At 41.5% G+C, this 117,688-nt stretch overlaps 3 protein-coding genes, 2 long non-coding RNA genes and 1 pseudogene across 6 annotated transcripts; 4 read left to right on the top strand and 2 right to left on the bottom strand.

Moving 5' to 3' along the window:
• Positions 1 to 14,695: 14,695 nt before the first annotated feature.
• LOC131422520 (integrator complex subunit 2-like) lies at positions 14,696 to 29,115 on the top strand. The gene is made up of 3 exons (XM_058569823.1): positions 14,696 to 14,921; positions 24,494 to 24,619; positions 28,493 to 29,115. The coding sequence occupies exons 1-3, from the start codon at positions 14,830 to 14,832 to the stop codon at positions 28,689 to 28,691; spliced, it is 417 nt and encodes a 138-aa protein (XP_058425806.1). The 5' UTR covers positions 14,696 to 14,829; the 3' UTR covers positions 28,692 to 29,115.
• Positions 29,116 to 35,844: 6,729 nt separating this feature from the next.
• On the top strand, positions 35,845 to 44,378 carry LOC131422519 (uncharacterized). 2 transcript variants are annotated; one of them, XR_009224098.1, is made up of 5 exons: positions 35,846 to 36,240; positions 37,953 to 38,072; positions 39,561 to 39,675; positions 40,421 to 40,589; positions 44,148 to 44,378. It is a non-coding gene; the product is annotated as an uncharacterized LOC131422519 (long non-coding RNA). The 2 variants fall into 2 exon arrangements; XR_009224097.1 differs by lacking the exon at positions 44,148 to 44,378 and having other exon boundaries at positions 35,845 to 36,240.
• An 8,303-nt stretch (positions 44,379 to 52,681) lies between these two features.
• On the top strand, positions 52,682 to 54,347 carry LOC131422517 (thyroid receptor-interacting protein 11-like). The gene has a single exon (XM_058569822.1). The coding sequence runs from the start codon at positions 53,101 to 53,103 to the stop codon at positions 54,007 to 54,009; it is 909 nt and encodes a 302-aa protein (XP_058425805.1). The 5' UTR covers positions 52,682 to 53,100; the 3' UTR covers positions 54,010 to 54,347.
• An 18-nt stretch (positions 54,348 to 54,365) lies between these two features.
• LOC131422516 (thyroid receptor-interacting protein 11-like) lies at positions 54,366 to 57,103 on the top strand (annotated as a pseudogene).
• Positions 57,104 to 68,763: 11,660 nt separating this feature from the next.
• LOC131422518 (uncharacterized) lies at positions 68,764 to 77,134 on the bottom strand. The gene is made up of 4 exons (XR_009224096.1): positions 77,039 to 77,134; positions 70,845 to 70,977; positions 69,138 to 69,247; positions 68,764 to 68,887 (listed from the first exon to the last, which is right to left on the bottom strand). It is a non-coding gene; the product is annotated as an uncharacterized LOC131422518 (long non-coding RNA).
• Positions 77,135 to 82,711: 5,577 nt separating this feature from the next.
• On the bottom strand, positions 82,712 to 91,725 carry LOC131422004 (rho GTPase-activating protein 44-like). The gene is made up of 4 exons (XM_058568865.1): positions 91,619 to 91,725; positions 86,317 to 86,356; positions 82,952 to 83,054; positions 82,712 to 82,869 (listed from the first exon to the last, which is right to left on the bottom strand). The coding sequence occupies exons 1-4, from the start codon at positions 91,723 to 91,725 to the stop codon at positions 82,712 to 82,714; spliced, it is 408 nt and encodes a 135-aa protein (XP_058424848.1).
• Between the last annotated feature and the right edge of the window lie 25,963 nt (positions 91,726 to 117,688).

Below are 117,688 nucleotides of genomic sequence, written 5' to 3'. Positions count from 1 at the left end.
TGCTCCTACATTGGGTGCATAGATATTTACAAGTGTTATATCCTCTTGTTGGATTGTTCCCTTGATCATCATGTAGTGGAGGAGCACTTTCTTTCACAAGCATGCAGGCCTGCTCTGTGCTCACAGGCAGTTCGCCTGGGCTGCTGCACTTGGTGGGGGCACTCATGTGGTGGTTGAGCCACGCCACTCAGTATGGAGTGTTCCCATAGGCCGGGCTGCAAGTCCAAAAGCGAAAGCGCTTGCATGCAGGCCTGCCTGCTGCCCTGCCTCCTCTTACAGTTGCGCCTCGGCTTCTGCTGAAGACCCATGACCTAGATCACTGCCCCTGGGGAGGTGGTGGGGATCCGCTCACCTCCTTCCACTGCTTCCCAGGGATCCAGTACCCCCACCTTCAGATGTATGGCTGCGTGGATCTCTCAGATGTCCTATTGTGCTTTGTAGGGGATCCTCTGTTGGTTAATGAATGTCCATTTGGCTGTAACTTATAGGGGAGAGACTAAGGGAACAGCTCACTCCACCATGATGCTGCCGTCACCCACATTGTTGTCTTATATTAAGAAATTGCCACAGCCATGCCAGCCTTCAGCAACCAACGCTCTGATCAGTCAGCAGCCATCAACATTGGGGGCAATACCCTCCACCAGCAAAAAGATTATGACTCGCTGAAGGCTCAGATGATGGTTAGCATTTTTTGCAATAAAGTATTTTTTAATTAAGGTATATACATGGGTTTTTTTTAGACACGTGCTATTGTAGACTCTAGTGTAAACATAACTTCTATATGCACTGGGAAACCAAAAAATTAGGGTGACTTTATTGTGATGTTCACTTTATTGTGGTAGTGTGGAACTGAACGTGCAATATCTCTGAGGTATGCGTATATATTGTTTTGTTTTTTTAAATATTAAACCATTTTGATTATTCAAAATAATTACCTTTACTAATGTACATATGAGCATTCTGCATAGTTGTAATCAATTTGTCTCTAAAATATCATTTTATATTCCATTTTCCTCTTTAATCTTATTTCATACAGACAGTGTTATATCTATCAAGATGGACCACAGAGCTGTGGTTTCAAATAGGTTTTTAGTATTGAATTTTTTTTTTATTTTTACCTTTTGACCTCCTTCACCCGTTTCTCTCACTTCCCACTCCTACCTCTGGCAACCACCAATCTGTTCTCTGTATCTGTGTGCTTTTTTTTTTTTTTTTTTTAAGATTCCACATATAAAAGAGATCATACAGTATTTGTCTTTCTCTGGTTTACGTATTTCACTTAGCATGATGTCTTTGAGGTCCATCCATGTTGTCGCAAATGGCAAGATTTCACTCTTTTTTATTGCTGACTAACATTCCATTGCATATATATATGCAATATATATAGATACATATACCACATTTCCTTTATCTGTTCTACCATTGATGGACACTTAGGTTGTTTCCATATCTTGGCTATTGTAAATAATGCTGGAGTGGACATGGGGATGCATATATCTTTTCAATTTAGTGTTTTCATTTTCTTTGGATAAATACCCACAAGTGCAATTGCAGCATCATCTGGTACTTCTATTTTAAGTTTTTGAGGAAACAGTGTACTGTTTTCCATAGTGTCTGTACCAATTTACGTTCCCACCAACAGTGCACAAGGGTTCCTTTTCTCCACATCTTTGCCAATACTTACATTTCTTGTCTTTTTGATAATAGCCATTCTAAAAGGTGTGAGATGATAGCTCACTGTGGTTTTGATTTGCATTTCCCTGATGATGTTGAGCATCTTTTCATGTACCTGTTGGCCATCTGTATATCTTCTTTGGAAAAATGTCTATTCACGTCTTCTGTTTATTTTGTAATCAGATTATTTGTTTTTTTGCTATTGAGTAGTGTGAGTTCTTTATATATTTTGGATATTAGCCCTTTACCAGATATAAGTTTTGCAGATATTTTTTCCCATTCAGTAGGATGCCTTTTCATTTTGTTGATGGTTTCCTCTGCTGTGCAGAAGCTTTTTAGTTTGATGTAGTCCCACTTGTTGATTTTTGTTTTTGTTGCTTTTGCTTTTGGTGTCACATTCAAAAAATCATTCCCAAGACCTATGTCAAGGAGCTTACTGCCTCTGTTTTCTTCTTGGCTTGTAGATTGCTTTGGGTAGAATGGACATTTTAACAATATTGATTCTTCCAATCCATGAGTGTGGAATATTTTTCTTTCTTTTTATTTGTGTTTTCTTCAGTTTCTTTCATTAATGTCTTGTAGTTTTCAATATACAGGTCTTTCACCTCCTTGGTTAAATTTATTCCTAGGTGTTTTATTCTTTTTGATGCAGTTGTTAATGGGATTGTTTTCTTAATTTCTCATTCTGATAGTTTGTTATTAGTGTATAGAAATGCAAAAGATTTTTATGTATTGATTTTTTTATCCTACTTTACTGAATTCGTTTATTAGTTCTAACAGTTTTTTGAGAGAGTCTTATAGTGTTTTCTATGTACAATATCATGTCATCTGCAAAGAGTGACAGTTTTACTTCTTCCTTTCCAATTTGAATGCCTTTTATTTCTTTTTCTTGCTTAATTGCTCTGGCTAGGACTACTTCCCTCAGTAGTAAGTGTTGGACCCGGGATTTTTTTTGTTGTTGTTAAGTTTTTTTTTTTTTATTCTGAAATTTTTGTTGTACATTATTGTTTGTCAGTCACCATATAAGTGTATCCTTCCACCCCTTGTGCCCACCCTCCACCCCCCTAGCCTCTGGTAACCACCAAATAGTTCTATCTGTCCGTGTGTTGGTTTATCTTCCACATATGAGTGAAATCATGCACTGTTTGTCTTTCTCTTTCTGGCTTATTTCACTTAACATAATACCCTCCAGGTCCATCCATGTTGTTGCAAATGGGAGGATTTTGTCTTTTTTTATGGCTGAGTAGTATTCCATGGTATATATATACCACATCTTCTTTATCCAATTATCAGTTGCGGGACACTTGGGTTGCTTCCATGTCTTGGCTATAGTGAATAATGTGATGAATATAGGGGTGCATAAGCCTCTTTGGATTGTTGATTTCAAGTTCGTTGGGTAGATACTCAGTAGTGGGATAGCTAGATCATAAGGTATTTCTATTTTTAATTTTTTGAGGAATCTCCATACTGTTTTCCATAGAGGCTGCACCAGTTTGCATTCCCACCAGCAGTGGATTAGGGTTCTCATTTCTCCACAGCCTCTCCAGCATTTGTTGTTTTTTGTCTTGGTGATTATAGCCATTCTAACGGGTGTAAGATGATACCTTAGTGTGGTTTTGATTTGCGTTTCCCTGATGATTAGTGATGTTGAGCATCTTTTCATGTGCCTATTGGCCATCTGTATATCTTCTTTGAAGAAGTGTCTGTTCAGTTCCTCTGCCCATTTTTTGATTGGGTTGTTTGTTTTTTTGTTATTCAGATGTGTGAGTTCTTTATATATTATGGAGATTAATCCCTTGTCGGATATATGGTTTGCAAATATTTTTTCCCAGCTGGTGGGTTCCCTATTCATTTTGATCCTGGTTTCATTTGCCTTGTAGAAGCTCTTTAATATGATGAAGTCCCACTTGTTTATTTTTTCTTTTGTTTCCCTTGTCCAAGTAGACATGGAATTCAAAAAGATCCCTTTGTGGCTGATGACGAGTAGTGTACTACCTATATTTTCCTCCAGGAGTTTATAGTTTCAGGTCTCACCTTCAGGTCTTTGATCCATTTTGAGTTAGTTTTTATGTATGGTGAAAGGAGATGGTCTACTTTCATTCTTTTGCAAGTTGATTTTGTACCCTGCCACTTGGCTGTAGTTGTTGATTATTTCTAATAGTTTTCCAATGGATTCTTTAGGGTTTTCTATATATAAGATCATGTCATCTGCAAACAGCGAGAGTTTCACTTCTTCGTTGCCTATTTGGATTCCTTTTATTCCTTTTTCTTGCCTAATTGCTCTGGCCAGAACCTCCAGTACTGTGTTGAATAGGAGTGGTGAGAGTGGGTACCCTTGTCTTGTTCCTGTTTTCAGAGGGATGGCTTTCAGTTTTTCCCCATTGAGTATGATGTTGGCTGTGGGTTTGTCATATATGGCCTTTATTATGTTAAGGTACTTTTCTTCTATACCCATTTTGTTGCGAGTTTTTATCATAAATGGATGTTGGATCTTGTCAAAAGCCTTCTCTGCCTCTATTGAGATGATCATATGGTTTTTATTCCTCATTTTGTTAATGTGGTGTATCACATTGATTGATTTGTGGATGTTGAACCATCCCTGTGTCCCTGGTCTAAATCTCGCTTGATCATGGTGTATGATCTTTTTAATGTATTACTGTATTCGGTTTGCCAATATTGTGTTGAGGATTTTTGCATCTATGTTCATCAGGGATATTGGTCTGTAGTTTTCCTTCTTAGTATTGTCTTTGCCTGGCTTTGGTATTACGGTGATGTTGGCCTCGTAGAATGTGTTGGGAAGTGTTCCATCTTCCTCTATTTTTTGGAATAGTTTGAGAAGAATAGGTATTAAGTCTTCTTTGAATGTTTGGTAAAATTCTCCAGGGAAGCCATCTGGTCCTAGACTTTTATTTTTTGGGAGAGTTTTGATTACTGTTTCAATCTCTTTACTTGTGATTGGTCTATCCAGGTTCTCTATTTCTTCTTGATTCAGTTTTGGGAGGTTGTATGAGTCTAAGAATTTATGCATTTCTTCTAGATTGTCCAATTTGTTGGCATATAGTTTTTCATAGTATTCTCTTATAATCTTTTGTATTTCTGTGGTATCTGTTGTAATTTCTCCTTTTCCATTTCTAATTTTATTTATTTGAGCCTTCTCTTTGTTTTTCTTGGTGAGTCTGGCTAAGGGTTTGTCAATTTTGTTTATCTTCTCCAAGAACCAGCTCTTTGTTTCATTGATCCTTTCTACTTTTTTTTTTTATTTCAATTTCATTCATTTCTGCTCTGATTTTTATTATTTCCCTCCTTCTGCTAACTTTAGGCTTTGTTTGTTCTTCTTTTTCTTATTCTGTTAGGTGTAGTTTGAGGTTGCTTATTTGGGGTTTTTCTTGTTTATTAAAGTGGGCTTGTATTGCTATGAGTTTCCCTCTCAGGACTGCTTTTGCTGCATCCCATATGAATTGGTACGGTGTATTTTCATTTTCATTTGTCTCCAGATATGATTTGATTTCTCCTTTAATTTCATCAAAGATCCATGGGTTGTTTAGTAGCATGTTGTTGAGTCTCCACAGCTTTGTCACTTTCTCGATTTTTTCCTTGTAGTTGATTTCTAGCTTCATGGTGTTATGGTCAGAAAAGATGTTTGTTCAGCCTTCTTAAATTTATATAAGCATGCGTTGTTTCCCAACATATGGTCTATTCTTGAAAATGTTCCATGCACGCTTGAGAAGAATGTGTCATCTGCTGTGTTTGGATGGAGTGCTCTATATATATCTATTAAGTCCATCTCATCAAGTTTTTCATTTAAGTCCATTATTTCCTTATTGATTTTCTGTCTGGATGATCTATGGGGTGTTAAGATCCCCTACTATTATTGTGGTGTTGTTAATGTCTGTTTTTAGGTTTGTTAATAGTTGCTTTATGTACCTTGGTGCTCCTGTATTGGGTGCATATATATTTAACAGTGATATGTCTTCTTGGTGGAGTGTCCCTTTTATCATTATATATTGCCTCTCTTTGTCTCTTATTATCTGTTTTATCTTGAAGTCAACTTTGTCTGATATAAGTATGGCAACACCTGCTTTCTTTTGTTTGTCATTATCTTGGAGTATTGTCTTCCATCTTTTCACTCTGACCCTGTGTTTGTCTTTAGAGCTGAGATGTGTTTCCTGGAGGCAGCATATTGTTGGGCCTTGTTTTTTAACCCATCCCACCACTCTGTGTCTTTTGATTGGAGAGTTCAGTCCATTTACAGTTAGGGTAATTATTGATATATGGGGGCTTGTTGTTGTTATTTTATCGCTCTTTTTCCAGTTCTTTTGCATTTCTTTTGTTTCTCGTCCCATGTATTTCGGACTACCAATTCCATTTGGTAGTTGTGCATGGAGGTTCTCTTAGTTTTCTCTTTCTTTATAGTGTGTGATTCTGTTCTGATTATTTGGTTAGTGGTTACCATGAGGTTTGTATAAAAAATCTCGTGGATGTGATAGTTCATTTTTTGATGGCTCTTATTCCCTTAGACTAAGTTGATTCAATCCCTTTCCTCTTCCCGTTCTAAGTTATTGTCACATCTTATTCCTTCTTGTGTTGTGAGTTTGTGTTTAACATGATGAGGTTATATTTATACTTGGTGCTTACCTTCCCTTGATCTTTGGTTTTATAATTGAGTGTTTGCTAATCTATTTTGATAGAGGACTGCAATTTTTCTGGTTTTGTTGACCTATTTTCTTCCTTGTTCCAAACTTTGAATCCCCTTTCTCTTTTTTTTTCTCAGGGATGAGGGCCTTCTTAAGCACTTCTTGTGGTGGTGGTTTTGTGGCAATGAACTCCCTTAGCTTTTGTTTATCTGGGATAGTTATTATTTCTCCAACATAACTGAAGGATATTTTTGCTGGATAGAGTATTCTGAGCTGAAAGTTTTTGTCCTTCAGAATATTGAATATATCATTCCACTCTCTCCTAGCCTGTAAAGTTTCTGTCGAGAAATCAGTTGAGAGCCTGATAGGAAATCGCTTGTATGTTATTTATGTTTTTTGTCTAGCTGCCCTGAATATTTTTTCTTTGTCATTGATTTTTGCCAGCTTTACTACTATATGTCTTGGAGAGGGTCTTTTCGTGTTGATATATTTAGGAGATCTATTAATTTCATTCACTGGTATTTCTACCTCCTTCCCCAGGTTTGGGAAGTTCTCGGCCATTATTTCTTTGAACAAGTTCTCTGTTCCTTTTTCCCTCTCTTCTTCCTCTGAAATACCTATAATCCTTATGTTGGATTTCCTAACTGAGTTGGATATTTCTTGGAGAGTTTCTTCATTTCTTTTTAGTCTTAGTTCTCTTTCCTCCTCCATCTGGAGCATTTCTCAATATTGCTAATACTTTTCTCCATATTGTCAGTTCTGATGCTTAAGGCTTCCAGATTTGTCTTTATCTCCTCCTGTTTTTCATCTCTAATATTTCTGATTTTTTTTATAGTTTCAATCTCTTTTGTGAAGAAACTCCTGATTTCATTGAATTATCTGTCTGTGTTTTCTTGTATTTCATTAAGCTTTTTTATGATGGCTATTTTGAATTCTCTGTCATTAAGGTTATACATTTCTGTGCTTTCTGGATTGACTTCTGGGTGCTTGTCATTTTCCTTTTGGTCTGGAGATTTAATATATTTTGCATAGTGCCTGTCAGTGTTGGCTTGCTTTTCCTCATAGTGAAAATATATGGTTGTAGTTTCCTCTTGCTGCCATTGGGTGGGGGTCAAGGGCTGTGTATTCTGGCCCGCCTCAATCCCTGGGCACTCTCGTTGGCCCCTGGCTGATCTGAGGCCTGGCTGAGTGGAGGCCCCTGGGGGGGAAGCGTGGGAACAGCTGGAGCTGGAGTGTGGGAACAGCTGGGACTGGAGTGCAGCTAGGCCAAAGCAGCTGGGGCTCAGTGCGGGTGGGTTGGAGCAGCTGCAGCTGAAGTGCCGCTGGGCTGAAAAAACAGGAGCTGGAGTGCCGCTGGGCCAAAGAAGCTGGAACTGGAGTGCGCTGGGCCGACGAAGGAGGAGCTGGAGTGCTGCTGGGCCAAAGAAGCTGGGGCTGAGCGCTACTGGGCTGAAGAAGCTAGAACTGGAGTGTGGTGGGCCGAAGTTGCTGGTGCTAAGTCAGCTGGAGCCTGAGCACAGGCCAAGCGGAAGCAGCTGGAGCCAGGGGGACGGGGGCCATCAAGCCGAAGGAGCTGGGGCTGTGGCTTGGTGGGGCCTGAGCTGCCGCTGCCTCTGGTGCAGGGGCGCAGGCTCGCCCCACTGCTGGTCAGGCCCGGGCACCTGGGGGCCGCTGCCTGTGGGGGTGGGGCATGGTCACGCTGCCCCTGCTGGTGGGGCCCGGGCACCTGGGGGCTGCTGCCTCTGGGGACGGGGCTGAGCTGAATCACCGCTGTGTTGAAGTGCTGGTTGGGCGGGCCGGGTGGGGGAGGGGTGCTTACTTCCGCCTCCCTCATCTCAGAGGTTTCTCACCTCACTGTTGCTCTCTGCTCTCCTGAGGGGCTAGCTTGTTGAAACTACCCTGCAACAGTTCTGCTCCCTCCTTAAGGGGATCACCATGGGCTGTGAGGGGTCTTAGAGAGTGCTGGTTTTCACGCAGCGAGACACCCCTCCCCCTCGTCTGAGAGCCTTGTGGTCTGATTCTCTGGGTCGCAGTCCTTGGGGAAGGAAGGGAGCTCCTCTTACCTCCTTCCACTTACTCTGGGGATTCCAGCACCTCTGTCCTCTGGTGTACGGCTGCCTGGGTGCCTCAGACGTCTTCTGTGCTGTGTGAATAGCTTCTGTTGGAATATGAATGTCCTTTTTGTTGTGTTTTAGAGGGGGAGAGTTCAATGGGGGAAGCTCACTCTGCCATGAAGCTAACATCACTCTGAACCAGGATTTTGATTGTCTCTGAAACCTATATTTTAACTGCTGTCTGAAACACATTCTTAATTCATAAAAGATTGGTGTGGAAAACTAGGATGCTAATTTATTAATTTACAAGGGGGATTATATCTAATCAAGTGTTATATGGTCTGTATAGGTAATGATTCTCACCCTTTATTCTAACACTTGTACTTATATACTTCTTGTTTTCAATCAAAAAATAATTTGTTGAGCTTTACACTTTGTTGTTTATATTTGAAAAAGAATAAGTATATTGGATATGATTTTTTTAAACTATGAACACCCTAGTTTAGATTGTCATATAGTCCTGTGGTATACAAGCAAAGTACCTTGGAATGAGTTGAGGATGTCAGGCATATAGAGTATGGTGGAGATGAGACAGAGAAAAATAGCATTGATTGGCAAGGACCTTTATTCTGTGGCATCTAGGAATCCACTGAAGGTTTTTGAGCATGGAGCCAGAGACACATGATCTCTCCAAATCCATATTTAAATAAGAGGACTATGACAGCAGTGTGAAGGATGATTTAAAGAGAAGAGAAATTAGAGTCAGGGAAATTGGGCCATAATAGGTATTTAAACAAACGATGAGTAGGCACTGAATTAGGACAGCAGAAAAAGAACAGAAATTAAGATGGAGTTCTAAAAAAAAATGGACTTGTTAGCTAGCTGAAGGTAGAAGTTGTGAGAGAAGGAAGTCCAATTCATATTGCCCAACTTCCTCAAAAAGAGTCAGTCACCACCATAATATATGATAAGTTAAAATAAGGCTGTTAGAATCATGAAGCTTTAAGCCCATGTGGTCATGACTGCATTTGGTCTTCCTAATTAGATTTGGAAGAGTCTTCACTTACTTATCAGGTGGTTTTGTTTTTTTGTTTTTTGTTCTGGTGTAGGGCACTTCTGCAGATGGCCTTTCTCACTCATGATTTTTCTCCCAACTAGTTTCAATTTTGGGGCATTTTCCAGATCTTGCCCTTAGGTGTGTTCTTGCTCATCCTGTGTATCCACTATTTTGGTAATGATTCTTGATCTTTTATGACCTATATTCACAGATTGAGTGAAGTAAAAGTAACATTGTTTTTGTTCCCACTTGGGTTGAAGGTTAAGATTTCTGCTGTTTCTGACACTTTATCTTATACTTTTCATCTTTGACTGATAGCTGCCATGCAAAGAAGGCCCAAATCATATTCATCTTCTTTAACAGATCAGATTCCTATCAAATTGCTTATTCGACAGGCTCAAGGGCTGCAGAAGGAGTTGGGAGGTATTTATTTGCTTTTTACTGTTAACGTTTATTGCTAAAATGTACTTTACTGTTTATAATGTTATAAAGTGTAATAGGTGCTCAATGTTAAAAATTCAAACAATTGAAGAATGAGATTCCTCTTTACCTCCTTCACTGTCTTACTCCCTGCAAACCAACTCTTCCCCCAAAACCCCTAGCTGTTTTATTTTGTTGTATAATTTCAGACAATTTTTTCCACAGGTTGAACCATATGAAATTGCGGGTATTTAACTATTTTGACCTACAAAAAATGCAATTTCATATGTGTAGGGCCTGGGGCTTGCTTGCTCAGCAAGAGCCCACAAGCCCATTGCAACTGTATGTCCTCCTGTCTCCCTTCTGGGCAGGACGCCCAGCTGCGGGGATTTGTAACGATCCAGGGCCTGGCCAGCCCGGATCCTACCTTATCTCACTTAAAGAATATCATGCCTTAAAGGGACACAGAGCCCCTCTCCCCATGAGCTATGGTTCCTGGGAACGCTGGTCGTACCCGGGACAGCCCCTCTTGGCAAGCATATAGCCTTTGTGTCCTCTGCATATATAAACAACCCCCTCCCCGCCTGCAGTTGCAGGTGCACACTGCTGTCCAGGCGGCCACCACTGGACCTCCCTGTAAGTAACTCCCAATAAACCTATATGTCTCGTTTGCCGTCTCTGGGTCTTTTCTTTGGTCTTTCCACAACCTGTCCCATACTACTCACCCAACTGGGCATGCAGCCAGCCAATATGGTTGAAACTAATAGATACAAGAGTAAAAAAATTCTTTCTTTAAATTGTAAATGGTATTATACCTTCTCTCTTCAAGATTTGCTTTTTTTCTCTTGGAGTCTTGGAAATCTTTTCATGTCAGTACATGTGGATATACCTTATTGTTTTTAATTGTGCTATAATATTCCATAGCATGGAATTATTATAATATTTTTAGTGTAAAACTTATAGAAATATAGTAATATTTTTTGAAGTTCGATTTTTTTTTTTTTTATAATGTTTTCTCTTGTTTTTAATAATGTTTGAGTGTGGATTTGTTTGTTTCCTTGAAGTTGGAATTTTTTTCTTCCTTTCTTATGGTTGTTTTCAAGGAGGAACATGAGCCTTTTTTGGTTTTCTTTAGCCAGATGTCTTCATTTATTTACTTATATCTTTGCATAATCTATTTCCAAAGAAATTATGTTATATTTGGCAGCATTTCGGAACTGTTTTATTGAAGAGATTATGAAATGTAGATTAATTTGCACTATTGTAAGCAGTCATTTTTTTGACTGTTTTGGGATAGTCTTAACTATACATATACCTGTGCATTTAGATTTTTAAACTTTAAAATTATGCCACTTTTGATTGTTACAGTGTCTTTTCAAAGAGAAACATTAATTTTAAGCAGTTTTTATGAGAAGGGAAGCAGATACTATCCCTACTGGGACTAAGCAGTGGTATGATTTGATCTAAGTTGCATGATAAGGGGATGATTGGATCTAAAGTACTTTTATTACTACTACTCTTATAACTCTGATGATGATAATAATAGTATAGTAACAACAGTATTATTTATTTGCCAAGCACTTAGCATAGTGGTATTTCATATATCTAAACAGGCATTTTTACAGTATCTTCATTTATTTTCTCATTATTGATATTGCACAATAATAGTCATGAATGGTCAAACTATGCTATAAGCAAAAGGTTAGAAACAAGACTTTGATTTAGAAAAAGCAAGATTTCCCTTTCCTTTGGAGCTTCCTTAACCCTTCTCCAAGGAAGACAAATGCACCCTCTTGTGGGTATCATCAGTACTGCTTTGGTTGGCTGACATACTTAGCTGTGTGACTTTGGGACATTAATGTCTTTCAGCCTGTTTCCTTACAGTAGAATGGAGACAATATTGTTCACCTTGTAGGAATGTTTGAGTGAAATGAGAAAATTTACATAAAGTGCCTGAAAACTTTTAGGCACTGAAAGTGAGCAACTTTAATTTTACCCATCTGTAGCAATGATTCTCAACTGGGTCGGAGGAGAGAACATGTTCTCCTATAGAAGCCTATCAGAATTTCTGAGTGAGGCCTTTTTCAAACCATATATGATCTCCCCCAAATGGACATCCTTTTCTCCTCTTTTTCTTTCCTTCCCCCCTCAACTCTTGAACTACTGCTATGTCAAACAACTTTTCCTAATGGAATACTTTTATGTTGGGATAGGGTGGAAGAAAGCTTGAGAACTTTGATGAAAGTAGTAGTTTCCAACTTCCTGTGTATCAGATCATGTGCAGATTTTTATTTAAGCAGATTCTCTGGCTGAACTACTAAACAGAAGTTCTCAAACTGTAGTATGCATGCACAAGAAGTACAAATTCCTTTGGATTGCTGAAAATGAAAGGGAGAAGGGAGGGGGAGAGAAGAGAGAGATGCTTTTTGTGTTTAAGAATGAAGAATCCAGTTGACTTCTTGTAAATTTTTAAGGGTTGCATTCTGCTTTGCTACATCTCCTTGCAACTAACTACCCACATTTAGCATTGTGGATGATTGCATCTGTGAAGAAGAAATCACAGGGACTGATGCCCCGTTAAGGTGAATGCTCCTGACTAATAATGCCAAAAGCCACTCTCCCAAACAACTCCAAGAAGGTTTAGTAGATTGATACTCCCTTTTCTCCTTTAGTAGTACAAAGAGATGTTAGCCTCATGGAAATCTTAAAATCATGCAGAATTTCCCTGGGGATATAATAATGTTTTGGTGAATATATTTTAAGTAATTCTCTTTGAGTTTAAATAAAGAGTTTTAACCATTTCTTTCTGATATGCTTGTATCTGTTTCCTCATAGGTCCTGTGTTATATCACTAAACAGGTTGTGTGGTTTTAGGAAGGTTCTAAAACCACGGAAAGAAGTCAGAAATAGTGGTCAGAAATAAGTGCCATGTAATAGAGCAGTGTACTTCTGGTTAATGGATAGTGTTCTGGATCACCACTGTCAAACCAAAGTATGATGCAAGCCACACATATAATTTTAAACTTTCTATAGCCACATTAAAAAAGTAAAAAGAAATAGGCAAAATTAATTTTAGTAATTATTTTATTTAACCCAATATATCTAATATATTATTTCATCATGTAATCAACATAAAAACTACTAATGAGATATTTTACTGTTTTTCCATACTAAGTTTTGCAATCTGGTGTGTTATGAGAGGTTCGGGGATTTGATCAGAGACGTAAAAGAAACTTTCCACTCCAAACAAATGGAATGAAGGTATATTTTATTATATAGAGGATAGTAAAGGCAATAGTCCGCAAACAGATCCGAATAGGTCAAATAATAAGAGGGAAAAAACACCAGCTCGACTGGAAAGGGAAAACATCCACATCGGCTGAGATAGCAGCAGATCCGAATAGGTCATATAATAAGAGGGAAAAACATCAGATCGATCGGAAAGGGAAACACCAGATCGACTGAAGGGAAATGACGCAAATCAACCGGAAAGAGAAACACCAGGTTGACTGAAAAGAGAACACATCAGATCAATTACTTCACAATAAATCAATTACTCACAACATCCACGCCCCACTGCCGGGAGAGTCCTGTCAATCGACACGGCTGGGCAAGGATCACACGGCCTGGGGAAGGCGTCCCTTCCACAGGTGGAACTCTCACCGGGTCTCAGTCTCCAGCAGTTTATATAAGCAGTTACAGAGTTTACAGAGCAAGCATTTTGTGTTCCCATGCACAAATGGTTATCAGTGGCATACGTGCACTGAGGCCCCTGGCTATTGTCCCAGCCCAGTAGTTGTGTACGTGCATTGTTTACCCTGCTTATCGTCCCAGCCCGGCACAGATGGCCAGTCTGTCCCAGGCTGCGGCGCCCGAAGGGCCTTGAAATTTTTACACATTGCAACTATCTCCATGGGAGAAGGGCCAGTTCCCACCACGCAGAAAGCAGCTTTTATATTTCTTTTTGTGCTGGTGGCTGTAGGTCAATGGAGCGGCCAAACATGGCTGTACTCATGTCAAGACATGTGTGTATTTTATACTTACTGCACATCTCATTTTGGACCAGCTACATTTCAAGTGCTCAATAGCCAGATGTGGTTAGTGATTATTCTATTGAAGAGCACAGTCCTAGGTGTTTTTTAATAACAGCAACCTGCTGGGTGCTTATAACCTATAAAGGGGGCCACCTGGAGGAAGGTATCAAGAAATTTGAATCTTTCAAATGAATGTTACTACCAAAAGCAATATTTGGCTATATTTTCATGTTTCAATCAATTTTTTAAATCAGCCTGAATCACCAAGGAAATGACATTTGTCTTTAGGTCACTAATGTGATTTTTAAAATGAGATATTTTTTGTTCTTTATGAAATAACTACACCTACATGAATTTTTCTTAAGGTCCTCATTTATTTATTTTTTGTGTGTGAGGAAGATCAGCCCTGAGCTAACATCCGTGCCAATCCTCCTCTTTTTTGCTGAGGAAGACCGGCTCTGAGCTAACATCTATTGCCAATCCTCCTCCTTTTTTTTCCCCCAAAGCCCCAGTAGATAGTTGTATGTCATAGTTGCACATCCTTCTAGTTGCTGTATGTGGGACGCGGCCTCAGCATGGCTGGAGAAGCGGTGTGTCGGTGCACGCTCGGGATCTGAACCCAGGCCGCCAGTAGCGGAGCGTGCGCACTTAACCGCTAAGCCACAGGGCCAGCCCAATGGTCCTTATTTTAAACATAGTCAAAACTATTTCTAGGATTGAAAGTTTTACTTTTAAAGCAACATCGTTTTCTTGATTTGTTTGCCCTATAGTCTGATAAAGCAATGTTACCTCCTATTTGGTAAATTGTATAGAATTTAGATTATGACTGCTAGGTTTTCCTTTTAGCATTTTCAGCTGTCCCCCAGTAAGACACATACAAGTGATGCAGATTCTAGAACACCTGACTCTACTCTGCCAGTGAACTTATACCATATGCAGCAGTATTAACATCCAATATGAACCAGCTATTGAATTCAGGGGTTCCGTGGATAATTCTTCAAACGGTCAATAAACTATGGATGGTTCTTAATACTGTGATGCCTAGAAGGTGATTTCAGTGTATTGTTACATGTAATAGATAAGTGTATAGCAGTGATTATCTACAATAATCTAAACTTAATTGTTGGGTATTTAACAATATAAATCCTTTCTGAAGACTGCTAATTAAAGAGTTGTTATAACTGTAAGGAAAAAAATAAACTTTATCTTAAGAAACAGAAACCTTAAAGTATTTCCAACTTGAGAAAGTTCTTTAAAAGGGAGTTCTCCTGTATAGGCATTTGTCATTTGTGGCTCATTGTAATTTAGATCACTATTGTGTCTTGCATCATTGCAGTGGATCCAAATTTTGCTGCACATTAAAATCACCTGGAGAGCTTTCAAAACTCGTCCCCAGTCATAACCCGTGCCAGTTAAATCAGAATGTCTGTGGGTGGGAGTCAGGCATTAGTACTTTTCTAAAGATTCTCCAGTTGATTCCAGTATGCAGCAAAGTATAGAGAACACTGGATTAATTATTTTATCTTTAGTCAAATTGGTCTCTGCTGGTCCATATATTGCATCAAAAACACCTGGTCAGCTCTGAAAAACAGAATACTGGGCTGGACTTACCTGAAATTTTGATTCAGTAGGTCTGGGAATTTCTATACTTTTTAAATTTAATTTTTTACTTATATCAAATTAATAAACGCACATAACTTAAGAAGTTAAATAGTATATAAGGTCTGCCCACACCTTCACATTTTAGACTCTTGCTCCCCAGAGACAACTATTTTCAGCTCTTTCTTTTATTCTGGCATTTGTATCCTCCCATATATCTTAGTAATATGTTTATAATTACTATGATTTTCTGACTTTCCAATTTAGAAATTATCTTTTGACTTCCTACTATACAAGATGAAGATTTAGCATTCGTTCTTGCTTCCTCCCCTATGAGTCCGTCTTCCCCCAACATACATACTTTCCCTTGCTCCATTTCTCCCAACACAGTTATATCAAAATTTTTGGTTAAAACAATATTCAGCATGCATATTATGATGACTACATAAGTGTTATTTATAGTTGACCTATGCGATATCCTTTGATTACAATTTCTTTCTTATATAACTGCCCTCCATATCCCACACACAAACCCTGAGTTAATACTTGCCTCTTTTCCATTTGCTCAGGGTTTTTTGGGTTTCTTTTTTTTTTTGTATCAATAACTAATTCATCTGCAAACTCCATATTGAGGCGAAATTTACTTTACAGTTAGTTATAACACATCAAGTAAGGTATCAGTAACATTTTTTTCTTGGAAATATTCCTTTCAGAGCCTTCCATCCTCATGTTTCAATCTGGGACATGCACGGTAGCCATCCTGGAATTGCTTTTGTCTCTCTTCTTTGTTGGATTCCATGTTTTTCTCTTTCTTGGTTTAGTTCCTCATTTTAGTGAGTGGAACTCATACTCAAGTTGCTTCCTGAGAAGGGCTGTTTGGGAAACCTACTTTTTTTTTGAGACTTGCATGCATGAAAAGGTTTTTATTCTTCCCTTCATATGTGATTGATATTTAGCCTAGGTGTAGAATTCCAGCTCATTTTTCCTTTCAGAAATTTGAAGGCTTCCTTCTACTGAATGAATCAGACCTTCCCGTATTGCTATTGAATAATCTGATGTTATACCAATTCCCAATCCTTTGTAGGTGACCATTGTTTTTTCTCTCTTAAAGGTTTTAGTTTTTTTTCTATCACTGTTTTCTGGAATTTCATTGTGATGTATTTGGGTGTGGCTCTTTTTTTATTCATAGTGTTGGGCACTTGGTTGGGTTTTTTTTTAGTCTGGGTACTAATGCCTTCATTTCTATGACATTTTCTTGTATATATTTTTTCCTTCAATAATATCTTTCCCTCTATTTTCTCAAATTTTTTGTGATTTGGATTTTAAACCTCTTGGACTTATTCTCTGATTTTCTCCTCTATTTTTTTTTTTTTTTTTTTTTTTTTTTTGTGAGGAGATCAGCCCTGAGCTAACATCCGCCAATCCTCCTCTTTTTTTGCTGAGGAAGACGGCCCTGGGCTAACATCGGTGCCCATCTTCCTCCACTTTATATGGGACGCCGCCACAGCATGGCTTATCAAGCAGTACTTCGGTGCGCGCCCGGGATCCGAACCAGCGAACCCCGGGCCGCCGCAGCGGAGCGCGCGCACTTAACCGCTTGCGCCACCGGGCCGGCCCCTCTCCTCTATTTTTTAATTTACCTTTTGAATATACTCTCTGGATATTTCCTCAATGTTATCTTTTTATTTTTCCTTTGAATTTAGAAAAAATTCTGTTTTATTCTTAATTTCTAAGAGCTCTTTCTTATCTGAATATTTTTTTTTTTTTTGATTTTTATTGATATTTTAATGGTTTCTAACATTGTGAAATTTTGGGTTGTACATTTTTGTTTGTCCATCACCCCATATATGACTCCTTTCACCCCTTGTGCCCACCCCCCACCCCCACTTCCCGGGTAACCACAGTCCAGTTTTCTCTGTCCATGTGTTGGTTTATATTCCACATATGAGTGAGATCATACAGTGTTTGTCTTTCTCTTTCTGGCTTATTTCACTTAACATAATACGCTCCAGGCCCATCCATGTTGTTGCAAATGGGACGATTTTGTCTTTTTTTATGGCTGAGTAGTATTCCATTGTATATATATACCACATTTTCTTAATCCAATCGTCAGTCGAGGGACACTTAGGTTGCTTCCACTTCTTGGCTATGGTGAATAATGCTGCAATGAACATAGGGGTGCATAAGCCTCTTTGGATTATTGATTTCAGGTGCGTTGGATAGATTCCCAGTAGTGGGATGGCTGGATCATAGGGCATCTCTATTTTTAATTCTTTGAGGAATCTCCATACCGTTTTCCATAGAGGCTGCACCAATTTGCATTCCCACCAGCTGTGTATGAGGGTTCCTGTTTATCCACATCCTCTCCAACATTTGTTGTTTTTTGTCTTGGTGATTATAGCCATTCTAACGGGCGTGAGGTGGTATCTTAGTGTTGTTTTGATTTGCATTTCCCTGATGATTAGTGATGTTGAGCATCTTTTCATGTGCCTATTGGCCATCTGTATATCTTCCTTGGAGAAGTGTCTGTTCATTTCCTCTGCCCATTTTTTGATCGGGTTGTTTGTTTTTTTGTTGTTCAATTGTGTGAGTTCTTTATATATTATGGAGATCAACCCCTTGTCAGATGTATGTTTTGCAAATATTCTCTCCCAGCTGGTTGGTTGTTTGTTCATCTTGATTCTGATTTCATTTGTCTTATAAAAGCTCTTTAGTCTGATAAAGTCCCACTTGTTTATTTTTTCTTTAGTTTCCCTAGTCTGGGTAGGCATGTCATCCGAAAAGATTCCTTTAAACCCAATGTCAAATAGTGTGTTGCCTATATTTTCTTCTATGAGTTTTATAGTTTCAGGTCTCACCTTCAGGTCTTTGATCCATTTTGAGTTAATTTTTGTGAATGGCGATAGCACATGGTCCACTTTCATTCTTTTGCATGTGGATGTCCAGTTTTCCCAACACCATTTATTGAAGAGACTTTCCTTTCTCCATTGCATGTCCTTAGCACCTTTGTCGAAAATTAGCTGTCCGTATATGTGTGGTTTTATTTCTGGGCTTTCAATTCTGTTCCATTGATCTGTGTGTCTGTTTTTGTACCAGTACCATGCTGTTTTGATTACTATTGCTTTGTAGTATGTTTTGAAGTCAGGAATTGTGATGCCTCCTGCTTTGTTCTTTTTCTTTAGGATTTCTTTAGCTATTCGGGGTCTTTTGTTGCCCCATATAAATTTTAGTATTCTTTTTTCTATTTCTGTGAAGAATGTCATTGGGATTCTGATTGGGATTGCATTGAATCTGTAGATTGCTTTAGGTAATATAGACATTTTAACTATGTTTATTCTTCCAATCCACGTGCATGGGATATCTTTCCATTTCTTTATGTCATCGTAGATTTCCCTCAATAATGTCTTGTTGTTCTCATTGTATAGGTCCTTCACCTCCTTGGTAAGATTTATTCCTAGGTATTTTATTCTTTTTGATGCAATTGTAAATGGTATTATCTTTTTGAGCTCTCTTTCTGTTAGTTCATTATTAGCATATAGAAATGCAACTGATTTTTGTAGATTGATTTTGTACCCTGCAACTTTGCTGTAGTTGTTGATTGTTTCTAACAGTTTTCCAACAGATTCTTTAGGGTTTTCTATATATACAATCATGTCATCTGCAAATAGTGAGAGTTTCACTTCTTCGTTACCTATTTGGATTCCTTTTATTCCTTTTTCTTGCCTAATTGCTCTGGCCAAAACCTCCAGTACTATGTTGAACAGGAGTGGTGAGAGTGGGCAGCCCTGCCTCGTTCCTGTTCTCAGAGGAATGGCTTTCAGTCTTTCCCCGTTGAGTATGATGTTAGCTGTGGGTTTGTCATATATGGCCTTTATTATGTTGAGGTACTTTCCTTCTATTCCCATTTTATTGAGAGTTTTGATCATAAATGGATGTTGTATCTTGTCAAATGCCTTCTCTGCGTCTATTGAGATGATCATGTGGTTTTTATTCTTTGTTTTGTTGATGTGATGTATCACGTTGATTGATTTGCGGATGTTGAACCATCCCTGCGTCTCTGGTATAAATCCCACTTGATCATGGTGTATGATCTTTGTAATATATTGTTGTATTCGGTTTGCCAATATTTTGTTGAGGATTTTTGCATCAATGTTCATCAGCGATATTGGCCTGTAATTTTCTTTCTTTGTATTGTCTTTGTCTGGTTTCGGTATCAGGGTGATGTTGGCCTCATAGAATGATTCAGGAAGTGTTCCATCTTCCTCTATTTTTTGGAATAGTTTGAGGAGGATGGGTATTAAATCTTCTTTGAATGTTTGGTAAAATTCACTGGAGAAGCCATCTGGTCCTGGACTTTTATTTTTTGGGAGGTTTTTGATTACTATTTCAATCTCTTTACTTGTGATTGGTCTATTCAGATTCTCCATTTCTTCTTGGTTCAATTTTGGGAGGTTGTATAAGTCTAAGAATTTATCCATTTCTTCTAGATTGTCCAATTTGTTGGCATATAATTTCTCATAGTATTCTCTTATAATCCTCTGTATTTCCATGGTATCCATTGTAATTTCTCCTCTTTCATTTCTAATTTTATTTACTTGAGCCTTTTCTCTTTTTTTCTTAGTTAGCCTGGCTAAGGGTTTGTCTATTTTGTTTATCTTCTCGAAGAACCAACTCTTTGTTTCATTAATCCTTTCTACTGTTTTTTTGGTCTCAATATCATTTATTTCTGCTCTGATTTTTATTATTTCTCTCCTTCTGCTGGCTTTGGGCTTTGTTTGTTCTTCTTTTTCTAGTTCTGTTAGGTGTAATTTAAGGTTGCCTATTAGGGCTTTTTCTTGTTTGTTAAGGTGGGCTTGTATCGCTATGAGTTTCCCTCTCAGGACCGCTTTTGCTGCGTCCCATATGGTTTGATATGGCATGTTATCATTTTCGTTTGTTTCCAGATAGTTTTTGATTTCTCCTTTAATTTCATCAATGATCCATTGGTTGTTCAGTAGCATGTTGTTTAATCTCCACATTTTTGTCACTTTCCCAGTTTTTTTTTCCTGGTTCATTTCCAGTTTCATAGCCTTATGGTCTGAAAAGATGCTTGTTATGATTTCAATCTTCTTAAATTTATTGAGGCTTGCTTTGTTTCCCAACATATGGTCTATCCTAGAGAATGTTCCATGCGCGCTTGAGAAGAATGTGTAGTCAGCTGTTTTTGGGTGGAGTGCTCTGTATATGTCTACTAGGTCCATCTCGTCCAGTTTTTCATTTAAGTCTAATATTTCTTTATTAACTTTTTGTCTGGATGATCTATCCATTGCTGTAAGTGGGGTGTTAAGATCCTCTACTATTATTGTGTTGTTGTTGATTTCTCCTTTTAGGTTTGTTAATAGTTGCTTTATGTACATTGGTGCTCCTATGTTGGGTGCATATATATTTATAAGTGATATGTCTTCTTGATGGAGTGTCCCTTTTATCATTATATATTTCCCTTCTTTGTCTTTCTTAACCTGTTTTATCTTGAAGTCTACTTTGTCTGATATGAGTATGGCAACACCTGCTTTCTTTTGTTTGCCATTAGCTTGGAGTATTGTCTTCCATCCTTTCACTCTGAGCCTGTGCTTGTCTTTAGTGCTAAGATGTGTTTCCTGAAGGCAGCATATTGTTGGGTCTTGCTTTTTAATCCATCCTGCCACTCTGTATCTTTTGATTGGAGAGTTCAATCCATTTACATTTAGGGTAATTATTGAAATATGAGGGTTGAATGTTGCTGTTTTGTCACTTATTTTCTGGTTCTTTTGCATTTCCTTTGTTTCTTGTCCCATTTGTTTTGGACTGCCAATTCAGTTTGGTTGTTCTGTCTTATGATTCTTCTAGTTTTCTCTTTGTTTATCATATGTGGTTTTAATTTGATTATTTGTTTAGTGGTTACCTTGAGGTTTGGGCGAAAAATCTTCTGTATGAGATAGTCCGTTATCTGATAGCCTCCTATTTCCTTATACTAAGTCAATTCAGTCACTTTCCTCTTCCCCTTCTAAGTTGCTCTTGTTATACCTTATTCTATCTTGTGTTGTGGCTGTGTGTTTACAGTGATGAGGTTAAATTTATTTTTGGTGAATTTCTTCCTTTGATCTTTGAGTTTAGTATTTAAGTGGTTGCTAACCTATTCCGGTAAAGATCTACTATTTCTCTGATTTTGTCTACCTACTTTTCTCCTTACTCCAAGCTTTGTGTTCCCTTTCTCTTCTTGTTTTCAGGCCTGAGGGCCTTCTTGAGTATTTCTTGTAGTGGCGGTCTCGTGGCCATGAACTCCCTTAGCTTTTGTTTATCTGGGAGAGTTACTATTTCTCCATCATATTTGAAGGATATTTTTGCTGGATAGAGTATTCTTGGCTGAAAGTTTTTGTCTTTTAGTATTTTGAATATATCATTCCAGTCTCTTCTAGCCTGAAAAGTTTCTGTTGAGAAATCCGCTGAGAGCCTGATGGGAGTTCCTTTGTACGTTATTTTTTGTTTTTGTCTAGCTGCCCTTAATATTGTTTCTTTGTCGTTGACCCTGGCTAGCCTTACCACTAGGTGTCGTGGTGAAGGCCTTTGTCTGTTAATATATATAGGAGTCCTGTTGGCTTCGCTTACTGGTATTTCCTGCTCCTTCCCCAGATTTGGGAAATTTTCAGCTATTATTTCCTTGAATAAGCTCTCTGTTCCTCTTTCCCTCTCCTCTCCCTCAGGAATACCTATAACTCTTATGTTACATTTTCTAATAGAGTCCGATATTTCTCGGAGTCTTTCTTCATTTCTTTTTAGTCTTAGTTCTCTCTCTTCTTCCATCTGGAGTATATCTGTATTCCTATCCTCTAAAGTACTAATTCTTTCCTCCATATTGTCAGCTCTGTTCTTTAAAGATTCCAGATTCTCCTTTATCTCCTCCATTGTGTTCTTCATCTCCATCAGCCCTGATAGGTTTTTCTTTATGATTTCAATCTCTTTTGTGAAGAAACTCCTAATCTCATTGAATTGTTTGTCTGTGTTGTCTCGTATTTCGTTGAGTGTTTTTATGATAGCTATTTTGAAATCTCTGTCATTTAGTTTATGGATTTCTGTGTCTTCGGGGTTGATTTCTGGGTGCTTGTCATTTTGTTTCTGGTCTGGTGATTTCATATATTTTTGCATTGTGGTTCCTGTGTTGGTTTTGATTTTCCTCATCCTGGAAGTCTCTGGTTGCAATTTCCACCTGCCGCCACTGTGTGGTGGTAAAGGGCTGTATAGTCTAAGCCCCCTGCACTCTGCCCCAGTTTTTCTGCTGCGATCCGCAGTTTTGTTTTGTTTTGTTTTGTTTCTTTTCCCCTCTGCGATCCACGGGTCCAGTCCAGTTTATTCAGGTCTGCCTCGGATCGCTAGATCTGGTCGAGCTGCAGACTCCGGGTTGCGGGGAGGGGGGAGCTCTCTCTTTTGCCCTCTGGGTCCCTGACGTGGGAGGCTTCTCGTTTGCCCCTCTTTATCCGCTCTCTGGGTTGCTCAGATGTTGATGGTAGCCCTGTGGCTCCTCTGAGCCCTCTGTGCGGGAGTTTCCCACTGGCTGAGAGAGCCCGAAGAGCTACAGTTTCCCGCCGAGGGCCGCCCCTCCCCCCTCTCTGGGAGCCGCGCGGACTGGATCGCTGATCTGATGGGGAGGGAGCGGAGTTCTCCTTACCTCTCCCCACTTCCTCCGGGGGCCCAGCACGTTTCGCTCTCAGATGTGCGGCAGTGTGGATCCCTCCGCTCCAGCTTTTGGCTGTCTGGGATTCCGTTGTTGGTCTGTGGCTGTTACTTTTGTTGTATTTTGTGGGGGAAGAATTCACGGGAAAGCTCACTCCGCCATGATGCTGACGTCACTCCCTCTATCTGAATATTTTTAAATGCCTTCTGTTCTTGTTTCATATATGAAATATTTTGTCCTTTAAGGATATTAATTATAGGTTTTTAAAAAAATTTTCTTCTCATCTCTACATTCTCTGTTTCTTTAGAGTTCCTTTTTTTCTGCTTGTATATGTTAATCTTTTTCAAAGTAGAAGTCTTCTTTATGTGTTTAATGATTTTTGGCTGTCCACTCATATTTAAGAGTGGGCAAGCTCTGTGTGTGAGGTAGGGCTGATGGACTCGACTCCTGGACTTCACTGTTAAGAAATCATGGGCCGGCCCAGTGGCTTAGCGGTTAAGTGCATGCTCCCCGCTACTGGCGGCCCGGGTTTGGATCACGGGCGTGCACCACTTGTCTGGCCATGCTGAGGCTGCATCCCACATACAGCAACTAGAAGGATGTGCAACTATGACATACAACTATCTACTGGGGCTTTGAGGGAAAAAAAAAAAGAGGAGGAGGATTGGCAATAGATGTTAGCTCAGAGGCAGTCTTTCTCAGCAAAAAGAGGAGGATTAGCATGAATGTTAGCTCAGGGCTGATCTTCCTCAAAAAAAAAACAAAAAACAAATCAAGTACTTTCCATATTGGCATACCCCTCAGTAATTCTGATGTGCAGTCAGGTTAGTAACCACGTACAGTCTATTGATGTCTAATCTCTAAGTGGCATCTCACATTGAGATTTCATGATGATAAATACAGAACAGTGACTTAATTTATGGGGCCAGATATAGTTTTAAAGTGCTTTGGTAAGTATTATTTCATTTACAGGTATTATATTCCTATTTTACAGATGAGGAAACAGTTCAGAGAGGCTCAGTGACTTACAAAGGCTCATATAGCAAGTATGGTATAACTGAGTTGAAGTTTTTATTTTATATGCCATGATTATTCCATTACAACTGTGAAGATTTTTGAAACTACTTTGTGTTTACTGTTTTATCTTCATTTGTTTTAGAGACATAATAATAGGTTAGGTTTCTATAGGTTTTAATTTTTCCAAGTTCATTCACACCTGTTTTCTAACTTTTTCCAGAATATATCTTTCTAAGGTAGAAAGGACTGGATGGTTACAGGTTTCAATTATAATATAGCTGTTTTTGTTTTCGAACATGTGATTATTTTCTCATCAGGCTGTGGGTAATGACAGTTAATGCACTTCAACCTTCAATAAAGTTTGTACGACAACAAAAGTATACTCAGAATGACCTGATGATAGATGCTCTTATTGTTCTAAGATGTGATCAGAGGGTACACAGGTATGTGACATTTGAGTTTCATTTTTATTATAGAGTTACACTTTGGAGAGTCAAAAGAAATTGAAAAAATTCAGTTTAAACTTCTATCTTAGTGTTCTTGCAGATAACTGGCAGTATGACCTGTGAGGTTTTCTGTCTTTTTGGCTTTTTTTAGTTGTCTATATTCATGAACTATATATTCAGTTTAATATTTAATATGTGATTAATAAAACCTAGCTGTAAAGAAATGTCATTCTTAGTTTTGGCAACTCTCAGTAATGCCTGTTCTTTCTTTCAGAGTTAAGACCAGTAAAGAATAATACTATTTCTGCTAGCATTGTTGAAAAGGCTTCATTATGAGCCATTACATGCATTAAAACTGTGATCTTTTTGGCATCCTCAATTGTGATGTTAGCTTCGTTGATTAGACATTTGTCTGTAATTCCTTGCCACTTGCTGAACTTAATCAATTGCTTTTAAGTGGCTTTACCTCCAAAGGCAGGATTAATTAATTCACACCATTAATATTTGAATTTCTAGTTGCTATGCTAAGTAATATCAAAGATATGTCAGTTGAGGGGCTTGCCTATAAAGTGATTATTACCTGCATGGGTAAATAAGACAAATACATGAGAAGTTAAATAATATGGTCATATGTAGATGAATGGTATAATGAATGAATGCTGTTAAAAGTTCAGGAAACATGTGGAGGGGGTGAGACCTGAGTAGTATTTTAAAGGATAGAAATAGGCTTTCGATGAACAGATACTATAATGATGGGAGTTAGGGGTCAAGGAAGATATTGTGGGAAAAAGAACAGTGTGAGCAAAAATGTAGAAGCAGGAATGAAAAAGGTTTGGATCAGAGGGGTAAATTTTTGAGAAGGACACACTTTAGAATTGAAATGTTAGGTTGGGGTCAAACTATGGAGGGCCTTGAATGTTAGGCTAAAGAGGTCATTTAGGTGGTAACTTAAGAAGAGAAGCTTTGCATTAAATGGTTTAGAGGGGAAAGAAACTGGAGTAAAGGAGACTAATTAGGATATACTCTATGAATATACTCATCTGTCCTCAACCCTGGGGATGACAAGTCTTGAAGTGACAAAATGTGCAAAATCAGCCAGATATGGTGTGGCGAGATCAAGGTCTCATAGAAAACAGGAGTTAGAAGAATATACAATATAAATGACATTATCTAATAAAAGGAAAACAACAGTAAATAACACTTCTAGAAAAGAGCCACTTTTAAAACAATTTATCAGTGTTAAAAGTCTACTTAAGAAGGTAACCTTTCAGGCCGGCCCCGTGGCTTAGCGGTTAAGTGCACGCCCTCCGCTACTGGCGGCCCGGGGTTCGGATCCTAGGCATGCACTGACGCACTGCTTCTCCCGCCATGCTGAGGCCGTGTCCCGCATACAGCAACTAGAAGGATGTGCAACTATGACATATAACTATCTACTGGGGCTTTGGGGAAAAAAAAGGAGGAGGATTGGCAATAGATGTTAGCTCAGAGCCAGTCTTCCTCAGGAAAAAGAGGAGGATTAGCATGGATGTTAGGGCTGATCTTCCTCACCAAAAAAAAAAAAAAAGAAGGTAACCTTTCACCTGAATCGTCTCTGCTAGTTCAGGAAGTGGTTACATTATGTTATCATAACGTATGTAATGTTTTTGTAGCCTGGATTTTTTACTTAACAACTTGTGAACCTTTTCTCATGTTAATAGATATTCTTGTATTAATTGGCTACATAGTATTCCACTCTACATGTGCTGTGCTTAACTCAATCCCCTATTGTTGGATATTTTGTTTATTTCTATTTTTTGTTATTATCAATAGTGCTGTGGTGACTATTCTATGTACTGGGTATTTCCTTAGAACAGATTCTTAAAAATGAAATTATTAGGGCAAAAGTAACATGCTCATTTTCAAGACTTTTGATTCATGTTTTCATTCTGCCATCCAGAAAGACTGAACCAGTTTACATTCCCATAGCAGTGTTTGATATTGTACACTTTCCTACACTATTTTATGTAATACTTTACAGTTTGATAGGTGAAAAATGGATTCCCATTTTAATTTATATTTTAGTTAGATTGAATATTTTAATATACTTATTTGCTATTGGTATTTCTTCTTTATATTTTAGCCTAGTTTCCGGAATGCTTACCTTTTTTGATTTAAAGAGCTCTTTATCTATAAAGGATATCAGCTCTTTGTAGATATAGTGTGTTTTTCCTTTATTATTCTATTGTTTTGACTTTTGATTTTGTTCATTTTTTTAAATTTAATTTTTTTACTACATGATCATTCATATGGTTTTTAAAAATATCCAACAATGTAAAAACATATACACATATAAAAAGATATGTTTAGGATTTGCTTTGAACTAACCCAGTGGTGGTGGTGGGAAAATGGAGGGGATATAGATGAAATAAGACTGGCCATGTGTAGATAACTGTTGAAGCTGGGTGATGAGTTCTTGGAGGTTCATTATAATATTCCCTCTTTTATGATATATGAAAGTTTTCATAATATACATTAATAAGTGAAAAAACAAGAATAACAACAAGAAAAAGGTGTACAGTGAAAAGTCCTGTTCTCTCTCATATCTACCGTGCTGCCATTGCTAAAGCAAAATTCCTCTTTGGCCTCTCTTGACCAATCCCAGTTCCATCTCCAGAGGAAACTTTGTTGTCATAATGGTGTGTATGTAGCTTTACTTTCTACGTATTTACAGATTTGTAAATAGAAATATTTACCTTTGTGTTTAAGGTGGATTTAGAAAACATAAGTAGTATATTGTAGGCAGTCTTTTGTTCTTTTTTTAAAACTTACTGTTCTCAACATGTTTTCCATATTACTACGCATAGTTCTACCTCATGTGTTTTAACTGCTGCATAGTATTGCGTATGTAGGCCTATCCTCCAGAGACTCTGATTCAGAATGTCTGGAGTGGAGCTTGGGATTTTTTTTTAAAATAAGTACTCCAGGTGATTCTTGTCTTCAAATGTGGGAAACATTGCCATATTTAACCATTGACAGTTTTTTCATTATAAATACATACATGTTTATTATAGAAAATTTGGACATTCAGAAAAACCATTGACAGACTGATGGACATTTAAGCCGTTTCCTATGTTTTAGTTATAAACAAAGCTATACTGCCTTTTTATGCACACATGCTAGTTCTCTCTGTGATAGACTCAGAAGTGGCATTGTCAGGTTTTTCTAAGGGCTTGGCTGTTAAAATTTTAGTGGTTACTAATTTATCTTTTTGTTTCCTTTTTTTACATTTAATTTTTATATCTATTCTTATCTCATTGAAATTTAATCTATAAATTTCATAGTCTTTGAGGAATGAATAACTGTACTCATTTGATAGATGAGGAAACTGAGGCTTAGTAAATAATTTACCCAGTCAAGTGGATGAAGCACTCTTGGAATACAGAGTTGTCTTGCTGTCTTGCTCCCAAGAAGAAACAGGAGTAGAAAGAATAAATACTCTGTTTTAGTCTCCTTCATCTCATCAATAATAGAATATTTCTCTTTGAGGACAGCTGCTTTGCAGGCTCATATCTAAAGAGATTTACTGATAGTGCCATGTTTTGCAAAAAAGAATATCTTTTCTTTAGGGTATACATTATATTCGATTTTAGCTAACCAGATGAAATAGATAATACTATTTATATAATCTTGAAATATAGAGAATAAGATATATATTAATAACTTTTGAGAATGAATATTTCAGTGGGAAAAGTGTTACTTTACTACTCTTTTCAGGTGGTTCAGGTATTGTTCAGATTTTTCTAATTATTTAAACTTAATGATCATGTTCTGGCTAATTTATAAATTTATATTCTTTATCATGTGTTTTTCTTTTCTTCTTTCTGTGTTTAGATGCCCCCCACTGATGGATATTACTCTATACATGCTGAATGGATATATTCTTGCATCCAAAGTCTACCTTAGTGCCCATCTGAAGGACACAGCAGAGCAAGATAGGCCTTCCCAGAATAATACAGTAGGTTTAGTTGGACAAACTGATGGCCCAGAAGTTACCAGAGAAGAATTGAAAAATGCATTACTGGCTGCTTAGGTAATAAAGTAAAATTTAGTCAAAAAGGGCAAAGGTTTCCCTGTTAATATCATCAGTTAAATAGATGGCATCGGGCCGGCCCCGTGGCTTAGCAGTTAAGTGCACGCGCTCCGCTACTGGCGGCCCGGGTTCGGATCCCGGGCGCGCACCCACGCACCGCTTCTCCGGCCATGCTGGGGCCGCGTCCCACATACAGCAACTAGAAGGATGTGCAGCTATGACATACAACTATCCACTGGGGCTTTGGGGGAAAAATAAATAAGTAAAATTATATAAAAAAAAAATAGATGGCATATTATGCCCTCTATGTACAATGGTGACATATTGTGCATTCCTTTTATTACAGAATGTATTATAATGGTGTTGCCTTTGTTTCTGAGTATCAGATGTACTATATTACTAAAATCAAGAACAATCTTCATGATATTAATTTAATAGCTATTTAAATAAGATGTACATTTTAACAAAATATAAGGCTCTTGTTTCTTAAAATCAGATGGTGGAAAAAAATCAAATGGAGACAGAACAAGAAGTATATATATAATAAAATGTCAGGCAGTGATAAGTACTATGACAATAGAAAAGTTTTATAACAATGTAGAATTTTATTGAAGACTTAAGTAGTCATTTTTGAATAATGCAGGAGATGAGAGATTAAATGTTAAGCAATTTGAAGTCTTCAAAGTAGAAATGTTTTCTTGGTTTGAAATATATTTTCTGAAATCTGTCCATTGGCAATAAGGGAAAGTAGAGTAGTAATACAGGTCCACAATTCCTTATCTGTAATATGTACAGAAATCCAAAAAGCTATGAAGACTGAAGCATTTTTTTATAATTCACTTGGCAGAAAAACCTGACCTGATGTGACCTCATTTGTGACAAAACTTGACCTGAATTGATGTGAAGCTATTTATGGCCTTGATCCCACTTAATGTGAATATTGCTATGTTTTCCTGCCGAAATATTAATACATTTGATTATAACATGCTACCCTAGTCTCTGCTGAAGGTATTATATAACATTACAGTAAAAAAATTTCTGAGTTCTAAAATAAATGTGGCCCTCAGAGTTTCAGATAAGGGAATGAGGATTGTAATAGCTATCATTTATATAATGTTTACTATATGCTGGGCACTATTCTAATTTCTTTATGTATATTAACTCATTTAATCTTTACAACCAACCTATGAAGTATGGAGTATTATCATCTCCATTTTTATAGATCAGGAAAATGAGACCCAGAGAGGTTAAGTGACTTGCTCAAGGGTACACATTTAGTAAGGGGCAGAGGTAGGATTCAAGCTTGGGCAGTCTGGCTCCAGAGTCTACAGACAAAAACAAAACAGTAATAACCCAAAACCCAAAACCCCTCAACCCAAGAATGATGATTATAAAGTAAAGCTAACCTTACTTTATAAATGATTATAATGTAAGGCTAACCTTACTTTATAATCAAGTTCTTAAACAGATGAAGTAATTGTTTTCTTCTGTCCCAGGCAGTGGCTTTCAGAGATGCATGTCATATATTCATTTTTTTTTTTACTCCTTCCTGCTAGATGAGAGTGGTTATAGCTCTCCTTATATGTAGGAGCATCACATAGATCACCCCCCAGGAAACTACTGTCCTATGAAATGACACTCAAGCTTGTAGACTCAGCAACAATGAGTTGTACAGGTGGAGTAGATTGTAAGGCAGAATCTTTCCTTGCAAAACCAGGCCTTAAAGAGCCCATCTTCAAATTAAAAGGGAAAAGGGCTTTAGGAAGTGACTTTTAGGCACTGATTATTAACCACCATCTTCAGAGGAATTACTTAGTTGGTAGCCAGGTAAGAAAAAGAGGGAAATACAGGATAAGATCCTAGGAGAAGTAGGAATTTAAAGGTAAGGAAAGGAGATTCTGGTAGAAGTCATTTTTTGCCTGGGGGCTGTTTTGAATGTCACTGAATCAGAATACGCTTCTAGTAGATGTTCTTAAACTGGAGTCCATGGATCTGCCTTAGAGGTATGTGATCACCCTGAAATTATCCAAATATTTATTTACATGTTAATTTTTATAGAGAGAGGGTGTATAGTCAGATTCTTAAAAGGGTTCATGACCTTAAAAAAGGTGAGAACCACTGCTCTAGATTGCTCCCTTTTGCTCTTAGAAGTACCTCTTTGCTTTTTTTTTTTAAAGAAAGTTATTTTTATCACTTCTGTATATCTGAAAACAAAATCAGATTTGGTTTTCAAACAAACTTTTCAGAAACTTCTTAAATTCACTGTGTTTTATTTGCTTGTAGGATAGTGTGGCTGTCTAGATTATCTTGGAGATTTGCTTTCCTACTGAAGAGGAGAAAGCAAAGGGTGTCAATCCAGACAGCTTGCTAAGGAATGTTCAAAGTGTTATTACTACCAGTGCTCAAATAAGGGAATGTAAGAAGGAGAAGACAATTTGCTCTGTAATGTTTGAGAAGTTCAGTGCCTTATCTGTTGTCTGTTGCACCAAATGTACATGGCTGATCCCAGCATTGCTAAGCTTGTTCACTTGCAGGTCTGTTTTCAAAGAATAATGCTTTATCGTCCAACTTTATTTTTTAGGGGGGCTTTGAATACTAAATTAATAGGGATCATTTAGAAACTAGAGATCACATAAATGATCATGGTCCTTTGCCATATGGAGAAAAATCCAGATTTTTTAGATTTCATTTCACCTAATAAAGTGTTCAGATAATTTATCTCTATTCTAGTGCATCAGAAAGGTGAAATGCCAGGATACATGTAGGACACTGTAGCCTGCTGAGCAACTTTTACATTAAGGAAGTGAAACTTTCCGTTATATTTCTATCTTTATTTGACTTAAAGTTATTTTATTTCTAACTTTTTCTCCCTTTCTTGTTGAGATAGGGTTTTATACATGTGAACTCTTGTCTCTGATGGTTGCAGGTATTCCATCTGTGCACATCTGTCTGGATTTCATACCTGAGCTTATTGCACAGCCAGAACTTGAAAAACAGGTACTGAGCATTTTGGAGCTTTAGGAAAATTTTGATCTCCCTCCTGTCTTGCTAGTAATATGAAACATTTTATAATTTTTAATACTTAAAGATATTCGAGTTCCAGAAAAATATAATCATGTATAAATAAGAGATATATTGTTTCCTTACATTCTAAAACATACCCTATTTTTTTTTTTTTTTTTTTTGCTGAGGAAGATTAGCCCTGAGCTAACATCTGTGCATAAGAATTTATATTTTGTATGATGGGTCACTACTAGACTGTGAGCTCCCTAAAGGCAGGGCTGGCTGTTCCTACAAAACTTAGTATCCTCAGCACAGAGTATGGTGCTTAGTATATTGTATATGTTGAATTTATATCTGCAAAGTAAAAAATTCTGTTTCATTTCTTTCCAACACTTTTAACACAGGCTAACTGATACGCTTTTATCATGCCAGCTCTGCCAAGTTTCATCTCTTTTTGTCGAGCATTTCCTCCACTGTATGAGGATATTATGTCTTTGCTGATCCAAATAGGGCAAGTCTGTGCCTCTGATGTTGCCACTCAGACAAGAGACATTGATACAGTTATTACCCATAAATAGTACCTTATTTTCAAGAGTTGTTTTAATATGTCAAACAAAAAGGCCAAAATCTTTTCCAGATTTCTTTGCTTAATTAATTTGTTTTGCCTTATATTTTCAGGCCTTCAGCAAATAAAGGCGAAACCAAGTGGATGGTCTGGAATCTGTAAGATCCATCTTATAAAGACAGATCCAGGGACACCGGAGCATGGATCCTGCTGTACAGCTCTGTCATTGTATTGAAAGCACAATAATTGAAATAATAAACATGAGTGTTAGTGGAAATTAAAAAAAAACTTAAAAAAAAAAAATGAAGCTGTTTGCTGCATATACACAACACGAATCTGCATCTTTTAACTTGAAACTGAATGGGAACAGTACCGTCTTGGAATCACTAAAACAATTCAATTCGACATGAATACAATTTAGAACTCTCTTGAGAATTATGCTTGCTTGTATTTGATTGGCAGTTCTTTGGATCTGTTTTGCTAGTATGTTTATATTGTAGTAGCCGAGCTTTTTTTTCTTATTGGGAGCACATTTAAGAAACTCATTACTGGAAAGTGAATTTGGTCTTATATTTAGCTTTGAAGTGAAGAAAAACTGCCATGCCTTTGATTTAATTTCTTATGAAAATAAGTGCATGGGAGGGGCCAGCCCCGTGGCTTAGCAGTTAAGTGCGCGAGCTCTGCTACTGGGGGCTGGGGTTCAGATCCCGGGCGCGCACTGACGCACTGCTTGTCCCGCCATGCTGAGGCGGCATCCCACATACAGCAACTAGAAGGATGTGCAACTATGACATACAACTATTTACTGGGGCTTTGGGGAGAAAAAGGGACAAAAAAAAGGAGGAGGATTGGTAATAGATGTTAGCTCAGAGCCGGTCTTCCTCAGCAAAAAGAGGAGCATTGGCATGGATGTTAGCTCAGGGCTGATCTTCCTCACAAAAAAAAAAAAAAAACAAAACTAGGCAAATAAGTGCATGGGTAGCCCTAATGTTTATTTTAACTGTCAGCTAGTGACAGTTACGACAAGGATGCAATGATGAGAGGGAGAAAAAGGGAAGGGAGAATTCAGGAAAAATTAGGAGTTTAAATACCCAGCTAGAAACCTCTTAAATTTGCAATGCAAGTAAAAGTAATGCAAGATGGAATTCCAGTTCTCAAGAAACAGTATTGAGAAGGCTTTAAAAAAGGCAAATACCTTTTTGTAAATGATTTCCATGGAATTACAGATGAGGATTTTAAGATTTTACATATTTGCTTCAGTTTTTACTAATATATGAAGCCATATGTTTAAAGAGATATTTGAATAATTTGGAATTTTAAGATATTGGTTTAAAAGTGTTTACAGAAACATCTTTTTGCAGAGGAGAACTTGAAAGTTCTAAAACTCTCATTTAGTTTTTTTAAAATTTACTTTTATAATGCTTTACTAACTTATCTAATAGTCAGAGAGGGGAAATACATTGGTATCTAATTAAAGTTTAGAGCAATAAAACCCACTGGATTAAAGAGCTCTTGTTTTGTCATTAGAATTGTGATTCACATCATTATTTTAGAATATCTCTGAGTAAGAAAATATGTAGTATTTGGACATCAGGAAAAATTAAAAAGCAGGAAATACCACGTTGCTGAAGGATTTTGCACTCCTCTCTTAGTCACTTCCATTGATGAGGTAGTTGCATTCATGTAACCCATAATCCTCACTTTTTTTTCTTAATTAGGTATCCACTGTAGAAAGTACTTCTTGGCTTTCTGAGATGTACCCGAATGACACACTCCCCGCACCCCCAACTTGAAACAGACCTCTTCACTTGTAAAAGAAATTAGGCAGGCTAATAAGAAAATGTGGTTTTTATGAAAAGAAATTTTAACTTCAGACTTTTCACTAGCAAATAGTCACATCTCATTTTCCTCCTTTGTAAAACGGGATTACTACTGGCCCTACCTCTTAAGGTATTGTATAAGAACTAATTTGTAGCTGTTTCTCCACAGTACCAGGTGATAGAATATTAACTTTTATCAGATGCTTAATGTTCAATTAAGTAATTTTGATGTGAAAAATAAAAGCATATGCTTAAAAAATACTGTAAAAGTTTTCATATTTTTAAACAAGGCAGTTTTGTAGTCTTTTAAGATTAAATACAGCTGCTCCTGTTTTGTTTTAAACTGAGGCTTTGGAATATTTTGTGTGAGTAGGAAACCTCTAGGAGTTCAGAAAAGGTTGAAATATGTTTTCTAACTAAATGCAGTGCACATTCCTGGATCAGTTTTCAAAGACTGGTCAAAACCTGCTGTGTTAAAATAACAACATACACTGTTTTTCATCAGATTTGTTGATGATGTAAATAAAATGTGTAAATATATTAGTAAATGTTAATTTATGTATTTTAAGTTAACGTTGTAAAATATGTCATAATGTGATTTTTTTATTCAAGTGAAAACGTGTGCAGCTATTTTGAATAGTGGTTTATAAACATTCATATTTTTTATCAAATGAACTTGCAGTTTTTGTGTTTTATTTCAGTACTGTTAACGTGAAAGGGACAGTTCAAGGGACTGGAATCCAGGACTCTGGCTCCAGAGCCTACGTGTATCCATTTCTGTTACGCCACACACGTCAAATGGCCATACAAGTCTAGAGTCGGTTGAGAGCCTTAGGAATTTAGGGGAGGAAAATCGTAGTAGTTACACTGAAGCAGTTACTTAAACGATTTGACATTTAAAAAACTTGTAAAAGCAGAATAACAATTTGAAGATATTTTTAAGGATTCATTTTTATAAGTTATCCTTCATTCTACTGTTTTAACAGTAAATTACATTTTTTATACTTTCCCTCCATCTTTGCTTATGCATACATATTTTCACATAATGGAATTCATAATACCCGGTTTAGAGTCGTCTTTTTTTCATTTAACTTTATGTGGGTTTTTTTTTTTTGCAAGTTGTTTAGTTTTTATAATTATTTTATTGGCTTCATAATGATTGAATTGATATAACCATATAGGTTGCTATTACCAGACTGCGGAGTTTATGATTTTTTTCAGTATTACAATAGGCACTTATCAATTGAGGTATTTTTACTTTTTCTATCTTTTAGATTACTTTTTTATCCTAAAAAAGCCTGAGATAACTATATTAATAAGGTAGAATTTATTTTTATGACTGTACATTTTGCAATTTGGGAAGATGCAGTAAAACTGAAAGTGAGGCCAACAAATCCACTCTCCTCCCGCTGCTCCCCCTGCAGCAAACCTCTCCCCAAACTGGTTGCTCAGACGTGAGAAACTGTCTCAGGTTTTGCTTTTTTGAGACACTAGTATATGAGCCAAGCTTAGGCTATTCAAAATTTTTTTAAAATCACAATTTGACGAGATCATGATCAACTACCTACCTTTGAGGAAACTGAAGTGTACTTGGCAAAGAAGAATAACCTGGTTTTAGGAGGGACAGAAGGCGGATGAGCCTTAACGGAGGTAGAAGTGACCGGGGCGGGAGCGCTCGAGAGCGTTTCTCTGCTTGAACTCGGTATCCGGGGAGCCTCGAACATCCTGAAATACTGTGGCCAGTCGTCAACCAGCCTTCTCGCCTAGTTGGGCCCAGTGGTCTGGCAATTCCCGCCTCCGTGTTTGCGACACCCTGGCCGCTGTAAAGTTCGGAGATTTGAATTGAGCGGCACTGACGGATGCTCAGAGAAGAACCTGGCAAACCTTAAAAGCGTTTCCTCTCCGTTGGTCTACAAACCTGAAGAATGAGACTTCGAGTTTCCAAGGAAACGGATGCACGGGTTAAACTACCGGTTTCAAAAAGTCAAACGGAGAAGACTCTTTTCCTTTAAATTCTGCGGTTTACTCCAGTCGTTCACTCCTCAGGCGTTCGCCTTCCGGAGCCGCCAAGTACCTCGGGTCTCCTTGCTGTGGAGGCTTCCATCGCGTCTCGCTGCCTGACCTCGCGCTGGGATTGGTTGCTTGGTTTCTGCTCTGGCGGGTGATTGGCTGCTGGGAGTGGAGGCGCGGGAGGCGAGAATTGGGGCGCGAGAGCGCTGTTGAGGGGACTGAAGAGAGCGGCCGAGAGAACGGGGAGAGCGGCGGAGTCGGCGCTCAGGCCCGGGAGTGGGAGCCCGGTGATGAAGAGAGAGGTTTGGGGCCTCGCCTCTCTGCCAGGCTGCGCTGTGTTTGCTCGCAGATACCGGTTTCCTTTTCTCCCGGGACTCGGAGCCCAGGCAGCGCTGCCTGGGTTTTCCTCAGAACAGGCCAGCCTGTCTCTCGTGGGACGGCGCGCAGCCTGCCCGAAGGGAGCCTTCTGCTCTCGCCCGGCCGCCGTGCGGGCCGTCGGGGTGACCGCGTCCCCGGGCCTCGGGGGTCTGAGCACGCGGAGGGCGGAGGGAGCCTGTCCCGACCCCCGGGGAGCAGGGCCCGGGCCCCCTCGGCCCCGCGCTGACTCGTGGCGGCGGGGGCGACGGCGGGAGGCGGATCGGGATTTCGTCTTTTATCCCCTGGTGGTGGCGGTGGCGGGGAGAAGCCGCCTCATTCTGAGACGCTGGTTGCGGCGACTGCGGGCGGGATGGATTTCTAGGCTGTATCTGAGGAACTAGCCGGCGTTGCGTTATTGGCTGGGATGAAGGGGTTAGAGTCCACCAAATCTCTTCTCAAGAGTTTCACAGATAGAATCACAGAATATTAGAACTGGGAAATACCTTAGAATAGTGCTTCTTAGCTTCTTTTGGAACACATAAGCTAGGGGTAAGGGTATAATTGGCTTCATAATCTACTGAATTGCTATTTTAACCGTTCCTCCATCCCCAGGTTGAATTTGCCTTTTTTTCCACTATTGCAAGTAATTCTTCAGTTGGTAACAGTGTATATCATTCTCGCCTCTATGTTCAGTTATTTTATTAGGATATAGTTCTGGGAATGAGAAATCCATGGACTTTCTCTTCAGAGAAACACAGTCATGTACCAAGACTTCTGCACGCGATAGCAAGAGATCACAGTCTCTGACTTCCCTCTCTGGATCCTAGAGTAAGCATAGGTGGTTTAGAAGAGGTGGGGATTAAAGTAGATCACCTCCTCTGTGTCAAATACTGGAGTTTAGGCACGTTCTATCCATTACCTCACTTAATTCTTAACTCAATGCCTGGCTAATTTTGGTCAAAAATCTGTCAGGTAGATAATATTATCTCCATTGCACAGATGAAGAAACAGACTGAGGTTCAGTGATTCACACAGTGGGACTCACACTTAGGCTTGCTTTACTCCAAAGCCCATCTTCTTTTCATTATACCCTTCTGACCTTTAAATCAGAATTATCAAGCACCTACTGTGTGCCAAGGCATTTTCTCCCTTACAACAGTTTTTAAATTAGGGATTATTACAGATAAGGATCTTAGTCTAGAGAAGTGAAGTGACATGATCAAGGGAACATATCTGAGTTGTTGTCAGAACCTGATCTAGCACCTGTACTTCTAACTCCTGATCCACAGCTTTGGCAGAGTAGGGCTACAAATCCAGATTTGTCAGATTCCGTGACATGTTCTCAACCACTGTGATGGTTAAGACTAGGAAATTCTTTTCTTTCCATTTGTTTTGTTTATACATTTATTAATTCCAATTTTTATTTCTAGACTTCTGTCCTAGTGTTGGATATCTGGTTTTCTTTGAATGGCGTTGTTTCAATATTGATTTTCATTTCTGCTGCAGTTAGGAATCTAAGTAAACAAGAAAGCATGATGTCTTCAGTGGTCTGAATATGCAATTGGTGGGGTGAAGATTAACTTTACTTGTAAAGCTTATCCATCACAGCTTGCTATGATGAATTCTGTAAGTATTTTTCAGCAGTTAAGTCTTTATGAAGATACAGATGCTTATAATTCATAACATACACTGAATCTGTGACTACATTGATTTTCTCAGATAGTAAATGGATTGAAAATGTTTGCTGGGTTCATTGAAGAACATCTAACCATTGGAAAAATAATGCTAATCACTACTAAACTGTATATGATTAGGAGGCAAAGGAGACTATTCTGAAAAGTATTCTTAGCTCATTTGGGACTTCTATTTACTTACGGAATTACTGCTTTCTACAAAGTATTTACTGTCTTTTACGCAGAGTACTATATTTCTCACCATATTTTTTTGCTATATTTCAATCATATAGAAAATTAATATACAAACGAGTAAACCAACTTTCCAGCTTTGTTAAATCTTAATATTTTGTCATATTTACTTTATACCTTGTCTACAAGTAACAAGATTACTAGCATCCTGGATTTATTCTTTTTCTTTCCTAGCCATGTTTTTATACTTTGACTGCATATGTATATATCCATAAACAATATAGAGTACTACTTTACATGTTTTTAAACTTTGCACAATGATATGATACTATACCTATTTTTCTTCAGCACTTGATTTTTTTTGCTTATTATTTTTAAGATGTAGCCCTATTGATTGCTAACCCATTTTAATTTCTGTATAGTATTCCACTGTATGAATATACCAGAATTTTTTTTATCTATTTTCCTTTTGACAGACATTTAGGTTGTTTACATTCTTTTGCAATAAACAATAAACAATGCTGCTATGAGCTTTCTTATGCATGTTTCCTTGTGTTCGTGTGGGAAAGGTTTTGGATATGCACATAGGACTGGATTTGCTGGTATTGGGTATCTTCAACTTTACTAGAAATTGTTAATTTCTGTACAAAGTGGTTGTAGCAATTTACACTCCCCTAGCAGTATCCCCCATTGTTTTGTTTTGTTTTGTTTTTGTGAGGAAGATCAGCCCTGAGCTAACATCTGCCAGTCCTCTTCTTTTTGCTGAGGAAGACTGGCCCTGGGCTAACATCTGTGCCCATCTTCCTCCACTTTATATGGGACGTCGCCACAGCATGGCTTGACAAGCGATGTGTCGGTCCGCGCCCGGGATCTGAACCGGCGAACCCCAGGTCGCAGCGGAGCACCCGCACTTAACCGCTTGCACCACTGGGCCGCCCCCGCCCCCCCCATTAAGTTTTCATCAAAGATATTGGTGTATTCTAGTTTTACAGAAATGATGGTACTTGCATCATTAAGGCACAAATTGCTTTTTTCATTTCTTTTGTGCTTATATACTTTTAAGTCCAACATAATTTTAGGGAGAGGTGTAAAGGAATAAGCTCTAGATTTAAGTGAATACTAGTTCTGCCTTCTGCTATTGCTATGTTCCCTGAAGTACAACCTTACTTGTTGTATTTGTACCTCTATTGGAGAGAAACCCTAATGAAGTAAATTGTTCATTGATTTTTTTTTATTGTTTTTGTGTCAGTAGATTGTCAGAGGATTAAATAGTAAGCAACATTGTTTGTTGAAGAGCCCTACAGGAAGTGGGAAAAGCTTAGACTTGCTTTGTTCTGCTTTAGCATGGCAACAATCTCTTCATGGTAAGTAGTTGGTTGATATATTCAGGTTGCTTATTGAGACCTGAAAAAAATATAATAAAGTACTTTTTATCCAGAATAATTCATTTAAAGAAATAGCAGTAATTAAGAATATACTTTAGGGGTGGCCAGCCCCATGGCCTAGTGGTTAAGTTCGGCACACTCCACTTCAGCGGCCCAGGTTTGGTTCCTGGGCATGGACCTATGCCACTTGTCAGTGGCCATGCTGTGGTGGCAGCCCACACACAAAATAGAGGAAGATTGGCTCAGATGTTAGCTCAGGGCAAATCTTCCTCAAGCAAAAAGAGGAAGATTGGCAACAGATGTTAGCTCAGAGTGAATCTTCCTCAGCAAAAAACAAAAAAAAGAATATAATTTAGGTCTTTGTTTTAATCCTCCTTGCTTGATATTTTAATAAATCTCAATATAAATGAATACCCGAGTGGTTGTACCTTTATTACATTATTAATCTTTGACTATTACATTTTTGTAAATTATGTAAATTGATAACTTCTCTATAAATGTTTCTGACATAAGTGTTTCTCTTCTGTCCTAATTTGATGCTGCAGATAGGGTGACCAACTTGTCCAGATTTGCTAGATACTTTCCTGGTTTTAGCACTGAATCTTACATTTTGGGAAACCTCCCAATCCTGGGCAAATTGAGGTGGTTGCTCACCCTAGCTGCAGAGGAAGATTAATGGTTTTTTAGTTAGAAATACTATAAATAGAGGTTCTTTCATTTTTAGGGAAGCCAGTGGATGAAAGATTCAGTAAAAAACCTAAAGTACCATTGTTATGTTGTTGTACAGCTGTTCAAAGAATTTTACAAACAATGACATGAGCCAAGGAACTTCACATTATTTCAACAGTCCAAGTACACCACCTTCTGAAATGTCACTTCATCAACTTGTCAAGGTAGTTTATATTTTTGCCTGGGTCTGTTGGTATCTGTAATAGGAGCCTTCATTACTGTTGTTATGAGACCTAATTTGATACATTTGATTAGCATAATTGATTATGTACCTCTACTTAATTTCTCTGGAATTATTTTTAGATAACACAAGAGTGGTCAGAAATCCTTGGACTGTTTTATTCTTGGCTTGACTTTTAATTTATTTGGACATTTTCCTAGCTTAAATCATTTTTTGAAGCACACAAGGCAAAATAAATAATATTCAGAAATTGATGTTACTTGTAGGCAGTATTGTTAATTATATGTTAGAATTTTATAAAACATATTGATTTGTATTGTAAGACAAAATCTAATTAGCCTCATTCATTCTTCATAAGTTTCCATGAACTTCTGAAGCCAGTATCCTACCTGAGGGTAAGGTATGTTTTAAATATGATCCTTAAATAGTTCTAACTAGATTTATTTAAGAGAAATATATTAAGAATAACATAAGATTATTAATTTTTAAAAAACATTTCTTTGGCTTTGACTATATGGAAAGGATTGATCGTTATCTGCCTAAGCCAGAAACCTGGGAGACATCCTGTACACGTTGCCCTACCTTATTTCTCCGTGCAAGTCTCTATCTCCATTGATAGCTCCCCGATCCAAACTACCGTCTCTTGTTTAGAGCACGCAATAACTTCTTTTCCTGCTTTCACTCGTGCCATTCCTTAACTAATCACTAGCAGGGAGAAAAGAGGTTGCCATGATTGACTTAAGTCTAAACAGTATCTACTTCCTAAAATCACGAATGGAGTCATCTTCCTCTAAAGCACATGACTATGTGTGGAGGAGGGTAGCTGCTGGAACTAAAGTGTGATTCTGTTAGGAATGAGGAAGAAGAGATGGAATAGATACTAGAGAGGTGACCAGTAGTGTTGTCTACACTGTTTTGACCCTTAGCCCTTTTGACTTTCTTTCCACTCCTTCAAAGGGTCATGCTTTCTTCTTTTTATTTTATTTTATTTTTTTATTGTGGTAACATTGGTTTATAACATTGTATAAATTTCAGGTGTACATCATTATACTTCTATTTCTGTATAGATTACATCATGTTCACCACCCAAATACTAATTACAGTCCATCACCACACACATATGCCAAATCATCCCTTTCGCCCTCCTCCCTCCCCCCTTCCCCTCTGGTAACCACCAATCCAATCTCTGTCTCTATGTGTTTGTTTGTTGTTGTTATTATCTACTACTAAATGAGGGAAATCATACGGTATTTGACCTTCTCCCTCTGACTTATTTCACTTTGCATAATACCCTCAGTGTCTATCCATGTTGTCACAAATGGCTGGATTTCATCGTTTCTTATGGATGAGTAGTATTCCATTGTGTATATATACCACAGCTTCTTTATCCATTCGTCCCTTGATGGGCACTTAGGTTGCTTCTAAGTCTTGGCTATTGTGAATAACGCTGCAATGAACACAGGGGTGCATGTGTCTTTACGCATTGGTGTTTTCAAGTTCTTTGGATAAATACCCAGCAGTGGAATAGCTGGATCATATGGTAGTCCTATCCTTGATTTTTTGAGGAATCTCCATACTGTTTTCCATAGTGGCTGCACCAGTTTGCACTCCCACCAGCAGTGTATGAGAGTTCCCTTCTCTCCACATCCTCTCCAACACATGTTGTTTCCTGGAAGGACAGTTATTTTGATTCATAAATTAACAGTTTAGTTTTCTTATCCCTACAAAGATATAAATGTTAGTCTTCATACATTTAAAAATGCAATTGTATTATTTTTTGAAAAACTTTCCTCCATAAGTTAAATGATAGATTAGTTTAATGATTTCTGTTTTCCTCTAAATTTGACATTAAACTTTTTAGGTTTTTCTTTAAAATTTTCTTAGTTTTTATTAAAATAATTTCGTTTCCAACCTGTGGATTGGATAATTGTCTTTTTACTTTCCTATCATCTCCAGTCTCCTCACTGTCTCTTAAAGTCAGAAAATGGTATCAATACTTCCTCTCTTATATGAATTACCTTTCAGCGTCCACTGCCTGTTCCCTTTCCTTACATTTTAGATTCATCTTTTTATACTAATAATTCATATGTCAAAGATCTAGTGAGGCATCATTCTCCATGTGGTCAAAATATAGTTAATAAAAACATTGTTGGGGCCAGCCTGGTGGCATAGTGGTTAAGTTCGCATGCTCCACTTCGGTGGCCCGGGGTTCGCCGGTTCGGATCCTGGGCGCAGACCTACACACCGCTCATCAAGCCATGCTGAGCTGGCATCCCACGTAGAAGAACAAGAAGGACATACATCTAGGATATACAGCTATGTGCTGGGGCTTTGGTGAAAAAAAAAGAAAAAAAGAGGAAGATTGGCAACAGATGTTAGCTCAGGGCCAATCTTCATCAAAAAAAGAAAAAAGAAAAACATTGTTTTTTAGAATAGAATGTTACCATCCTGATATTACTTCGTTCCTCTATTCATAATCATTTTCTTTAAAATTTATTTATATTCTCTTCATTCTTGTAAATCCTCACAATGGGTGAGGTATTCTCACAGATACATTCTTATGCTTATACTTGCTTTTTACTTGTTCAAAATAAATGCTAACATTGTCTATATACTTTATAAAAGTAATTGTATTCTTTGATTTAGTGTAGTAGTAGCATTTATTATTTTAATTCATTACGTTTGCCTAGTGTGTAGAAGAGATGTGGGTCCAGCAGAGTGCGCTGTGACCTTCAGATAAAGTGTTGATGTTGGGCAAAACCTTGGGCTGTTTTTCTCCTTTTTCTTACACCCTTGCCATTTCTTTTCTGTCTCTGTCTCTATCTCTTTTTCTCTCTCCCTCTCTCCCCCTCCTTCTTTTCCTCTCTTCGATATTTAAATATTCTCTAGGATCTCAGGAGAAAATGACCAGTTTTCTCTGAAAAGTATTTTATAAGTCATTTTCTCATAGTTTTAATTTACTTTTATTTTACGTAGTTGCTTATATAGTAGTATGATGCTTACTATGTGCCAGAAACTGTTCTAAGCACTCCAGAAATATTAATTCTCCTGGTAAATACAGGTTCATGGGAGTTAATGCTTATTGCAAGTTCTTTTAACTTTTCTGTGGATTTGACAATTTTCAAAATAAAACAAATTTAACTCAATTCTTATAATAATCCTACGAGGAAGTTATTAATATTTTCCCTAGTGACAGATGAGGAAATTGAGGCACAGAGAATTTAAGTAGCTTGTTCATGTCACAAAGCTAATGAGTAGAGGCTGGTTTAAAACCCAGGCAGTCTGGCTCCAGAATTGATCCTCTCAGTCACCTCACTATTCTGCCTCTGAATAAACTCTTCCAGATGACCTTTGGATGAAAGACAGTTCATTTTTAAACTATTACAGGTCATATTCTATGCTACCATATAGATAACTCATTCAAGATTAGTTCCTCTTTTAGTCTTTCTCTCAGCACTCTGTTCTTTTCTTTAAAATGCTCACCAAAGTTTAATTATATATTTATTTGTAGGTTTAACTGTTTTATTTGCCTCCTTGCCAGGCCACCCATAAGGACAAGTGTGATGGATGTCTCTCCTGTTTACTTTTTTATAACAAGCATCTGGCACAGGACCTGCACCTAGTAGGTACTCATATATTTGTTGCATAAATTAATGAAAAAATGGCCAAAGTTAAGGAAGTGGATGATTTACCACTATTTCTTATGGCTTACAACTTTTACTCAGATCCATATACTTAAGGAAGTGTGTCAATGCTGTTAAATATAGGAGATTTAAAGCAGATTTTAAAATGTTTTTTCTTTTTTATTCTGCTGTACATTTTTGTTGTAGTTTTTTATGTACTAGCACACAAAAATAAAAGATCAAACAGTGATTTCAGGGACTGAGAGGTAAATTAGTGCTTAATATAAACAAAAGATTAAACACAACTTGATTTCTGTAGCTACTCTAGGAACAAGTTGTTAAATAATATTACCAACAAGTTGAAATATAATTTATTCAAGGCAGCAAAATATTTGAAACCTATTGTATGCCAGACGCTTAAAAACAATAACCTATATTTCTTAAAGAATTAATAATAATGATATGATAATAGCTTTTTGCAATAATACTTGTGCCAGGCAATTTATATGTACTCTCATTTAATCCTTATATCAGCACTATGAAGAAAAAAATATTGAACTTACATAGTTGAATACATAAAGAAAGCAAACGTTCTTATTAAGTTACAAAAGTAAGGTTAATAATCAGTGGAAACTGACTCAGTCTTGCTGCCTTGAGCCTGATATTTTGTTTACCCCAAGTGGGCCCTTGGCTACTGGTATAGCATCTAAAGGCAGTCCTTTATGTCAGGACTCTTAAAGTTGCAAGTGACAGGGGGCTGGCCCGGTGGTGCAAGCAGTTAAGCGTGTGCACTCCGCTGCAGCGGCCCGGGGTTCGCCAGTTCGGATCCTGGGCACGCACCGATGCGCTGCTTGGCAAGCCATGCTGTGGCAGCGTTCCACGTAAGTGGAGGAAGATGGGCATGGATGTTAGCCCAGGGCCAGTCTTCCTCACCAAAAAAAAAAAAGAGGATTGGCAGATGTTAGCACAGGGCTGATCTCCTCACAAAAAGGTTGCAAGTGACAGAAAACTAAATACAAACTGGCTTAAGATAAAAAGAGAATTTGACATATGCCACTTAAAAGCCCAAAGATATACTGCGATATTGCCTCATCAAGAGTCTAAAATTGTGTCATTAGAACTCGATTTCATATTCTTTCCAATTGCTGACTTCCACTCTATTGGCTTCATTTCAAGTTCTACCACCTGGTGGCGTGGTGGAGGCCAGCATTTCTGAAGCCAGCTCCTCTTAGGCTCAAGTGCAGCAGAAAGGAGGGCAAGTTCTCTTCCAGCAGCAGCAGCAAAAGTCCTGCTGACTCACATGGGCTCTGAATGGGTCACATGCCCGTTCCTGAACCACTGTCACCAGGAGAATACAGAGTTCCCATTGGCCAGGCCAGGCCACGTGTCTTTCCCAGAATCCAAGGGTAGAGAGTTAACTCCATTCAAATCATAGAGACCAAGAATCAGCAAAAGGGTAGTTCTGCACTGGAACTCAGGAAACTGTTACTAAAAGAAGGAGAAATTAGTAAATAGCCTAAAAATAATAATAACAGCAGATGTCTCCTATATAAACTGTGACATGGTTGAGGTTCTCTTATTTGTATTTTACAGTAGTCCACCTTTATCTGCGATTTCACTTTCCATGATTTCAGTTATCTGCAGTCAACTGTGGTCTGAAAATATTAAATGGAAAATTGCAGAAATAAACAATTCCTAAGTTTTAAATCGTGCACCATTCTGAGTAGTGTGATGAATTCTCACACCATCCCACTCTATCCCGCCCAGGACGTAAATCATCCCTTTGTCCAGTGGATCCATGCTGTATATGCTACCTGCCTGTTAGTCACTTAGTAGCCATCCTGGTTATCAGATCCACTGGGTGATATCACAGTGCTTGTGTTCAAGTAACCCTTATTTTACTTAATAATGGCCCCAAAGTGCAAGAGTAGTGATGCTGGCAATTCGGATATGCCAAAGAGAAGCCGTAAAGTGCTTCCTTTAAGTGAAAAGGTGAAAGTTCTCGACTTAATAAGAAAAAATCATGTGCTGAGGTTGCTAAGATCTACAGTAAGAACGAATCTTCTATCCTTGAAATTATGAAGAAGGAAAAAGAAATTTGTGCTAGTTTTGCTGTTGCACCTCAGCAAGAAGTATGTATGTACAGAAAAAACATAGTAAAAATAAGTTTTGGTACTATCCACGGTTTCAGGCATCCACTGGGGGTCTTGGAACACATCCCTGGTGGATAAGAGGGGACTACTGTATATCCCTGAACCCCTCCCCACTGTCCTGGGGCTCTGATAACTCTTGCCTGCCTGCTTATGCTAGGACGTACCTAGGATGTGCCTGCCCTTGGCCTCCTCTGACTGGATGGAATGCTTCTTTATCCATAAACATCCTCTTAAATGAGACCCAACTCCATATCTGTAGGAATAGCCTAGAGAACTTAGGTGTCATGAATATTAATTATTCTCTACATCAGCGTTCTTTCTTTGAGGAAATACGTATCCAGCATATTCTATGTGCAGGAACTGAGCAGATAGTGGAGAACAAGGCAGAAAAGAGGAATTAATTCAAATGTTACTTAGAAACTATGGTTTGTATTGATGTGCATCACCCTTGGTGGCAGCCTTACTGACCCCCAAGAATATCCCTATTCCTGGCTTATTGCCCTGTCTCCATTGGCCCACCATAAAAGTTCTAGGATCGTCATTCCTGAGTCCACATGGGTGTGAATCATCTCACACCACTGGTGAAAGTGTCTGGCACACCTACTGGTACCGTAAACTAATTTCCCTCTTGGGTCTCAATCTCTCCTTCTCACAGACATTATACTCCAAACCAAAGACAAGAAAATAGCATGTTGGCTGAAATTGAATAAAAGTCAGTCCATCAGCCCTGTGGTTTCAGAGTGGGCAGCCTTCCTCCTCTAGACGTTTACAAGGCTCCCGTAGTGACCAAAGGATTGTATGCAAGGAGAAACATTGACAGAATGTGAGCCCAGCCTTCCAGGAGCCTGCCATCTAGTCAGGAAGAAAGGCTCGTCCACAAATGGCTGCCCAACAAGGACTCATGTAATAAAAGCCGTGTACTGGCATGGACGGGGAGTTATAGAATCGGAAGCATTTTCTGGGTGGTGTGGGAGGGTCAGGATTGGAGAGGTAGAGCGTTGCTTTTGGTAAGAAGGCCCTGTGAGCTTGAGCTTGCAGAATGGCTGTAGAGCTTTATAATTTATCCTAAAAGCCTCACTCCTTGCTAGTTCTCTATAAATTCTGAGCTTCAGCCCCAAAATATTGACAGCCTAGGGACACTGAAGACACTAAACATTTTCATGCCAGTATCAGTTATCTGTGGCTGTATAACAAATTACCCCAATACTCGGTGGCTTACACAACACATCTTGATTTTCTCACAGTGTCTGTGGGTCAGGAGTTCAGAGCAGCTTAGTTGAGAAGTTCTGATTCAGGGTCTCTCACAAGGACACAGTTAAGACATCAGCTAAGGTCTCTGAAGCCTTGATGGGGACTGGAGAATCTGCTTTGAAGGTATTTTTAACATATACCATAACACATAATTGTTATTAAAAAGTCCACCTACAAACCTTTATCTTACTTACAGCTATTTCATTTACTTGTTCCCAATAATTATGTTTACATTACCTACAAAAACTTCATGAGACATTAGACAAAGTCAGCCATCAATTTTTTTGCTGACAAATTTTCTAACAGATAATATGAATTTGTTTGACTTTTAATAAACCTAGGTAGAACAAAAGTTTTATATTTAATGCTGCTAACTCTAAGGACATGTCTATTTTAATTAACCCAACAAACTTAAACAAGCTATCTACCAAAGATTATCTTATATCATGGTAAGTTGACAAACATTTGGGCTAGTTTCTATTATATTTAGAAATAATTTATATAAGTGCTTAAGTTAATTAAATCTCTTAAGAAATTAATTTTGAAAATACCATTTAAGAAATACCATATATAAAAACATACATACATAGATATATAGAGACAGACACAAACACAGATCTTATAGCTTTTATTTTAAAATTTCAGCCATGAATCATGTACAACGTAAAACTCACTAGTTTATAAATAATTGTGTCTCTAGCAAATGGAACAAGTTAAGGTTACCTGCTTAAAAGCTTTTTTTTTGTAATATTTGTAGAGAAGACTTTTAAGATTTATATTTACCCTAGACAAGCAATGCTAAGGAATTAGATCTTGGGCAAGAGAGCCTCTCTAGCAACTTCTAATTTAAAATGGAACATTTTTTCCTATTTTTTTTCTTTAACCTCAGGCTTTACCCATTGAGCTAGCTGGGCTTAGTTTTAGGCAATGGGGGGCTATCTCCTAGGGTGTTCACATTCCAAGGACATGGTAGAATTTACAACTTCAAAGGACAGAGAAAAGAATGCAAGTTTTTTTCCTAGGAGTTTCAGGGTAATTGCTATTTAAATTTTCCTTCAGTCTTCGGAATTGGAGATGGTCTAAAAGAGTTCCTGGAGAGGTTACAAGCCTTTTGAGATAAATAGGGGAGGTTTGGGGATTGGTGAAAGGGAGTGAGTGGAATCTGAACTGCATTTCCAGTTTTGAAAAGATTTGTCAGATAAGGACAGTTGCTCTCCATTCCTCAGAAATTGGATTGTAACTTAAATGACATCATAGATTGATCTACCCATCCAATTACATTATCCTCAATTTCATTCTTTCCCTCTGGGTAGATAGTTTTCTTTTAGCTTAGGGGAGAAAGCCTAAAAAAATTCCTATCAGTCTCTGAATATAGACTTCCAATTTAGCCAAATTTCTGATTATAAAGTTATCAAATCCTTTCAAATATCAGGTTTCATTCAGGACAAACAGTAAATATTTCTGGCAGTATTAAACAACCCAATTAATTCTAATTTTAATTTCTTTCCCCTATGCTGTTTAAGGGAATAACGTAGCAGTTTTTCAAAAAACTCTGAGTCACATCATTCTGGGAGAAGCCTGTCAGGGGGCCTCCTTCGAGAGTAGATATGAGAGTGTCTGTAAGGCCACTAACTGGGCAGACTTTTGTTTACAGTTGTGTAGTCTTCTCTTTTAGGTACCTCTCATATCTTTAATGTTTCAGTAGTTTTTTGCAAGGAAACTTTCAATGAAGCTATTGTAGAATTTTCGAAGCCTTTGCTCTTAACTGCGTGCACCTTTTAAATGATCTTATCTAATTATAATGTTCCTTCTACTGCCAACTGTAATTTTAAATCATCCTTAGTAATTTGGTCCACTGAGATGAAAATTACAAGAGACGGGACCATAGGTCTTGAACAGAAAACCAGCTGGAGATCCCGAGGGAGGAACTTCTCAGGAAACTTTAGAGAATAAAAGTCCCATGTTAAAGAAAAGGGCACAGACAAAACAGTGACAATAGGGAAACCCATCAGTTATATCAGAGTTCTCACCAATCAGGGAAAAAGAAGCCCGCCAAGGGAAGTCCCTCCTGTGGCAATGACCGTGAGCCGAAAAAGCCACCCCAACACTGAGACAGTTGTCTCACGGGCATTCACCCCAATCCTCCAAAAAGGACGTTCTACTCGACCAAATGGATAGAGGTCAGAACCTGAGAGGACTCACAGTCAGAGGAGTCAGCGATCCCTGGAAACAGTGAGCACAAGGGGCTCATGTAGGGACCCTACCCAGTTCCAGAGGTTGCCGGTCCATGAAGGTGAGATTGCTTCAGGTCTTGCGTCTCACACATGTATGTTAACCTAAAAATAAAGAGCCAAAATTAGAGGCAGAGAGGCATTTATTTTGGGATTAAAGAATTACAGTTTGGGGGTACACAGATTCGGGTAGCAACCCAATAGTGTCCCACTAGGGAGTAAGAAACCAGGGCTTTTAAAGGCAAAAGAGGGAAGTTTGCATTACAAAGAATGTTAATTGGAGATGATGACAGCTACACTTGGCTGAACATAATTGATTGCTAAGGCTAGCTACAGAGGCAAAAAGTCCATCACTGTGACAAGTTGCAGGTTTCTTGCAGGATTCTCAGAATATTCTGTCTTGACTCAGTTCAAAAGTTCATATTCTGCCTAATGAGGATGTGCATAAGACCCATTTCCTTAATGGCTTTCGGTTCCGTTTTAAAGCCCTTAGACATAAGTGACCTGTTTTGTTTCACATTTCACAATGGCAATGTTCAATGTCTTCACTAGGGTCATGGCTACCCACAGGTATAAATATTTGTCAAAACACCCCGATCTGTACTTTTTTTTTTTTTTTTTTGTGAGGAGATCAGCCCTGAGCTAACATCGGCCAATCTTCCTCTTTTTTTTTTTTTTTTTTTTCCCCCGCTGAGGAAGACGGCCCTGGGCTAACATCGGTGCCCATCTTCCTCCATTTTTATATGGGACGCCGCCACAGCATGGCTCACCAAGCAGTGCGTCGGTGTGCGCCCGGGATCCGAACCAGCGAACCCCGGGCCGCTGCAGCGGAGCGCGCGCACTTAACCGCTTGCGCCACCGGGCCGGCCCCCCGATCTGTACTTTTAATGGATGTGCGTCACTATACGTTTTACCTCAACTTTTCTTTTTTTTCCTGAGGAAGATTCACCCTGAGCTAACATCTGTGCTAATCCTCCTCTATTTTGTATGTGGGTTGCTGCCACAGCGTGGCTGCTGAGCAGTGGTGTAGGTGCACGCCTGGGAACCGAACCCAGGCCTCTGAAGCAGAGTGCGCTGAACTTAACCACTAGGCCATGGGGCTGGCCCCCTACCTCAACTTTAAAAAAAAAATTGCAGCATGAAAATTACAAGCTATAGGATAATATGGACTGTGTGATACCACTAAGTAAAAGGCAATGTGTATTTTCTGTTAATACCGGCACTCACATGCACACAAATAGAAGTATTTTGGAGATAGCCACCTTCAAGTTGGCTGTCATGGGAGCCAAGAATGAAGTGGGAGGAGTGGCACCTGGCACTGGGGAAGTCACTGAAGCAGAAGGAGAAGGGACCGAATCCCCGTGGTGGGAAGTAGTCAGGATGAGCAGAGGCCTTTTCAGGGATGGGTCACTGGAGACGGGCTGTTAGTAAGGTCTCAGGCTAGGCCTGAGACAGCCTCAGGCTGGGCAGCCCATGGCTGTTGGAGGGTCCTGCTCCAAGCTGGGATTGCCTGGGAACACCTCATTGTTCTTTTGAGTCTTAGCCTCATGCAGGCACCAGCACGGTGACACTTGGTGGGACTGTCTGACTGCTCTTTTCATGGAGCGGACCCAGACATGGTTAGTTCCATGATCCGCAGCAATGTTCTCCCGGTTTGGTGGCCTAGGCTCTGGCTTAGGCCATTCCCTGCGGCAAGTGGGCGGCAGTGTGGCTTCCCTCACTGGACACATCTCTAACTTCACCAAAGATGTGCTGAGGAAGGGAAGGGAGAAGGCGGAAGAGTCACCGGACTCTGGGAGGATGGAGATGGAGGACATTCAGGCAATTGTACCATCAAAAGAGAGACTGAGGGGCTGGCCCCGTGGCTTAGCGGTTAAGTGTGTGTGCTCCGCTGCTGGTGGCCCGGGTTCGGATCCCGGGCGTGCACCGGGCGTGCACCGACGCACTGCTTCTCCTGCCATGCTGAGGCCACGTCCCACGTACAGCAACTAGAAGGATGTGCAGCTATGACATACAACTATCTTCTGGGGCTTTGGGGGGAAAAAAAATAAATAAAATCTTAAAAAAAAAAAAAAAAAAAAGACTGAGAACCCAAGCTTTGAGAAAAGCTGAAATTTTACAGCAGACCGTGGAGGAAAAAGACACAAGGCTTGCCCCCGTGAGAGAAGAAAACAGTCATCTGATAGAAGCCCTGGAACAACTGAGAGAACAGACTGGAACTGCACCTGTGGTTGACCCTAAAACCCTGGACAGGGTGACACGACTAGAACCTGAGGTCTCTCAACTGATGGTGATAAAAGGTCATCTGGAGGAGGAAGTAAAACTTCATCAGAAGATAAGTGAAGAGCAAAACCAGAGGAAGACACAGCTCCTTCGAACTTTACAAGAGCAGAAAGGGGAAATGGATGAACTTAGATACCAGCGTGAGCAAATGCATATGAAACACACTCAGCTCTTTTCAGCCAAAGATGAGGAAATTAAGAATTTGCAAAACATAATAGAACAAATCAAAACCCAGTTGCCTGAAATAAACCAGAACATTCAAACAGAACATTCTGAGATTTTTTAAGTAACAAAAATTCAGGGTCTTATATAGAAAATGGAAGTGAAAGGAATGATTGACCTAAAGCTGAAACTGAAAGATTAGGAAAAGGAAGAAAAGAACAGGAATGGGAGGTGAAACTTCTACCTGAAAAGACTGTCCCTTTGACGGAGCAGATTGACCAGCCATACAAAGATGAGATTGGTGAACTAACTCGGAATATCCAGCAAAAAGATTTGGAGATACAGAGTATTCATGCTAGAATAGCTTCAGCCCCCTATATCCAGGATGTTGGCGACCTTCAGCCACAATTGCGAGCCTATGCTTTGGAAAGGGAACAAGTATTTTCAGTGAGAAGGTGAGGGAAAACAGCAACCTATAAAGAGAGTATCACAAAATGATGGACATACTGGTTGCCAAAGCAGCAGACCTCGTGAAGCTGCAAGATGAAAATAAAAAAACCGTCCATGAGCTTTGAAAGTAGTGGTTAGGATATGTTGAAAGAAACGATTCAGAACTTATCATACATCATTGAGCAAAAGACATTGAAATCGAGGCAGTACGTCAGAAACGTCAGACTTTATGGACAATCTTGCAGACATCTGGCACTGGCGGTGAGGTTGGAGGTGTTACTGTGAATCAGTTGGAGGAGCTTCTGCAGGAACGTGACACATTACAGCAGCAGGTCTCCCTAATGAAGGACTGGACACAGCAGGTGATGACCGCGGTGCGCAACATGCAGCGAGAGTCAGCCCAGCGCCAGAAAGAACTTCCACAGCTTCAGGCTCGGGTCTTGATGGACGGTGATAGTAAGTCTAAACCACAGATGACCTCTACTGATCTGATCCGAAATTATATAGGGAATGAAATCCAAGTCACACATTTGGAGAAGAAATTAGCACGAATGCAGCTCAGCCTAGAGCAGCTGTGCAATGCTAAGGACATTCTTTTGGGTCCGCTTGACATTATTTCACCACAGCCTCCCACCACATCATCGCTTACTTCAGAGTCAGCCAACTCTCTGAAGGCTACTAGATCTGATGCAGTGAGTGAGTCTTCTAAAGCGCTCCCAGAAGAGATAGAAGAGTTAAGGAAATCCACGGAGGAAAAAGAGGCAACCATTGAAGCCTCCAGGAGGAGAATCAGAGACTGTGATGTGATTGTTGCCACCTCTGAACTAGAAAGAAAACAATATGAACAAACAGATTCCCAAATTCAGCAGCTAAAGGAGAAACAAGATGTTTTACGAAGCTTACTTCAGGAAAAAGAGCTCTTAATTGACACAACAAGTGATGAATTAATTTCTTTAAGTAAAAATTTCACTACTGAAGTGAATGAAAATGAACTTTTGAGGCAGGCAGTAAGAAACCTGAAGGAGAGAATATTATATTTTGAAGTGGATACGTATAAAGTAAAACAGGAAAATGAAATAATACTAGAATTGTCCCAGGAAAAGGAAACAGAAAATCAAGCATTACAAGAGACAAATATGCGGCTTTCTATGACGCTGAGAGAGAAAGAATTTGAATCCATTACAATGAAGAAGGCTCTTGTTTTTGACAACTACGGAAAGACAAAAAACATGGCCAGATGGGGAAATTAAATCAGCTTTTAAATGCAGTAACATCAATGTCCTAGTGGTATAGTGGTTCAGGTTTGGAGCTCTCACTGCCTTAGCCCAGATTCATTTCCCAGTCAGAGAACCACACCACTCATCTGTTGGTTGTCATTCTGTGGGTGCTGCATGTTGTTGTGATGCTGAAAGCTATGCCACTGATATTTCAAATACCAGCCAGGGCACCCATGGTGGAGAGATTTCAGATGAGCCCCAGACTAAGACAGACTAGGAAGAAGAACCTGGCCACCCACTTCTGAAATTGGCCATGAAAACCCTATGAATAGCAGCAAAGCATTGTCTGATATAATGCTGGAAAATGAGAGGATGGTGCAAAAAAAAAAAACCAAACAGGTTCCACTCTGCCTCTGTTATGTTACACAGAGACACTAGGAGTCAGAATGCACTCAACAGCACTAACAATAAATATCAATGCAGGAAAAGACAGTTCTGTTTCAACAGTAGAAGAGATGAAGTCATGTTGGCACTGAAACAGAAACAAATGAAAAACCATGCCCTATAAAATGACATTCACCATTTATGTAATAAAAAATTACGCTTAAACCAGGAGCTGGAAAGATTGAGTAACCACAGTTTAGAATCAGATGATTCTCATATCCTCGAAGCTTTGGCTACAGAAGATGGAGAGTCCAACTAGGAAACTGAGAGTCACAACACTAGAGGAAAAGCTACTTTTATCTTCCCAGGCAATGCAAAAGGCAAGCCATCATTGCAGGAATAACTGAACTTTGTCACCAAGCAGAAAGATGAAACTGCATTACAGCTTTCTGTCTCTCAGGAACAAGAAAAGCAGTATGCTCGAGCACTAGCCAACCTGAAGATGGCACTAGCTGAATGGATGGAAAAGGCAGACGATCTAGAAGGAAAACTGATGTCATTGCAGGGACGACTGGAGAAAGCAAATGCCGTCTTGGATCTGAAGGAGGAACAAATTGGAGAATTTAAAAAACAAAATGAGGTCCAACAGGAAACGCTGGATGATGTACAAAAGAAATGGATGAATTTAGTAAGTAACATGGAAGGAAAAGTAGACAAAATCCTAGTGAGAAAGCTCTTCCTAGACTATTTTCAAACACCAAAACGTGAACGTCAGGAAGTGTTACGATTAATGGGAAGCACTCTGGGTATGGAAAGGGAAGAAATGGAGCAGTTGTTCTATGAAGAGCAAGGCAGCGTTACCAGATGGATGACTGGGTGGCTTGGATCAACAAGTGTCCCCAGCACACATCTGAGACCAAATCAGCAATCTATGCTTAATAGTTCTTTTCAGAACCTTTTGTGCAATTTCTAGAAACAGTCTCATTTAGCTTCTCTACACAAAAGCTCTCTGTTCATGGTATGAAGCCTCTAGATACACCAAGAAGGAAAAACCTAGCTCAAAATGTACCACCAAGTCTCATCCACACCCAGAAAATCAGATGTGAATGCCTGCTCCACAGCTGTGTCTCTTATTGACCCACCCGGCCCTGGGACTGGGGGGTCTGGGCATCTTCTTTTAAACGCTGTTACTGATGTTGTGCCCACATGTACACCTTTGCTCCTGTCACCTGCCAAGAGTGCTGAAGGTGCCCTGAAAGACCTTTCAAAGTGATAGAGGGTCCCCTAGCTGGAGATAAGACAGCGCTTTAGAGAGACCAGGTCACTTTGTGTGTGACCTTATCACAAAGTGGCCTTCTGGGAAAAGTCAAAGATTTGTTTACAGTTTTAAGTTTAATAAAAATGTTCTTCATACCTTAAAATAAAGTGTCTCTTAAGGACTGCAGTATTCACCAAATTTAAACCAGAGGTTACTTCTTGGGAGAGTTGGCCTTGGTGGGACTGGAGGCTGTGGTGAAAGGACACTTCCAATATTTTTGTAACACTCACTTTTTACAAGGAGCAGGGATTTATTTAAGTATACCTTGGGTAATTAGAAAATTAACTTCTGTTAATGCTCAAAAATTATAAAATACACGAGTGCACACTCCTTGTATAAGAAAAACGGTGAACAGCACAAAAGTACAAGATGCATAAAATTTTGAAAATTCAAGTTTACCTTTCTGGGCTCACTCCCACTCCTCTTTTCATTGCCTGGGAAACCACTCTATTAGGAAGCTGAATTCTCTCAGGTCTTTTAGTAATATATGTATAGTGGACTTTTCATCCATCACCATATAATTGACCCCCTTTATCCTTTTCACCCTCCCTCCGACCCCCTTATCCTCTGGGAACCACCAATCTTTTGTCTGCTTCTACAAGTCTGTTTTTGTTTTGTGTTCTTTGCTCATTTGTTTTGTTTTTTATATTTCACATATGAGTGAAATTGTACAGTATTTGTCTTTCTCCATCTGACTTAATTCACTTAGAAAAATACACTCAAAGTCCATCCATGTTGTCACAAAGGGCAAGATTTTATCTTTTTTATGGCTGAGTAGTATTCCGTTGTATATATATCACATCTACTTTATCCATTCATCCGTTGAACGGCATGTAGGTTGTTTTCCATATCTTGCATATTGTAAATAATGCTGCAGTGAACATGGGAGTGCATATATCTTTTCAAGTTAGTGTTCTCATATTCTTCAAATAATACCCAGAAGTGGAATAGCTGCATCATATGGTAGTTCTAGTCTTAATTTTTTGAGGAATCTCTGTACTGTTTTCTGTAATAGGTGCACCAGTTTAATTAGCACAAACACTGTATGAGGGTTCCCTTTTCTCCACATCCTCTCCAACACTTATTATTTCTTGTCTTTTTGAAAATAGCCATTCTAATGGGCATGAGGTGATATCTTGTGCTTTTGATTTGCATTTCCCTGATGACTAGCAATGTTGAACATCTTTTCATGTGCCTGTTGGTCATCTGTATGTCTTCCCTGGAAAACTTTCTATTCAGATGGTCTGCCCATTTTTTAATCAAGTTTTGTGTTTTTTTGCTGCTGAGTTGTAAGAGTTCTTCATATATTTTGGATACTAACCCTTTATCAGATATATGATTTGCAAATATCTTCTCCCATTTGATAGGTTGTAGGTAGTACATACAGATGTCGAATTATAATGTTGTACACTTGAAACCTATAGAATGATACAAACCAATGTTATCTCAAAAACAATAAATGAAAAGTAATATATATATATATATATATATTTGTATATATGGCTAATTGCTCCATTGTACCCTGGAAACTATTCAGACTTCTTCAAAGACCTCATTCCATTAAATTTCCATCTGCTTTACCTTCAGCCTGTCTCTTTCCCTAAGCAGAGGAGCTTGCTCAAGTCTCTCCCCGCATCTAACCCTCTCCTTTCTGCTCTTCAAACTACCACCTTATCTCTCTACCTTTCATGGCTAAGCTTCTGCAAGAATCTTTCACTCCTTGTCACCATCTCATCTCACAGACTCCTTCATGAAAGCTCTACAAATTCTTGTCTCAGTAATGTCCCAGGAATTTTTGGATGCACGCTTTTTATTCCTTTATTTACCTAAACTCTCTGTGGTGTCTGATGAACACTACCCACATCTTCAGTCTTTAAACATGCTCTCTGTCCTCTTTCTTGTTGGGTTGTCACTCTCCCCTTCCTAACAGCAGACACTTCTTTCTCAGTTTCCTCTGTGGCTGCTTCTTCTGACCCTTCTTAAAGGGTTATGTTTTCTAAGGCATTGTCTTCAGGGAACAGGATCTTCTCACTCTCCCTGTGGTCTCAGGGAAGCTCATTCACTCCCATGATTGGGCTCTCACCTGGACACCAATGACTTCTGAATGCCTGTGTCTAACCTCACCCTTCTCCTGACTCCATACTGGTTTATCTCACTGGTGGACACCTCCATCAGGATGTCCATAGGCTTCTCAAAATCAACACGTCCAAAAGGGAACCCGGTATCTTCCAATACAACTTTCCTCCTCCTCCTATGTTCCTTTTATCACCTCATAAAACCTCTGTCCATCATATCACCCAAGAAAGAGGCCTCAGAGCCATGGCTGATCTCTCTGTCTCACCCACTTCATATCCAATCAACTACCAAATAGAGCTTAATTCCTTCACTTCTTTTCTGTTCCCACTTCTCTGGCCCATCCCTTCCTGTCTTCTGCATGGACTAGCACAGTAGACTCCTTACTGATCTTTCTGGTTCCTCTTGTGTCCTCCCTTGAATCCGTCCTCCACACTGCTGGGAGGGGGAACTAAGATGAAAATCTGATGTTACTTCTCTGTTTTAAATTATTTCAGGGTTCCCCGTTGCCTGGAGTCCAAACTTTAGCAGAATAGCCAAGGCCTTGCCTCTGCAGCCTTACTTCCTGCTCGTCATCCACATAAAGGCCACCCTCCAGCCACATGTGACTTTTTTAGAAATCAAAACAGATGATTCAAGCCCACGAGCCTAATCATAGCAGGGTAATTCCTTCAAGAAAGTGCACACCAGAAGTGTTTAATTTGCCTCCTCTTGACCCAGAAGGTGAGGGAGGGATTTCCACCCACCCTAAGGTGATGGGAATGGCTGAAGACTAAATAGATGAGCTCAACAGCAATTTATTCATCAGATAAACTCCCAGCCCAGGACACCACACACCATGTGGAGCCACATGGAGGTGCTCTTAGGAAGAGAGTAAAGATGCAGGGCTGTAGGGGGCAGACTTTGTAGTAACAAGAAGGTGGACAGGACCCCTGGTTCCCACAGGAGGGTATGATTGAATTGTTTTAATAATTTCACAGGTGGGTGAGAAAGTAGAGCTCGCTACTGGGGAGCAACTGTGCCTGGTCCCTGTGATAAACGGGGTTCTTTGGTGAGGGGACCTTAACTGTGGGAGCAGAGAGGGAGGGAAACTTGCAGTTAGGCCATTGGAGGCCCTCCTATTTTACCAGAAGTCAAGGCCACACTTAATACTGAATCTTCATTTCAGGTCTAATACCACAATTGGCTCTTTGATGCCCTGACACCAATTTACACCTTGGTGATGTCTGAGACTTAGGGAGGATGAGAAGTGCTTCCCTAGGAAGCAAAGTTGGCACTTGACCAGGAGGGAGAGGTGGTCATCGACAACCTCACCTATATGAACTCTCATTGAGGTTCACTCAGTTGATCTCAAGGGAATCTCCAGGTAGCCAAATGATCTGGGGAAGGGGTGGCATCCTCTAGCACCATGGCATCTGACAATGGACTGATGACAGGGGAGGCCACCCCCACCTGTTGGTGGGATGTGCTACAGGGCCCAGGTTTGGCTCTATCCTGTAGCAAGGAGGCCCTGGTAACCTTCTTGAACTTGTGGGGTGCTGCTTCCATGACCCAAAGAATAGTGGGCAGTTGGGTATGGAGGCTCAGGGTCTGGAAGAGACTCTTTTTCCAGAAGAGCCCAGTGTATCACCAGCAACTGCTGCTCTAATGGTGTATAATACAGGGCCAAGGAGGGCAGTTACTTGCATCAAAAGCCCATGGACAACGTATGCACATCATGTGTGGTCCAGAGACTCCAGGAAGCATGAGAGGAGGTTGCTAAAGCCTCTTCACTGAAGGAGTCTCTGAGTGCTCTAACGGGAGTGTCTGTTGATTTTACTGTGGACGGATTCTAGAGCCGTTTGTTGGAGGAGGCCCCCACTGAAGGTGGGCTAATTTATAAGTAACAGCATAAATGGGCTTAGGTAAAATTTGTAGACAAGGACTATGTTGCCATCAGAACCAAAAAAGGACCAAAGGATGTTGAGTTGTATGTCCTTAACAAGTGTGTCAAACAAATGTCCTCAAAGGAGGATGTCATAAAAGTCATGTCATACCTCTACTCCTGGGGAAAGGTGGATGCAGTGAAGTTCCTGTCTGCAGAGATTATGTGTGAGAGCAGAACGGCTTAAGTACCTGAGGGTAACAAGGTAAAAATGTGTCCCCTCACAGGTGAAGGCAAACTGTGGCTGAGAGGATGTTGAAACAGGCCCTGAACAGAACATATTAGCCAAATCTATAACAGCAAAATATTCAGCCATGTTTAAATGTAGTGAGATCTCAGGCGTTTTAAAGGTACCCGGGATTTGTTTCCATCAGGTACAGTCAGACAAGAAGATCCAGAAATAACTGTCATGAAGGAGAAGTTTTCTATCCTCACAGATCCCAAGCAGCAGGAGGCAGGGCACACCGTGGAGGGCCACACAGGGCAGCACCAGGGTTGGTCAGGAGGCAGAAGGAACGAGGGGAAAATATGGGCAAGAACCTTTCTTGTGTATTCCATGGGAAGGAAGGAGTGAGGCAGGTGAGCAGGTGTAGGATTGGCTGGTTTGAATCATTTCAGTGGGCTCGGGGCACAGTGGTGTCCCTGGTTGTCTGATCCCTGTCCCTGGAGTGATGAGGGCAGGGGAAGAGTGGCCCAGAGTGGGAGAGCCTGATAGAGGAGAGGTTTGGGGTGTGGCCTCTGGATTGGTTGGTTTATGCATGAAAGGTGCTCACAGAGGAATCGTTTAGTGTCTCTAGTGGCAGTCCCTTCAAGGTCAGCAAGGCGTCAGATGTCAAAGCATTAAATGCAGAAATTAGAAAACGTGGTTATTACGATAGGTATAACCGTAATTTGAGCCCTGGTATGAAGTCCATGAAGGTTTGCCAACTGGTGCATTTTAGCAGATGTTAAAGTTAGCTCAGAATCTATGTTGTGGAGGCACAAAGGCCAGTCAGCTCCCTTTATCTTTTGCCATATAATTTTTTTTAGTAAATTTTAGATTTCCAGTTGGGTCAAATTGTGAACTTTTTTTCAATTAATTATTTTGTTTGATTGTTTCCTCTCTATGTATTCAGGTTTCTTTCTTTCATTCATCTCTTTTTTTGTTTGTCACTGGATATACTTTGGACTCTGGGAGTGTCTTTCTATCCTGCTCATACTTATGAGCTTTTTTCTCCAGAGAGTCTCAGGTCAGTATCATCCGAGTTAGGGCCTCTCTCATGGCAATGGTTGTATGGCTTAAGGACCCCAGGGGCTTCTTAGTTGAAGAGAATTCTGGAGAGACTGTCAGAGAATGAAATGTAGAAGGTCTGAGGTGAGTGGAAGGTCCTGAGGGGTTTTAAGTGAGGGAACTGACATGATCTGGTTGTAGAAAAATCCCCAGCAGCCGTGTGAGAGATGGAGTAGTGACAAAGGGAAGGTCTGTGCTCTTTTCCTTCCCCACTGTGCCGCAGCCCTTGCTCAGGTCTCCTCGCTCACCTGGTCTGTTGCACCACGTTCTTGTTGTACCTGCTTCTAGTCTAGCTCCCTCCCCCTTCCCAATGTTTATGCTGTGGCCAGGGTGATCCTGGGGAATCACAAATCTCATCTTATCACTTTGTCACTTAAAACCTTTTGATGCCCCATCAGCCACAAGGTAAAAACCTTCACAATGCTGGATGACACATCGCAACTTTCATGATCTGATCATGCCACCTGGATAGCCTACTGCCAACTGGAAAGCTCCATTTGGATGTCTCAGAATGATCTCAAATGTATTATTTCCAAAACTGTGCTCCAGATCATCTTCACATTTTCTCCTCCTTGCCACCCTACCCCCCAACCCACTAATGGTGCCATTTTTCATTCAGATCCCAAGTACAAAAGGAAGGAGTCAGCTTGGAACTGCCCTTTCACTTGCCCCCTGATGCAATCACCCACCTAGACCTGCTGATGTTATCTGCTCAGTATTTCTGGAATCTGCCTCCTTTTCTCCACCTCTGCTTCTGCCATCTCAGTCCAATCTAAGGTCATGTGTGGTCTGAGCTATGGCACTGGTCTGCTAACTGAGCACACCTACTCACCCTTCCCTCCCCCAAATCCATATCTCACACTGAAGCCAGAGGCAGATTTGATTCTGTCACTCTCTCATTTAATGGCTTCTTGTGGCTGTTGGAAAAAGACCAAAGTTCCTTACGAAGTCACCACAGACCTGCGTGCTGTGTCCTATTTCTCCAGCCTCACTTCACACCACTCCTCCCTTACCTACAGGATCCCTTCTGTTCTTCAAATGTGCCCTGTGCTTGACTTCCTTGGGGCCTTTCAGCCTGCTGTTCCCTCTGCTCTATTCAGTTTCTGGACACACTGTTCTAGTGTGGAGACAAAATTGAACAAAACAGACAAAACTGGAGCTCTTATGGGGCATTTGTTCCAGGAGGGAAACAGCCAGGCAGCCAATCAGCCAAATATCTGGCATGTCAGGTGGAGGCAGATGCAGGAGGAGTGTTGGAAGGAGTTGTCATTGGAGATGGGATGGCCAGGGAAGGGCCCACTGAGAAAGTCAATGCTGGGGAAAGACTTGTGAGGGGCGGGGGAGTGAGCCCTGTGGACACCTGGGGAAACAGTGTCTGGGCAGAGAGAACAGAGAGCAGAAAGGCCCTGAGGCAGGAGCTGGCCTCCCCTGTTCCAGGAGCCACAAGGCCAGAGTGAGTGAGGCAGAAGAGTAGCAGATGGAATCTGGGAGGCCGTGGGGACAGATGCTGCAGGCTCTTGTAAGGCCCTAACTTCTCTGAGATGGGAGCCATTGGAGGATTCTGAACTGAGGAATGAGGTGACGTGACGGGGGTTTTCACAGGATCACTTCAGCTTCTCTGTGGAGAACAGAGTGTAGGGGGCAAGGATGGAAGAGGGAGATCAGTTAGGGGTACTGGAATATCCAAAGTCAGAGATGCTCATGCCTGAGATCATGATGGCAGCGGTGCAAGCTGAGAGTCCATCAGATTCTGGGTCCATTGTGAAGACAGAATGAGCTGATGGAATGTGCCGACAGACTGGATGTGGGGGAGACTGAGGAATAAATGATGACTGCAAGATTTTTGGCTTCTCTCTGATCAGAGCAGATGGCTTATTTCTGATCTCAGCCCATTTGACGGGAATGGGTGACAGTGTCTGAATATGGAGGAAGGGGATAGGAGGGGAGGGGAGATTTGTTCCTCTCCCTTTGAGTTGAGGAACTGGACACCTCTGAGAGGAAGCGAGTCAGAACCTGAGGGACGAGTTAACAAGGAGGCCGGGTGGCCAATCAGAGCGAAGCCTCTAGGACGTTTTAAACAAGGCTGCCCCACTTAAAACCAACTCTTCCTAGACAGACTGCAGCTGGGGATGGAGGGGAAGGCACAAAGAACAGGGACACAGGCTGTGGGTCAGACAGGTCTGGGTCTGCATTCCAGCTCTCCCAGTCACTTGCTACTGTGTTGGCCCTGGTCCTTCTCAAGCCTCAGTCTCCTCATCTGTAAAATGAGGATGACTACCACACGTGCCTTTTATGTCATTAACTATGGGTTACAGGACGTGATGGGTCTAAGGATTAGTACAGGACTTAGCACACAGTAAATGCTCAGAAAATATTAACTATTATGATGAAAAATGTCAATGTTATATTATTGCACAGCTGAGTTTCCATGCAGCTTAACAGGCACATAGCCACTGGCCAGTATGACACTTGTCCCCAGTTACAGGGCTTTCTTTAATAGAAAACAGGTTTGTGATCAGCCGATCCATTAAAGTCAGTAATGTACCATAAAAATCCATAATAATGTGTATATATATGAAGACATACAATGTACCACTATTTCTCTTCATCTATATAAATCATACAAATTTAAGCCAATGCATAAGTGGTGACCTTCCTACACTAATAATTATAATACTCAATGTTTTTATCCTAAACTTAAGAACTGGGGCACATATTATTTAACAAATATGCTATTTTAATGTTATTTTATCATCCCTGAGAGTTAAATGGTTTCCAAATGGGACACAGTATTACATCATTTCCTTTAACTTTTTTTTTTTTTTTTGGTGAGGAAGATTGGCCCTGAGCTAAGATCTGTGCCAATCTTCCTCTATTTTTTGTATGTGGGATACCGCCACAGCATGGCTTGCCAAGCGGTGTGTAGGTCCACACCCAGGATCTGAGCCTGTGAGCCCCGGGTCCCAAAGCGGAGCATAGGAACTTAACCACTATGCCACCAGGCCAGCCCCCCCTTTAACTTTTAAAACTGTGTTCTTTAAACTTACCTTGCAACTTGTGTCCATTCTTGTTACAGAAGAAGAGTCATCAAAGGTTCAGGCAGTTCCCGTAAGTAGGACTTTAAAGCACCTGAAATTATTAACACTCTCTTTGAGTCTGAAAAGGGGTGAGGCTGGGAATCTCAGGACATATTATTTTGCAAAGGGAAATGATCTCAATTACAGTCTTCCAAGATACACAGAACAAATCATGACTTGGTGGGAGAGGTTAGAGAATGAAACGCTCATAAAACAATTTCCATCCCTTGCATAACATATTGAGAGATCAATAGAAAATAAAATGAGCTTTAAAGCCATCTTCTTCATAGACATAATTTCTCTGGCAAAAATAGATTTTGGGGGTGAAAGAAGGCAAGAAAATACAAGCATGTCTCCAGATATTTGGATTATATGCTACCTTCACCTTTACTTAATCATCAGGAAAACAAACAAACCGGAATAGAAAAGATATGTGAGTGTCTATGTGTATATATATACACACATCTATGTATAGACAGACACACACACAAATTTTCTCATTTTTATTTATCACATAAACCTATAAAAAGACTATTTCCATTAAACCAAAAACTAAAATTGGATTTTGAACTGATGATCTGTCTCAGCTAGGACTTGCCCACCACCTGAGGACGACGCCTTGGAGCTCACCTGCTCCAGCGTGGGGGTCTGAAGAGAACTCATCAGGGTGAGAAGTACAACAGTCTCAAGCAGCTTTCAGTTTCTTTAAAATGAAGAATAATAATATAAGGAGAAATCTCAGTCGATGATCCTAAGACTCATCAAAGATCTGTTTCTTTTCCACCTCAAATAACATTTGGAATAAACATCTATCTTCATAGGTACATGCACAAGAATGAGATCACTTAACCATCTATTCTGGAATTTAATTTATGAGATAAAAAGTTGTATTTCTTCCAAATTACAAACCAATTGTCCTAGCAACATTTACAAAATAATCCTTCCCTTCCCTATTAAAATACAGTGACTCCTTTACTATATATTCAATCTTGAAATATAATAGCATTTGTTCTAGAAAATCTGATCTGTTTTTGTGCCTACTGTGCATTATTTTAATTGCTGTAAATTTATGATATGTTTTGCTATTGTTTTCTGTCCTTTTTTCACCTATTGTTTATTTTAAATAAGCTTTGACATTTTTGTTAAGTTTCAACAAATATCCTCCTTGAATTTTTAAAATAATGTTTTATTCTGATTATCAAGTAATGTAGAGTTTTGGAAAATAAGGAAGAAGAAAATAAAAACCACCTTTAATATCATTCAGAGTATTCTGATAGAAATTATGTGAAACATTAAATAATTTGCAACATTTGACCTTTCAGCCATCATTTGCAAAAACCAAAAGATTGATTTAAGTGCATACTTATTAGGAAATCCTCATACCTTGCACTGTTCTACTTTATTCCCAGCTTCATCCATCTCTTCCTTTAGGGTATCTATTTTTGATGGACCCCCTGAGAGTTGGTTCCTGAAGATTTGTGAGCCTGGTTCCATGTGCAAAACAGGGGGGTAGCCAGTATCTGAGAACTAGCTGCACAGACTCAACCTTGTGGAGTCAAGGACCTAATGGAGACAGACTCTCCCCAAAACTGAGTCTACCTGGGATAGGTATCAGTCCCTAGTATGCCAGCTTCTCTGGAGTTTATCCTCTAAGAATGGAAACAGGCAAAAAGAGACACTAGCTTCCCACATGACAGGACTCTCGTAGTGCTGGGAGTAGCTGTCTGCTCCGAGCAGAATCTCCTACATCTTGTCTCACACAAGCCCCACTGCTGGAAACCAATCTGTGAAACCGCTCTCCTGTGGTGTCCAATCATGGAATCCTTGCCATGAAAACCCCCTTGTTGTCCTGCTTTGATCTGGAATGTTCCCTGAGCCACTGGGAGTCAGTTCCTGCTCTTGAGGATCCCTTATGACTCTTCCTGCTACCATCCTGACTGTGATTACTTTCAGCAGGTAAAAGCCAGAAGTTCAGTCTTGTAGCTAGCAATCAATAGCTTTTGAAAGCACTGTAAGAATTCAAAACATTTGTAAGAATATTCTAAAGACAATATCTGAATCATAGCAAATTTGAAACATAACTTGAAATATTTACATTCCCTTTATAGTAAGTCAGAAGGACCCACTCCCAAAAAAGAAAAGAATTATACTATATCAATGATAGGGGGATGTGGGGGAGGTAACAATCTAAAACAATTTCTATTTGGTTTTCAAGTGTATTTTGACCTTCATTTGAATACAGATATGCCTGCTATTGTGGAAAGTTCTAACACTGGAAGTATGGATATTATATAAACGCTGCATGAAAACCCACATTAGCAACTTATCTAGCTTCCCAGGTGCTGCACTGCCCCCAGAACCCCATGCTGTGTCTCTCTCACATTCCTGATGTGACGCACTCCTCCACAGCAAGGTCAGCAAGCTGCCGAAGCAACACTGGCGATGCTATGCAGTGAACAAAGAAAGCATGGACTTCAGAGTCTGACATGCTCACGTTTGAAGCTCAGTGCTACCTTCACTAGCTGTGTGACCTTGGGCAGTGACTTAACCTCTGCGCCTCAGATGCCTCATCTGTAAAACTAAGATAAGAAACACCATTTGCCTTGTAGAACCGTCATAATGAGCCAAGGAGAGAAAAATATTTATGTATGCATGTGTGTGCATATAATAACTGGCACTTAATTTTAGCTTTCATCATTTTCCTCTGGGTAAAAGCCATAGGAATAAGCAAAAGTAAAGAAGAAATAGGGGCCCGCCCTGTGGCCTGGTGGTTAAGTTTGGCACACTCAGCTTCAGTGGCCTGGGTTCAGTTCCCAGACGCTGACCGACACCACTCATCGGTGGCCCTGCTGTGGTGGCAACCCACATACAAAATAGAGGAAGACCGGCACAGATGTTAGCTCAGGGTGAATCTTCCTCATCAAAAAAAGAAACTAAAAAAAAAAGTAAAGAAGAAATATTCGACTGTTTCAGTTTTTCCAATACTTAACTTTGATTAGTTAAGTGATCAAGACCATGAGTGCAGGATCAAGAATCAGTGTTGAAATCTCCTATGGGATACATGTATTACAGATGTAAAATTCCTGGCAGATAAGCATCTGTAATACTGCTCAACCAACTGCAGTGAGGGAGCATTCATGGCGGTCTTTAATTAACCATTAGAACCTTCTTCCTGAGCTTCAGCAAAACTCTACTCAAGGTGGCCTCCACTCCCTGGTCTTGGCCCACAGGATTCTAATCTCACGTGTACACAAGACAAGGAGATGGTGGACTTTGCAGTCAGCATCCCAGCTCTGCCATTTATTATCTCTAAGGCACGAAGCAAGTCATAGAGACACTATGTGCAGGTTCCTCCCTTATCTGTAAATCAAGCCTCCTCTCAAAAGTAGGGATGTTACATAACCTGCTAACCTGTCCCCTCTCCAGCTCTCATTGAGGGGCCTCTGCGTTTAGCATCCAGCATAGAGTCTGACGCACAGGAAGCACCCAATGCCCATTTGCATGAATGAGCACATTTATAAGGATTGGTGGGAGAATCAAATGAGCTGACATCTCATGTACGCAGCTCTGTACCTGGCATGTGGCAACTGTCCAGTAGGTAGTGGCAATTATCATTTTCCACACGTTAATTCCTGGATGTTCCTTTTATCACCTCAATATTTCTTAAATCAGGACATGTCTTCATAATTGATCTATACATTTAATAGAGTAGTGTTTATTTTTTCCCGAAGAAAGCAGATATTATATGAGAGGTGCATCTGATACTCAACCGCATCTTAGAAACAAGGAAATGGAATATTGTTACAGATTTTCTAAATCTGCGATAAAAGCATCTGATACATAGAAACTCAGAAAATGATAGCTGTCTCTCCATATATTTGCCAAAGAGATATAATCCTATCTACTTCACAGGACTGCAGCAAAGCCACCTGTTTTTGTAAGTTAGTTTTATTGGAACACAGCCATGCTCATTCATTTACGTTTGGTCCAGGGCTCTTTTTATGCTACAACAGCAGAATTGAGTAAATGCAACAGGGACCATCTGGGTTGCAAAGCTGAAAATATATACTCTTTTGCCCTTTACAGAAAAAGTTTGTCAACCTCTGGAATAAAGTGTGAGAAAGGACCAGGCCAATGGTGGCTGCCTCCCTATTCCCAACTCGCATAGGCCCAAGGAGAAAGCCACACAAGTCACAGATACAAACGCCCTCAAGGACAGAGCTGAGGCTGGGGCCCGGCCACGAGGCACTACAGACTGGTATTCTCACATCAACCCACAAGGCAGCCGCCCTCTGGGATGGTGACTTGGTTTTACTTAGTTCCTCCCTTCGGAGCACAGCATTTTTTGATTGTGAAAGGTGATCATAACCTCATGGGGTTTTGACACGGTGGGACCCTCAGGAGCTGCAGAGATCACAGATCTATTTACTCCTGCACTCCACTATGCCAACAACAACACACTCAGAACTGTCTGCCACCATCTTCTCTCCCGTTAAGACACATACTTAGGTTTTCTTTTCATTTGTGTGTGTGTGTATATATCTTTTCACTGTTGGTGCACTAAAAACAGGATGTTCTAAGGTCATACCCCCGCCACACTTGGGAGAATGAGGCCTAAAAGCAGGTGTGGCAGGCTGTGACTAGGTCTGTGGGTCAAGTGTGTGAATCTGTGATGACTTCCATTAGTCCACTCAGTGGTCTTTCTCTCATCCACGCTGGGGATGGGGATGGTTGCTAGGGATGTGACATTATAGTGCATTACTGGTCATTTTTACAGCTTTACCTTACCTAACTCTGACCGAATCCCAGTCTAACACCTATTTAGCGAGCTGTCTCCTCTGTTTTTGGATGTTGGGAATCTCCACCTACAAAGAACATATCACATACCGAATGGGACGAGCTTTGGGGTTTTTAGCTTAACATTTAAAAGTGCAATACTTATTTACAATTTATTTTCTCTTAGGAAAAGGATTTTGTACCTCCTACTTATGCTCCTTATTTCCAAAATGAAGCGTATGTCACAGCCACTGATTACTGTTAAAATTTTAGACACAAGTGAACCACCCAGCCCACATCAGTCTCGGCTTTTCTACACCGCACAGTGAAAGCACCCACCTGCTATGCCATACGGAGGGTCCACAAGCTCTTTCTCAATGAAGACTTCATGCTGAGAGAGTTCTAGAGCCAGCTGATTCTCAGCATCTCCACACATCTCCAGCATCTTCCTTTAAACACAAGAAGCCCCAACAACAAGCATGTGTTCATTAAGTCAGGCTCCTGATTACCATGTTGCCCCCCTTCTGCTCTCTCTACGATGGGAACACATCAGGGCGCTACACAACAGAGCCTTAAAAATGTCATGAGTTTAGGGCGTCACCTGAAACCTGAGTCCACAGATTCGAGCAATAAAATGAAAACAATGGTCTCAGGTATACCTCTGTGTGTGTGTGTGTGTGCGCGCGCGCGCGCGCGCGGGCATGTAGCCCTCAAGGATTAGGCTCTCACACAGGTGAAACCCAAGTGTTCTCAAAAGCACCCTGAGAATCTTTACAATCATATGTAAAGTCCATCACGTATTGTTTCATGTCTGCTAGTGGGTCCAGCCAGGCAGTGTTTCCTCCCGAGTTAACGCAAATGCTGCTTTCCTGCTGGGCAGAGGAGACGGTGGGCTAACATTTATGGGCCGTGTTACATGGAACTCGTGTTTCCATTTGATTTTCTGTGAGCATGGAGTTGATTTCACACAAAGGACACCTGCAAAGGATGCAGTTGTTCTGTCTTTGTCCCTCCCTCTGTCCTTTCCTTCTTGCCCCTCCCCCTCTAGCTCTCTATGGGATTCTTCAGAAGTCAGAAATGTGTGTGGCGCTGGCAGGAGGTAGCAGTGGAGCTGTAGTTAAGACGTGATCTCTGGTGCCCAGCTGCCTGAGCGTGAACACAGGCTTTGCTATTTACAGCTGTGTGGTCTTCGGCCATTTACTACCCTCTGTGATTGTCAACGTCCTCATCTGTAAATGGGGTGTTAGTATCACACCTCCCAGGTTGTTCTGAGGATGAATAAGTACGTGGAAAGCACGTAGAACAGTGCAGGCACAAAGGAGCACTCTCCAGCAAGTGTGTTGATGATGACGGCAATGGTGTGAGGAAGTATAGAGACGGAAACACATCCAGATTGCAGGAACAGGGATGCCAGCATGCAGGCACGTGTCACCCTCCTCTCAGGGCCAGTGCCCCCAAGTCCAGGAGCACAGACAGGACAGAGGAAGGGGGGAGAGTGGGAGGAAAGCATTATCCTTCAAAGAACGAAGGGAGAACCGTAGGACAGCATGGCAGATGCCAGGAAATGGCCTAAAAAGTCCAAAGACCATGCCCCGCTGGGAAGCAGGGCCCACGTTACCACAGGGGAGAGCAGACAGGATTAAAGGACACTGGCCTCCCTCTATCAATTGCTTTTGTTAGCAGCCGCTTGTATCATCCATCCTTGCACCTCCTAAAAGGAAGATTCTCCAGCATCCCAGTGGCCTAGATCCCACTTCCTCCACGGAGCCTGAGCCGTTCTCCTGGCAGATGAGCCAGTGCCATCATGCTCATGGTCCTCTGGTCACACATGGGCCATGGACACCACCCAGCCATCCACTTCCACTGACCCACAGGGTGCCTGCCTCTCTTTGTGAAAGCAGCCAACTCTTACCCCAAGAGAGAGTCTTCTGGCTGAGTCGATGCTTCTTGCATGTTCTCAGCGAAAGCTGTCAGAGGGAGTTTTTTCTGGAAGACGGAAAACAATGTTTTTTTTTTTTATGATTATGGACACCCATTCTCAATTACCTGCTTCAGATCATCATTCATTGATTTCTCCTCCAGGCAAACTGCACCGGTAAGAGAAAGCCTGTCTGGGGTCAGGTGCTGGTCTCAAAGGTATGAGTTGTGGGACTTCACTTCTGCGTCAGTTTCCTCAGGCCTGGAATACAGGGACGATAACGGTGCATGTCTCCTAGGGTTGTCTGTTGCCTAATGGAGATACTCAAAGTCAAGTACCAAGCATGTGGTAAGTACTCAGTAAATGTTAGCTGCTATTATTGTTGTTGTTGTTGCTGTAACTCTTATTATTAATTAATGAAGTGCATACTCTGTCCCAGGCACTGGGGACATAAGACACAGACACTGCTCTATGATTATCATGACAAATAAAATGCACTAAGGTGCTCAATTTCAAAAACTTTTGCTAGACTACTCATTCTTAAACTGGTTCTTAATTTGGCTATAATTATATAGATTTATCTGTAGTTAAATATATGAAAATATGTAGCTCAATAGCAAAAACAGTGTTTTTATGGTTTTTAAGCACAAAACCACTATTTTCCCATTCTGATTTGTTTTTCAGCTGAAAATGACCATAAACAACATATGAGTAACATTCTGATTGTGCAGTCAAGGAACCTGAAGCCTGGCCAGGGACCCCCTGAGGGGCAACAGAGCCAGACTCAATGCTAGCAGCCCGAGCCCCAGGTCAGTGTCTTTTCACCACTGGCTGGTGGCTTATCTCCAAATCTGGGTAGAAGAAGCCTGGAAAGTAACAAGTGCTGGTTACAATCCCATCATCTGCTAACAAACAACGCTTTCAAAGCTGCAGCATTGAAATTACCCAGGTAATTTTGTCTTCCCAGGAGAAAGGGCACTCATGTCACAGACATCTATAGGGTGCCTCTTGCTGCAGCCTTGTTGTGCCTTGACCTTGGACATGTCACCTGCCTTTCCTGCCTCCAAAGGGCTCCATCTGATGCACTTACACACGTGTTTGCTTGTATTGTATAGACTATCTCTGGAAGGCTATCACGGAACTGCTAACACTGGTGGTTCTGGAGAGGGGAACGGGGAGCCCGGGGACAGGGCTGGGAGAGACCTCACTTTATGTTCTTGGCATATTCTGGATTTTGACCATGGAAATGTGTAGCCTATTCAAAATAGTACATTGAAATTTAAAAATAAATAACAACAAATATACTTATCCATCTCTTCTCCCCCCAAGTTATTCTAGACTAGGAAGATCTGAAAAAATGCGCTTTGACCGTTATAGAGGAGAATTCACACATTTAGTTATGCTGCCTTTCTCAGGGAATTTACATCTAGGATAAATGCAATAATCAAGAGAAATACACTTTATGCAACCCTGGAGCTCTGTAAGTCTATGGGAAAAAAATCATCAAGAGAGAAGTCTATTTTGACAAGTGTCACTCAGCTCCCAGCTGTAAATAGCCTGTGGCCTCCATGCCCTGACCTCGAAGCCACAACAATCCTGTTTTCTGATGTACGTACTAAGGACATTCCACTTATTTAACACGTGAGCTCATTACTGAAGATGCTGTCTACCAACATCAAACTCCGCCATGGGGAGGGCTGAGTGCTTCCTAGGCATGAACAGCTTTTTAATCACCTGGGATTCATTTAAAAAGCTCTAAAGTCATTATTTATAAAATGTATGCCAACTGCACAAAAAGAAGTCATTCCAGATCTAATATGACCCACAACATGAGCTCTGTCCTGTCAATGGCTTGGGCTGAGAAGACCATCCCTTCTGTCTCTCTTCCCTCTAATTCTTCCCTCTTCACATGCATGGGAGCCTCTCATGGGGCCTTTGGGAGGCTCCGCCTGTGTTTCTGGAGCCCTCTAGACTACTATGATTTTCTCCATATTATATGACCTCTTATGGTCAGCTATCTTTTATAATTTCCATGGTAACTCCTCTTCCCAAGTGCAGAGTGTAGACATCCTCAGAACCCCAATTTTGGCACTTTTTTTCAAGGTTGGAATAGGAAGGCTAAGGCATTAGGTTTTAGAAATGAGAGCCAGGCACCCTTACCTGGAATATGCCCATCACCTGCCACTCATTTCCGTCCTTCATAGCTGGGCCACCATCTCCTCCAGGAAGCCTTATCTGACTACCTCTCTCCTCCTTTGGTGCCCATTTGGTCCTCCCATAATACCTTCTGCATATTTTGTTTAGCATGTTGTTTTATAATTATCCATTTGTGTGTATCTCCCCCACCAGGCTGTGAGCACATTTAACGTGGAAATTACATCATATTCAGTTTATATCTCCAACACTTGCACACAGTAGGTGGTTGATAAAAATTAGTTTAATGTGTTTGTAATCAATATATGTGACATCTGGGCTTGGCTCAAAGCAATCGAAAGGAACAGCAAGACATAACTGTGTGAAGGACAATGGCATATAGCATGAATGGGAAGAAGCAGGAGACAGTGAGACTGATAAGAGAAAATGCCGTCAGATTATGAAGGGCTTAAATTATGCTACAGAACTTGGACTTTAACCCAGGCAATGGGAACCAGTCAGTGTCCCTCCACAGAAGCACCACTGGTATTATGGGACACTTCCTTGTGTGGAACTATTCATCCCGGCACTGCAGAAATTGATAGCATCTGGGTCCTCACCCTCCAAATGCCAGTAGTGTTCCCCAGTCCCTATAGCAACCAAAAATGTCTCTAAACATTTCCAAATATCCCCAGGTGTGTCATTCTGGTCCCTGTGGAGAACCACTAAGCTAAGATGTATTTTAGGCAGGAGAATAACAGGATCAATATTTCAGGAAGCCAACTCTGGTGATCAGGCTGGAGACAGGCTGGGAAAGAATGAAATTAGAGGCAGGAAATATAGCTCAGGAGGTGACTGCAACAGTTCAGGTGAGAAGTAATTAGGTCTTGTATTAAGACAAAGGTGGTAGAGATGGAAGGAAGTGAGGAATTCAAAAAACATTCACAGAGAGAACCACAGGACTTGCTAATCAAGCAGCTATAGGAGGATAAGGATAAAATAAAAGGAAATGTAAGACAAGCCCCCACTCTAGCTTACACAATAGGGAGGGTGGAATTCAAAAGTCAACACAGAAGGAAGAATGGTTGTGCATTGTAAAATAGACATCTAAGGGAGGAAGTTCTTTGCTTGGTTTAAAATGACTTAGAAGTCTCTGGCATAAACACATCAGTCAGAAGGCATGAAAATAGAGAAGGAGGCCCAAGGAATGTGACTGTGAGAATAAGGAGGAGGAGGACAGAACCTCAGGAAACAACATGAAAAGAGTAGGCAGAGCAGAAGCCATGGCAAGAGAATGAGAAAGAGCAGCAGGGGCAGAACCAGTGGCTTGTGTCAGTTCTGATGGACAGGACCTACAGCAAGCATTCCTGGAATCGTTGCTGTATGCAAACTTCCACTCCTTTTATATACGCAACTGCAGAAAACTAAGTATTGTGCAAGAGAGGAATAACCCTTTTGACACAATATCCCTAATTGTCTGTAGGAAATATAAAAGAAAGGTGACAGACATCATCTGCATACCAGTTCTTAGTTTTGAAACATCTGGTGACCAAAAAAAAAAAAAAAAACAATATAGCAAATTGTAACTTGCCTTTTTGCCACTGAAACTACCGGCTTAATTCTATAGGGCTTCTAAAGCATATGAGCATATGCTCATAAGCAAGAGACTTGCAAAACCAAGGACAAAACTGCCTAATGAATGAAAGCTCTGTACTTTATTGGTGGTACGTGGGAACCTGGATGCTCAGCAAAAATGTATCCTGGAGTAGACATTTGATTGTTCTCCTGGAGTCCATTCTTCTTCCTCTCTGTAACAGTGTCCTGATTTCTCTTAGGAATCTACCCTGTTCTTGATGAAGCCTGTGAGGTGAAGGTAGGTCCACAGCCCACGCTTTAGAGGTGAGCCATGATTAGCTTAAACCAACCACCACATCCTATCTTCTCACCCAACATTAAACATGGTAACTAGGGTGGAATGGGAATGTTCTGGAATGGGGAATGTGACTCAATACAGATCAATGCAATAGAAAGAGATTTCTACCTGCCAAGGGCTTGCAAAACAAAGTTTTCTCACTCCATTAAGAAAAGTACTGGAAGACTAAACAACCATTGGGTCAACAAAGAAATCAAAGAGGAAGTCAGAAAATACCTTGAGACAAATGAAAATGGAAACACAACAGCCCCAAATGTATGAGACGTAGCAAAAGCAGTTCTACAAGGGAAGTTTATAGTGATACAGGCCTATCTCAAGAAAAAAGAAAAATCTCAAATAAACAATCTAATTTACAACTAAAGGAACTAGAAAAAGAAGAATGAACACAACCCAAACTTAATAGAAGAAAGGAAATAATACAGATCAGAGCAGAAATTAATGAAATAGAGGCTAAAAAATAATAGAAAAGATTAATGAAACTAAGATATGGTTCTTTGAGAAGATAAACTAAATTGATAAACCATTAGCCAGACACTCAAAAAAAAAAAAAAAAAAAAAGAGGGAAGCCTCAAATAAATAAAATCAGAAATGAAAGAGGAGAAGTTACAACAGACACCACAGAAATAGAAAGGATCAGAAGAGATTATTACAATTATACAACAACTTATTGGACAACTAGAAGAAATGGATAAATTCCTAGGAACATACAATCCTCTAAGACTGACTCAGAGAGAAAAAGAAAATCTGACCAGACTGATTACTGGCAACAAAATTGAATCAGTAATCAAAAAACACCCAAGAAAAAAAAGTCCGGGACCAGATGGCTTCACAGGTGAATTCTACGGAACATTTAAAGAAGAGTTAAAACCTATCCTTCTTGGCACTACATAATGATAAAGGGAACAATCCAATAATAGGATATAACATGTGTAAATATCTATGCACCCAACATAGGAGCACCTAAATATATAAAGCAATTATTAACAGACATAAAAGGAAAAATAGACAGTAACACAATAATAGGAGGGTACTTTAACACTCCACTTACACCAATGGATAGATCATCCAAACAGAAGATCAATCAGCAAATATTGGCTTTAAATGACACATTAGACCAGATGGACTTATTAGGTATATACAGAGGATTCCATCCAAAAACTGCAGAATACACATTCTTTTCTAATGCTCACAGAACATTCTCCACGGTAGATCACATATTAGGCCATAAAACAAGTCTCAATAAATTTAAGAAGACTGAAATCATACCAAGCATCTTTTCTGACCACAATAGTATGAAACTAGAAATCAACTAAGGAAGAAAATCAAAAAAGCCACAAATATGTGGAGATTAAACAAAATGCTACTGAACAACTATTGGGTCAATGAAGAAATCAAAGGAGAAATCAAAAAATATCTGGAGACAAAAGAAAATGAAAATATGACATGCCAAAATTAATGGGATACAGCAAAAGTGGTTCTAAGAGGAAAGTTAATAGCAATACAGGCCTATCTCAACAAATAAGAAAACTCTCAAACAATATAAAAGTGAATCTATAGGAACTGGAAAAAGAAGAACAAACAAAACCCAACATCAGTAGAAGCAAGAAAATAATAAAAATCAGAGCAGAGATAAATGAAATAGAGACTAAAAAAACCCAAAAAATAGAGAAAAATCAATGAAACAAAGAGCTGGTTCTTTGAAAAGATAAACAAAATTGACAAACCTTTAGCTAGACTTACCAAGAAAAAAAGAGAGAAGGTTCAAATAAAATCAGAAATGAAATAGGAGAAATTATAATGGACACCTCAGAAATACAAAAGACTATAAGAGAATACTACAAAAAGATATATGCCAACAAATTGGATAATCTAGAAGAAATGGATAAATTCTTAGAATCATACAACCTTCCAAAATTGAATCAAGAAGAAATAGAGAATTGGAATAGACCAATCACCAGTAGGGGGATCAAAACAGTAATCAAAAACCTCCCAAAAAATAAAAATCCAGGACCAGACAGCTTCCCTGGGGAATTCTACCAAACATTCAAAGAAGACTTAATATCTATCTTTCTCAAACTCTTCCAAAACTTGAAGAGAAGGGGAAGCTTCCTAACTCATTCTACAAAGCCAACATTACCCTGATACCAAAACCAGACAAGGACAACACAAAAAAAAGAAAATTACAGGCCAATATCACTGATGAACATTGATGCAAAAATCCTCAACAAAATACTAGCAAATCGAATACAACAATACCTTAAAAAGATCATACACCACGATCAAGTGGGATTTATTCCAGGGATCCTGGGATGGTTCAACATCTGCAAATCAATCAACATGATACACCACATTAACAAAATGAAGAATAAAAATCACGTGATCATCTCAATAGATGCAGAGAAAGCATTTGACAAGATACAGACATCTGTTTATGATAAAAACTCTGAGTAGAATGGATATAGAAGGAAAGTACCTCAGCATACTAAAGGCTATATATGACAAACTCACAGCTAATATCATCCTCAATGGAGAAAACCTGAAAGCTATCCCCCTAAGAACAGGAACCAGACAAGGATGCCCACTTGCATCACTCTTATTTAACATAGTATTGGAAGTCCTAGCCAGAGCAATCAGAAAAGAAAAAGAAATAAAAGGGATACAAATTGGAAAGAAAGAAGTGAAACTGTCAGAATTTGCAGATGACATGATTGTATATATAGAAAACCCCAAAAAATCCACCAAAAAACTCTTAGAAATAATAAATGAATACAGTAAAGTTGCAGGATACAAAATCAACATACAAAAGTCAGTTGCATTTCTATACACTAACAACGAAGTAGTAGAAAGAGAAATTAAGAATACAATCCTAGAGTCTGGCCTGGTGGTGTAGTGGTTAAGTTCGTGCACTCCACTTCAGTGGCCCAGGGTTCGCTGGTTCGGATCCTGGGTGCAGACCTACGCACCACTCATCAAGCCATGCTGAGGCGGCATCCCACGTAGAGCAACTAGAAGGATGTACAACTATGACATACAACTATCCACTGGGGCTTTGGGGAGAAAAAAGGAGAAAAGGTAGAATGTTGACAACAGATGTTACCTAAGGGCCAATCTTTCTCCAAAAAAAAAAAAAAAAAAAAGAATACAATCCCATTTTCAATTGCAACAAAAAGAATAAAATACCTAGGAATAAATATCCAAAGAGGTGAAAGACCTGTACACTGAAAACTATAAAACATTGTTGAAAGAAACTGAAGAAGACACAAAGAAATGAAAAGATAGTCCATGCTCTTGGATTGGAAGAATTAACATAGTTAAAATGTCTATACTTCCTAAAGCAATCTGCAGATTCAATGCAATCCCTATCAAAGTTCCAACAACATTTTTCACAGAAATAGACTAAAGAATCTGAAAATTTATACAGAGCAACAAAACACCCCAAATAGCCAAAGGAATCCTGAGAAAAAAGAACAAAGCTGGAGGCATCACAATCCCTGACTTCAAAATATACTACAAAGCTATAGTAATCAAAACAGCATGATACTGGTACAAAAACAGACACACAGATCAATGGAACAGAATTGAGATCCAAGAAATAAACCCACACATCTACGAACAGCTAATTTTCAACAAAGGGAGCCAAGAACATATAATGGAGAAAGGAAAGTCTCTTCAATAAATGGTGTTGGGGAAACTGGACAGCCACATGCAAAAGAATGAAAGTAGACCATTATCTTTCAGCATACACAAAAATTAACTCAAAATGGATTAAAGACTTGAATGTAAGACCTGAAACCGTAAAACTTCTAGAAGAAAACATAGGCAGAATGCTCTTCAACATCAGTCTTAAGCAGTATGTTTTCAAGTACCATGTTTGACAAGACAAGGGAAACAATAGAGAAAATAAACAAATAGGACTACATCAAACTAAAAAGCTTCTGCACAGCAAAGGAAACCATCAAAAAAACAAAAAGACAACCTAACAATTGGGAGAAGATATTTGCAAACCATACATCTGATGAGGGGTTAATCTCCAAAATATATAAAGAACTCATGCATCTCAACAACAAAAAAACTAACAACCCAATTAAAAAATGGACAAAAGACCTGAATAGACATTTCTCCAAAGAAGATATACAGATGGCCAACAGGCACATGAAAAGATATTCAACATCAACTATCAGGGAAATGCAAATCAAAACTACAATGAGATATCACCTCACGCCCATCAGGCTGGCTATAATTAACAAGACAGGAAACAACATGTGTTGGAGAGGATGTGGAGAGAAGGGAACTCTCATACAGTGCTCGTGGGAGTGCAAACTGGTGCAGCCAGTATGGAAAATAGTATGGAGATTCCTCAAAAAATTACGAATAGAACTAGCATACGATCCAGCTATTCCACTCCTGGGTATTTATCCAAAGAACATGAAAATATGAATGGGTAAAGATGCACACACCCCTTTGCAGCATTGCAGCATTACTTACAATAGCCAAGTCTTGGAAGCAACCTAAGTGCCCATCAAGGGATGAATGGATAAAGAAGATGTGGTGTATATACACAATGGAATACTATTCAGCCATAAAACAAGATGAAATCTTGCCATTTCCGACAACACGGATGGACCTTGAGGGTATTATGCTAAGTGAAATAAGGCAGAGTGCCGTACAATCTCAATCACATATAGAAGATAAAAACAACAAACACATAAAGACAGAGATTGGTGGTTACCAAAGGAGAAGGGGGGAGGGAGGAGGGCAAAAGGGGTGATTTGGCACATGTAAAGGGGGTTGGATGGTAATTAGTCTTTGGGTGGTGAACATGATGTAATCTACACAAAAATCGAAATATAATGATGTACACCTGAAATATATATAATGTTACAAACTAATATTACTTCAATAATAAAAAAAAAAAGACCTATCCTGCTCAAACTATTCCAAAAAATTGAAGAGGAAGGATTGCTCCCAAACTCATTCTACAAGGCCAGCATTACCCTGATACCAAAACCAGACTAAGATATCACAAAAAAGAAAATTATAGGCCAATATCCGTGATGAACATAGATGCAAAAATCCTCAACAAAATATTAGCAAACCAAATTCAATCATACTTCAAAAGGATCATACATCATGCTCAAGTGGGATTAATTCCAGGGATGCAAGGATGGCTCAATATCCACAAATTAATCAATGTGATATGCCACATTAACAAAACAAAAGATAAAAATCATGATCATATGAACAGACGTAGAAAAAGTATCTGACCAAATTCAACATCTATTTATGATAAAAATCCTCAACAAAGTGGGTATAGAGGGAACATACCACAACATATAAAGGCCATATATGATAAACCCACAGGTAACATCATACTCAATGGTCAAAAGCTGAAAGCTTTTCCTCTAAGATCATGAACAAGACAAGAATGCCCACTCTGGCCACTCTTATTCAACACAGGGTTGGAAGTCCTAGCTACAGATATCAGACAAGAAAAAGAAATAAAAGGCATCCAAATTGGAAAGGAAGTAATAAAACTGCCATTATTTGCACATGATGTAATATCGTACATAGAAAACTCTAAAGACTCCACCAAAACACTATTACAACTAATAAATGAATTCAGTAAAGTTGCAGGATACAAATTAAATATACAGAAATCAGCTGTATTTCTATACACTAACAACGAACTATGAGAAAGAGAAATTAAGAAATAATCCAATTTACAATTATATTTAAAAAATAAAATACCTAGGAATAAATTTAACCAAGAAGGTGAAAGACCTGTACACTGAAAAGTATAAGACATTGATGAAAGAAATTGAAAATAATACAAATAAATGGAAAGATACTGTGCCATCGATTGGAAGAACTAATATTGTTAAAATGTCCATACTACCCAAAGCAATCTAAAGAGTCAATGTAATCCCTATTAAAATACCAATGGCATTCTTCACAGAACTAGGAGAAATAATCCTAAAATTTGTACGGAACCACAAAAGACCACGAGGAGATGAAGCAATCTGGAGAAAGAACAAAGCTGGAGGTATCACATTCCCTGATTTAAAACTATACTACAAAGCCATTGTAACCAAAACAGTATGGTACTGGCACACAAAAAAAGATACATACATCAACTGAACAGAATAGAGAACCTAGAAATAAACCCATGCCTGTATCGTCAGTTAACATATGACAAAGGAGGCAAGAATATACAGTGGGGAAAAGACAGTCTCTTCAATGAACAGTGTTGGGAAAACTGGACCACTTTCTTATACTATATACCAAAATAAACTCAAAATGGATTGAAGATTTAAATGTAAGACCTGAAACCATGAAACTCCTAGAAGAAAACATATAGAGTAAACTCTTTTGACATCAGTCTTAGCGATATTTTTTGGATATGTCTCCTCAGGCAAGGGTAACAAATGAGACTGTCAAACTAAAAATTAGCTTTTGCACAGTGAAGGAAACCATCAGGAAAATGAAAAGGGAACCTGCAGAATTGAAGAATATATTTGCAAATGATATATCTGATAAGGGGGTTAATATCTAAAATATATAAAGAACTCATAGAACTTAATATCAAAAACAACAATCCGATTAAAACATGGACAGAGGACCTGAATGACATTTTTTCCAAAGAAGATATACAGATGGCCAACAGGTACATGAAAAGATGCTCAAAATCACTAATCATTAGGGAAATGCAAATCAAAACCACAATGAGATATCAACTTACATCTGTCAGAATAACTATTTTCAAAAAGACAAGACATAGCAAGTGTTTGTGAGGATATGGAGAAAAGGGAACCCTTGTATACCATTGGTGGGAATGTAAATTGCTGCAACTTATATGGAAAATAGTATGGAGGTTTCTCAAAAAATTAAAAATAGAACTACAATATGATCCGCAATACCACTTCCAGGTATTAATCCAAAGAAAATGAAAACACTAATTTGAAAAGATATATGCAGCCCTGTGTTCTTTGCAGCACTATTTACAATAGCCAAGATATGGAAGCAACCTAGGTGTCCTTCAGTAGATGAATGGATAAAGATATGATATATATATTTATTTTTTTTAATTAAATACAATTTTTTTAATTCTGGTAACATTGGCTTATAACATTGTGATATATATTTAAAATGGAATATTACTCAGCCATAAAAAAGAAGGAAATCCTGCCATTTTTGATAACATGGATGGATCTAGAGGGTATTAGGGTAAGTGAAATAAGCCAGACAGAGAAAGAATACTGTACAATTTCACTTACTTCACGTAGACTCTAAAATAACAAAACAAAACAGAAACAGACTCATAGACACAGAGAGCAAATTGGTGGTTGCCAGAGCAAAAGGGATGGGGGTTTGGGCAAAATAGGTGGAGGGGATTAAGAGGTACAAACTTCCAGTCATATAACAAATAAGTCACGGGGATGTAATGTACAGCATAGGGAACATAGTCAACAATATGGTAATAACTTTGTGTGATGACAGATGGTCACTAGTCTTAGGGTGATTGCTTTGTAACATAAATAAATGTCGAATCACTATGCTCTACACACGAAACTAATGCAATGTGGTATGCCAACTATACTTCAATGAAAAGAAAAAGAAAACTACTGGAAGAGACACTCTACTCCTGCTGGACATGCACAAGGAAGCAAGTAGCCCATGGAAGGTATTGGCAGCCAACTTGCAACCATGAGGTGGCCATTTCGAGATGAAGACAGAGGGGAGAAAAGGAAGAAAACTGGGTTTTTGGTTTATCATTGAAATGCTAGACCAAGCCTTACCTCAAGTCCATCCCAACTTCTGGACTTTTCAGTTAGTAAGCCTATAAATTCTACTTTCTAAGTCAACTTAAAGCTTTTTGCTATCAAACGACTCCTAAACGACATGTTCATTCTCTTCTCAATGACAAATGGATCATCGAGTCTTTAAAAGCACCTGGAGAAAATTCAGGGTGAGCAGGGCTTTCAGCTCAGCAACATCTTGAGCACAAAAGAATGTTCTGGTCAGGCAGGTGTCCTGAGCATGAACGGTGATATAAGGTACCAATCTGCAGGCAAATCTGCTGATGCTGCCTGGGAGAAAGCAACTGATCAAAGGGTAAAGAGCCACCCAGAGACAGAAGAACTATGGCTCTGAGTTGCACTGGATACTCACGTCTCCTCTCGGCCTCGGTGCTGTGCTGGCCCTGGAAGCATGCCATCAGGCACTTGTGGGAATGGTGGCACACTGACCGCACCGTGTCCAGGCACTGCTGGATCTGACAAAACAGAGACAAGCGAGTCATTTGCACGGCTTAAGAACAAACTCAGCCTCTTCCTGATGTGGTGTTTGCTTGTAGGCAGGAAAAGCATCCTCTAGTCTAATTTTTTAGCTCTAAGGTGTAAACGGAAATGGTCCCCATTCACCTGAATAACTCTGGGTTGTGGGGAGCTGTCCTGTGCATTATGGTATGTTTAGCATCATCTCTGGCCTTTAGCCACTAGATGCCAGTAGCACCCCACTCCCCGCACAGTGACTAACAGAAATGTCTCCAGACATTGTCAAATATGCCTCCAGAGGGCAAAAGCGCCCCTGGTTGAAAACCATTGACCTCCCTTACATGGAGGCTTTTAGATCCCTTAAAGGCTGACTCTATGAGCAGGGGGAGGGGACAGTCCTGACTAAGAATTGGAATCAGAAAGAGTGGTGGCTGTTGAGTGACACATTCCACCACCAGCAAAGGCCCAGGTCCAACCTGCAGAACTGCCAGTGAACATCCTCGGCCCAGACCCAGAGCCACTGCCAAGTGGGAAAACCCAGGGGACATTCAGAAGCTCTCTCCTGCACGTGGCGATGAAGTCTTCCACGCAAAGTACATCAGACAGAGAGTCAGGATAAATGTTCCACAATTTACACGCAAGATCAGTGCCTTTAAAATTATTCCTTACAAGGCTTGAAGTGGTTTTCTGTTTTTACTTTTATTTTAAATAAACCTCTAAGGCAGAATGGACAGCCAGAAGTAAGAAACACTGACTTAGGGAACCATTCATCATGATTAACTTTCAAAATATTATTGCTGGGATATGGCTGTTTATGGCCAAGAGAGCTGCTTTTTACAGGAAGGAATGCCAAAAATGTGTACTCTGATGACTCATTAAGAATGAGAGCAATGCCTTAGGGAAGCTTTCTATTCTAAAGAAAAATCAACAGATTCAAAGCAGAATACAGTTTTACCCCAAAACATTTTACCCAATAAAACGGTTTTGTGCCTCTTTCTCAAAGGCCCTCACTGCGCCAGCAGCTTTTCTTCAGATCCAAGCCCCAACCACCAGGACCCTGATCTGGCAGCATGTTTACATTTAGGACCAGATGCCACATCGCCTTCCCCAAATCTTATAATGACCACATTCAAAAACACTGAAAAACTGATACAGACTCTTCCTTTGCCATAAAATCAGGGAAAAAAACAAACCCAAACTCCATTTCATTCTGATTCCAATTTCCACTAGAAGGTAACGTCGCAGGAACAGGGGCCTTGGTCTGTTCTGTCCACTGATTTATCCCAAGTGCCTGGAACACTGTCTGGCACATGAGTGGAAGATGTTCACTTAATATTTGTTGAAAGAACAAGTATGTATAAGTCCCTATGCAGGCATTAGGCAAACAACAGTAAATAAATTGTGGTTCCCCCTCCAGGGATTCACGGCCTCCCAGGGAAAGGGCATATGAGCAAAATCAACAGGCAGCCTCCTGAACTGCTCTCAGAGATCTGAGAAAAGAGGTGGGAGGACACAGCGAAAGTTAAGGGAAGTTCACACGAGAACACACCAGAACCAAAATCATCTCTGTGCCTTGTAATCTGTTCCCAGCGCTTCCATGTTGAACTCCTTCAACCCTCCTAACAACTTTATGGGGTAGATACTGCTACTACCCTCATTTTTGAGAAGTGGAAACTGAGGCACAGGGAGGTAAAGTAAGTCCCTGAGGCCACACAGCCCGTCAGGGGCAGACCTGGGATTCCAGTCCACGTAGCTGAGCACCTGACTCCACACTTTTAACCACGACTCTCCTTCTTCATAGTTAAAACAACAAAATCAGGGGGGGAAATCATCAGTCCCAGTGATGGCACACATGGAGTAAGCATCTGTGAGAAAACAGGAGTTCCTAGCAACTGACAAACTCCTCAGGCCCCAGTGGACGTTTGGGCAAAGCGGCAAGAACAGACAGTTGCCACCTGAGTTCCATGTGAACTCTGCCCTCCTCCAACGGCCTGTGAGGTCCCCTGGCCTCATCTTGGCGCATCAAGGATTAAATGAGATAACGTCCAATACTGATGTGGGATGTGGGAGGGAGACACTGACAGGAAAACCTAGTTTAGTTAAAGCTTAACTGGACCAAACAGTATTTCTGAGAGTCTGAAAATGAATGTGAAATATATGATAAAAACCAATGAGGAAATACTGTTAAGAAGATGATTCCTTAATAAATCTTTAAAAAAACTTCTAATCCTTAATAAAATCTTCTAGCCCACAAAAAAATGAAAGGGAAAAAAGTGCTCTTAAAATATTCCACCTGCAGAAGGCTGTCATAATTGAGAAGGATGTTCTGGCATGGTGTGGTGGAAGCAGCATTTATCTCAATTGTGCCAACGCCTTCTCTCCATAACAAGAGACAGAAAGTCCCTCGGGAGCATATCCTTGGTCTTCGGGGACTCACTGGAGTACACGTGCTGTAGGTTATGGAAATGAGAGGCAAGAAGACAGGAAGGAGGCTGAATAGAAACCTCCGTGCAGAAGGGGTTCTGTCCCTCCCTAACCATTCTGGTGCGGGTGGGGATGGAGTGGGGTCGGGTGAAGTGATGTGTATAAGGGTCCAGTGCCTCCTGGAAGAAACTCCCAGCCCCAAAGTTAGGGAAACCTGTTGAGAGATGGAGTGGAGAGGCCCTGGGTAAGGTGCCTACCCAGGGAAACGCCCCTCCCTACAGAGAGGAAAGAAAGGCGGGCTGATGATGTGAGGCCACCCTAGGGCCTCAGGGTGGTTCTGAGAGATGTGGCCATTGTCACTGAGACTCTGAGTCCCTCAGGACACAACTCAGGCCAGTGTTGGGGAACAACCGCGAGAGGGGGAGTGAGAAGTCAAACTCTAGGTTGGAGCCAGTGGGGCCCTCTGCTGAGGCTGGCATGGCCTGTGCCATCAAGGGCACCACCACAGCAGCGAACTAGAGTCCCCCAGCCTGCCCTGGACCCGCGACCAGGTCACACTGCCAGTGGACTGGCCAGGCCCCTCCCCCACCCTCACCCAGACCCTTGGCACTTGAAAGCAGGACCACTCCATCTGAGTTTCATAACATGACACCAAATTTCAGATCCCCTTTCTATCACCGTACAACTCAACTACTTTTCTTGCCTACTCTTTTCTAACCAATTTTATTCCATTTCAGGTAAAACAAACAAAAAAACATAAGCTTTAGCGTTTTTCTCACCTAGGGGTTTTTCTTTTTTCTTTAAACAGAACAGTTGAAAAAGATTTTATTTTGTTACCTGTAAGAGATCTTCACTGAGCACTTCTGTTTTCTTGGCCCTGTGAGAAAAATTAAAAGTTCAGAGTTAGAAATCCAGAATGAAAAGCCGCTCATGAAATTTAATAACTATGATCTTGGAGTTTAAAACAAAACAGGCAGACGTGAATGATAACAAGGGGAGAAAATTCACCAATTTTTACATCAGAAATTGAACTACTTTCTGCAGGAGCACTATTGCACTTTTCATCAAACTGCCTTCTTTGCCCCCTAATTCAGTTATTTGATCTTTTTTTTTAAATGATGTAATAGTTTGAGGATGACTTAAAACAATTACATAAGGCCAACTTAGGCAAAACCAAAGACAAACAAACAAAAGTTCGCAGAGAACAGGAACTGAACACCAGAACACACGATCTTGACCAGTGCTGTCACACTGGGGCACTCACGGAAGCACCCACAGGGGGAGGGGATGCACTGATTTAAATGCCATTTTCTGGGTCTCACCTCAAGAGTCTGTAATTCAGTAGGTCTAGACTGAGAGCCTGCTTTTTTTGTGTGTGTGTGTGAGGAAGATCAGCCCTGAGCTAACATCCATGCTAATCTTCCTCTTTTTGCTGAGGAAGACCGGCCTTGAGCTAACATCTATTGCCAGTCCTCCTTTTTTTTTCCCCCCCAAAGCCCCAGTAGATAGTTGTATGTCATAGTTGCACATCCTTCTAGTTGCTGTATGTGGGACGCGGCCTCAGCATGGCCGGAGAAGCGGTGCATTGGTGCGCGCCAGGGATCTGAACCAGGGCCGCCAGCAGTGGAGCGCGAGCACTTAACTGCTAAGCCAGGGGGCAGGCCCAGATCCTGCATTTTTAACAAGCTCCTCCCTGCCCATAATTCCACAGCAGGAGGCCTATAGACCACACTTGGAGAAAAGTCTGCTCTAGAGAAAATTAAACTTCAGGTCTTAAAGTTATCATTTCTGAGTTTCATCACCTTATTGAAACAAATCTGTCAGAAATCCAGAAACATTATTCAATGATTTACACATAATAATAACAACTGAGTGTTCCTTTCTTCAGACAGCTCATCCTGAATTTATAAAGAAACAAAGTATTTTCACAACTTTCCTTTGTCTATGCTTTAGAACTACTGTTGACCTTTCCGGAAAACTGACATGGCGGCCAGCAATCAGCTGAGGAGCATTCGGAGCTGCTGGAGTCTCAGTGGTCAGATTACAATTTTTTTTTTTTTTTTTTTTTTTTTTTGTGAGGAGATCAGCCCTGAGCTAACATCCGCCAATCCTCCTCTTTTTTTTGCTGAGGAAGACGGCCCTGGGCTAACATCGGTGCCCATCTTCCTCCACTTTATATGGGACGCCGCCACAGCATGGCTTACCAAGCAGTGCGTCGGTGCGCGCCCAGGATCCGAACCAGCGAACCCCGGGCCGCCGCAGCGGAGCGCGCGCACTTAACCGCTTGCGCCACCGGGCCGGCCCCAATTTTTTTTTTTTAATAAATAGTTTAAATATCTAACAGAATCTTTTAGGTGAACATTCATGTGACACTGGAAAGCATCAACAGGAAGAGAAGGTTCTGTTTCTGGAATCTCCGTTATAGTATGAGACTGGAATCTGGCCCTTTTAAAATCAAGAAAAGAGTCTTACAATTGGGTGAAACTCTTATTACGAAATTCAACTACTTTCTGCAGGAGCACTATTGCCTTTTCATCAAACTGCCTTCTTTGCCCCCTAGTTCAGTTATTTGATCTTTTTTTTTTTTAATGATGTAATAGTCTGAGGATGAGTTAAAAAAAAATCTGACTGAAATTTGGGACCAAGATAAAATGTCATAATTAAATTGAGAAATAAAATGTTGTAAAGGAATTAATATGCTTTTATTGCTTAACCTAATATTCCAAAGAATAACTCTTAAGTGTAAGGGAGCTCCACTTAAATCACAAACGGTCTAGCTCAATTCACCAAACACCACCAGGCAACATAGATAAGGGCTACTATAAAGACTCACAGGACTCAACAAATCCATCCGCCACACAGGTACTACATAATTCACTTAGGGTTTGTACCCCTCAAATGCAAACGTCTCTGGAAGACAAAAATACTAAAAACGCAACAATTAAAATTAAGCCCTATGATTTTCCCTTGCCTTTTTTTAGCTCCTTGATATTGCCCCCAGCGAGAGCCTGTGATTTCTTGGTGATTTCAACATTCTGGAAAATGATTAGATGATAAACACTGTGCAGGTCAATACTTAAAAGAGATCAAGTTCCTCAGTCATCATGCAGCAGTCTCAGAGTGAAATTCCTAAAAAGGAACAGTGTCTAGGGAACGACAGCACAGGAGCAAAGCTGAGGATGCACCAACACCCCAGCTGACTTGGGGCTCTGCCCTTCACCCAACATGCCCTTCCTCTGGTTCCAAGATAAGGACAGAATCCTAACGCACACCACAGACAGAAAACCACAATCCTGCTCTTAGCCACCCCGTCTCTGAGAACCTGGGGGAAATTTCTCTCCAGAAAAAACTATGTTTGCAAATTCAATCAGCCAGAACAGCCCTCTCTCCCGTGCTGCCAACGCCCCTGGTCAAAGGCAATGGGCAGTCACTGCCTCTCCTGCTAGCTCGCGACTCCAGGGAGGCTGAGCGCAGGGGGAGCTCCATACTAACCCGTGGGGGACAGTGGACCACGTGCCACTCACTGGGGCCCTGGACGAGAGGTCCTCCTTTTATTCAACTTGCATTGTACAGAAACACCCCCACCCCACCCCCAGTGCTCTGGATCAGGCCGGACTCCGTAAGGGGCACAAAAGTCCAACTCCAGACTCCATGCAGTCATCTAGAACGTCCAATTGGAGGGGTCAAGGAAAGGGGATGTGGCGTGAAGCAAAACAAGTTATCTCCACAAACAAACCTAGAAAATTGGCCAGAAGGCGAGCTCTGGAGCTAGAGATCAATCGTGGAGATGGCATAGGAGAACACGTCCTCGCAAGGGAAGTGGGTGAACCACAAGGAAGGGCTCGGGCATCCCTCAGGGCGGGGCGGGACCAGCTCCCGGCTGGGGTGGTCTCCTCCAGAGTCTCGGGGCCTGCACTCTGGGTAGGGCCGGCCCTCCCGTCTCCGCTCTCTGGGGCCGTATAATTCTATAATGAAAATTAAAGAAATGTAATGTTACACTATGAGAAATGATATCTCAATAGATTTTCAATGTACTACAACAAAATTTTCTCTGTTGAGGAAAGCTCATCAGTATATGGTAGGCAAAGGAAGCAGAGTGTGCTGCTTTTAAAGCTTTTTAAAGCTTTGAAGAACCAACTGACTCCTTCTCTTGGCTGGAAATGCATCCAGGGCTTGTGAATTTAAATACCACAGTCACTCTGGACTTGAGAACATGCGGATCCACACACAACCATTCACCACCTAACTAGTTTGAAAATAAGAGCTGGAGAGAGTTTTTCTGCTGCTAAGAATCAGATATTGTTGTCATTTTGCAATTCGTAGACAAAAAATATTAGCTTAAAGGTAAAACTTTCAGTGTGTCAGGTCTCCCCTAGGAATTTTTCTTCCCTCTTGGAATTCTCTATCACCCAGCATCTCTACCTGCCGGTTATCAAGATTGCTCAAGTGTCATATGTCAGAGAAGCCTTCCTTGAACCCCAAGCACATCTCAGAGACCCTGTGTCTGTGCCCAAGCTCCCTCTATCCTAAAACTCGTCAGATCTAGCAAAGTAGAAATACTTTGGTGAATTTCCCCAAGGTACAGCTGGGCATGGGTTCAAGTGGCCACTCCAGCCCACACATCTGCAAGTATCCAATGACCACCTGAAATCCAAGCTGGCTGATTTATAAGTGTGCACACTGACAGGCGACAGGTAGCTGGTAGGTGCTTAGAAGAATTTCTGTGCCTTGCTGAGCAGTTATTTACGTAAATATTTGTATTCATTTGAGCGCCTGTTTACTAGTCTATGATTTATGATTTAAACTCTTTAGGAGGCATAAATTGGCATAAATCCACATAAGTAAGCCATGTGGAAGAACGCTGAGAAACTATAGAAGAAATGCTAATGAAACATTAAAGGAGGGATCAAGTTGAATACCAGACCAAAAGTCTGTCTGAGAAGAAAGACGCCTAGAAAGAAGAACCATGGGAAAGGAGAGGAAGGGAGAAACATCTTAGGACTAATCAAAAGGAAGCAGCCTATGCACATAATCAATAAGCTGTAATTAACGTGAAATATCAAGGCATGGAAACAAGTCTGACAACCCGGAGGGCTGAGATGAACTGAATATTGTTCTCATATCATTGGCTACAAATAGGCTCTACCCACTCAAAAGCAATTTCTTATATAAATCACAGATGGCGACTTTCAACATGATCTCCTTTATCTTCTGAAACCTGTATCAAAGCTGCAGTTACTAAGCGGGGGCGGGCCCTGGAGAGGCTGAGAATCGCCCCCCAACCCCGGGCCGGCCCAGCCTCAGGCGCCCAGTGACGGGAGCGGTGGCCCCAGGCAGCGAGCCCGGGCAGCAGGTCTCGGGGAGGACAGGGGAAGGGGCAGGTCCCTGCTCTCCGGGGCGGGGACACGGGCAGTGGGGACCCCGAGGGGGGTGCGGAGGAGCCGGTCCGACCCCCGACCCCCGCCCGCGGCGCCCGGCCCCGGCACTCGCCTGCCCACGGTCTGCTGGGCCCCCGGCTTCCTGCGGCTGAACCGCTGCTTCCCGGCGGCGGACGGGCCCGCCCGGCGGCTCCTCCACCGCCTCCCGGCCCAGGCGGCGGCGGCTCCCCAGGCCGGCGGCCCCGCCCTCCCGCGTGCCCTCCAGCGCCGCCCGCCGGGCCGCCGGGGCGGGAGCGCAGCCAGGCCCAGGCGCGGCCCCCCGTCGGTCCCCGAGGAGGACGACCCCCCGGGCTGAGCGGGCCCGGGCCTCGCGGGCCACTAGGACCCCGGTGTCCTTTCCTCATCAATGCTTCCTCCACGGATGTGGAACTCACTTCCCTGACTAGATTCAAACACGTGTTGACGGAAGCAGACACACGGCGTGTCCACGGTGTGACACCCCGTATCACAAGAGCCCCCAAACTCATCCAGGGGACCCCTCTCCCTGCAGGGCTGCTCGGGGAGGAGGCGAGGCTGTGAGGAGAGGACCCGGGACCCGCCGGGATGATGGAAATGGTCAGTGTCTTCATCAGGGTCGCGCTTATGCGCGGGTGTAGACATTTGTCCAAACACAGAACTCCTCAGATGGGTGCGGGTCACCGTGTAAATTTTACCTCAGATTATTTTTAAGTGAAAACCAGCAGCTGCAGGACAATACGGACCGTGTGTTCCACTTGGTGACATCAGAGCAATGGGTCCTCTCTTCACAGCGCGGACACGCGCACGGGGGAGGCCGTGTGGGGACTGCCACCTCGAGAGCGGCTGTCATGGCGGCCGGCGCGAGGTGGCAGGAGGGGCGCTGGCACTGGGGACGTCACTGGGGCAGCGGGAGAAGGGGCCCGACCCCGCGGTGGGAAGTCATCGGGATGAGCGGAGGCCCCGGGTGACAGGGTGGGTGGGGAGGGTGACTGGAGACCCACTGGTGAGGTCCAGGGCCAGGCCCCGGGCTCCAGGCAGCCCCTCCCCCACCCCGGCGGTTGGCGCCCCACCCCACCCCCACCCCGGAGCCCCGTTGCCTAGGAACCCTCGGCGTGTTTGGACTCTTCGCCTCGCGCAGGCGCCGGTGCCCCACACTTGGCGGGACTGGCCGACTGGGCTGGACGCTTTGCGCAGAGTGGACCAGGTCAGCTCTGCGATCCGCGGGGATTGCCTCCTGGTTTGGTGGCCTTGGCTCTGGCCTAGGTCATTCCCTGGTGCAAGTGGGCGGCACTGTGGCTTCCCTCACTGGACACATCTCTAACTTCACCAAAGATGTGCTGAGGAAGGGAAGGGAGAAGGCGGAAGAGTCACCGGACTCTGGGAGGACGGAGATGGAGGACGTTCAGGCAATTGTAGCGTCAGAGGAGAGACTGAGAACCCAAGCTTTGAGAAAAGCTGAAAGTTTACAGCAGACCGTGGAGGAGAAAGACACAAGGCTTGCCTCCATGAGAGAAGAAAACAGTCATCTGAAAGGAGCCCTGGAACAACTGAGAGAACAGACTGGAACTGCACCTGTGGTTGACCCTAAAACCCTGGACAGGGTGACACGACTAGAACCTGAGGTCTCTCAACTGATGGTGATAAAAGGTCATCTGGAGGAGGAAGTAAAACATCAAAAGATAGGTGAAGAGCAAAACCAGAGGAAGAAGACACAGCTCCTTCAATCTTTACAAGAGCAGAAACGGGAAATGGATGAACTTAAATACCAGCGTGAGCAAATGCATATGAAGCACACTCAGCTCTTTTCAGCCAAAGATGAGGAAATTAAGAATTTGCAAAACACGATAAAACAAATCAAAACCCAGTTACCTGAAAAAACCCAGCACATGCAGACCAAACATTTGGAGATTTGTCAAGTAGCAAAAGTGCAGAGTCTTAGTATGGAAAATGGAAGTGAAAAGCATGATTTATCTAAAGCTGAAACTGAAAGAATGGGAAAAGGAAGAAAAGAACAGGAATGGGAGATGATCAAACTTCGAACTGAAAAGACTGTCCCTTTGAAGGAGCAGATTGATCAGCCATACAAAGATGAGATTGGTCAACTAACTCGGATTATCCAGCAAAACGAGTTGGAGATACAGGGTCTTCACGCTAGAATAGCTTCAGCTCCCTACATCCAGGCTGTTGGGGACCTTCAGCAGCAATTGCAAACCTATGCTTTGAAAAGGGAACAAATGTTAGCTGTTTTCAATGAGAAGGTGAGGGAAAACAGCAACCTAAAAAGAGAGTATCACAAAATGATGGACATACTGGTTGCCAAAGAAGCAGACCTCGTGAAACTGCAAGATGAAATACAAAACGGCCCACGAGATTTGAAGGTAGTAGTCAGGATATAGTTAGAGAGACGATTCAGAACTTATCACACATCATTCGAGCAAAAGACGTGGAAATCGCTGCCTTGACTCAGAAATGTCAGACTTTATGGAGAATTTTGCAGACATCCAACACTGGCAGTGAGGTTGGAGGTGTTACTGTGAATCAGCTGGAGGAGCTTCTGCAGGAACGTGACACGTTACAGCAGCAGGTCTCCCTAATGGAGGACTGGACACAGCAGGTGATGACCATGGTGCACAACATGCAGCGAGAGTCAGCCCAGCTCCAGAAAGAGCTTCCACAGCTTCAGGCTCGGGTCTTGATGGACAGTGATAATAAGTCTCAAATACGGATGACCTCTACTGACCTGATCCAAAATTATGAAGACGATGAAATCCAAGTCACACATTTGGCAAAGAATTTAGCACGAATGCAGCTCAGCCTAGAGCAGCTGTGCAATGCCAAGGACATTCTTTTAGGTCCACTTGACCTTATTTCACCACAGCCTCCCACCGCATCATCGCTTACTTCAGAGTCAGCCAACTCTCTGAAGGCAGCTAGATCTGGTGCAGTGAGTGAGTCTTCTAAAGCGCTCCCAGAAGAGATAGTTTCCAACTAGGAAACTGAGAGTCACAACACTAGAGGAAAAGCTACTTTTATCTTCCCAGGCAATGCAAAAGGCAAGCCATCATTGCAGGAATAACTGAACTTTGTCACCAAGCAGAAAGATGAAACTGCATTACAGCTTTCTGTCTCTCAGGAACAAGAAAAGCAGTATGCTCGAGCACTAGCCAACCTGAAGATGGCACTAGCTGAATGGATGGAAAAGGCAGACGATCTAGAAGGAAAACTGATGTCCTTGCAGGGACGACTGGAGAAAGCAAATGCCGTCTTGGATCTGAAGGAGGAACAAATCGGGGAATTTAAAAAGCAAAATGAGGTCCAACAGGAAATGCTGGATGAGGTGCAAAAGAAATGGATGAACTTAGTAAGTAGCATGGAAGGAAAAGTAGACAAAGTCCTAGTGAGAAAACTCTTCCTGGACTATTTTCAAACACCCAAACGTGAACGTCAGGAAGTGTTACGATTAATGGGAAGCACTCTGGGAATGAAAAGGGAAGAAATGGAGCGGCTCATCCAGGAAGAGCAAAGCGGCCTTACCAGATGGATGACTGGGTGGCTTGGATCAAGAAGTGTCCCCAGCACACCTCTGACACCAAATCAGCAATCTGAGCTCAATGGTTCTTTTTCAGAACTTTTTGTTAAATTTCTAGAAACTGAGTCTCATGTAGCTTTTCCACCACAAAAGCTCTCTGCTCAGGATAGGAAGCATCTAGATACACCCAGAAGGAAGAAACTGGCAAAAAATGTACCAGCACGTCTTAAAACCACCCTTGGATCCACACCCAGAAAATCAGATGTGAATGGCTGCTCCACAGCTGTGTCTCTTATTGACCCACCCGGGCCTGGGACTGGGGGGTCTGGGCATCTTCTTTTAAACGCTGTTACTGATGTTGTGCCCACATGTACACCTTTGCTCCTGTCGCCTGCCAAGAGTGCGGCAGTTGCTCTGAAAGACCTTTCAAAGCGGTAGAGGATTCCCAAGCCAGAGACGAGGCACCTCTTTAGAGAAACCAGGTCACTTTGTGTGTGTGTCTTATCACAAAGTGGCCTTTGGAAAAAGTAGTAGATTTGTTTCCAATTTTACTTTAAGTTTAATATAAATATTGTTCATACTTTAAAAAAGTATTCTTTAAGGTCTTCACCCCACTTAAACCAGAGGTTACCTCTTGGGAGAGTGGGCCTTGGAGGGACTGGAGGCTGTGGTCAAAGGACACTTCCAATTGAGTTTGTAGCATCTTCACTTTTTACAAGGATCGGGTGTTTTTTCGGTAAACGTTGGGTAATTAGAACAGTAACTTGTGTTAATGCTCAAAAATTATAAAATACATGAGCACATGCTCCTTGTATTAGAAGAAAGGTGAACAGCGCAAAAGGGCAAGATGCATAAAAATTTAAAAAGGAAAGTTCAGTTTTCCTGGCTCAGTCCTACTCCTCTTTTGTTGCCTAGGAAACCACTCTATTGGGAACCTGGATTCTCTGAGGCCTTTTAGACATATATGTATATTTGTATATATGGGAGGATATTACTCCCTGACTTACTTTCTAAAAAGGTCACTACACCTTACAGATCTTTCCAAATGTGTACGAATTCCATCTTATTCTTTTTAAAAGCAGCAGTTTGTCGTATGGATGTACCCTAATTGATTTAACTATAGTCTAGTGATTGGCACTGAAGTAATTTCTACCCCAAATCCTATCAAAGGTCCATGGTCCGCTCCCTTGCCCATTTCCTTAAGAGCCACTCCAAGTCTTCGTCCCTTTCCACAAGCATGATCATCCTTATATCCTCTTGAAGAGATCAGAGGCCAGCTAGTCAAGAACTCTCCATTTCCCGCACCCCCTTCCTAGATTCCACCATCCCTCTATTTCTCTCCATCCGTCTCTAGTCTTTCCCTTTTGTTTAACAGGAAAAGGGATCCAGCTTTGCATTTCCATGGGAATTGCTCCATTGTACCCTGGAAAATTATCCATTCAGACTTTTTCAAAGACCTCAGTCCATTAATTTTCCATCTGCTTTCTCTTCAGCCTGTCTCTTTCCCTAAGCAGAGGAGCTTGCCCATGTGTCTTCCAGCCTCTACTCCTCTTCTTTTTGCTCCTCCAACAACGACCTCATCTCTCTACGTTTCACGGCTAAGCTTCTGCAAAAATTCTCTACTCTTTGTCATCATCTCATCTCACACTGACTTCTTGGAAGATTCACAAAATCTTGTGTCTGTAATGTCATAAGAATTTTCAAATGCACTCTTTAGCCCTTTATTTACCTAAACTCTCTGTGGTGTCTGATGAATTCTGCTCACATGTTGAGTTTTTAAACATTCTCTCTGCCCTCTTTCTTGTTGGGATGCCACTCTCCCCAGGTGTCCTTCCTAACCTCAGACCCTTCTTTCTCAGTCTCGTTTGTGGCTTCTTCTTCTGACCCTTCTTAAAGGGTTATGTTCTCTAAGACATTGTCTTCAGGGAACAGGATCTTCTTACTCTCCCTGTGGTCTCAGGGAAGCTCATCCACTCCTATGATTCGACTCTCACCTGGATGCCAATGACTTCTGAATGCCTATGTCTAACCTCACCCTTCTCCTGACTCCACACTGGTTTATCTCACTGTCTGCTGGACACCTCCATCAGGATGTCCATAGGCTTCTCAAAATCAACATATCCGAAAGGGAACCCGGTATCTTTCCGTACCATCCTCCTCCTCCTCCTTTGTTCCTATTATCACCTCATAAAACTCTCTCCATCTTATCACCCAAGCAAGAGGCCTCAAAACCATGGTTGATCTCTGACCCTCACCCACTCCCTATCCTATCAACTACCAAACAGAGCTTAATTCCTTCTCTTCTTTTCTGTTCCCACTGCTATGGTCCATCCCTCTCTGTCTCCTGCTTGGAGTAGCACAGTAGACTCCTTACTGATCTTGCTGGTTGCACTCTTGGCCTCCCTTGAATCCATCCTCCACACTTCTGGGAGGGGGAACTAAGAAGAAAATCTGCTGTTACTGAAATGGAGCCTGATACCCACAAGGTTGACCCAGGAAGCAAAGTAACCAAAGTTTCTGAGCTTGTTTTGCAGAACAACAGGAAGACTGCTGATAAGATAGCAGCTTGCTGACAGCCCCCTGACCCTCGCCTGACTACACATCATGTGGATGCATCGAGAAGCTCAAGTGACTGATCGTGAAATTTAGACGTCACAAAGATCCACTTCAGCCAACACACAGAATCTCAGCGGATTTGCACACGTGACCCAAGAACAAATATGAAGGGCAGTGGCGCCTGAGCAGAGGACTCTTCAAACTTCAGCCCCCAAAGTCCTCCTACTCCCTCCTCTTCCCAAAACTCTAGATAAAAACCCCACCATTTTTCTTTGAGGAGGTGGATTTGACTCTTCTTCCCACCTCCTTGTCTGGCTGCCTTTTGATAATAAACCCCTTTCTTTGCTACAATCCTGATGTTACTGTGATTGGCTTTGCTGCGTATCTGGTAAAGGAACCTGAGTTTGTGCTCCGTTTCATTACTTCTGTTTTTTAAATTATTTCAGGGTTCCCTATTGCCTGGAGTCTAAACTTTAGCAGAATAGCCAAGGCCTTGCCTCTGCAGCCTTACTTCCTGCCCGTCACCCACACATAAGCCGCCCTCCGGCCACATGTGACTTTCTGCAAACCCCGACAGATTCTTACTCAAATAACTTCAAGCCCATGAGCCTAATCATAGCAGGGTAATTGCTTCAAGAAAGTGCACACCAGAAGTCTTTCATTTCCCTTCTCTTGACCAGGAAGGTGAGGGAGAGATTCTCACCCACCCTAAGGTGATGGGGATGGCTGAAAGCTGAACAGATGAACTCAACAGCAATTATTAGTCAGGTAAGCAGAGAGCCCAGTGGAGGACACCACACACCATGTGGAGCCACATGGGGGTGCTCTTGGGAAGAGAGTAAAGATGCAGGGCTGTAGGGGGCAGACTTTGTAGTAACAAGAGGGTGAAGGGGACCCTTGGTTCCTGCAGGAGGGTGTGATTATCTTGTTTGAATAATTTGACAGTCTGGCAGGGAACAGGAGCCCTCTAATCGGGGAGCAACTGTGTGTCTAGTCCCTGTGATAAAGGGAGTTGTTTGGTGAAGAGACCTTAAGTATGGGAGCAGAGAGAGAGGGGGAACTTGCAGTTAGACCATTGGAGGCCCTCTGATTTGACCAGATGTCAAGGTAAAACTTCATATTGAATCTTCATTTCAGACCTTATAGTAATTGATTCTTCAATGCCTTGACATCAGTTTACACCTTGGTGATGCCTTAGACTTTTAGGGAAGAGGATATATGCTTCCCAGGAAGTGAAGTTGGTACTTGACCAGGAGGGAGAGGTGGTCATTGACAACCTCAAGTGTATGAACTCTCACTGAGTTTACTCAGTTGATCCCAAGGGAATCCCCAGGTAGCCAAGGGGACTAGGGGAGGAGTGACATCCTCTAGCACCATGGCATCTGGCAATGGAGTGATGACAAGGGAGACCACTTCCACCAGCAGATAGGACATGCCACAGGGCCTGGGTTTTGCTCTCTCCTGTAGCAAGGAGGCCTTGGTAACCTTCCTGAACTTGTTGGGTGCTGCTTCCATGACCCAAGGAATAATGGGCAGCTGGCTATGGAGGCTCAGCGTCTAGGAGAGACTCTATTTCCAGAAGAGCCCAGGGCATGGCCAGTAATTGCTGCTCTAACACTGTATAAAGCAGAGCCAAGGAAGGTGGTTTCTTGCATCAGAAACCATGAGACATATTTATACAATGTTATAAACCAATGTTACCACAATAACAAAAAGAAAAGAAAAGAAAAAACAAAACAAAACAAAAAAGAAACCAAGAGACAACTTAGGCCCATTACGTATGTCCAGAGACTCCAGGAAGCATGAGGAGGTTGCTGAAGCCTCTTCACTGAAGGAGTCTCTGAGGGATCTAAGAGGAGTGCCCACTGATTTTCATTTGGACAGATTCTAGGGCCATCTGTTGGAGGGAGCCCCAACTGAAGGTGGGCTAATTTATAAGTAACAGCATAAATGGGCTTAAGTAACGTTTGTAAACAAGAATTATGTTGCCTCCAGCATCAAAAAAGGACTAAAAGACATTGGACTTGTATGTCCTTAATGAGTGTGTCAAACAAATGTCTTCAAAGGAAGATGTCATAAAAGTCATGTCATGCCTGTACTCCTGGGGAAAGGTGGATGCAGTGAAGGTCCTGTCTGCAAAGACTGTGTGTGAGAGCAGAACGGCCTAGGTACCTGTGGGTAACAAGGTAAAAATATGTCCCTCAGAGGTGACAGTAAACTGTGGCTGAGAGGATGTTTAAACAGGCTCTGAACAGAACATATTAGCCTAATCTCTAATAGCAAAACATTCAGCCATGTGTAAATGTAGTGGGATCCCAGGAGTTTTAAGGGTACCCGGATTTGTTTTCATCAGGTACAACCAGACACAAAGATATAGAAATAACTGTCATGAAGGAGAAGTTTTCTATCCTCACAGATCCTGAGCAGCAGGAGGCAGGGCACACCGTGGAGGGCCACACAGGGCAGCACCAGGGTCGGTCAGGAGGCAGATGGAGTGAGGGGAAAACGTGAGCAAGAAACATTCGTGTGGATTCCATGGGAAGGAAATCCAAGGGGTCAGGTGTAGGATTGGCTAGTTTGAATCATTTCACTGGGCTCAGGACACAATGGTGTCCCTGGTTGTCTGGTCCATGTCCCTGGGGTGATGAGGGCAAGGGAAGAGTGGCCCAGAATGGAAGAGCCTGATAGAAGAGGGGGTTGGAGTGTGGGCTCTGGATTGGATGGTTTAAAGATGAAAGGTGTGCACAAAGGAGTCATTTACTATCTCTAGGAATTAGCAAACTGTGGCAGGGACCTTCCCTCCAAGGTCAACAAGGCATCAGATATCAAAGCATTTAATACAAAAACTAGAAAATGATTATTACATTAGGTATAACCATAATTCGAGCCCTGGTATGAAGTCTGTGAAAGTTTGCCAACTGGTGCATTTCAGCAGATGTTAAAGTTAGTTCAGAACCTCTGTGGTGGAGGCACAAAGGCCAGTCAGCTCCCTTTATCTTTTTGCCATATAAATCATTTTAGTAAATTTTGGATTTCCAGTTGGATCAAATTGTGAACTTTTCTTGAATTAATTATTTTGCTTGATTGTTCCCTCCCCATGTATCCAGGTCTCTTTCTCTCATTTAACTTTTTATTGGTTTGCTGGTCACTGGATATACTTGGGGGTGGGGGAATGTCTTTCTACCCTGCTCCTATTTATCAGTTTTTTCTCCCAGAGACTCAGGCCAGTATCATCAGGGTTAGGACCTCTCTCATGGCAATGGTTGTATGGGTTGAGGGCCCTGGGCTGAAGTCAGGTTTGAACTGACACCTTCACTGTGCTACAGGGTTGCTGTGGATCCTTTTCCCCGTAACCCTGAGGATCAGGAGTTTGTGCCAGACAGGTATGGGCAGCAGGGTGCAGTGGAGGAGCATAGGGCCTGCCTACCTTCCAGAAGCTGAGGGATGGAAGCCATCCTCTGCTGCAGCCCTACCTTTCCCCTGTCTGGGCTTCTTTCTTTCTCCCACCTTCTCTCTGTACATATTCCCTCAGGATATTTTTGCCTGTGGAGTCGCAGCTTTTGTGTTTCTCCATCCAAGCACATGTGATGCAGACCTTCTGGATGGTTATGGGGAAAGGGAAGCAGGTGTTGGGCCTGTATCCTCTTCCTCCAGGGAATGCCAGTCAATCTCCCCAGTGTTGAAGTCCACATCCAGTAGGTCATTTTGTCTATGGCCAAGGAGGGGCCTCAAGCCCCTTTATGACTAGGTTAGTCCTTTGGTGTGCTGGTAAGGAAGAACACTAAGCAAAGCCCAAGTGTGCTGATTGGGGGTTTGGCATTGGGAGAAAGGTTGAATACCAAATGCTCCCCCCACACACTTTGGTTTTTGTCATCAGTGCCTGGGCCACGGGCTGCTGTGCATGTGCACCTCGAAACCCTTAGGGGTCAGGAGAGCACGTGACAGCAGCAAGATGAGCAGAAGCACAGGAGATGGGTGAGGTCACTGCCTTTGCCTGAACAACAGTGACTCAGGAGGGTACTAGGGAGTCATTCCATAATCTTCCTGGGGTCGTCGCCTCCTTTCTTCACTCAAGCTAAAGAGGGAGTCATCCCCAGGACTGTGCTGGGGTTACACTTTCCCAAACAGTGTCTCTGTGACTGCCCCTAGCAGCCACTGATGGTCATCAGGCTAGACACAGTGACCAAGGAGCACGAGCCCAGCATTCAGTAAGTGGAACTCAAGCACCCACCAGTTAGGACCATGTGTTGTCACTGCCCTCAGGTGGGAGACTTGGAGACCACCTGCCAGACACAGGCCACACCTGATGGCACCTCACTCTGGTATACAGTCAATTAAGAATAATTCTCGCCTTGTGGGCAAGAATGAGACATTAACGTGGGAAGAGTTGGCAGCACCCACTTGAGAGAACAGAACACGAGCTAAAGCCCAGGCTCGCTGGCAACTGGCCCTCACACCCCAGATAGGAACTGCTGCCTATGACCCAGTTAGGTAGCAAAGCAGTAGTCAGTGAAAGCTGGTCAGGTGTCCTCAGGTGAGGTTGGGCCATCCTGTTTGTGACGCCAACTGTTTTAGTCCCCTGCTCTTTACTCCATTGATGAGAGTGTGAGTCCCATCCTAGGCTCATGGGGACAGCTGAACACGGGACACTCGACAGTGGACAGTTGGGATGGACAGTAGTTTAGTAGTATATCACATGTACTCTCAGCCCAGGGGAGGAGGACCTCAGACCATGCAGGGACACACGGGATTGCACATGGGAACAGAGCTAACACGCAGGGACTTTGGAGGCCGACTTTGCAGTAACAAGAGGGTGAGGTGAGCCCTGGTTCCTGCAGGAGGGTGTGATGGCTTATTTGAATATTTCCGTGATTGGGAACTGAAGCCTGAGCTTGGGAATAAGTGGGCACTGTGTCTGGGCCTTGTGATGAGAAGGGTTGTTTGGCCAGGGTATATTATCTGTGGGATAAGAGGGAGAAGAGGAGTGGAGAATTGCAGTTAGGCCACTTGAGGTCCCCTTGATTTACCAGATGTCAAGTCAGAGATGCCCATACCTGGGATCAGGATGGTGGCGGTCTAGTGCTGAGAGCCCATCAGATTCTGGGTCCATTGTGAAGACAGAATGAGCTGATGGAATGTGCTGACAGACTGGGTGTGGGGGGAGACTGAGGAATAAATGATGACTGCAAGGTATTTGGCTTCTCTCTGATCAGAGAAAACAGTTTATTTCTAATCACGGCCTGTTTGATGGGAATGGGTGACAGTGCCTGAAATTGGAGGAAGGTGATAGGAGGGGAGGGGAGATTTGTTCCTCTTCCCTTCAGGGTGAGGAATTGGGCACCTCTGAGAGGAAGCCAGTCAGAAACTGAGGGACGAGTTAACAAGGAGGAAGGGTGGCTGGTCAGAGCAAAGCCTCTAGGACTTTTTAATCAAGGCTGCCCTGCTGAAAACCAACTCTTACCTAGACAGACTGCAGCTGGGGATGGAGGGGAAGGCACGAAGAACAGGGACACAGGCTGTGGGTCAGACAGGTCTGGGTCTGCATTCCAGCCCTCCCAGTCACTTGCTCCTGCCTTGGCCCTGGTCCTTCCCAAGCCTCAGTCTCCTCATCTGTAAAATGAGGATGACCACCACACGTACCTTTTATGTCATTAACTATGGGTTACAGGAGGTGATGGGTCTAAGGATTAGTACAGGACCTAGTGCACAGTAAATTCTCAGTAAGCGTTAGCTATTATTATTAATACTGACATTATAGTATAGCACAGCTGAGTTTCCATACAGCTCAACAGGTACACTGCCACTGGCCAGTATGACACTTGTCTTCAGCAAAAGGGCTTTCCTTAATAGAAAAGGGGTTTGGGACACCCAATCCACTGAAGTCCATAATGTACCATGAAAATCCATAAATATATATATATATATAAAGACACACAATGTACCACTATTTGTCTTCATCTGCATAAATCACACAAAGTTAAGCCAATGCATAAGTGGTGACCTTGCTACACTAATAATGATAATACTCAATATTTTCACCCTATACTTAAGAACTCGGGCATATATTATTTTTAAAATATGCTATTTTAATGTTACTTTATGCTCCCCGAGAGTAAAATGATTTACAAATGAGGCACCATGTTACATCATTTCCTTTAACTTTTAAAACTCCATGTTCTTTAAACTTATCTTGCAACTTGTGTCCATTCTTCATTATTTCCCATCTTCTACTGATTTTGGGCTTTGTTTGTTCTTCTTTTTCCAGTTCCTTTCGGTGCATTGTTAGATTGTTTATTTGAGATTTTTCCTCTTTGTGGAGATAGGCCTGTATTGCTATAAACTTCCCTCTTAGCACCGCTTTTGCTGTATCCCATAAATTCTGGCATGTCGTATTTTAATTTTCATTTGTCTCCAGGTATTTTTTGATTTCTTCTTTGATTTCTTCGTTGACCCATTCGTTGTTCAGTAGCATTTTGTTTAATCTCCACGTATTTGTGGCTTTTCTGATTTTCTTCCTATAGTTGATTTCCAGTTTCATACTGTTGTGGTCAGAAAAGATGCTTGGTATTATTTCAATCTTCTTAAATTTATGGAGACTCGTTTTGTGGCCTAATATGTGATCAATCCTGGAGAATGTTCCACGTGCATTTGAAAAGAACGTGTATTCTTCAGTTTTTGGATGGAATGCTCTGTATATATCTACTAGGTCCATCTGTTCTAGTGTGTCATTTAAGGCCAATCTTTCCTGATTGATCTTCTGTTTGGATGATCTATCCATTGGTGTAAGTGGGGTGTTAAAGTCCCCTACTATTATTGTGTTACTGTCTATTTCTGTTTTTATGTCTGTTAATAATTGCTTTATATATTTAGGTGCACCTACATTGGGTGCATAGATATTTACAAGTGTTATATCCTCTTGTTGGATTGTTCCCTTGATCATTATGTAATGCCCTTCTTTGTCTCTTTTTACAGTTTTTGTTTTAAAGTCTATTTTGTCTGATATGGGTACTGCTACCCCAGCTTTCTTTTCATTGCCATTTGCATGGAGTATCTTTTTCCGTCCCTTCACTTTCAGTTTGTGAGTGTCTTTAGGTCTGAAGTGTGTCTCTTGTATGCAGCATATATATGGGTCTTGGTGTTTTATGCAATCAGCCACCCTATGCCTTTTAATTGGGGCATTTAGTCCATTGACGTTTAAAGTAGCTATTGATAAGTATGTACTTACTGCCATTTTTTAACTTTTTTTCTCAGTGTTTTAGTAGTCCTTCTCTGTTCCTTTCTCCTATACAGAATTGATGGTCTCTTTAGTTTGACCTCTGTCTGAAAGCTCTACTCTTTAACTCCCCTCCTCCCTCCTTTTATGCTTTTGATATCATATCTAACCCCTTTTTTGTGCATTTGTATCCATTGCCCTCTTATCATGGAAATAGATAATTTTTCCTATTTGTGGTCTTCTCTTTCCCCTTAAATCAGTCCCTTTAACATTTCTTGTAGCACTGGTTTCTTGGTGACAAATTCCTTTAATTTTTGCTTGTCTGGGAAATTTTTGATCTCTCCTTCCATTTTGAATGATAACCTTGATGGGTAGGGTATTCTTGGCTGTAAGTTTTTTCCTTTTAGCACTTTAAATATATCATGCCACTCTCTTCTAGCCTGTAAGGTTTCTGCTAAGAAGTCAGCTGATAGCCTTATGGGGTTTCCTTTGTATGTAACTAGTCTTTCTCTGGCAGCTTTTAGGATTCTCTCTTTATCTTTAATTCTAGACATTTTGATTATGATGTATCTTGGTGTGGGTCTCTTTGGATTTATCTTGTTTCCGGCTCTCTGTGCTTCCTGTACCTTGATGTCTGCTTCCTTCCTTAGGTTAGGGAAGTTTTCATCTATTATTTCTTGAAATAGATTCTCTGCGCCTTTGTCTCACTCTTCGCCTTCCGGGACACCTATAACACGGATGTTAGTGTGCTTGATGTTGTCCCAGAGGTCCCTTAGACTGTCCTCACTCTTTTTAATTCTTTTCTCTTTTCCCTGTTCAGCTTGGGTAATTTCTTCTTGTCTTTCGTCCAGCTTGCAGATCCGTTCTTCTGTATCCTCTATTCTGCTTTTGAGTCCCTATAGCGAATTTTTCATTTCCAGTATCGTATTCTTCATTTCTTTTTTTTTTTAATTTTTTGTTTATTGCAGTAACATTGGTTTATAACATTGTAAAAATTTCAGGTGTACATCATTGTACTTCTATTTCTGCATGGACTACATCATGTTCACCACCAAAATACTAATTACAACCCATCACCACACACATGTACCGAATTATCCCTTTCACCCTCCTCCCTCCCCCCTTCCCCTCTGGTAACCACCAATCCAATCTCTGTCCCTATGTGTTTGTTTACTGTTGTTATTATCTACTACTTAATGAAGGAAATCATACGGTATTTGACCTTCTCCCTCTGACTTATTTCACTTTGCATTATACCCTCAATGTCCATCCATGTTGTCACAAATGGCTGGATTTCGTCGTTTCTTATGGCTGAGTAGTATTCCATTGTGTTGTGGGAGTGCAAACTGGTGCAGCCACTATGGAAAACAGTATGGAGATTCCTCAAAAAATCAAGGATAGAACTACCATATGATCCAGCTATTCCACTGTTGGGTATTTATTCAAAGAACTTGAAAACACCAATTTGCAAAGGTGCATGCACCCCTGTGTTCATTGCAGCCTTATTCACGATAGCCAAGACTTGGAAGCAACCTAAGTGCCCATCAAGGGACGAATGGGTATTCTTCATTTCTGATTGGTTCTTTTTTATATCTTCCATTTCTTTGTTGACATTCTCACTGAATTCATCTATTCTTCTCCCCACATCAGTGAGCATCCTTAACACTCTTAGTTTGAACTCTCTGTCGGGTAGGTTGCTCATTTCTGTTTCACTTAGTTCCTTTTCTGGGGTTTGTCCTGTTCCCTTACTTGGAATGTATTCCTTTGCCTCCTCATTTTACCTCTTTCCCTGTGCTTGTGTCTATATATTAGGTAGGTCAGCTACGTCTCCTGCTCTTGGATAGGTGACCTTATACAAGTGATGCCTTAGGAGTCCTGCAGTGTGCTTCCCTCAGTTCTCAATGTTCCAGGGGGGACCCCTATGTGGGCTACATGTACCCTTCTGTTGTGGCCTGTTTGCTCTCCCTGTAGGCGCCTAGGGAGGCTGAGTTATGCTCCTGGTCAACTGTTGTAATGCTCAGCTGCTTGTAGTTGTTGTGGGCCCTTCAGTCTCTTTATCAGGTGTGGGGAGCCCCAGCACAGCTGGCTGCAAGTTCTAATACCACATTTGTGTTGCAGTATTTCTTTTAAGTGAATAGGCCCCCAGCGTGGCAGGTTGTTAGGCTCAGGGGCTTCCAATTGCTATAAGCCTCTAGCCTTTAGGTCTCTTGTCAGCTCTCTGAGGATTGCAGCTGGGTGGGGCTGGCCTCAGGCACAGGAGCACCCAATTGTTTCAGACTTTGGAAGGTGAGGCAAACCCCCTATGTGGGTCTTTGAGAAGCACAAGTCTTCTGCAGCTGACAAGCCCTGCCGCTCACAGGTCTACACACACAGTCAACATAGTCCTGCCCCGTGTGCGCGCCCCGACCTCCCGAAGCGGACACAGTCTCTCCCCGGCGGGAGCCCCACACACTCCACCACCGCCCCACACTCTCCACCCGCTCCTTGTGCACGCCCTGCCCCGCTGAAGTCGGCTCAGTTGCCAGGCTGCAGAGAATCCAGTCACCAATCTATGCAAGCCCACAAGTTGCCTGAGGGCTTGTTGTTGGGTGGGGCCAGTCTCTAGGGTGGGCTGGCCACCCTGGCTGAGCTGGATTAAATCCGTGCTCTAGTGGCTGGGGCAGACCTGGGCTAGCAGGCCTCAGGGAGAACTCCAATGGCGTCTGTGTCAGCACGCCCACACCAGGCCACAACAATTGCCGCCGCCAATGTCCCAGTCCCTGGAGAGGTCTCACCTCTCATCGAGATGCACTCAGGGCCTGTCAGGTGAGTCTCTTTTCACCAAAGCACTATGCACCTTTCTTTCTGGTGACTTTAGGATGCTTTCTGAAATGGGTGAGTTTGCCCGCGGGCCCTTTAAGAGCTGGTTTTAATTTCTTTGTGAACCAGCTTTTCTGGGGGTGCTCCCCAAGGTTTTAGTAGCAGGCAAAGTCAGATATTATGCCACTCGTCTCGATTGTGCTGGGTCCACAAAATGCCCACAGCGGGGGCGCTCCCCGGCTCAGGCCCCGCTCCTCCAGGGAGGGCTGCATACCGGTGGGCTGCTCCCGGGTGGCCGTGAGGCACTGCGGCTTGTGAAGGCGGCATTTTTTCTCTCCAGAAGGGAGTTTATGCCTCTTCCACCTCGATTAGGATTGTCGTTTGTTGCAGGAGTTCCTCTTATCCAGTTTTCAGTTCTGTCTCAGGGGTAATTTTTCCACGAGTAGTTGTAAATTGGCTGTGTCTGCGGGAGGAGGTGAGTTCAGAGCCTGCTTACGCTGCCATCTTGACTTCTCCTCTGTCCATTCTTCATACAGATGAAAAATTATCAAAGGTTCCGGCCGTTCCCGTAAATAGGACTTTAAAGCACCTGAAATTATTAACACTCTCTTTGCGGCTGAATAGGGAAGAGGCTGGGAATCTCAGGACATATTATTTTACAAAGGAAACAGACCTCAATTACAATCTTCCAAGATACACAGAACAAATCATGACTTGGCGGGAGAGGTTAGAGAATGAAATGCTCATAAAACAATTTCCATCCCTTGCATAACATATTGAGAGATCAACAGAAAATAAAATGAGCTTCAAAGTCATCTGCTTAATGGACATCATTTCTCCAGGCAGATCTAGAGTTTGGGAGTGAAAGAAGGGAAGAAATACCAGCATGTCTCCAGACATTTGGTTTATATGCTACCTTTACTTTTACTTAATCATCAGGAAACAAAAAAACAGGAATAGAAATGATACAGGTGCATGTGTATGTGGGTGTGTGTCTATATATATATAGAAAATATTTTCATTTTTTTTGTCACTTAAACTATAAGGAGACCGTTTCAGTTAAAATTAAAATTGGATTTTGAACTGATGATCTGTCTGAGCTAGGACTTGCCCACCACCTGAAGACAAGCCCTCAGAGCTCACCTGCTCCAGCGTGGGGGTCTGAAGAGAACTCATCCAGGTGAGAAGGACAACAGTCTCAAGCAGATTTCACTTTCTTTAAAATGATGAATAATAACAGGAGGAGAAATCTCAGTCGATGATCCTAAGACTCATCAGAGACCTGTTTCTTTTCTACCTCAAATAACATTTGGAATAAACATTTATCTGCATAGGGAGATGCACAGAGAAGGAGATCGCTTAACCATCTATTCTGGAATTTAATTTATGAGATAAAAAGTTGTATTTCTTCCAAATTACAAACCAATTGTCCTAGCAACACTTACAAAATAATCCTTCCCTTCCCTATTAAAATATGGTGACTCCTTTACTATATATTCAATCTTGAAACATAATAGCATTCGTTCTAGAAAATCTGATCTTTTTTTGTGTCTACTGTGCATTGTTTTAATTGCTGTAAATTTATATGTTTTGCTGTTGTTTTCTGTCCTTTTTTTCACCTATTTACTTCAAATAAGCTTAGACATTTTTGTTAAGTTGCAAGAATTACCCTATTTGTATTTTGAAAATAATGTCTTATTCTGATTATGAAGTACTGTAGCATCTTGGAAAATAAAGCAGGAATAAGAAAATAAAAACCACCTTTAATATCATTCAGAGTATTCTGATAGAAATTATGTGAAACAGTAAATAATTTGCAACATTTGACCTTTCAGCCATCATTTGCAAAAACCAAAAGATTGATGTAAGTGCATTATTTATTAGGAAATTCTCCTACCTTGCAGTGTTCTATTTTATTCCCAGCTTCACCTGTCTCTTCCTTTAGGGTATCTCTTTTTGACGGAAGCCCCTGAGAGTTGGTTCCTGAAGATTTGTGAGCCTGGTTCCACCTGCAAAACACAGGGGTAGCCAGTATCTGAGAACTAGCTGCACAGACTCAACCTTGTGGAGTCAAGGACCTAATGGAGACAGGCTCTCCCCAAAACTGAGTCTACCTGGGATGAGTATTAGTCCCTAGGATGCCAGCTTCTCTGGAGTTTATCCTCTAAGAATGGAAACAGGCAAAAAGGGACACTGGCTTCCCACATGACAGGACTCTCGTAGTGCTGGGAGTAGCTGTCTGCTCCGAGCAGAATCTCCCACATCTTGTCTCACACAGGCCCCACTGCTGGAAACCAATCCCAAAAACCCCTCTCCTGTGGTGTCCAACCATGGAATCCTTGCCATGAAAACCCCCTTGCTCTCTTGCTTTGATCTGGAATGTTCCCTGTGCCACTGGGAGTCAGTTCCTGCTCTTGAGGATCCCTTATGACTCTTCCTGCAACCATCCTGACCTGTGATTACTTTCAGCAGGTAAAAGCCAGAACTTCAGTCTTGTAGCTAGCAGCAGATAGCTTTTAAGTGCACTGTAAGAATTAATAACACTAGTAAGAATATTCCAAAGACAATATCTATAGCAAATGTGAAACATAATATGGAATATTTACATTCCCTTTATAGTAAGTCAAAAGGACACCCTCCCAAAAAAGAAAATAATTATTTTATATCAATAGTAGGGGGATGTAAGGGGGGTAATAACCTAAAACAATTTCTATTTGGTTTTCAAGTGTGTTTTGACCTTCTCTTTGAATATGGATATGCCTGCTATTGCGGAAACTTCTAAAACTTGAAATACGGATATTATATAGATGCAGAATGAAAACCCACATTAGCAACTTATCCAGCTTCCCAGGTGCTGCACTGCCCCCGAACGCTATGCTCTGCCTCTCTCACATTCCTGATGTGACGCACTCCTCCACAGCAAGGTCGGCAATCAGCCGAAGCAAAACTGGCAATGCTATGCAGTGGACAGAGCCTGGACTTCGGAGTCTGACATGCTCAAGTTTGAAGCTCTGTTCTACCTTCACTAGCTGTGTCACCTTGGGCCATGACTTAACCTCTGCGCCTCAGATGCCTCATCTGTAAAAGTAAGATAACAAACATGATCTGCCTTGTAGAACTGTCATAATGAGCCAAGGAGAGAAAAATATATATGTATGCGTGTTTGCATATAAAGTGTGATGTATAATGGATTCTCACTTAATGTTAGTGATTATTTTCCTCCAGGGAAAAACAACAGGAATAACTAAAAGTAAAAAAGAAATATTCAACTGTTTCAGATTCTCCAATACCTACTTTGATTAGTCAAGTGAACAAGACCATGAGTGCAGGATCAAAAATCAGTGTTGAAATCTCCTATGGGATACGTGTATTGCAGATAAAATTCCTGGCAGATAAGCATCTATAACACTGCTCAACCAAGTGCAGTGAGGGAGCATTCACGGCGGTCTTTAATTAACCATTAGAACATTCCTCCTGATCTTCGGTAAAACTCGACCTCAGGGTGGCCTCCACTCCTTGGTCCTGGCCCACAGGATTCTAATCTCACGTGTACACATGACAAGGAGACTGTGGACTTTGCAGTCAGCATCCCAGCTCTGCCATTTATTATCTCTAAGGCACGAAGCAAGTCATAGAGACACTATGTGCAGGTTCCTCCCTTATCTGTAAATCAAGCCTCCTCTCAAAAGTAGGGACATTACATAACCTGCTAACCTGTCCCCTCTCCAGCTCTCATTGAGGGGCCTCTGCATTTAGCATCCAGCACAGAGTCTAATGCACCAGGAAGCACCCAATCCACACCTGTTGCAAACACGAATGAGCAAAAGAATAAGGATTGGTGGGAAAATCAAATGAGCTGACATCTCATGTACATAGCTCGATACCTGGCATGTGGCAAGTGTCCAGTAAGTGGTGGCAATTATCATTTTTCACACGTTAATTCCCTGATGTACCATTTATCACCTCAACATTTCTTAAATCAGGACATGTCTTAACAATTGGTTTATACACTTAATAGAGTGGTGTTTATTTTTTTCCCTCCAAAAAGCAGTTATTAAATCAGAGGTGCATCTGATACTCAACTGCATCTTAGAAACAAGGAAAGGCAGTATTGTTACAGATTTTCTAAATCTGCGATAAAAGCATCTGACACGTAGAAACTCAGAAAATGATAGCTGTCTCTCCATATATTTGCCAAAGAGACATAATCCTATCTACTTCACAAGACTGCAGCAAAGCCACATGTTTTTGTGAATAAAGTTTTATTGGAACACAGCCATGCTCATTCATTTATGTTTGATCCAGGGCTATTTTTATGCTACAACAGCAGAGCTAATTCATTGCAACAGGGACAATGTGGGTTGCAAAGCTGAAAATATTTACTCCCTAGCCCTTTACAGGAAAAGTTTGTCAACCCGTGACAAAGTATGAGAAAGGAATAGGCCAATGGTGGCTGCATCCCCATCACCAACTCTCATCGGCCTGAGGAGAAACCCACACAAGTCACAGATACAAACACCCTCAAGGACAGCTGAGGTTGGGGCCTGGCCACGAGCCACTGTGGTCTGGTCATCTCACATCAACCCGCTAGGCAGCAGCCCTCTGGGATAGTTACTTGGTTTTACTTAGTTCCTCCCTTCGGAGCACAGCATTTGTTGATTGTGAAGGGTAATCATAAAGTCACGGGGTTTCGACACGGTGGGACCCTCAGGAGCTGCTCCCCTATGCCAACAACAACACTCAGAACTGTCTCCCACCATCCTCTCTCCCCTTAAAACACTTACTTAGGTTTCTTTTTTTCTAACTCCTTTCACTGTTGGCTCACTAAGAACAGGATGTTCTAAGCTCATCCCCCTGCCTCATCTGGGAGAAGGAGGCCTAAGAGCAGGTGTGGCAGGCTGTGACTCGGTCTGTGGGTCAAGTGTGTGAATCTGTGATGACTTCCATTAGTCCACTCAGTGGTCTTTCTCTCATCCACGCTGGGGATGGGGATGGTTGCTAGGGATGTGACATAACACTGTATTACTGGTTATTCTTGCAGCTTTACCTTACCTGGCTCTGACCAAATCCCAGTCTAACACCAATTTAGCGAGCTGTTTCCTACGTTTTTGATGTTGGGAATCTCCACCTAGAAAGAACGTACCACACGCCAAATGGGACGAGCTTTGGGGTTTTTAGCTTAACATTTAAAAGTGCAATACTTATTTACAATGTATTTTCTCTTAGGAAAAGGCTTTTGTACCTCCTACTTATGCTCCTTATTTCCAAAATGAAGCGTATGTCACAGCCACTGATTACTGTTAAAATTTTAGACACAAGTGAACCACCCAGCCCACATCAGTCTCGGCTTTTCTACACCGCACAGTGAAAGCACCCACCTGCTATGCCATACGGAGGGTCCACAAGCTCTTTCTCAATGAAGACTTCATGCTGAGAGAGTTCTAGAGCCAGCTGATTCTCAGCATCTCCACACATCTCCAGCATCTTCCTTTAAACACAAGAAGCCCCAACAACAAGCATGTGTTCATTAAGTCAGGCTCCTGATTACCATGTTGCCCCCCTTCTGCTCTCTCTATGATGGGAACACATCAGGGCGCTACACAACAGAGCCTTAAAAATGTCATGAGTTTAGGGTGTCACCTGAAACCCGAGTCCACAGATTTGAGCTTTAAAATGAAAACAACGGTCTCAGGTATACCTCGTGTGTGTGTGTGTGTGTGTGTGTGTGTTACGTGTGTAAACAGTGAGGGCGCGACTCCTTCAAGGATTAGGTTCTCGTCAGGTGAAAACCAAGTGTATGCAAAAGCACCCTGAGAATCCTTACAATCACATGTAAAGTCCCTTATGTATTGTTTCATGTCTGCTAGCAGGTCCAGCCAGGCAGTGTTTCCTCCTGAGTTAATGTAAATGCTTTCCTGCTGGGCAGAGGAGATGGCAGGCTAACATTTACGGGCCATGTTACATGGAACTCGTGTTTCCATTTGATTTTCTGTGAGCACAGAGTTAATGTCACACAGAGCACACCTGCAAAGGATGAGTTCTGTCTGTGTCCTTCACTCCCTCCTTTCCTTCTCGCCCCTCCCACTCTCTGTACGGGATTCTTTTGAAATTAGAAACGTGTGTGGCGCTGGCAGGAGGTGGCCGTGGAACTGTAGTTAAGACGTGATCTCTGGTGCCCAGCTGCCTGAGTGTGAACACAGGCTTTGCTATTTACAGCTGTGTGGTCTTGGGCCATTTACTATCCTCTGTGATTGTCAACGCTCTCATCTGTAAATGGGGTGTTAGTATCACTACCTTCCAGCTTGTTCTGAGGATGAATAAGTACGTGCAAAGCACCTAGAACGGTGCGAACACAAAGCAGCACTCTCCAACAAGGGTGTTGATGATGACAGCAATGGTGTGAGGAAGTATAGACACGGAAACACATCCAGGTTGCAGGAACAGGGATGCCAGCATGCGGGCACGTGCCACCCTCCTCTCAGGACCAGTGCCTCCAAGTCCGGGAGCACAGACAGGACAGAGGAAGGGGGAAGAGTGGGAGGAAACCATTATCCCTCAAAGAACGAAGGGAGAACCCTAGGACATACAGCATGGCAGACGCCAGGAAATGGCCTAAAATGTCCAAAGACCATGCCCCGCTGGATAGCAGGGCCCACGTTACCACAGGGGAGAGCAGACAGGATTAAAGGACACTGGCCTCCTGGAGAAGCAGGTAGAAGGAAGGGTAAACCTTCCCTCTTATAGTGAAAACAGCTTTATTATTAGATTTTTAATTATTTATATATCATATTCCATTGTAAAAAAAAAAAGCCAAATAATTCAGAAAATACACTATTTTGAGACAATACCATTGATATTATGGTGACCAGCCTGCAAGGATGGGACTCTTAATGACACGAAGGGACTTAGAGTTTATAAATCTGAGTCAACACCTGGAACAGGGCAGGAACGGAGTTCTTTACAGCCAAGCTGAGGGGATAAATATTGACTATATCAACTGTTTTCATTAGCAGCCCTTTCTGTCAGCCATCCTGGCTCCTCCTAAAACGAAGATTCTCCAGCATCCCAGTGGCCTAGACCCCACTTCTTCCACGGAGCCTGAGCCGTTCTGCTGGCAGATGAGCCAGTGCCGTCATGCTCATGGTCCTCTGGTCACACACGGGCCATGGACACCACCCAGCCATCCACTTCCACCGACCCACAGGGCGCCTGCTTCTCTTTGAGAAAGCAGCCAACTCTTACCCCAGGAGAGAGTCTTCTGGCTGAGTCGATGCTTCTTGCATGTTCTCAGCGAGAGCTGTCAGAGGGAGTTTTTTCTGGAAAGCAGAAGACAGTGTGGTATTTTACGATTATTGACACCTATTTTCAAATACCTGCTTCAGATCATCATTCATTGATTTCTCCTCCAGGCAAACTGCACAGGTAAGAGAAAGCCTGTCTGGGGTCAGGTGCTGGTCTCAAAGGTATGAGTTGTGGGACTTCATCTCTGTTTTAGTTTCCTCAGGCCTGGAATACAGGGAGGATAACAGTGCATGTCTCCTAGGGCTTTCCGTGGCCCAATGGAGATAATGTCAAGTACCAAGCAAGTGGTAAGTACTCAGTAAATGTTAGCTGCTATTGTTATTGTTGTTGTAGCTATGACTATTATTTTTAATTAATCAAGTGGATACTATGTCCCAGGCATTGGGGACATAAAGACACAGACCTTGCTCTCTGCTTATCACCAAATAAATGCACTAAGATGCTCAATTTCAAAAACTGTTACTGGAATACTAATTCTTCAGCTGGCTCTTAATTTGGCTATATCAATAAGATTTTGCTTTAGTTAAATATCTAAAAATATCTAGGTAAATATTCAAAAGAGTGTTTTAAAGGTTTTTAAGCACAAGCCACTCATTTTCCTATCAGAAATTTGTTTTTCAGCTGGAAGTGACCATAAAGAACATCTGAGTAACATTCTGATTGTGCAGTCAAAGAACCTGAAGCCTGGCCAGAGACCCCCTGAGGGGCAACAGAGCCAGACTCAGGCCCGGTGGCCCGAGCCCCAGGTCAGTGTCTTTTCACCACTGGCTGGTGCCTTATCTCAGAACCTGGGTAGAAGAGGCCTGGAAAGCAACAAGTGGGCTTGTTACCACCACCTGCTAACAAACAACACTTTCAATGCTGCACACCCCAAGTAATTTTGTCTTCCCAGTAGAAAGGGCACTCATGTCACAGACACAGGGTCCCTCTTGCTGCGGCCTTGTTGTGCCTTGACCTCGGGCATGTCACCTGCCTCTCCTGCCTCCAAAGGGCTCCATCTGATGCACTAACATGTGTTTTTGCTTGTATTGTATAGACTATCTCTGGAGAGCTGTCAAGGAACTGCTAATACTGGTGGTCCTGGAGAGGGGAACAGGGAGCCCGGGGAACAGGGCTGGGAGAGACCTCACTTTAGGTTCTTTGTATATTCTGGATTTTGACCATGGAAATGTATAGCCTATTCAAAACAGTACACTGAAAAGTTAAAAATAAATAACAAATATATTTACCCATCTCTCTGCCCTTCCAAGTTATTATCAAATAAATAAATGAGGCCTCACTTGCCCCACAGGAGATATTCCCCCTTCCACATTCTAGTCTAGGAAGATCCGAGAAAATAGGCTTTGATCATAATAGAGGAGAATTCACACATTTTGGTTATGCTGCCTTTCTAAGGAAATTTAAATCTAGAATAAATGCAATAATCAGGTGATATACATTTTGTGCAGCCCTGGAGATCTGTGGGTCTATGGGAAAAAATCATAAAGAGAGGAGTCTATTTTGACAAGTGTCACTCAAGCTCCCAGCTGTAAATAGCCTGTGGCCTCCATGCCCTGACCCCAAAGCCACGACAATCCTATTTCCTGATGTATGTCCCTAAGGACAGTCCGCTCATTTAATGTGTGAGCTCATTACTGAATATGCTGTCTACCAACATCAAACTCCTCCACGGAGAGGGCTGAATGCTTCCTAGGCATGAACAGCTTTTTAATCACCAGGGATTCATATAAAAGGCTCTAAAGTCATAATTTATAAAATGTATGCCAACTTCACAAAAAGAAGTCATTCCAGATCCAATATTACCCACAACATGACCTCTGCCACATCAATGGCTTGGGCTGAGAAGCCCACCCGCTCCATCTCTCTTCCCTCCAATCTTCCCTCTTCATGTGCATGGGAATCTCTCGTGGGGCCTTTGGGAGGCTCCTCCTGTGTTTCTAGAGCCTTCTAGACTGCTATGATTTTCTCCATATTATATGTCCTCTTGTGGTCACCTATCTTCCATCATTTCCATGATGACTCCTCTTCCCACGTGCACAGTCTAGACATCCTCAGAGCCCTGTCTTTGGCACTTTTGTTCAAGGTTGGAATAGGAAGGCTAAGGCATTAGGTTTTAGAAATGAAGGCCCGGCACCCTTGCCTGGAATATGCCCATCAGCTGCCCCTCATTTCCCTCCTTCATGGTTGGGCCACCATCTCCTCCAGGAAGCCTTAACTGACTACCTCTCTACTCCTCTGGTGTCCATTCATGGTCCTCCCATAATACCTTCTGCATATTTTGTTTTGCACGTTGTTTTATAATTATCCATTTGTGTGTATTTCCCCTACTAGGCTGTAAGCACCTTTAATGTGGAGATTATATCTTATTCAGTTTATATCTCCAACACTTGCACACAGAAGGTGTTTGGTAAATAGTACTTTAATGCTTTTGTTTTTAATGAATATATTTGACATCTGGGCTTGCCTCAAAGCAGTCAAAATGAACAGCAAGACATAACTGTGTAAAGGACAATGGCATATAGCGTGAATGGGAGGAAGCAGGAGACAGTGAGACTGAGAAGGGAAAATGCCATCAGATTATGAAGATCTTATGTCACTTATGAGTGAGATCATACAGTATTTGACTTTCTCCCTCTGACTTATTCCACTTAGCATAATACCCTCAAGGTCCCATATTTAATCAAGGGATGATGACTGAACAGGAAAAGAAGCTAGTTTCAAAGAGAGGGGGAAAATGAAGGAGAGACACAAAGATGAGCAGATGTAAAGGCTGTGTGGTTTCAGGACGAGTGACAGACGGAAAGACAGACAAACCTTGGTTTCTGGTGGTTTTTCTCCTGTAGCCAGGTTGTATCTTCTGTTCTTGGACTTTGTGCTCCTACATTCTTATAACTAATTCCCCTTTTGCCTGAGTTAATCGGAGAGGGTTTCTGTTTCTTGCAACAACACCATCTCTAAATAAGGCAGCACATTGGAAATTCTACTTCTGGTGGATAAACAGGCTCCACCCCCATGGCCTGGCCCTGATCCTGTCATTTTCCCTGAGGCCACTTTGGAGGGGCCTCATGTACAGCTGTGGGAAGGGGAAGCATTCTCTATTTGTGGCATCTTTGTGGAGTGCTTTGTGAGGGTCCATTAAAGGGTTCCAGCAAGGGACTTCACCCATCTCCCAGGCTATGCTGGTACCTCTCCATGGCAGGATTGATGCATCATTTTCTTCTGGGACTCCCTGCCTTACCCTTCAGAGCAAACACACCGCTATTTACAGCTGGAGGTGTGCTCTGGGGTGACAGTGTCTCTGCACCCAAATCAAGCACTTTCTCCAGCATCCAGGTCCCGGGGTAGGGGTTTGTCTGCGGTGTCATGGGGAACAGGGGAGCAATGGAGACCACTCTTCCCTGGAGCAGGGTCTCT

This window comes from Diceros bicornis, chromosome 26 (genome assembly GCF_020826845.1).
Source record: "Diceros bicornis minor isolate mBicDic1 chromosome 26, mDicBic1.mat.cur, whole genome shotgun sequence".
Lineage (NCBI taxonomy): Eukaryota > Metazoa > Chordata > Mammalia > Perissodactyla > Rhinocerotidae > Diceros > Diceros bicornis.
This window is presented reverse-complemented; position numbering and strand designations above follow the sequence as displayed.

What these genes read in the sequence shown, in the direction of transcription:
- LOC131422517 (XM_058569822.1), top strand. Translation starts at nt 53,101, where the DNA reads ATGAAGGACTGGACACAGCAGGTGATGACCGCGGTGCGCAACATGCAG.
- LOC131422520 (XM_058569823.1), top strand. Translation starts at nt 14,830, where the DNA reads ATGAACCAGCTATTGAATTCAGGGGTTCCGTGGATAATTCTTCAAACG. An exon ending in AATACTGTGATGCCTAGAAG is followed by an intron (nt 14,922 to 24,493) that starts GTGATTTCAGTG and finishes TTTTCTCATCAG; the next exon opens with GCTGTGGGTAATGACAGTTA. An exon ending in TGTGATCAGAGGGTACACAG is followed by an intron (nt 24,620 to 28,492) that starts GTATGTGACATT and finishes TTCTGTGTTTAG; the next exon opens with ATGCCCCCCACTGATGGATA.
- LOC131422004 (XM_058568865.1), bottom strand. Translation starts at nt 91,725, where the DNA reads ATGACAGCCGCTCTCGAGGTGGCAGTCCCCACACGGCCTCCCCCGTGC. An exon ending in GTCACCAAGTGGAACACACG is followed by an intron (nt 86,357 to 91,618) that starts GTCCGTATTGTC and finishes TTTTTCTCACAG; the next exon opens with GGCCAAGAAAACAGAAGTGC. An exon ending in TCAGTGAAGATCTCTTACAG is followed by an intron (nt 83,055 to 86,316) that starts GTAACAAAATAA and finishes CTGTTTTGTCAG; the next exon opens with ATCCAGCAGTGCCTGGACAC.